General features: G+C 45.0%; 2 protein-coding genes across 17 annotated transcripts; one reads left to right on the top strand and one right to left on the bottom strand.

Moving 5' to 3' along the window:
* Positions 1 to 18412: 18412 nt before the first annotated feature.
* On the bottom strand, positions 18413 to 99952 carry Zbtb38 (zinc finger and BTB domain containing 38). 15 transcript variants are annotated; one of them, XM_075964931.1, is made up of 6 exons: positions 99631 to 99944; positions 98532 to 98613; positions 80033 to 80098; positions 79046 to 79506; positions 63655 to 63758; positions 18413 to 24564 (listed from the first exon to the last, which is right to left on the bottom strand). In XM_075964931.1, exon 6 carries the CDS (start codon positions 24562 to 24564, stop codon positions 21001 to 21003), a length of 3564 nt encoding a protein of 1187 aa, XP_075821046.1. In that variant the 5' UTR covers positions 63655 to 63758; positions 79046 to 79506; positions 80033 to 80098; positions 98532 to 98613; positions 99631 to 99944; the 3' UTR covers positions 18413 to 21000. The 15 variants fall into 15 exon arrangements, 13 of the variants coding, with proteins under 13 accessions (XP_075821046.1, XP_075821048.1, XP_075821038.1 ...); XM_075964933.1 differs by having other exon boundaries at positions 79046 to 79470; positions 99631 to 99937; XM_075964923.1 differs by having other exon boundaries at positions 80033 to 80259; positions 99631 to 99931.
* On the top strand, positions 64741 to 65541 carry LOC142845702 (uncharacterized). 2 transcript variants are annotated; one of them, XM_075964937.1, is made up of 2 exons: positions 64741 to 64883; positions 65006 to 65541. In XM_075964937.1, the coding sequence occupies exons 1-2, from the start codon at positions 64766 to 64768 to the stop codon at positions 65539 to 65541; spliced, it is 654 nt and encodes a 217-aa protein (XP_075821052.1). In that variant the 5' UTR covers positions 64741 to 64765. The 2 variants fall into 2 exon arrangements, with proteins under 2 accessions (XP_075821052.1, XP_075821053.1); XM_075964938.1 differs by having other exon boundaries at positions 64766 to 64905; positions 65006 to 65453.
* Positions 99953 to 137863: the final 37911 nt, after the last annotated feature.

Below are 137863 nucleotides of genomic sequence, written 5' to 3'. Positions count from 1 at the left end.
CAATATCTAGGCAGGAAGTACAGGCGGAACTTCTGGGGACAGAGAACTCTGGGAAGAAAGAAAGGAAGTCATCAGCCAATTGGAGAGGAAGCAGCAGGGGCAGTACAAAGTCAAGGTAACTAAGTCATGTAAAGGAAAGTAGAGTAAAAGATATGGTTTAACTTAAGTTATAAGAACTAATTAGAAAGAAGGCTAAGCTATTGGCCAAGCTTTCATACTTAATAATTAATCTCCATGTCATTATCAGGGAGACAAGGGGCCTGAGGAAGAAGTACAAATACAAGAAGCTATACTGTCAATTTTAATTTCTTATGTTTCCTTTTTTTTTTTTTTTTGAGATAGCACTGGTTGTTTGTCTGTCCTGGAACTCTCTATAGATCCAGCTGGTCTTGGGGTTAAAGGTGTGCACCACCACTGCCCAGTTCAAGTTTACTTTTTTATTGTGTGTATGCAGATTTGCACCATGCATGCCCTGGTGCATATGTGGGGTCAGAGGCTGGCTTTCAGAGTGGGCTCTCTCCTTCCACCATGTGAAAACCAGATAGGCTGCCTCACTCTTTGTAAGATGAGTAGGGCTTCAAGAGAGGCTGCACAGGACAGGGATTACTGTCCACTCCTTTAGTTTTGCTGAATAATTTAAACTATGTTCATTTTTGGTATGTGTGTGGTCTCCACGTGTGGAGCCTGACATGGGTTTGGCTGCTTTCCTCTAGCGCTCTACCACATATGTGTTGAGGCAGGCTCTTCCTTTGAGGTCAGAACTCATGGATTCATCTAGCCTAGCTAGTCTCGCTCTTGGGGTCCTGGTTCCAGATGTTTCCAGGTGGGTAGCCCTGTTGATTCTGGGGATCTGAACTCTGGTCTTTAGGATTTTGCAGCAAGAACATTCTCTGCTGAATTATCTCCCCAGCTTTACAATTCATTATTTAAAGTGTATAAAGCAATTTTCATACTATTTATTCAGAATAAGACATCACCAGAATTTTGTATTTTCCTCACCTCCAAAAGAAATTCCGTCATCAGCAGAAATCACTTTCCACATTTCTCCATTTCCTTTTCTCCCTCCCTGTACAACGTCAGATGTAGGGATTGCCAATTAACTGTAAGTACAGATTTGACTGTTGTTATTGCCCGGTGCTATATCCTTCTATGCACACGACACATTGAGTTTGCCTTTCCATAGGCTGGCAGACATTCGGGTTATTCCCACTCCTTGGCCATTATGAATAATGCTGCTGTCAATATTCATCCACAGGTGTAGACACAGACACATTTCCAGACACAGACCCAGGAGTAGAATTGTTGGGTCACGTGATAACTTTGTATTTCATCTTCTGAGGAACTGCTAGGCTGCCTCCAAGGCAGATCTCTAATTTTATATTCCTACCAGCAACACACAGAGGTTTAAACGTCTCTGCATTCTCTCTGACTCTTGATACTGTCCTTAAAAAAGCAAAACAAAACAAACCACAACACTCTGACGTTATGAGGTGGTATCTTATCACAGTTTTGATTTGCATTTGTATTTCAAGGAAATGGTGGTAGTGAGTGCTATGACTATTATGAGTATCTATGTATAGACCTTCTAGGGAAAACATCTAATTTAGGTGCTGGGGAGATGGCTTGGTCAGTAAAGTGCTTATCACACAAGCATGAGGTCCTAAATCTGGACGGTCGGCATGCACATAAAACATCCGGGAATGATTGGCTGGGCGGTGGTGGCACATGAGTTTAATCCCAGCACTCAGGAGGCAGAAGCAGGCAGAGCTCTGTGAGTCTGAGGCCAGCCTGGTCTACAAGAGCTGGTTCCAGGACAGGCTCCAAAGCTACAGAGAAACCCTGTCTCAAAAAACAAACAAACAAAAAGGAAGGAAGAAAAACAAACAAACAAATAAATCCGGGAATGATGCTGCTTGCACCTGCATCCAGTGCCAGAGATGCAGAGCCAGGTTCCTGGGGCTCACTACCCAGCTAGTCTAACTAAATCAGCAAGCTCTGTGTTTAATAAGAGACCCTGTCTCAAGGAAATAAGGCGGAGAACAATAGAAGACACCCAGTATCAGTCACATGTCCTGCACATACATGCGTGCATACACGTGAACATATACAACACACCCTACACATACAACACCACCTAATTTTAATATTTTCCCATTTTAATTGGGCTGTCTTTCTTGTTATTGAGTTGCAACTGCACATATCCAGGTCTAGATGTCTTTCTATTATTCTGTGACTGGTTCTTTGGTTTCCTTATGGAAATAAACAAGCTTCAGTCTGACCTGTTGATCCCATGTGAAGAAACAAGAGTGGCAGCCTGTGGGCCCAGAGTGACCCTTGGGGTATGATCATACAGGTACAATTCATCTTCTGGGCCTCTGGGCCTGCCACTTGCCCCCCTACCCATGCACACACAGATGCCCCCCGCCCCATTCAGGGTAGATTTGGTCTTACATAGCTGGAGAGAAAGGGTGGGGATAAGAGGTCAGTTGTTAGTGGAGGAGCCTCTTAGGTGCCATTTTTCATACTTCCTGGGAAATCACCCTTTGCCCTCACCTTGGCCACTTTCAGGGTCATTGTCCAGCCATGCCCACAGTTCTCTTCACAGTAATTTATCCGGCTCATGTGGGCGGGCTCTTGAGGTGGGGCTTCCAAGGCAGGCTCTGGAGGGTGCTCGTTTCTGCTCCCAGACTGTGGCATTTCATTGAGAAGGAACAAATGGTGACTGTTCTGCTAAGCCACACAACAAGCTGCTTTCTCCTGCCTGTGACCTTTACCCAGGAAGAGGCCAAGCACACTTACTTGTCAAGCCTCTTCGTTTGCTGCAAAGAATATGTGGTAAACAGACCAAGAAGGCTCTCATTGTCATCGAGTTTCTAGAAGCCACTGGAACTTTTCACACAGGACACAATTTTGCTGTGGAAATGGGTTACTTGAAGATTTTATTTGGTTGGATTTCGGTTGGCCTGGATGATGGATGGCCAGTATCCTGTCAATGTGATGATTACCACAGCAAACATGTTGATTCACTTTTAATTCGTGCCTTTTCCTACAGTGCTTGCTCATGGAGTCCTGGTTTCTCGAGAGTTTTCCAGAGAATAAGCTTTTAAGGGATCAGAAAATTCTGCCTTTCCAAGATTGGTCTGTTGTGGACCGCTGAGGGCTTTTGAGGAATGCGGTATGTATTCGCATGATGTCCTTTCTTATTCCCATTGGTCTTGGTGATGCTTGGACTGCTTTGGGTCATCTTCTGCCTGCAAATGCGGACATGAAGAACAGAGTTGAGAGGTGAATAAAGACCAAATCCTTTACTGGTATAACTGAGGTCAGAAACACCCACTTTGGCATTCCTTGTGGGCTTTTCTCTGTCCAGGGCATCTTAGCTGATATACACACATTTCCTCAACAGGTCAGATGTAAAACAAACTCCTCAGCAAACATTTACAAATACACTGGCATGGCTAGGGTTTCAGCAAGATGCACACTCCAAAGGACTTCTGAGGACCTTGTGGTTTCATGGTGAGCAACTGGAGATGGACTTGAACAATAAGGTTCCAGCCAAAGGACCACGTAACAATGAGAATGCCCTGAGAGGTCAATTTTTTTGTTTTATATGTGTTAAATTTTATCAATCTGTACACAAGATTTCCACTCTACTGTGAACATTTTTCATTTAATTTAAAAAGTAAAAAAAAAAGTAACAAGAAGAAATGTCCTAAGTGGTTCATTTTTATTATCTTATTTTATGCATATGAGTGTTTTGCCTGCATATATGCACCACATATGATCCTAGCGCCTGTTGAGGTCAGAAGAAGACATCAGATTACCCAGAACTGGAGTAAAATCCAGGTCTTCTGCAAAAGCAACGAATACTCTAAACCTTTGCAGTGGTGTGAATGAGAGTGGCCCCCATAGATTAACGTTTGAATGGCTTGGTCCTCAGTTGGTGGAATTGTTTGGGAAGGATTAGGAGGTGTGGCCTTATTGGAGGTGTGTCCCTAGGGGTGGGCTTTTCAAAAGCCCATGTCAGCTGGGCAGTGATGGTACATGTTAATCTCAGCAGTCCTTAATCTCAGGAGGAGGCAGGCAGATCTTTGAGTTCAAGCCCAGCCTGGTCTACAGAGAGTTCCAGGACAGCCAAGGTTACATGGAGAAACCCTGTCTCACAAACAAAACTAAACAAAACAAAAGTTTTGTGACATTCTCAGTTTGCTCTTTCTGCTTCGCGGTTGTTGTCTCAACATGGAAGTTCTCAGCTACCACTCCAGCGCCGTATCTGTCTGCCTGCTACCCTGTTCCCTGGCATGATGGTCATAGGCTCACCCTCTAAAACTGCAAGCAAGGCCCCAAATAAACTCTTTTCTTTAAGTTGCCTTGGTCATAGTTGATATGCCCAAATCCGCGAAGTCCTCGCAAAAGCCAACAAGGAGACCAAGTCCCCTATGTAAAAGCAAAGAGCCTTTATTTTATACAAGTTTGCAAACTCGGTTTCTCTGCATGTCCAATGTATTAGAATAAATGGAGAGCCCCAAGCTCAGTTAGAATAGGGTTTTATAGTAGTAAAGGTGGGGGTGAGGGGTTTCTGAGATTTAGGACCCCTGATTAGCTGACATTTGTCTAGGGGTGTCCTGGTGAGTGTGTACTGACAGGTGATCCTATCTACAGCGGTTGGAATGTTAGGCATTTCCTTTGGATGGTCTGTTCTTGGGTGGTGCTCAGGTAATCTCAGCTTGTGGCTCTTCCTGCAACCAGGTACTGCTTCAGGGTAAACTGAAGCCCAGGCCTCTTGTTAAATTTATCAGTGCTGAGTCCTACTCTGGCAGGTGGTAATGGTTGGAAGTAAAGAAATTCCTTTGGGTGACCTGCCCATACTTAGCTTATCATGGTTGGCTCCCACAATAGTGTATCTTCACAGCAATAGAAAAGTAATTAAGAACCATGAGCCATCTCTCCATCCCTCCCTCCTTTTGAGACAGGGTCTCCCAATATATACCCCTGGTTGGTTTGGAACTTGCAATGTAGACCAGGATGGCCTTAAAGTCACAGAGATCCACCTACCTCTCTCTACTAATTTCTGGTATTAAAGGTGTAAGCTCCCATGCCTGGCAACTAATAAACCTTTAAAAAAGAAAAGAATGAACGACCAGGAATCTTATAGGTAGTAGCATCAAAACACCTATCTTGTCTTAATGCAATTCTAATGAGCAAAGGAAAGATTCATTGGCCCACTGAAGAATCCAAGGGTAACATAAACTCCAGGTTTGTCTTGATTTGGTGCTCAGGCAATGCTGCTGGGACTCAATTTCCAGACAAGTTGAGGTCATGTCTCAGGACTTGTATTAGTCAGGGTCCTCTAGAGGAGTGGTTTTCAACATGTGGATCATGGACTCTTTGGGGAGGGGGTATCTAACAACCCTATCCCAGGGGTCACACAACCGTTTCGCAAGGGTCACATATCAGATATCTTGCATATCAGATATTTACATGACGATTTATAACAGTAGCAAAATTACAGCTATGAAGTAGCAACAAAAGGATTTTATGGCCGGGCGGTGGTGGCCCACGCCTTTAATCCCAGCATTCGGGAGGCAAAGGCAGGCCGATCTCTGTAAGTTCGAGGCCAGCCTGGTCTACAAGAGCTAGTTCCAGGCCAGGCTCTAAAACTACAGCAAAACTGTGTCTCAAAAAACCAACCAACCAACCAACCAAACAACAACAAAAAAAACCCCAATTGTATGGTTGGGGTCACCACAACCTGAGGAACAGTATTAAAGGGTCTCAGCATTAGGAGGGTTGAGAACCACTGCTTTAGAGGAACAGAAACAACCGGCCATACAGTGCCTCAGAAGTCCTCATCTGGTGCTGAAAGCCTGGAAGCTTCTAGAAGAGCCTCTAGTGAAAGCCTGGAAACACTGGTTCTGTTATCGGTGAAGAAAATCAGCGGCAGCAGCAGCAACAGAGTAAATCAGCTCATTAACAAGAGGGCAGGCCAAGGAAGCGAGCTAATAATCTTCCTTCTGCCACACCTTTTTTATCTGGGGCGCTACCAGAAGGTACCACCCACATTTGGGGTGGGTCTTCTCCAATCCACTAAGGCAACCAGGACAATTCCTCAGGTAAAGCTCCCTACTCAGGTGATTAGAATGGGTGGCAAACTGACATTAAAACCAGCCGTCACAGGCCCCAAAGTGGCCACTCAGTTCCGGGTGACCCCCCCCCCCCCCCCCCCCCCCCGTGTTGGCAAGATAGAGGGTGTTTCTCCAGATCTATTTGTACATCCTCAGCAGCAAGTTCACTGGGAAGAGAAATGTCCTAGGAAAGTCATAGTCTCATTGGTTCCAACTGGACCACATACACACTGACGGACCAATCACTGCGACTGTGGAAATACAATGCATAGCCGAGGTCACATGATTTTCCTCAGCGTTCTTTCCAGGCAAAAGACAACTTCCTTTCTTTCCCAGGAAGTCTCCTGGAGCCACTGAGCCTCCTTCAGCCCCTTTGGTATCAGGGTCATCACCATCTTTTGCCCAGTGCCTGTGAATTGCAGCTACCTGGGCGCCTATTCACCCAGATACTTACAAGGGAGCTAGGCCACAGGCCTGGTTCCTGTAGTTCCTGTCCCTAGTGTTCTCACCTGGCCTCTGAGGTTGGCAGCATCTTTGTCCAGGGCAGTCTATGCGGTGAGTGAGTCCTGTCCTGGGGTGATTTGGTGGTGTTTGGGTGCCCCCACTGCTCCCTTCCCTTCCCCCTTTAACAGAACGGCCATTGATGGCCACTCAAGAGGGCCGGCAGCCCGTTCCATTACCCACGGCCGTTGTCCATGGCTAGCTCTGACACTCTAAGTGGCTCAGCTGCAGATGGTCCAGGTACCTTCTCTTGGTGTCTGTACCCCTCCATGATGTCACCTCATGGCATCCATTCCTACTCAGGAGGGTCTTTGCATGCAAACTCGAGCTACTTGGATGTGTGTGTCGTGTGTGTGTGTGTGTGTGTGTGTGTGTGTGTGTGTGTGTGTGGTGTTGGGGAAGGTAATGCCTTCCTTAAGTTCCAGGCTAGATGCACCTATAACTACTTTCTGGACCAGGGTAAACTTGATGATGTACTATCCAAAGCTGCCTTAAGTATTAAATCAGTTAAAACAAACAGCCTCAGGTTGAGGGTATCAAAGGTGGGTCCCGCTGAGAAAATCTGCCGACAACATACTTGCACGCATTCAACACAGATTGCCTTAAAAGTGCTGAACCGGGAGCAAGGCAGGCGCACGGGTAAGAGGAGCTGTTGCGATTCCCGGCTGGTACATTAGCGACCTCTGGTGGTGGGATTTCCCTCTCCCTCTGCACAGAGGTAAGTGTCCCCTCCAAGACCATACTTCTGTCGCCTTCTGAGACGCCGCCATACTGCAGATGCCCAGGGAGAGCAGAGCTCCAGGGCTTCCCTACTAATGCTTTGATGGGGGCCTCAGCTGCCAGCAGTCTAAGTGAGGCTTTTGTCTTTGCCTCCACAAACGTCCTCTCAAAGCGTGTTCACTTTCAGATACGCTTATATTTTATTTTAAAATTCTCAAAAAGGGTGCCGTAGAGATGGCTCGGTAATTAAGAATGGGTACTGCTCTTGCAACGAGCCTGCGTTTGGTTCCCACATCAGCCTCCTACAAGCGATTGTAACTCCAGCACCCAACGCCTCTGACTTTTGCAGGCTTCTGCACACACATGCAGATTCCAATACACGGACACACAAAGTTAAAAATAAAAAAAAAATGAATCTTAAAACAAAATTCTCAAAGAGGGAGCAGGCCAGCGCCTGAATAATGGAATTCACTCTCTGAGACCCAAACGGTTTGAAGGAGAGAACCATCTCCTGAAGGTTGTCCTTTGATCTCCACGTGTTCCTGCGCGCACACGAGCACATGTACACAAAATAAACAAATGTAAAAAAACCAAAACGAAAAAACAAAATTCAAAAATAGTATTCCCAAAACAATTGCCACTACCCAAACAAGTCTGTTCCCCCCCCCTTTTTTTCCTTTTTTTTAGAGACAAGGTTTCTATGTAGCCCTGACTGTCCTGGAATCTGCTATTTAGACCAAGCTGTCCTTGAACTCACATGGCTTACCTGCCTCTGCCTGCCTACTGCTAAACTTTCATGCATTCATAAATAATAAATAACAAAAATACCACCCCCCAGCATTTTACAACACATCAAAGTGAAATGAATACTGAATAAAGTTACTCTTCCGGTCCGCACTGGCACCTAGGTGCTGAGGTAATATTTATAGATACACAAATTACACCTCCTCTCGCTACCCCTCACCTAACTCACAAACCAACGCAAAATGCTGCCGTCGTTCACGCATGAGCCGCGTCTAAGTCAAGCAGACCTTTCGAACAATCCAGGCACATCTGTCCTGGGGGACTCCAGCCCAGGAAGTCAGGCTGCCAAGTTGAAGCCATTGTGGCAGATCTTCCAGGATCCTATAGGATTTTTGCTGTTTGTTTTTGAACAACTTTTTTCTAAACCTCTTGTCTTTGTGGGGCCACCGGGTGGCACTTGAGAGCCTTTTCCAGCGTGAGGTTCGCCTGTGGGCGGAGTCTCTGCAGCCATCTTCACTGCAGGGCTCTGACTCTATAATTAGAGCTCATTGGGCCAGAGGCTAACTCCTGACCATGCAGGAACCAATCCTCGCACGGAGGGCGTGGTTGTCGGAAACATTCCCTTGCCGGGGAACGACCGCGTCTTCCACCTACAGCTTGGGAGAGCCGCGGAGTTCCTCAGCGCTGAGAGAACACAGGATGACTCTCGGAGAGTGGAACACAATTTAGATGAAATGTCGTGAGGAGATGTTTGTGCTTCCCGTTGAAGTTTTGCTAAGCCTTCTTGGATTCTATCGTACACTATTCTTCCCTTCCACCATGGTATTTGTTTAAGGAAGGAAAGTTCTCGAAGACACGGGCTTTTATTAAACTGACGTTTAAGATATAGAGCAGAATTCTGAAAAGCTTTGCGAGCTCAGACTTTAAATTCATGCAAATCACCAAGAAACCCCGTAATGGGATGGGGTTTTGTCTAGCAGGACTTTGTGTTTAAATGAGAATGAGACACAGAAAACCTTTCCCCCAATTTGTTTCTGTATTTGCTATAGAAATCTATCTAAAATGCACAAACAAAAGCAAAAGATTGAAAACAAAGGCCCACCATTACCCATCACACAATTACAGATTAGGCAGCTGTTGAAAGGACATCATGGATGGAAGGTTCCCACATTCTGTTTTAAAGAAACTTGTGTGTAGTGTTATATTCTAAAAAAGGATAAGAAAATCCAAGTGCATTCACACACACACACAGATTGATTGGCATCTATGGAATGATTGTATCATGTGAAAAAATATTTTCATGTACATGTATTATTTTGTGAAATACACGGCGGACACATGCGTATATACAACTGTACTAGCCCGCTTTTCACCTTTACAGCCTTTATACTTAAGACCCTTCATAGTAGACATTTCTCTTACCCCTCAGAGCGCCTGGAAACTGGGTGGATCTTCATGACTGTCTACACTGCTGAGTCCCATCCTGCTGCACTTCCTCTTATTTGTGAATTAATAGTGCAATCAGGTGGGGTGTGAAAATTCACTATAGCTTGCTCCCCACAAAGTGAACCGCAGAAGGGTGTAGTTCGTGGACCGGGGAGTTGACGTCTGAAGGTGAAGAATCGCCCAGTAAGTGAACAGGGCGTCTTATCTGCATTCTCAACACCTAGGCCTGTGGAGTCCTTGGCGTGGGCCTACAGGCTCTATACCCAGGAATTAGTGAAAGCAATACCCTTTCCCCCAGATTCTTTTAAATACAGATTAGAGCATCTGGCGCAGAGCCTGGATGAGCTGGCTGATGTTGAATGTTGGGTGTCATTTTCATCAGCTTCTCTTCAACATCCCCTACAAGGAGGTTATACCACTTAACATTAGAAGAGACTGAGTGTCTACTATGATGCTGGCCTGTTCTGTTGAATTCAGTTTCCAAGGGGATTGTTAGTGGTTTGTCGTTGAATGTTAATATTGTTGTTGTTGGCAGGATCTCACTGTGCAGCCTCGGCTGGCCTCTGGCTCTTTGGTTGTTGTTGTTGAAGGTCTGATTTTGTGTATGTGAGATTATAATAGAATTACATCATCTCTCCCTTCTCCTTCCTCCCTCTAAACCTTCTTCCTACATACCTCTCCTTGCTCTCTTTCAAATTCCTAGCCTCTTTTTTTATTGATTGTTGTTATATGCATTCTTAAATATAACCTGCTTAGTCTGTACACTGTTACTGGTATGCGTGTTTTCAGGGCTGACGCGCTTGGTGTTGGTTGACGGTTGGTGCACTCATCCTTGGGGAAGACTATTTCTCCACTCTCTGCATTCGCTAATTGTCTGTAGTTCTTCGTGTGAGCTCTCCTCTTTCCATGTTGGCATGACTATCCCTGTTGTCCTTGTTCGGCTCATATTTAGGCAGTCATGTTGGGGAGACTTTATGGGCGGAGCTGCTGCCATCTGACCGTGTGACAGTCTCACGGCAAGCTTCCTGATGCTCTGGCCTCTGACTCTCAATCTTCCTGCCTCAGTCGGCTGAGTGCTAGCATGTCATTTGTGCTGTCACATTATGGCCCAGAACTTGTACACAGACACAGTGACGTTGTTTGTGGGTGCAGTGACGGCTAACCCCTCCCCAACCCCAATTTTACAGGAACAAGTATACAGATGGAGTCCTGTATATCATGTGTCTGAAGACTTTAAAGTTATAAATCCGGCCTAAGGGTCTTAATTAATATGTTCTATTCTGTAGGTAGTCTCAGGTTGTTAGATGTGGGAGAGCAAGCAGCCGTTCCAGAGATGAGTGAGTCAGCTTGGCTCTGGCAATGCCTGGCAGCTCACGCGAAGTCAATAACCGTTTTCTAGCTGACATGTCATTTCCTCGTCCTTCCATTAGAGGGACCAGGATGTGTGTGAGTGTAATCGATTGCCCCGGCTTTCTGGCTACAGTATTATGCAGCAGAGTCTACTGAAGGAACTTGATCTCTGCAGAGGCTGGTTTGTCCCACAGATTCTGCCTTTCTTCTAAGCTTTGGCCTTCTCCATAGGTGACTGGTTTGAATGGAGTATTTATTTGACCATCTTTCAGATACTGGCATTCTCTGGAACTCTGGCTTCTTTCTCATATAAGCTTCACGGGGGTGCCTGTCATTGCCAGGTGCAATCATCCTAAAACTAAAAGATGATCCCTGACCCCTCCCTAGCCCTCATGTCTCAAATCCAAACCATGAGCAAGTCCTGCTGATCTTACTCCCTAAGTATCTCTCAACGCTTCTCTTTTCTTCCCTTCGTCACTGCTGACTATAATCTGGGCCACTGTCAGCTCCAGCACAGCCCCTCCCTAAGGCCATCTCACTCTGTAGACCAGGCTAGGCGTGAACTCACAGAGTCACCAGCTCCTGCCTTCTGAGTACTGGGATCAAAGGCATGGACCATGAGACCTAACCACAGAGACTCCTTTACAATAAGACAGTGGCTAAAATGCCTTCCCTTGGGCCTGGGAAGTTGCCTCCTAAGTAAAGTACTTGCTGCACAAGCATGAGGACCTGAGTTTGATTTCCAGAACTCACAGTAAGGTGGCTCCTCTCTGGGAGAGGCCAATGCTCCCAGCAGTCATTGGTTGGCTATGTTTTGTTTTGATGGGATGGGATCCCATGAAAAATTCCACTTTCATGTTAGCATGTCTATTGCTATTGCCATTGTTTTGGTCTTTTGTTTATATATATCTCATATATATCTCATATGGAACAAGAATAATCAAAAAAAGAGGCTATCAGTTTGAGAGAGGGGCCATGGGAGGGGTTGAAGGGAGGGCTCCTAGAAGGACCTAGAGGGAGGAAAGGAAAAGGGGAAAGTGATCCTATTCTAATTGTCATTGAAAATGTATCTTTTTAAAATGGGGTTGGTGTAGTGGTGCTTGCTTGTAACCTCAACACTGAGGAGGCAGAGCCAAGCAGATTCCTAGGGATCCCTGGCTGTCAGCCTACTCTCCTTGTTAAACTCCAGGCTAAAGAGAAACCCTGTCTCAAAACACCAAGGCAAATAGAACCTGAGGAATATCACCTGAGGTTCACCTCTGACCTTCGCAGGCATACACCCACGCGAACACATACATACACATACAAAATAACTTTCCTTGTCTTAACCTGCTCAGAATCACTCACCGGCCCACTCTTTCCTCCTTCCCCCCATCCACATCTTCCTCCCTCCCTTCCTTTTCTTCCTTTGGACAGAACTCAGGGGCTCCCATGTGCCAGGCAAGCACTGAGCCACACCTCCAACCTCAGTGCCTTTGTGCTGCTCTTCATACAAGACTCCAATCTCAGCATGACACGAAAGGCCCTACATACGACAGTCCTTTGTCCTTCCGTTTGATCTCAAGCCCATTGCTCCTGCTTTTTGTTCACAACTGGCCTCCCCCTCCCCGTGCACCGTGATCTCTCCAGAGGCAGACCTCAGCACACCCATTCCTCAAACCCTCTCCTTGTTAGCTGTTTGTAGATGGAGACTGCTCTTGCATTCCTGGTTGCCCAGACCCAAATAATCACACAGAAACTATTAATTGCAACACTCCTTGGCCAATGACTCAGGCATATTTCTAGCTAGCTCTTACATCTTTAATTAACCCATCTCTATTAATCTGTGTCTTGCCATGAGGCAGTGACTTACTGGTAAAGGTTTTGGGCATCTGTCTCCTTCAGCAGCTACATGGCGCCTCTTTGACTCCATTTACTCTATCTCTGTATCTCTTCTAGCCTGGCTATATTTGCCCTGCTATAGGCTGAATCAGCTTTATTTATTAATCAATAAAAGCAACACATATACAGAAGGACATCCCACGTCAGCTCTTACACTATCCTTAAGATCTCAACTTAAATGCTACTTCTTCAAGGTCTGTTTTGGACATGTTATCCCATTAGATGGTCTCCTAGAGTCATGAGCCTCTTCTTCATAGTGCTTAAAAGTGGTCATTTATTCATTTCTTGTGTTTCCCACTGGAGAGTGAGACCTGTTTTCTGCTTCTCTTCCTGGATTCTCGGTGCCTAATGCAGCTCTGCTTCGCATGACTGAAACACGGCTCTTGAATACACACTCGTTACTAGTCTCACCTTCTGAATCTCTGACCGTGTGTCTCGTTGTCTGTAGGCAACTCCATCCTTCCAATTGCTCAGGCTGCAACAGTCATCCTTGATTCCTTTTCCTTACCTCCTGCTACCTAAACACCAACAAAAACTATGAAATCTATCTTCAAAATATACCCAATGCCTTCCACATTGTGTGCTTTCTAATGGAAGAATATAGCCCCACTGAAGAAGTTTTCTTGCTAACACCTACCTTGGGAACAGCCTAATAGACTACATTTAAAAAGGAAGTAGAGAGGGGAGGCTACAGATCAGAAAATTCAATCATAGAGCTCATTGAATTCTAATTTAAATCATAAAAGTGTGACAATTATGATAGATTTTTAAAGACTGTTTTATTTTTTGCTATGTGCATACACAGGCAGGGACAATGAATGGAGATGCTGCAGAGGCCACGGGCTGGAGTTACAGGTGGTTGTGAACCGCCTGATGTCGGTTCTGGGAATCAAACTTGGGTCCTTCTCAAGAGCAGTATATACTGCTAACCATTAGCCATCTCTGTAGGGGAGCAGATGAAGTATTAGGTGAATGAATTTTTCACATGAGCACTGCCATGTCAAGGACCCTAGTGCCTCAGACCCGTGGGAAAGGCAAGACCTTCCCTGGTCAGGCTCTAAGGAGAGGCAAGGTCTTCCCTTGGTCTGGTGCAGAAAGTATCTACCACAGCCACGTTCGCCCTGAACCGGCTGAACCAGGTCAGACTGCTCCCCTATAGAGAACCCCAATGATTAGCTCCCTCACTCCTTGCTTGTATTGTATTTAATAAGCTCATTTGAGTGTCCAGGCTGCTGCTGGAGCATCACTGGCTCAGCTCCAGTCTGTCTGTCTGTCTGTCTGTCTGTCATTTCTTCATTCCCAGTCAGGTTATGACCAAAGCCATGAAGGTCATAGCGATCTAGCTAGCCCACGATAATAAAAAATTGTAGCTTATAAAATTTAATATGAAGTAGCATTTGGGGGTGTGATATTTGTGCATGTGCACATATACATGTGGATGTATGCAAGGGCATGTCCTGCATGCCTGTGTGTGTGCATGCATGTGTGTGCATGCATGAGTGTATACTTCCATACTGAAGACAGAGGTTAATGTCAGGTGTCTCCATGGTGCTCCATCCTACTTTCTGAGTCAGGGTCTCTCACTGAACCTGGAGCTCACTGATTTGGCTAGGCTGGTTGGCCACTGAGTCCTGGGGATCGATTTGTCTCTGCTTCCCCAGAACAGGAACAAGGTGCATGCATGTAGCTTTTTACAAGTGTGCTCAGAATCCAAACTCAAGTCATCAGGTTTGAATGGCAAACACTTTGTTGACAGCTATCTCTGGAGCTGGTAATTATTAATTAAAAAAAATAGATTTACTTCTTATTTTATGTAAGTGAGTTTCTATATATGGGCACACTACACACATTCCTGGTGCCCGAGAAGACCAGAGATGTCAGATCCCTTGGAACTGTAACTACAGATGGTTGTAAGCTACCTTGCAGGTGCTGAAACTTGAACCCAGGTCCTCTGAAAGAGCAGCCAGTGCTCTCAACTGCTGAGCCATCGCTCCAGCCCACTATTTACTTTTTAGAATGATCATAGTGATATTAGTACCTGTAAAATGGTCGGCTGTCCAGGTCCTGCTTTAAAATAATACAATAGAGAGGAGGAAGAGTTGGGGAGGGTACAGCTAAACTATATGATTGGTGACGAATTGTTGGCATAGAATTATGGGTACTTGGGAGCTGTGTATTTGAAAATTTTCACATCAAAAGATCTAAAAATATATGTCTAGAATGTGACGTGCTCTTATTATTCATTTTTGTTGTTGTTTTTTCGAGACAGGGTTTCTCTGAAGCTTTGGAACTTGTCCTGGGACTAGGTCTTGAAGACCAGGCTGGTCTTGAACTCAGAGATGCGTCTGCCTCTGCAAAGGCATGCGCCACCACTGCCCGGCTCGCCCTTATGATTTCCAATGTCCTTCTATGTTCCATTCTCAGGCTTGTCCAAGTCCCTGACACCTCCCACCTAGCCATTCTCAATCTCTTACCTGCTCTCCTACCTCCAGCCTTGCCCTCGCTGGTGGTGTGTTCACTACACTGCAGGAAGAATGTCCTCTCTGGTGGTGTGTTCATTACACTGCAGGAAGAGTGTTCCTATTGAAAGCAGCAAATCCTTCCCCTTTCTATGCAAGCTCTCCAAAGGCCCTTGGGACTTTAGGTACCTCTCTGACCATGTCCCCTCCCACTGGGCCCTCCCCAGCTCCACCACAGCCCCGTGTGTCAGAAGAGAAAGAAGTTCAATGCTGTGCCTTAGCACTCCACAAAGACCCGCTGTGCCCTTTGCCTGCCTGTCAAGCAGGCTTACCCAAGCTCAGTCTTTTGGAACAGTTTACATCCATCTATGGCTCCTTTTGTTCCAATCATACCAACATGGGCCTGACCCTGAGGCCAGGGTATCCTCAGAACTTCTTTCTGCTCTGGTTTTGAACCCTTGGGAGCTCAGACTCAATTTTCGAATTCTCTGTTGCTTCATCCTCCTCCTTCGTGAGACTTAAGTAGTATGTTGCCACACATCTTTATGACCCAAGCCTAAGATATAATGTGCAATACTCAGAATTAAGTATGTTAGGGTACAGATGGATTTTTCTTTGGGCCACCAGCTCACAAATGACATGGAGACTTATTAATTATGAAAGCTTAGCCTTAGCTTATGCCTGTTCCATTAGCTCTTACAACTTAACCTGTTTCTATTAATCTATGTTTTATCATGTAGATTTTTTTTTTTTTTTACCTTTTTTCATTCTGTATGTCTCCCTCCTGAACCTACATTCCTCCTCCTACATCCTCTCTCTCTGCCTGGAAGTCCTGCCTTTGACTCCTGCCTAGCTATTGGCCATTCAACTCTTTATTACACCAATCACAGCAATATACCTTTACACAGTGAACAAATATCCCACAACATTAAGGCCCACCTGTAATCACAGCAGAAGGGGAGTGGAAAGAGGAGGATCTTGGACTTGAGGCAAGCCTGGCCTACATAGTCAGACCCTGTTTTTAAAAACCCAAATCAAAACCAAACAGCAGCAAAAAATAATTCTATATAAATTAGCATTGATCCAGCTTTTAAAATCTCCACCTACAGAAGTTTTTTTTATGTTAGGCAAAAAATACCTACACCTATAATTACTCAGAAGACATAACTTTTATCAGGAGACTAACACTGATTTTTTTTAAGAAACATTAAAAATATTTTTATATGTGTGTGTGTGTGTGTGTGTTCTGCCGAAGCCCATGTGTGGAGGTCAGAGGACAACTTGTGGGAATCTCCTCCCACTATGTGAGTCCTTCAAGTCTAACCAGTTGTTAGACTTGGTTGCAGGTGCTTTTACCAGCGGAACCATCTCCTTGGCCCACAAAACCATTTACTATATAATTGATGCCTTTGCCATCACTAAATATAGCATTTCTAATATGACCAGGTTTTCCATTCATTGTCTGTAATCAAGAGATTACTGCGTGCCAACAAACCTGCTCAGTGATCATATTTTCTGAAGAATTAGGGCCAAAGGGTGCAAACTAGGGAGGAAAAAAACTCTATCTTGAAGGAAAAGCCAAAGGATGGTCGGGGTTTGGGGCGGGGGGGGGGTAAGAAGTTCTCAGACATGGACGAAACCCAAACTGGAAGTGTCCTTGCCTCTGCAAAGAGAGAGATGGGCGGTGGAGTGAAGCCGTATCAACAAGGTGGTGACTGACACATGAATTTTAAAAAATATGTACCAAAGCCTCACCTTTTTTTTCTTTTTTTTTCTTTTCTTTTTTTTTTTTTTTTTGGATTTTCGAGACAGGGTTTCTCTGTTGCTTTTGGTTCCTGTCCTGGAACTAGCTCTTGTAGACCAGGCTGGTCTCGAACTCACAGAGATCCGCCTGCCTCTGCCTCACGAGTGCTGGGATTAAAGGCGTGCGCCACCACTGCCTGACTCTTTTTTTTTTTCCCCAAAGCCTCACCTTTTAAATTTGATTTGTTTTAGATGCTGTTCATGTGAGTACTTCCTTAATTGCTACCAGCTCTTTTTGAGACAGGGTCTCTCTGAATAGCTCCGGCTGCCCTGGAACTCACTATGTAGACCAGGTTGGTCTCTAACTCACAGAAATCCATCTGCCTCTGCCTTGTTGCTAGGATAAAAGGTGTGCACCACCATGCCTGGCTACAAGCTATTAAAAATGTTTTGCTAGATAATGAGGTTGTGTTTAAAAAGTCTGGATTTCTTCGCTTGTGTTGGTGGACTACATTCTCAGAGCCCCTTTCTGCATTTCCCTTGTGACTGACTGTATTGCCACAGGATGACCAGCTAAGGTTAGGAATACCGTCTGTGACAATGGAACAATTTTCTTCCTAAGAAAGATAGCTGGCTGATAGCGGCATGAAATGATAACTTCACTCCATTATCTTAAAAAATAAAAAACAGGCGAGGCAGACGCTGTGGAAGCAGGTTTTATGGAGGCAATATCCCGAGACCATAAGAGCAACTGGGGACATACGACACTGAGTTAGACACAGCTTCCTTTGGCCCACTTCACAGAAGCCTCTAGAGCATTCCAAAGCTGTCTGACTTTGTCTTGTCCCCTCACTCTCCAGTTTCCTATAAATATTTTTATTAAAAACGCGGAGAAAGTTCAAACACATGGGCTTTGGGATCGGGCACGCAGTACCCTGTCTAGCTGAAGGACTGCCACTCCAAGTTCACTACAAAGCAGGGACTGGGGCTCCTTTCAGAACTGGGGGTGGATAATGAATGCTTAGATCCAAAGACATGGCCAAATGCCTAGGACTCAGTAAATGTAATTTGTTCGCTGTGCGACTAGAATACTTTCAAGTGAGTATTCACTCTGAGGCACCACATCACATCAGGCTTATCCTGACAGTGATCTATGAGAGATCGATGTCTGCTACTCAGTTTTTTTGTTGGTTTCTCTTAGTAGCTCATTATATAGACCAGTGGCTTCAAACTCAGAGAGATCTTCCTGCCTCTGCCTCCTGAGTGCTGGGATTAAAGGAGTTTAATATCACAGTTTATAAATCTGAAGCATGTAGGTACCAGGAGATGTAAGCAAGGAGACTGTATATTGAATGAGTATTGTGTGTAACAAAGCCCTGACTCACCAAGATGAAATAGCTGCACAAGAATTAACACTAAGACATTTTAAAAAGAGACTTAATGTAGGAATAAGCTATTTTAATCAAGCAAAACAAATTTATATTCATTATTTCTAAAAATAAAATTAAACCTTTCCAATCCTTAACATCTGCATTTAATAATATCTTCTAACCAAAATACAGATGCTAAAACAGCAAATTACAATATATCTTGTACAGAATACAGTATGCTCACTGTTTACACTGTAATTCTACTTGGTCGTTATGGACTTGATGCATAATTAAACACCACTCATAACATTTTCACAATCAAGAAAAAAAATGTAACCAGTTGTCTTAAAATGGCTCTGCTATAAATTGTATAGAATATACAGAATTACAAAGTCAAGTATTTTATCAAAATATACACCCCTCCCTGAAACTAACACAAACTATCAACATTTTAAATGAACGATACAATTATAGAAAATATTTGCAAAATTATTTTTATGTATAAATATTCTGCCATATTTACTTTGGTCTAGAATTATCAGCATACAAGTCCATTTAAAAAATATCCACAGATAAGGGCCGGGAGACATCAGTACATATAATCTTATATTTGTAGTTAAATCAAAACAACTTAAATACATAACTGATTGCTTTATAATCATAACAGATAAAACAAATTAGTGGATCACAGGATTGCTTGTCATCTAATTATTAACTCAAAAGTGATTTTCATAAGCCCTTTGTGACTACCTCTTTAACAAAACACAAGTGAACGGTGTGGGTGTACATATATACAACAGAAAAATAAAGTTGAATTTGCTTGCATTTCCCCGTTTTCTTCTAGTACATAATACTGCATGTAGGTGAACGTAGATGAACAAATGGTAAATGCAGATACACTATTGGAGTTGCTTAACAACTACAGTATAACAAGGTCACCTTGAATCATGTCCTTTTTCCTGGGTGTTTGAATGTTTGCCTACCCCAAACCACACTAAGTCTTCTTCATGGAGACACAACACGTGTTGCAACCAACTGGAGTCCTCTGAGCTACTTCTCCGTAATGACAACCTCTCAGCCTCGGGTTTCCATCTACCAAATCCAGTGAACAGGAATGGCTGCTGGCCTCTCTTGAACTCTTCTGAATTTTGCTGATACTGGTGACTGAAGGGAGGTTAGGAATGAGTCCTCCTTCCCTCCTATCCTGGCAGTTTTAGCAGGAAGAACAGTGAGCTCCAGCTTTCCAGGATCCTAGTTCACGTGAAAGACCATCCTGGAGGGCAAACAGACTTTGAGACAGTTTGCATCAATATAAAAAACGGTTTAGAAAGATGAGGCTTTAACGAGGGAGCTAGATGTCTGCAAACATGAAGACAGAGCTTCTAGCTGTGTGGATGCTTCTGAGTCATGATAGTAAGGGGCAGAACCCTGTCCCTCCACATCCTATCTCCCCATCCCGCAAAAACAATGCTGCTGTTTGAGGCAAGGAAGGTCATCACTTCCCCTTGTCCTCATGTCATCAGTGGGAGTGGGGGCTTCTGTCCTTTTAGTTAGTATGGACCTGTGGGCTGCATTATCTCCAAGGTGTACAATTCAGGGATCGGGCTTTCTGCTGTTTCCAAATGCCTGAAACTTCATTACCACAGAGGTATGTCTTGTACTCTACCTTCAGTAGAATGGGAGACGTCAGGATTATTTGACCCCTTAAGTCTGTGTGGAATAGCCCCCAACATCCATGGCCTTGGGATGGCTGGAAGACTGCAGAGAGTTCAGAAGGATTTGACTATTCTTCATTCTCTGAGGTGAGGCCACTGCAAAGGGTTATACGGCATAGGTAATCTCAGGTAGGTTCTGGGAAGGCTTTCCCCATAGGTAAGGCATGACTTATGTTTTGTGTGACTTGAGTGGTTCTAATAACAGCACAGCATTCCATCGAGAAGCACACACATGCTCATAAGTCAGATTCAAAATGCTCTATGATTTCGACACCAGTCCTCAGTATTTGCAGGTCTATTGCTCGTTATAATTCTCTATAAGGGACACAGAGAGTTAAAGGTTATAGTGACTCATATATGTATTTTACAAGGTTTATGTTGCAGAAAAGTAGTTCTAGATGATGTATAAGTGTCCTACTGTAGGCTACCCATTACAGATTTTCAGTTATATTGTGAAGTATTCTGTAAATACCCATTAATTTAAACAAAGATTAATAGTGCAGAAACTGGAGGGGGATAAATACTGTCACACCTCACTTAGCATTGAACACATCTCAGAGACGTCATTTTCATGATCCTGACCCTCATTTTCTCCAGTGACTAACGACAGTCCAGCAGGCCTCATTAGCACTCACGAGAATGTTTGAAATTAGGCTAAAATTTAGCGGCTTTCTTTCACCGTTCAAAATACTACAGCTAAGAACTTTATTAGCCTTCACAAAATACGTGGGTCCTTAGAGAATGCAGCTATCTTGTTTTATGCACTCCGTGAGAAATGAATGATAAAACCCAAAGGAGGTGCTAGGATCCTTTTTTTTTTTTTGAAGAGTTTACACAAATGAGAATTAGCTTCCCCACGCCTTTGTGACTCGTAAGTGAACAAAACTAAACTTAAAAAAAAAAACTGAAAGAAAAAAATCTCACAAACAATTTTTTGAAGACTTTTCTAACTGTTGTCACTAACGTTTTCAGCAAAGGTTTGCATGTCATCCTTTTGGTCGCTGTCTTCCAAATCAGTGCAAAGCTGACTCTCCAAGAGATCCGAGTTTTCATGGCACATGTCACCAGTATTCTCCTGCTTGGTTAAGGTCTTGAATAAATGTTTCTTTTGGTGCATTCTGAGGGCAGCAGCTGTCTTGCATATTTTGGGGCACTGGAAGCAAGCAAAGCCTTTCCCATCGTGCTCGCGAACATGCCGCCGCTCGTGATTCCGCTTTGTGGAAAGATATAAAAATCCCTGGAAGCAGAACTGGCAGTGGTAACGCTTTTCCCCGGTGTGGATTCTCTCGTGGATTTTGAGAGTCTCGTTCAACGTGAACGCCTTGTTACAATACTGACAGACGAATTCCTTCACCCCCAGGTGGATGCGCTCATGTTTCTGCAAGTTCCCTTGCACTGAGAAGCACCGCCCACAGGTCTTGCATTGGTACGGCTTCTCTCCAGTATGGCAGCGCATGTGCATTTTGAGCGTGGAGGGGCTCTGGAACTGCTTTGCACAAAGCTCGCAGATGTAAGGCTTCAGCGCGAGGTGTTGGTGGTGTTTGCCTTCGGCGTCCACCCCTGCTGCTTTGTCGGCATCGCAGAGCTCACACTGGAGCTTGGGCATCTCTTTATTTTCTTCTTCTTCAAAAGCCTTATCTGGTGGCTTCACCTCTGCACGATCCAGTTCAGCTGGGTACCTGCGCCTACCGCTGGGGCTTCTGCTCCCACGCTCCTTTCTCCACTTGACCTTTCTCATTTTCCTCAACTGTTTGGATTTCTTCTTGGGCTTGTAGTTGTAGTATGGGCGCCACGGCTTGTCAGTGGAATCCTGGTCACTTACGTCATCAAAGGCTTCACTCATCTCTACGCAGTCAGCCTGGCAAAGCCCAAGGGGGCTGTCCCCACGGCTTTCTGGGTCACTCTCCTGAGGCAACGTCTCCTCCTGCATTTGATATTTGGGCTTTCTCCCTCTTTTGCAAAACAGCTTTGACCCAAGGATACGCCTTTTCACGATGGCTTCATTCCCAATTTTCACTGTTATTTGGCAAAGGGGTGCAACGTTGCTGTTTGTGGAGGTGCCAGGCAGAGCAGGCTTTGCAATGTAAGTCTCAATTTTACTGGTTTCTTCCACGACATTTGTGGTTTTGCCCAAAGACCCTCCATGATCACTAACGTGCTTGGCCTCCTCTGTTACTTCTCCCTTGTTACACGAAAGAGCTTTCTTTTTCTCCTTAATGCTCTTGGGTCTGCTTGCAAGTTTACTGGCTTTATCTGCCCCCAGTTTGCTATCCTCTTTCAGGGGCGGACTGACAGATGGTTGGGAAGGGACTTTGTCATTGCTGCTGGTCAGGGCAGCAACTGTATTGCTGTGTTTGATCACGGATGAGAACTGGCTGCTGTGCACGATGACAGAGGGCACCGAGCCACCATAGCTGATCACAGAGGCCGCGTGGTCACTGCCATGTGTGGACTCTGCCTGGAGCTTGACACTGACAGTGTTTTCTGCGGAAGAAACCGACCCCTCGGTTGAATCCAAGCTATCGACGGGATCAGTTTTCAGGGCCTCCTTCTTCCATTTGATGCCTTCTGCATTTACTTTGGCAGAAGTGGGTGCACCCTGATGTGAAGGCGTTTCCCCTGGGATGGCAGGGCTGCCGGTCAAGGTGTTCCCGCCATCTTGGAAGTTCAGTGTGGGCATTTCAGAGCTTTGTGAATTTGGAACGACAAATGTATCTGGTGCAGTCTCGCTCCTTTGACTGTTTTCTCGAGAACGTTCGTAGGAAGATTTCCGGAAGCTCTTATACGGTGCCCTCTTGCATCTCATAGGCAGGAGCCTGTAAAGTTTATAGGGATAGACAGCAGGCTTCAAGCCTCCATTGGCAGTTTTTTTATTGATGGAGAGTCTGTGATCTATGGCATGAAAAGACTTCTGATGGTTTTTTAGTATGTAGTAGGTCATAAACGTTTCGAGACAAAATATGCATTGGTACCGTCTCTCTCCAGTATGCCAGATCTCATGTCGTGTCCTGTACTCGGCCAGGGCAAAGACCTTGTTGCAGTAGTGGCAAGGATATGTTCTTCTCCACGAGTGAACGTTCGCATGCCTTCGGAGGCTGGACAAAGTCACATAACTACGCTTGCACACGATGCAACTGTAGAGCATCTGCCCGTTCACAAGTTTCACCATGTGCTCCTCATCTGGCAAGGCACCCCCAGCGCTGGCAAGCTCACCAATCCTATTTTCTGGTACTAAAGATTCTGGACTTGTGAATGAACTTCCATTTTGTCCAATGGTGGGGTAGTTTTCTAAAAACGGTTGGCTTCCCCCTGGGATGGGCACGTGGCTAGACCGCATGCAGATCTGCTCGTGCCGGTCCAGTCTGTTGAGGGTGGTGAACTGCTTGTTGCAGTACTTGCACACCAAAGGCTCCTGGGTCGGCCTGTGGAGCTGCATGTGGGCGCCGAGCAGTGTGCTGCTGTCAAAGGATTTGGAGCAACAGCTGCAATTATAAACAAGGGGCGGGACCTCTGCCACTGCTGGACCAGGAATATCGGAGGGTCGGCTGTCCTCTTCTCTGGGAAAATGGACGTCTCCCTCATTGCTGGGAGATTTTGAGTGTGACAGAATTGGAGCTGGCTGTGGGCTTCTTTCTTGATTAAGCTCTGGGTTGGTCACTGGAAGCAGTGATCTATTTTCTGTGCTTGAGTCAGAATCCTGGGTTTGGGTCTTTGGCTTTCGGCATGACTTTGCTTTTGTGGCAAGAGCCTCGCCATTTTCTTTTCCTGTTTTACCAGATACACTGATGTCATGTTCCCGTACAGGCTGACTCCTGTAAGCCTCAGTGATGGAAGAAACGGCGTATGAGTGTTCAGCAAGCGTGCGGACAGGCTCTGCCTCGTGGCAGACATTGGTCCTCTCCTGGCAGAGGCTGGCTGTTCTCATGGAATCAGACACTTTTTTGAAGCTTGCCCTCAAGTCCAGTGGAGAAAACATGTTATTACTATTTTCCGTTTCAATGATGGAAAATGCATTTGTGATCCTTGGCCCATTAGTAATGGCTGGTTCTTCATGCCTTTTTTCATTTTTTTCTTCTTTAACCACACCCTTTTCAGTAATGCAGACTACGTAGGGACCTGGGGAATTTGAGAAGTTGCGGTCACTAAGGTCTTCCAAGAATGATATTCCCAGCTTTTTTCCCGCAGCTGCAAGATCGGTGACCGTTTCCTGCCTCTTGACCACAACGGTGGAGCTGTAGATATAATTAAGGATTTCTGTAAACACTTCGGCTTTCAGATCATCCAGCTCCAGGACGTGACTGGAAATACAGATCGTATGGCTCCAAAATATATTTTTGAAATAAAGACTTGAGGCAGCCAAGACATTGCTGTGGGCTTTAAACTTGGTGTCTTCCACAATGATGGTGACATCGCATAAAATGCCCCGAATGCGCTGCTCATTTAAGATGGAGAGCACCGTGTCACTGTGGAAGTCGTCCTTGAGGTCCCTGGAGAGGGACATGACTGTCATCTGAAATGAGAGACAAATGGTCAGGGGGCTTCCAGCAGTGGCTTGTTCATTTCTAGCTGTTAACTACTTGTGGGGGAAACTATTTTTACACATGAAAACTCAGACTTTCATCTCATCTTGTTGTTCTTCCTAAGACTTGGAAGTCAACATGAGAAGCCCAACCTTCTCGCCCCAGACTGGTTCTCATGCCATTGCCAGTAGCTGTAGCTGGAAATCTCCCAGGACTCCTTCCCCTGCCGTCTGCGAAGTCTCAGCTATGTGTGTGTGTCCAAATATGGGGAGGGCGGATTTCTGTATGTCCAAGCAGGAAGGGTCTCCACGCTCAAGGCTGCTGCTCTGAGACTCTCTGAGGCTGAGTGGCATCACGGTCTTTTAGAGACACCTTCTATTCACCTGACTTTCACCTTAAGACAAGGTCTTACTATTTAGCCCCGACTAGCTTGCAACTTGGTATCCAGACAAAGCTGGCCTTGAACTCAGATTTACCTGCCTCTACCTTCTTTGACATCCCCTCCCCTACAGAGGACCTGGGGATTAAAGTCAGCCTATCACACATGCTAGGTGGGTCACATCCCAAGCCCTGCTGGCCTGGAACTAGCTCTGTAGGCCAGGCTGGCACTGAATTCACAGAGACAGGCCCGCCTCTCTTCCTGAGCAGTGGGAATAAGGGCATGCATCAACACACCTGACTATATTTGATGTGTGTGTGTGTGTTGCTGAGGACTGACTCCCTGGCCTCTACATGCTGGTCAAGGCTTTACCATTGAGCCATACTCCCTGCCTCTTTTATATGTGTTCAGTGATAACCTTAATAATCTGATCCAAACATAATTCATAAAACGGAAGTAATTTGTTAATTTATTTTTAAAAGTTTCCCATAGGTGAGTGGTACCTCTATGTGAGGTATCTGCTTAGAGAAGTAGCGAGAATGGAAGGAACTATGCTAATTCAGTCCGCTGAGGAGTTCTTCTCTGAACGGCAGCCTGTGTGACTGAGTCTGACAACCAGGGACAGCTACCTCCTCGCCACACGTGATTTCCCCTTTATTATAGCCAGACTAGAGTTTTTAAAATGAAGGCAAACAAAGATGACGAGACAGCACACCAGGACAGTGTGTTTCTCAGTCTCATCGCAGCCTCCCGAGCTAGGACATCGGAAAGGCACGGCGACTCTTGGATGGTGTGAGAAAGGTTCACATGCAGTGTGCACAACTCATTCTCTTCCGTTAGACTTGGGGCTGTGGAAAATGACCAAGAAACAACGGTTCAAAGGTTTTAGTTGACTTTGGAAGAGTGTGGTAGAGCAGGGCAGCTCACAGGTGGCAGGGGAGGGGGAAAGGAGAGAGGGAAAAGAAAAGACAAAGGAGCCCAGGCTACATGACTCCCTTGCCTCGCTTTTACTCTATTCAAGCCCCCAGCCTGGTGCTGCCCTCTCCTCTCATCCTTTCTGACACACCCTGGGTCATGTTTTACAAACCTGTACACTTCTCAACCCAATCAAGCTAACAATTAAGAGACCACACATTCTTACACCACCGCTGGGTGGCGGCTGAATCATCTGTATGTTTTACTGTGAACCCGGGATGACCAGAGCCTACTGACACCCTAGTGGTCAAAGCAGCCGCTTCCACAGGCATCCAGAGCAACAGATACAGGGCTCTCAGTGACCTAAGACACAAATGAGATGAACGCCCTGACTTCATGTGGTACCATCTGTTCTGTTCTAGTACCTTCCATTTTAAAAAACACGCAGACAGTAACTCGCTGTTCTCGCTCTCTGCCAGTCCGTCACCCTTGCATCTAAATGTGTACCGTTATTCTGCTGTGGGCTACAAGAATTAGCACATCCTCGAGCTCACCTCCCGTGCCATCAGTACGTGCAGGCCCAGAAAGTCATACAACTCGGCAATATTTCTCTGCCAGCTGCAATGTCTTGTTAGTCTATAGTGTTTAGCTCATGACAGCTACTCAGTTAGATAGACCAGATGTCCATACAAAAACTCCTCTCATCTTTTTGTAAAGGGTTTGTTATAAGCTGGGCCCCATGGTCTATTTAGCATCCTTTACACAAGCAACATCTGATAAATTCTTCCATCACCTTTGGTCACAGCGAATGGGCACCTTCCTATGAGTCCATCAGTTTTGACAAAGAAACTGCATGCGTGTTCATCAGCTTCAGTCCTCCAATGAGGAAGCTTGGGCTTTCGGTCATCTGCTGCAGCCACTCCTAGCCGGGGCCTCTGCTGCGACTGTTGTTTCAGTTTCTTTATTTAACGCTAATTCTACTTTGCTTTGCCTTGTCTCAAACTTAATTTTTCATGAGTCTTTTCTGGAATTGTGGGGAATTGTTTCCACCAGTAAAATGGAGAGCAGAAACATATCCTATAGGATCTACTTTCCCCATAGGTGCATCTTCTTATCCTGTTTAATGTCTCTGTACACACACACACACACACACACACACACACACACACATGAGAAATGACGTCTCTTCTTGAAAAGCAGGAAGGATTGGAGCAGTCAGTGGCTTGGCGAGGACTGGTGCCCTGTAGTCATGCCCCCTGCATGCACATCCTGCCATCTGACCATTCACGGCCAAGCAGCATTTCTTAGTAGCTGGGGTTAGAGCACTGGTATTTAAGAACAAAAAGTGTGATAATTACTATCTTCAACTTGACAATCTATAATCACTTGGGAGGTCGACCTCTGGACATGCCTGTGGGAGGTTATCTTAATGGCCCCGAGAGCGGGAGACCTGCCCAGTGTGGGTGGCACCATTATTTGGTTGGGAGTTCGGATGGTGTGATGGGGAAATGTGTCTAAGGAGCAGCATGCATTCATTATTCTCCGCTTCCTGATCGTGGATGCAATGAGACAGCTGCTTCAAGCTCCCACGCCTTTCCATCTCCTCCATGATGGAGTGACTCCTAGAACTATGAGCTGGAATGAATCCTTTTCCCCTTAAGTTGCCTTTTTAAAATTCAAAACAAACCATTACTCTGTGTGTGATGTAGAGGGCGATCCAGGTGCCGGGGTATGTGTGTGGAGGTCAGAGGGCAGCTTTGGGGACTCTCTTCTCTCCTACCATTACATGGGTTGCAAAGACGTCCACTAGGCTTGCAGGGCAAACGCCTTTGTCTGATGAGTCATTTCACCAGCCCTTAGGTGGCTTTGTCACAGCAGCATCAGCTAAAGAAACAGGAAGTAGATGACGGTGGGGGGGGGGGGACGGGACACGATGACACAGGGACGGGACAGGGGACAAACTTAGCACTGAAGGGAAGGAGGCCCTTCTCACCAACATCGGTATTCTCTGACATTAGAGATGTAAGCACTCTACAGCAAACCCACCACGTTTCTCCACAGTGAGTAACTTAAAAGAGAAGTCAGAGGAGCCTCTGCAGATGGAAGGCCAGGAGCCTCCTCAGCAGATAGAAGGCCAGGAACCTCGGCAGACAGAAGGCCAGGAGCCTCCTCTGCAGACAGAAGGCCCACAATAGATTTTGGAACAAAATGTGTAAATCACAGAGAAGATGAAGTTTAATTTACATGTAATTTCTAAAATGTTTTCTAAAAAAGTTTCATGCAACAAGTTCACTATTCTTAGCAGTGCTACTGAGGAAAAAATATAGAACCATGAAAAGGCTAAAACGGGGGGCTGGCTCAGCAGTTATGAGCACTGGCTGCTTTTCCAGAGAACCCATGTTCAATTCCTAGCACCCACATTGGCTGCTCACAATTGTCTGAAATTCCAGTTCTGGGGAATCTGACATCCTCTTCTGGCCTTGGTGGGCACTAGACACATATGTGGCAAAGCATTCATACATACAAAACAAAAAAATTTAAAAGGCTAACAAAACCATTCTAGATATAAAAATTTAGGTGAGTCAATAGTAAAACAACCTGTAATTTGATAACTGCCAAACCTGAGCTATGTTACTAGTTTGCTGAGTCTGTATTGTTTAAACTGTATTTATGAACGTGTATTTGTTGTTTATGCGTGGGAGGAGGCATCCATATGTATCAGCACACACACCAAGGTCAGAGGACACCTTTGTGCAGTCATGTCTTCTCTTTAGTCTCATGTGGGCTCCAGGGATTGAACTCAGGTCATCAGGCTTGCCTGACAAGTGCCTTGATCAGCTGAGTCATCTTATCAACCCCTAAGTTTGTATTTTAACCAGAATAGTGTTTAAAAGCACTTTTAAATAAATAAATACACACACATATAGACACATGTATGTATGACTAAAGGATGAATATTTGAACATATAATACACTTCTATTTATAAGTACAGGTATAGAAATAGGGTGACTAATTCAGCACCCTATTAGAGATTAGAGAGAGAAAGCAGGTGTAATTAATAACTATGCTAGAGAAACGGCACATACTGGGACTAGATCCCAAGAAGATGAATGGTCATCCTATATTTACATACATAAGTATGTAAGCAGAATATATAGCTGCACAAAATCTAACATAAAAGTCATGTGCTTTTTAACATAAAACATATCTTGTGTGAGTACGCAGTTGCCGCGGGAAATTTTAGTTAATCAGCCTATTTAGACTTTTGAGCTGGTTTTGTCCCCTGCCACACTCCGATTCTACAGAATAAACACATATAAGTACAATACAAACATGGACACCTAAGTCAGATATTTCGAATAACTAACATGACTTTGCAAGGCCAGGTATCTTGGTGCACCCTTATAATCCCAGCACTTGGGAGGCTGAGGAAGGAGGACAATAAATTCAAGGCCAACCTGGGCTACATGCAAGACACCATTTAAAAACAAATACAGCTGGCCAGTGGTGGTGCATGCCTTTAATCCCAGTATTCAGGAGACAGAGACAGGCGGATCTCTGCATTTGAGGCAAGCATGGTCTACAGAGCTGGTTCCAGAACAGACAGGGCTGTTACATAGAGAAACCCTGTCTCAAAAAAAGTAGCTATAACAAATAAGTAAATATGAGTAATAAAGTTATTCTGCTATGTTTGCTTTCAAAATCAACTACCTTGTGTATGTGTTGATGTGTGTGTGCAGATGCTTATATTGGGGGTGGGTATACATGGTACATGTGTGCATGCCCATGTGGAGGTCAGAGGCCAGTCTCAGGTGTTGATCCTAAGGAACCATCCACCTTGATTTCTGAGACAAGATCTCTCACTTTGGGAGGGCTCACTGTTTTAGTGAGATTATCTGACTCTGCATCCTCAGTGCTGGGATTGCAAGCATGCCCGACTTTCTTATATGGGTAATGGGTGCCAATGGTCTTCATGTTTGTGGAGCACACTCTACTGACTGAGCTACAGCCACAGCTCCAGAATTACCTACCTCATGAAAAAGAAAATAAATCTCGGCTCATGGTAAAGATTCAAACAGTCGGAAGCAGCAGTCCCTCCTCCATCCCAGCTTCCCACCCCCATCCAGAGGTCCAGAAAGCACATCTACCTTTTCATGGACCACTTTTCTCATAGCACTGGAAGACCTGCTTTCTGTGTGCATCATGCTTCTCCCGCCTGGAGCTCTCCTACTTGGCAGTCTTTAGACATACCCGTCTCAAGCAATACCTCACGGGGGCAGCCTCCTCCTATGATTTCTGGTTGTGTGTTCATGCCCACACTGGAGCTTCTGGGAATACATTTGTTCACGTGTATCTTTCTTTATGAGTCCCCAAAGTGCAGGGGCAGCCTTGCCCATCTTTGTCCTCTGTATACCTGTAGCACAGTGCATGCTGACCATGCTGATGATGAGCAAAGAGCATGTAAGCAAATGTCCTAATTTATATATTGTGCAAACAGAACTTCCTGAGTTAAGAGTCTTAAAAATTAGACCTAAGTGAGCCCACGTCTGCTTAAACCAGAGCCAAGTAAGAGGAAAATAAAAATGAGTTCTTGCCAATTATATTCCTGTTTCCTTTAGCCTGACAGTTTTTAAAACATGTTTCAAAGGCCTCTGGATTTCCTAAGGCATTTTCTAGATTTGTGTGGTCAAAACTACTTTTGTAATGACACAGAGGTATTATTTATGTGTTTTTTTGTATGATGAAAAGTATAGAATGGTCCAGTAGCAATGACAGGTAGGTTCTGGCACCTCAGCAGGCACCATGCTGCAGATAATCAATGGAAGGAATAAAACTTAATCATTTTATTAACTTTTAACCTCGAGACGTGTGTGTGTTTAAGGATTCTGTGTGCTAAAGTGGCATATGTAAATCTCTGCACACTGGAACAGAACTGCTACCAGGGAAAGCAGCTGGGTAGTTTAGTTGTGGGCTTGACCAGCTTAACCTTCTGTCGTGGATTACCGTTTCGAGAGAATCGCTGGTAGACAGACTGCAGCTGTTTAGAGTTTTGAAAACAGACCAAGATTCCCTGTCATTTCATGGGCATAGGTATTTTGCTACCAATAATCAAATATTATTTTTTTATGAAATTTAAATTTTGGAAGTGACATTTCCAAATACAGAATGATTTTTCTGATGAGGCTGATAGTGATGTGAATAAATATGTTTTTTGGATATTGTTTAGCAAATCTGGAGGTTGGCCTGACTGAGGGGACCAGTATTTTCTAGTGACCAATGCATGTGTTAACATGTACAACAGAGACTAGTAGATTTATAAGTAATAAAGTACGCCAGGTTCAAAGTTCTTGTTTCAACTAACTTTTAAGAGATCATCTTGTCAAATTTTGATGTAATATCAAAGACTATCCACAATTAACTAGAAGGGCTATTTAAAAAAATCCTCTTTTCCAACCATTTGTGCAAGGTTGAATTTCTTTATATACCTCAACTAATATAATATGTTGTATTACAACTGGATGTAAGAACAGATGTGAAAATCAAGTTATCTTTTTACTAAGCCAAAATTGAAGATATTTGACAAAATATAATTCTTCTTACTGATTTATTTTATACTATCGTCATTTTAAATGTTACTTGATTGTTTAATTAGGTTGAACAAAGTCATTTTGCATGAGCATTTAAATACTCATTTGAGTTTTTGAATATGGCAAATAGTGACAGACCTCAGCTGAACAAAACCTCTTTGAATCTTCAGTGGTAAGTCCAGGGATTGAAGAGATGGCTCAGTGGTTAAGAGCACTTGTTCTTCCACAGGACACGCTTCATAGCAGCTCACAATCATATATAATCCCAGATTGAGGGGATCTAACACCCTCTTCTGGTCTCTGTGAGCAGCAGACATGCAAGTGGTGCATAGACATACATGCAGGCAAAACACTCATGCATAAATAAAAAAAGAATAAGTATATCCTAAGACAAAAACTTTGAAAGTATTGTGCTAATCCATAAGGCAACATTCATAATACTTTGAAATAATTTTTGCCTCTAGGAAATTTATTTTATTTTACTCAATGAAAAAAAATTACATGTATGCCTAAAAGAATTACACACAAAGTGACTGAAAATGACACAAAGTAGAATTCCTAGGAGACAGGTGAGGAGACTGAGGGACGAGGGATGGAGCCATGCCCACAGTCACACAGAAGCACACTGTTCCCCACCTTGAGATGAGCGTTCTCTTTGGATTTGAGTATGGCTAAGCAGCTAGGTGGACCACGGGCCAGGTGGACCACGGCCTGGTTGGACCACAGGGCTGCTCCTGACCAGTCTCAGTGAAAACTGTTCTTTGATTGGCTCGGTTGTCATCTTACCCTGTTGGTACAATTTACTACTGCTTGCTTCTTGTTTTCTAAGTCTCAAGACCTATTTTGGTCACGACAAACTTCCTGTTCAAATGATTTTGTCCACTCGTTTTATTTAAAAATCAGGTCCTACATCATCCTATCCACAATGCTGTTTTTAGGCCTTTGTTCCTGACTGAATTTGAAAACAATCCTTGGCAATGATGCAGCCATTACTTCCCAGTATCTTGTTTAATTAAAGCTTCTTTCTCTTTAGCCAGTTAAGACAATTCTATCAAAATACCAAAACACCTAGAATTATAATTCCCATGTAAACTCTATGAATTTACCATGTACCTCTTTATAGGGCTTGCCATCAAAATCTGGTGTTTAGTGTGCGTGCATGTGTGCGTGTACATGTGCCTATCTGTGCATATGAAGAGACCAGAGACTGTCAGGTATCTCCTCCATTGCTTTCCACTCCGCTTTTCTAGAGACAGGGTCGCTCACTGAATATGAAGGTTACCAATCGGACCAGACAGTGAATTCTCGATATCCTTCTGTCTATTCCCTCCAGCACCATAGTTATAAGCTCATGCCATATTAAGTATTAGCGATCTAAACGCAGGTCCACAAGCTTGCAAAATAAACATTCTATCCTGTCAGTCATCTCCCCAACTCCCAAAGTCTGTTGTGTTTTATCGGCAAATCTCTAAGACATGACAGAGGAAAATGAAGCGGCCCTGGCCAGGGGAAGGCTGCTCTCCAGAGGCAGTCTGGACTCCGGTTTTCTAAATCTTCCGATCAAAGAAGGCCAAGCCTTCCTGCCAGCACTCAAACGACTCAGTTCCTAACATAAATAAAATAATAGCATTGAACCGACAAACAACTTCTCCCCTCTCTACTGCAAGTCGTGTTCTATAAAAAGAAACGTAGAAATCAACCCTAACTAAAAAAAGAATGCTCTCTATGAGGATACTGACCTGGAATCCTGCAAAAGTCAAACCCACATTCCATATCCAGCTAGCGCAGGCCGGCCTATGGAAGCAGAATCCACCGCGTGGGCTTGCAAGGCCCTATGGAAATTTTCTGACAAAGGGCGGTTTGCTGCAGGGAGCTGGCTCCGCCATCCCACACCCAGCCTCACAGTGCATTTGCTCATAGTCATGGTGAGGTCTACGTCAGACCACACGTGATGGGGTGTTAGAAACACAAGCACCAGATCTCGAAAACAGATTACAAAACAGAAGCCCTTTACAGAACAGAACTGTGTCTAGGAAGAGGAACGTCCTTTTGACTTTTGTCTTCAAAATGGGTTCCAGCAGGGGCGTGGACAAGCTGTGTATGCTAGGCTGCAGCGCACTGAAAGGTATCAGATTCAAGGTAACACGGCGTGATGAGGGAAGTTCATTTTCTTACCTGAAACTCGGAGTGACTCTGTGAGCTACTGATCGCACTCCACATAGGGGAGGCTGACTGGGGCCACCTCACTCATTATGGTGAATAGGTAAACAACGGGCCTCCAGACCTGTAGTTGCAAGCACAGACTGTGAGAACGGGTATTGTCAGATTCGTGAATGATGCAATGGGTCCAGGTAAACGTTTTAGGTTGCCTGTTTGCAAAGATGAAAAGGGAACAGGTTCGTGGGTTCTTTTTCTCTTGTTGAAATGGAGCAGTGTTTAGGATGGCCTGCCTACCATGGGTTCATCTCAGGATCAAGCTTGCCCAGACACCTGCTGGCTTGAGAAACCTGGCAAACAGGCTCAGAGGCTGTCTCCTAAGCCCTCAGAGTTCTATGTCCTTGTTTCAGCAAATTCCACCAGCACGCAATAGTCCCAAGTGGTGAAGGCATTTTCCCATCTGAATCTTGTTCCTTAGGACTGGTTCCCGTTCTCTGAAATGTCGCACTGCAAGAATGAGCTGTCTATTAAGGCAGCTGGCTTTTAAAGGGCAAACACTGTTTTCCTGTGAACGTAGAAGGGCTGGCGGAATGAATGGAGGATGGCCCTTCTTTTCTCGCTTGACTGATACCCCTGGGGGGTGGGTAGAAGGAAGAACTTTTGCGCATTCTGGCTTCTAAACAAGAACGTACATTTAACTAATGGCAAAGACAGGTTACCCTAGAGAGGACAGAGCACACCAGCTGCTGCTTTGGTGCTAGCCAATCTGGATCTGCCGTGGTTCCCGACCTTCCCCAGGTCTAGAGAGGACAGAGCACACCAGCTGCTGCTTTGGTGCTAGCCAATCTGGATCTACGCCGTGGTTCCCGACCTTCCCCAGGTCTAGAGAGGACAGAGCACACCAGCTGCTGCTTTGGTGCTAGCCAATCTGGATCTGCCGTGGTTCCCGACCTTCCCCAGGTCTAGAGAGGACAGAGCACACCAGCTGCTGCTTTGGTGCTAGCCAATCTGGATCTGCCGTGGTTCCCGACCTTCCCCAGGTCTAGAGAGGACAGAGCACACCAGCTGCTGCTTTGGTGCTAGCCAATCTGGATCTACGCCGTGGTTCCCGACCTTCCCCAGGTCTTTTGCACTTGGTTCTGGGGACTCAACACAAGTCAGTGAAATCATAGTTCATGGTGCGCACGCACAAACCCACCATCAAGTGCCTCACTTAGCACACAGTAGGGGTTCCACACAACCCATTAAGTGAAGTCCTCAGCATACAGTAGGGGTTCAGTGAATGTCAGCAAATAGCTGGAGAACTAAACTGGCTGTGACCTGCCTAGTTCCCTCTGGAGAGAACTGCTCAATCACCTAACCTTTGTATAGAGCACAAATACAAAGAGATCTGGCCAATCCATGCCAAAAGCATTCAGAGGCCTTTCCCCATCCTGGGGATAAATCCAGGTTTCTCTGCAGCCTGCGGGCACTGTGTTACCCATGGGTGCCCCATTCTCCCCATTCACTTGTTCATTCCTGCCCGCACATAGGCTCCCCTTGCTTATCCTATCTGCCAAGTTTCTTTGAGCCCTGGAACCTTTAAAGTACCCTTGTTCAGGTACTGCCTAGGGATGGCTTCCTTTCATGCTTCAGGCTTAGCTCCATAGTCATGGGCATCTCTTCCTTATGCTCCCATTTCTATATTCCCTCTGCCACCCACGGGTCCATCATGTCTGACATTTGTTCCCCAGCTGGCAGTGCTGTCTGGGAGGCTGGAGCACTTTTAGGAAGTGGGTCGCTGGTTTCAAGCCCCCATGTTGTTTCTTGAATCAATGCACTGTAAAAGCTAGCAGCCCCGTGCTCCCGGCTGTCCTGAGCTAGCTTAAATCTCCATGCCTTCCTTGTACAGCCTTCCTCCTTCAGGGTGCTTCTTTTACATATTTTGTCCCAGCAACAAAACAACACCCTCCTATCACCTTACTGCCTTTATACTGCTCAGTTTGACCTGCAGTTATCACACACACACGCACGCACACACACACACACACACACACACACACCGGTCCCTAGCTATCTGCAGAGCAGGGTGCAGGTAGTGTCCCCCTGCCATACACAAACACACTTTTCCCTATGCATACATATTATGATAAAGTTTAATTTACAAATTAGGCATTTGTAAATTGCCTAATGTCTACATAGACATTAACAATAGTTAAAATAACAAATAAACTATAATAAAAGTTTTTGTTGTTTTTTATTTTTAGAGACAGGGTTTCTCTGTAGCTTTGGAGACTGTCTTGGAACTTGCTCTGTAGACCAGGCTGACCTCAAACTCACAGAGATCCACCTGCTTCTGCCTCCCGAGTGCTGGGATTAAAGGCATGCGCCACCACCATCCCAGCTATGAAAGTTCTTAATACTTCTAAGTTACTTCTGGAATTTTCCATTAAATATGATCAGACTGTACCCGACCTTGGAAAACTGAAACAGTGGAAAGTCAACATTTAGATAAGGGGAAACTACTGTTTAGTCTTCACACTTCTTCCCAGGAAGTAAGCTCTGGGAAGGACAAGCCTTTTTACTGTTGCTGCTCATGACACATGGAAACCATTCAGGTTTTGCTGGGTAAGGAAAGATAAAAATATCTGAGACAAAGAGGGCTCAGTTTGATGAAAAATCCAATCTATGAAGCCTCGTGTGGTAGCTCACGCCTGTAATTTCAACACTATAGAGGCCGAAGGAGTTTGAGGCCAGGCTGCTTACATAATGAGGAACAGAGCTATGCAGGTTTGAGGCCATCCTGGGCTACACAGAAGACTTTGTCTTTTTATCCCAGTTGATTTTTTACATACCAATCTCAGTTCCCCCTCTCTCCTCTTCCTGCTACCCCCTCCCCTCAACCCCACCTCCCATCCTCTCTACAGAGAGGTTAAGGTCTCCCCTGGGAAGTCAACTAAGACTGTCCATCCGCTCACTGAGGCAGGACCAAGGTCCCCCTCTCCTCCCCCCCCCCCCCGCCCCTGCTCCCCCTGTACCTAGGCTGAGCAAGGTATCTCTCCATAGAGAATGGGCTCCATAAAATCAGTTCATGCATTACAGTTAGATCCTGGTCCCACTGCCAGTGGCCCCATATACTGCCCAAGCCACACCATTGAGGAGACCTTGTTAAGACAAAAACAAGCAGAAAGGAAAATGCAAACTGCCTATCTCCTGCATGCTCATCTCCGTCTACCCCCACTGCTTCCTGACTTCCGCAGCGCAGGCGCATTTCAACACCGCAGACCACTGACATTTACCATGCATCTGCTTGCTAGGATCTGAGCCCCGGAGTGCACAAGCGTTTACTTCTTCTCTGATGTGCTTTATGCACCTACAATATGGCCTGAAACAGAGAAGGCCCTTGGTGAATATTTATTAAAAATCTAAGTCATTTGTACCAGAAATAGATATTTGTTTGTGAGTTAATACTACATAAACACAGTTATTGCTGACAACAATTTTCATCTTCTAAATTCTCCAAATCCACTCTGGTTCCTAAGATTTGACCATGCTCCAGTGACTATATGGACAAACAAATTAGACTTGTTCTTTTTTTTTTTATCCTTTTCTTTGCGGGGAGGCCATAAGGATGTGGGGAGGTAGACCTGGGAGGACTGGGAAGGAAGGGTAATTGAGGTACATTATATGAAATTCCCAAATAGTTTTAAAAAAAGACTTACTTATTTTTATTTCTATGTAAATGTGTGTGTGCCTACATGAGTTTGTGTTCATGACAAGCATGCAGTATTTGTGGAGTCCAGCAGAGGGTGTTGGCTCTTCTGGAACTCGAGTTACAGGCATTTGATGTGTGTGCTGGGAACCAAACCTGGCAAAAGTTTTGCAGGAGTAGTAAGTTCTCTTAACCTCTTAACCACTGAGCTATCTCTCCAGTCCTCAAACCCACTTTGATAACATTGTTTTACTCAATGCATTTCAGGCTGTAAAGCACTTTGCATATTAACTCATCCAATGCCCTCCACAGATCCTGGGATTCTGCCAGATGAAATTCAAGGATTACTATCCACTGACAGGATTAAATGAATGAACAGAGGCAGGGCTTGAGATATAGAAATGGTTATCATTATCATGCCTGGAGGAGAGACGGGGAAATTGAGTCCATAGCAGTTACTCGTGTATACCAGGGCATGAGGTTTCTGATGGGGAACGGTGCTCAGTCCGCAAGAAGGTTCTTGTTCTATACACAAAAGAGTGCTGAGATTCTGAGTGAAGAAACCCAGACTTAGAAAGATGAACATACTATGCACTCACTCATAAGTGGATACTAGCTGTAAAGCAAAGGATAATGAGCTTATAGTTCATGATCCTAGAGAAGCTAAGTAACAAGGTGAAAGAAAGAAAAAAAAAAGAGTGCTGAGTTCAAACTGCAGATTTATCACACAAGACAACTGCTGAAGGTTGCAGAGATAGGTCTTTAAGGCTCTAAGCAGAAGAGCTGCCATAGTGCATTGACAGCCATGGGTCAGACAAGCTCCTAAAGCCACTGAAGAATATGCTGGAGAGGCCCCCAAGCAGGGCAGTGGAGGATGGGCAGTAAAGAATTACCGTAGCAGCAGTTTTCCAGACAACCTGGGCATTGCTAAACAGCGGGCCTTGATTATGGTCTGGGCCTAGGAGCCCTCCCAGCAGCCCAAGTATACATAGCACCTGTACCATAGGCATTTCCAGCTATGGCCTGCCGTGTCCTCAGTGTTTGCCCCACACCCTGGAAAGTGTCCACATAGCCAGGATTTGCTGATCTAAAGGAAGGCATCAGGAAGAGGCGCTTGAGTGCAGCCCCTGACCTAAGGACAAGAGTGCAGAGGGACCCTCTCGGCACAGCCTAGTGATGCAGAGGGATGAGGAGGTTCTAATCAGGGTGCAGCATGAAGTCAACCGTGGGAAGCTGCAGAAGAATGCGAAGAGAGAGATCCTGCAGGGAAGGCCAACTTCTAGTGTGACCCTCCTGGCCAGTGAGGAGCTAGAGTCTTGTACCTGGATGCTAGTGTCCTTACAAAGGCTTATTAAGTCCCTTACAATTCAACCTCTTTTGCTTCTGGGGGCTGGACTCCCTTCCAGTCCAGACAGCAAGCACCCTGGTCTCCATCCACCCCCCTTCCCTCCTCCCACAAGCCACTCACCTGCTGCACACTCTCGGCAGACAGCCTTGCCCCACCTTTTTAGTATTTATGACTAGTTCAGAGTTGCTTGGTAAATGTATGCCTTACTACAGAGTAAAGCTCCCAGACTGTTCAGCTCTGCAGTTGCTGCTGAGGTTTCCTTTACCACAGCACCAGCACTAAGCGGCTCTGCCTGGTTCTATTAGCAGTTTCCCAGGTTCAGCCCTGGGGCAGTATGGGCAGTTCTGCTATCTCTTCCTGTGCTACTGGGGGTGGGGAACACCCAAGTATAAGAAAGTCAAGAAGGCTGCTGTGGCTTGGAAAAAGGACAAACAAAGCCACCCCCCACGAACGATCATTTCTGGGGATCTGCCAAGCAGGTTACGTTATGAGAGCCAAGCTGCACATGACAAGCCAGGGCTATGCATAACCCAGAAAGATAACACACAAGTTTGCAATGATGAAAACGTGTGTTTAGTTTTCAGTCTCTGTGACAAAAACCTAAGAAAATGGCTAAGAAGGGAAGATTTATTTTGGCTCAGAGGTTCATTCCTGTCCATGCTTGGCGAGGCAGACATCACTGGAGGAAGAGCAAGGCAGAGAAAGGCTGCTCACCGCGTGGCAGTCAGGGAGCAGACTGAATGCGAGAGGTGCTGGGAGCAAGACAGAGCAGGCTAGCCCACATTCCCAGCTTGTCAATCTCCTTGTCCCCACCTCCTCCTAGCTATGCTATCAGATTATGACTCTACCTGTGGATTCAGACACTGTGGTCAGAGCCCTCAGAATCCAATTGTTTCCCCAAAGCCTGTCAGCTGACTATGACATGTGAGCCTCTGGGGTCATTGCCACCCCAAGTTGACATGATCACTGCTTTCCCTCAAAGGAAGGAAAGGAGATCAATCCTGTAAGTTCTATGGTGATGTTGTAATAGGAGCGGCGGGGCTGCATCCCCAGCACCCCGGCTGCCTGCTAGCTTATGCCCCAAAATAATTACACGGACACTGTATTCTTTTAAACACTGCTTGGCCCATTAACTCTAGCCCTTACAGGCTAATTCTCATATCCCGATCAACCCATCTCTAATAATCTGTGTAGCATCAGTCTTACCGGGAAGATTCTAGCCTACGTCCATGCTGGGTCGGAGTTCACTGCATCTGCCTCAGAGAGCAGAGCTATCGCTGCCAGGAGAGAGGAGCATGGCGTCTCTGAGCTCACTTCCTCTTCCTTTCAGCATTTTGTTCTGTTTACTCCACCCACCTATGTTTTAACCTATGAGGGCCAAGCAGTTTATTTATTACTTAACCAATGTCCTTCCTCCATCATGGTGACATTTAAAGCCCAGAGACTGGGCCATTGTCTCGGATACCTACAATGAACAAGTAACAAATTTCAAAATTAACTTCCAGGCACACCTTTAACCCCAGCTCTCAGGAGGCAGAGGCAGGTAAATCTTTGTGAGTTCCAGGAAGTTCAAAAGTGTTAAGAATTTAACACTAAAAGTATAAAGTTGGCAGCGCGCATGTGTCGTTGACATCAGATGTATGCGAAGGGCTAAACTTTCCACGTGGCGTCCTCCCTCTGGCACCCACACAGCTTCCCACTCCCTGTAACCACTTTTAAATTCCTTCTGACCACAGTCCCTGCCTTCTCTACTGAGGAGCGCTCATCTGGGGCTGGGCCTGTGACCTACTTCTGGGTTATGGAACTGTGGGTGCCTGTGCATACCAGTTCCCCGTATGTGACTTACCCTAAAGGCACACGTGAGCCATCTTCCCCTGTGAGGCAACCAACAGGAAGATGGAAAACACATGGCAATACGTGCTTACCACGGTGGTGCTCAGCACAAGAGTGCGATTAGATGCGGTAGTGGGACCTCAAAAAGAATCACATTATCACTAATGCTGTGTCGGGGCTTCGGGGGATAGGTCCTAGGCAGCCATGCTTCTTGTGTCCTACTGTGCGCTTTGTACACAAACTATGGGACATTATGCAGTGCCATCAAGTCATAAGTAGACGACTTTAGGAAATAAATGGCCATGTTTCCTACATGTTTATCCTGGAGCCCCGCTCGGCATCTTTTCTAAGTATCACTGTAGAAGGGCATTCATATTCCTCCCAAATGCATCAGAACCCCCACTGAAAACCTGTCTACTGGTAGGAAGACGATCAGGTAAATATGACATCCGTTCGCTGTGCCAAACACCTACCAAACATAGTCATGTCCAGCACCATTGTGCACATTGTGTATATTATCCCAGTAAGCCTCATTGCAGTGATTTGTGTGCACGTGGGTGTGTAAGTGGAGATCAGAGGGCAACTTCTGGGAGCTGGTTCTCTCCCCCCACTTTGTTGTGACAGAGCCTCCCTTAGAGTTTTCTGCTGCTGCTAACAGGCCAGCTGCTCCTTTAGCTTCTGGTCAACTCTCCTGTCCCCACCCTCATCTCACAAGGATTATAAATGTGTGCCACTGTATCCAGCTTTTAATGGGGGCTCAGGGGCCTAAACTCAGGCCTGAGATTTGTATAGGAAGTACTTTTAACTGCTGTGCCATCTTGCTGGTACCAATAGCAATCTTATTTTACAAAGGATAAAACTGAGAGTCAGAGAGGCTGTGGAGCTTGGCTAACATCATTTAGCTTGTGAGGGGCAGAGCTGGGGATTCAAATCACAGACTGACTCAAATCTGCGATTTTTATTTCAAATTCAGGACCATGAAGACATAACAGAACTTAGATGTGGGAGCTAGACAGTTGACTCAGCAGTTAGGAGCACTTGTTTCGTCTGCAGAGGACCCAGGTTTCGTTCCCAGAACCCACGTGGCCACGCACAACCATAACTCGAGTTCTGGGTGATCCACCATCCTCTCTGACCAGTGTGGGCACCAGGCACACATGTGGTGCACACGAAAGCATGCAGGCAAGCATGCACACACTTAAAATAAATGAATCTAAGAAAGAACTTATATCCTTGTTGCAGAGAGTGATATGTACTGTGGACTGAAGACCCAGAGGTCTGTAGGATATCAGCCTTCTCCCCACTGCTTGTTTGGCAAACATAGCCTGGACTTAGACAGGGCTGCCGTGTCCCTAGGGTACGTTTGTACACAGTGGTAGGCTGTGGATAAACTACACACTACCAAGTCTACTGCTTGGTCAAGTATGTACCTCATACGGGCCTGTGCCCACCAGAAAGGGCCCATTTCATTTCTCTTTTGTGTTCAAAGGTACCATATGTTCCACAGGTGGCCCTGGAAAGAATATTTAAGGGAAATTAATACTTTGCATAACATATTAATTCATTTTCTTAAACTATATAAACCTAAAAGTACCATATGGCATTTAAATATCACTTTTTGGTTTCAAGGCCTACCACCTGCTGCATCTAACACAGGGCTTATCACAAGATGGGGCAATGGAGAAGGAATCGTCGGGACGGAAGTCACTAATCAAGGAGAACAGAGTGCCTAGAAGGAGTCCACTCTCAAGGCAGGCTTCTTCCTAAGGAGAATTTAGGATGAGCCGGCTGGTACTATGGGAGTCCAACCTTGGTGTCAGGTGGTTCTGTCAGGATTCAAGTGAGCTTCTTAGATCTTTGTATTATAGTTTTTTTTTTAAGCAGCCATATAGCACTAATTTCTGAATACCAGCTCTATTGGTGTTTCTTCTAGGAAGATGCAAAAAGAAATTAATAGTTTAACACCCCCTCCCCCCTTTTTTCTTTCAAGACAGGATTTCTCTGTGTATCACTGGCTGTCCTGGAACTCACTATGTAGATCAGGCTGACTTTGAACTCACAGAGATCCACCAGCCTCTGCCTCCCAAGTGTGTGCACCACTACCACCACCTGGCAAAAAAAACAAAACAAAACCAAAACAACAACAACAACAAAAAACCCTTTTAAGGTGACTACTTATATGGTCAGTACATCCATGACATGCATTTTTCCTCTCAAGTCAGAGGCTCATGCAAATGTAGCTATGAATTCAGGAATAAACACTCACAAGACCAAATGTTACCTGCTTGGGGTTTCTATACATGTTTTAGTGGGAGCAGTCTCTTCTCTCTTCCCCCACACTGTGTCTCACTATCTTGATTATCTACTTTCAAACTCTCCACAGACTGCTCCTGCCCCTTTGTCTTCACATAGGAGGGATTTTTACAGCGCAGTCTTGGGACCCAGGAACCTAAGATCTTAGCAGTTTGGTTGTGATTTAGCCTACAGAATATTTTCTTTCTTTTAGTTTAAGTACTAAAGGATTCACTAGCTTGCAGTTTGGCAAAAAAAAAAAAATTAAAAACTGGGTTCAGTTTGAGGTTTAACATAGTTCTGTACTTTGTTGTAGACCATGCTTCAAACTGCCACCAAATTCTTTGATCAAAATCATCAAGTGCTTGGGTTAAGCAGTAATTCAAGTCGTCTTGCTCGGTTGGATCAGTCTTTCTCTCAATGGATTCCCTTTCTCCTCTGAAGGCAAAGGTGGGCCCTGCTTACTGCAGTGCCTGTCTCGTCTGTCACTCTGTTGCCTTACTTGCTGTATGTCTATTTCATTAACATAGCATCTTGGGCAAAGCCCTTCCCTGGAAGCTTTGTCCAGGGTGTGACTTGTGTTGTATCACAGCTGATGACTAAAGCCCACTTCTAGTTTACCTATAAGATGGTGTTAAACACATCCAAAGAAACATCTGTCTTTCCCCAGCTGCCAAATCCGTTCTCTCAAAATGTTTCTTAAAACAAAGGCAGACATGAAAGCACTACTCCAGCAGGATGGAGCAGTTTGATTTAGACACTCAAAGGCACAGGAAAAGCCCACACCTGAACTCATTCTCCACTTGCTAGAGATTCCAGAGCCTGCTCCACTCATTTGAGGAACCCAAGGGATCTCAATCAAATGCAGCCGTTGTCCTATCATGGCCCTTTAGGGTTTTTTCTTTCCTTATTTTGATCTCAATTCATTTGGCCATTCTCCTTTGAAGAGAGTATTATAGAGAAGCCAAGAGTGATGTGGAATGTCTTTCCGTATGCTATAAATATGTGTTGCTCTCACTGGTTGATAAATAAAGTTGCTTTAGCTTATGGCAAGGCAGGATAAAGCCAGGTGGGAAATCCAAGCAGAGATACAGGAGAAGGGCGGAGTCCAGGAGATGCTAGCATCTGCCCAAGGAGCAACATGTCAGAGCACCACTGGTGAGCCACAGGCCATATGGCAATACAGATTAATAGAAATGGATTAATTTAAATGTAAGAGCTAGCTAGTAATAAGCCTGAGCCATTAGTCAAACATTTATAAGTAATATTAAGGCTCTGAGTGGATATTTAGGAACAGCTGTGGGGCTGGTGGAACAGAAAGGCCTTTGTTAACACAAGGGTCTCACGTGGTGAGCAAAACAGGCCTCAGACTTCTGGCTTCTGCACCAGGCTCCACAAATGGCTGTGTTGGGACCATACTTTCTGACCTTCGAAGCTGCCTGACCTCACGAAGCCTGCATCAGCCTGTGAAAGGGAGCTCACACTGCTTCCAGAGTGCTGGACCCATGGGAGATCAGCGTACAGCAGCAGCCAGAAAACACAAGCGCAGCTGACTGACTTTATTTTGAGTTTGTGCTTTTAGAGGAAGGCATGTGGGCCTTTCTTTCCTTTTCTGCTAGCTCCAATTTCCAAACGTCCAGGACTGAATTTTGCAATTGAAACTCAAAATTTCATGTTTATTCTTTTTCTATTAAATGTGTTCAATTGGTCTCTTCCATTTTTACCTGCTAATACACTGAAGAACACTAACTGTATCTTAAATGACATCCACTGATTGTTTAAACGTACACAGATTCCTGCTTCCACTTGGGATGGCGATGACCAAAAGGCATGTTGGTAGCTAGAGAGAAATGTTCTTGCATTTACCCAAATTGCCTTTGAAGGGCAGTACTGTGTATTTGTGACTCCTTAGGACACATTTCTCCATATTTCAAAATAGGAATGCTGGAGCCTCAGTCTCCTTAAATAGGGAGGCTGAAGGTGCACTACCAGCATGCAACCCTGAGCGAGCAGCTCTGGACACTAATGCACTCAGACTCCAAGTGAAACAGGATATGAGTGAGTCCTTGCCTTCAGATCCAGAAGGCCACAGAGCTGCAAGGAACAGCCTCATTTGAAAGAGAGAGCACGATTTCACCCTCCCTGGAGCCAGGGAAGTACAGCTCAGGGCTGGTCTTTGGTTACAGGGGACTGGGTTCAAAAGCATCATCCTGTCTACTCACTCTTTTCAATGAATGCTCGATTAATTTCCTTTCTTCTCCAGTCTCTCAAACCCTTTCCCAGCATCCTTTTTCCCTGTCTCACTGTGGAATTCAGACAGTCTGCACTTTTTTCGGCTCCTATATCCACTTACCAAGCAGAATACCTCCTTCCCCATCCCCACTCCTTCCCAAGCCAACTTTCTGAACTCAAACACAGAGCAGCCAGCCATATTCACACTGCTTGGGCCTGTCTCATCTACAAGTCCCTCTCATAGAAACCAACTCATTTCCCTTCCCATGATGTCCCCGTTGCTATGAGATGATATTTTCATTCCAAAACAAAGAGACACTGGGACTCAGAAAGTCAGACTGCAGTCCTAGCACCACATAGCTTACAACTAGCAAGGAAGGGAATCAATCTTGGTCATGTGGTTCTGTTTCAAAAATATTTTTGTGCATGTGATCTTAACATTAGTAAACATAAACCACCATCTCCTTCTAATGAGCATGTTTGATTCCTGGGCTCACTTTATGCCAGATGCTGCATTACCACTAGCTGACCAGCCTGTGTGAAACACCATGCTACAGATCATGTGATGCTACAGATAATGAGGTCACTTCTGCTGTGCCACCCTTCATTACCTGACCATAGCACTATCTTTAATCTGTTCAGTAAAATGACAGCAGTATCTAAGAGGATTGCAATAATTATGTTAAAAGCACTTTACGATGAACAAATCTTGTCCCTATGACACACAGCAGCCTTAAATGCTTGGAACAGGATTCAAGAACTAGGAAAATGAAGCGAACCATATACCAGGGTTAAACAGGGCCAAAGGGAACCCTTTAGTGACTTTTTAGAAAGATTAACTAAGGCTGTACAAATAGGACTAATAGACCCAGAATCTAGACGAGTACTTATTGAATCTCTGGCTTTTGAAAATGCCAACTTAGAATGCAAAAATATACTTGGGCCTTTAAAGGTTAGATCAGCACCAATGGATGAATGGATCCTGCATACAATGAACATTTGACTATAATACTGAGGCTTGGGGAGAAGCAATTTCCAAAGGTATGACGAGACTTCAAAATGCCAAATGTTTTAATTGTGGTAAAATAGGACATCTGAGAAGGGATTGTAGACAAGGAATTCCTAGAAATAATGTCTCCTCTGGGAATAGCAAAAATAGAAGGTATCAATCTTCTGAATTATGTAGGAGGTGTAGCAAAGGCCGACATTGGTTCAATAAATGCAGATCAACAAAAGACAGACAAGGCAACCTGATACCATCAGAAAACTCCTTGAGGGGCCTATGAGTCAAATGTGGTTCAGTCATTCCCAGTCACGGTGGAGGACAATTATCACCAGGAAAATTAAAAAATCCATTGCCTGCTGTAAAAAACCATGCTGTTCTGGATGATGGAATAAACATGGAAGATGAATCAAAAATTCCAACAGGAAATAGGAAGCATATATTTTGGCAGACTTCTATAAATGTTCAAAGACCAAAGCTAAGAGTGTGTATAAATAATATTGTAACTGAGGGATTACTAGACATGGGTGTGGATGTGAATATCATTACTCCAGAATCTTGGCATCTGAATTGGCCTCTTCAAGAGGAAGATGTTCAATTCCCAGGAATTGGAACCCTATCTCAAGTGAAGCAAAGCACAAGATGGGTTGAATGCATAGGGCCAGAAGGACAAAGAGAAAGGCTGAGGCCATATCTAGTTAATATTGCAGTGAATTTATGGGGTCATGACCTGCTGCAGCAATGGAATACCCAGATTAACATTCCTGCAGTCTCAGAAACTCATGTTTCTGGGAAGGATATTATAAAGTACTATACACAAAGGTCACCAGCTAGTCAGGCTGTACAAGAACACAAAGTGACTTAGTACCTTTAGAGGTACTAATGGCCTTACCTTTAAAATGGTCAACTGAGAAACCAATATGGGTTAAACATTGGCCTTTAACAGAAGAAAAGCTGCAGGCTTTAGAACAGCTGATACAGGAACAACTAGTTCCTGTATCATATTGAAGAATCAACCAGCCCTTGGAATTCTCCTGTATTTGTTGCTAAAAAGAAACTGAAAACAGAGAATGGTGACAGATTTAAGAGCTGTCAATAATTTAATTCAACCTATGGGCCCTCTACAATCTGGAATTCCTCTGCCTTCTCTTTTACCAAAAAGATGGCATCTTATGGTTATTGATTTAAAAGATTGTTTCTTCACTATACCTTTACAAAAAAATGACAGAAAAAAATTTGCCTTCATAGTGCCTACTTATAATAATTCTCAGCCTACTAGGAGATACCGGTAGACCATCCTCCTACAGGGAATGCTCAATAGTCTCACCCTGTGCCAATACTTTATTAGTCAGCCTTTGGAGATAATATGTAAACAATTTTCTAAATCTATAATTTACCATTACATGAATGACATTTTGATATCTGACTCAAATGTAGAAAGAATGTTTGAAGAAGTAAAGAAAGGTTTGCCAAAATGGGAATTACAAATTGCTCCTGAAAAAATACAGAGAGGAGATTCTGTCAATTACCTAGGTTATAAAATAGGTTTACAGAAAATTAGACCACAAAAGGCACAAATTAGGAGAGACTGATTGTGTACTTTTAATGATTTTCAAAGATTGTTAGGATACATTTCCAGTCTACTACCAGCTGTTGGGATAATACCTGATCTAATAATTCATTTAAACAAAACCTCAGATGGTGTCAAAGACTTAAATAGTCCCAGGGAATTAACAACTGAAATTGAGAAAGATTGACTGTCATTGAAGAGAAATTGCAGGAGGCACATGTGGATAGGGTGAATCCAAATCTTAATTTCATTCTAGTCATATTGCCTTCCAGAATTTCCCCTACAGGAAATTTAATGTAAAAAAAAAGAAATTATCTTAGAATGGATCTTTTTACCACAAAAACCAAGTAAAAAAAATAAAAACTTATGTGGGAAAAGTCTCTGAATTAATTATAAAAGGAAAATTGCGACTTCTTCAACTAGCAGGTATAGACCCAATAAAGATTATAGTTCCTTTCACTACTGATAAAATTAAAAAATTATGGGAAGATAGTGAATCCTGGCAAAGAGCTTATGCTATTTTTTTAAAGGAGAGATTAATAGCAATTATCCCAAAAGTGATAGAATTAACCTTATAAAAAGAACTACTTGGATCCTTCCCCACATTTTATAATTATTGTACAAGACACACCAATAACTGGAGCCTGTAAATTTTATACTGATCCAAATAAATCAGGAAAGGCAGGTTACAAATCAGAATATTTAAGTAAGGTGGAACAAAGCCCTTATAATTCTGTCTAAATTATAAGGCAAAATTATATGATATTCCCATTGTATTAAGGAATTTTAAAGAACCTCTCAATATAGTTACTGATTTGTGATATGCAGAAAGAGCTGCCTTCCATATTGAAACCACTTAATTTATACCAGATGATACAGAATTGACTTCATTATTCATTCAGGTTCAAGATATAGTCAGGAACAGGCTTTGTCCCATATACATAACACACATCCAATCCCATATGGGTCTGCCAGGTCCTCTAGCACAAAGTAATACAGAAATTGACCAATTATTGATTGGAAGTGTTCTGAAGGCTTCATAATTTCACAAGAAACATCATGTCAATAGCAAAGGTTTAAAGAGATAGTTTCTATTACATGGCAACAAGCTAGGAAAATTATAAAGAGATGTCCTACTTGTTTTTTCTATAACCAAACACTGTTACCTGCAGGGAATAAGTAACCCAAAGGATACTCAAAGGAATGAAATCTGGCAGATGGATGTGTTCCACTTTGCAGATTTTGGAAAATTAAAATATGTACACCACACCATTGATACTCATTTGGGTTTTCAATGGGCAACTGTTTTAGCTCAGAAAAGGCCAATTCAGTAATCACATTATTTATTAGACATTATAGCCATCATAGTTATACCTACACAAATAAAGACAGATAATGGTCCAGCATATGTCTCTAAGAAAATGAAATGGTTTTTTGCTTATTAAAATATAAAGCATATTGCAAGTATACCAAACAATCCTATAGGTCAGGCAGTTATATAAAGATCAAATAGAACTATAAAGTACATGTTAAACAAACAGAAAGGTATGGAAAATACCCCCAGAAATAGATTACATAATGCTTTATTAACCTTGAATTTTCTTAATGCTAATGAGAAAGGAACAACAGCAGCAGAGAGACACTGTATAATAGAAAAACTTCTGAATTAAATCACCTGGTGTATTTCAAGGATGTGATGACCTCACAATGGAAACCAGGAGATGTGCTACATTGGGGAAGGGATTTTGCTCTTGTTTCCACAGGAGGAAAAAAGCCATAGATCAAAATTAATAAAGATTGTGTTTGAAAAAGAGAAACCTCTTGAGAAAGAGAAATGACGGCTCACCCACAGAGGTGAAAATCATACAGGCAGTAAGAAAACCTCATAAGAGTTGGGGCAGGGTTCTGTTCTTGTCTTTGCAGGAAAATACTCATCTTCATAAAGTCAAGAGATCCTGGACATCAGGATGTCTAAAAAGGAAAAGATAACTATGCAGATTGGATCACCAAGCAAAGAGAATTATGATTTATGAAGACAGGTTACCTGAGGGTAAAAAAATCACTGAACATAAACTAGAATAATAGTCATGACTCACTTAAAAATCAAAGCTGGCTTTGGAGTTGGACAATGACTCTATCCTTCTCTAAATCCAAACATGTTGTTAAAAGAAAAAAAATCAGAGTTGCTGTCTCATGTCAGGAGTCATCTGGTATGGGACAGAAAGAAGAAAGAATTCAGGAAAAATTTTACTTTTCTCCATACCTATTTTTGTCTTTATCATATCTTTCATTGAATATATGTCTATATAATTACTGTTTAAGTTTTCCACAATGAACAACAAATTTTCCTGCTGTAAGCATTGAAGTTTCCAGGAAGAAGTTGGTGCCCCATAACAACAGCTCCACCTGGTAGATATGACATCACGATGCTGACAGCACTACTCTAGGACCGGGTTTTGGTACCAGCTCCTCAAGATGACTCCAACTTGGTTAGCTGAAATGGTGCACCTTTTTACAACCTTCCGGCCAGAACTCCAAATAGGAACCTCAGAAAAATCCTACCAAATATTCAGAGATTATTTGTAATTATACCAGGCAGTAATCTTGACTCTTAACCATCATTTTACTTTCACAGTATCCCATAGAAAGAACATTGCCCCCATGACAGTTGGAAGTAATTCTAGAAGACAATGTTCCGTCTCCCAACAAAGTTTGTCCTCAGGGTTAGAGACATCAATTAGAGATTGATTATAACTGGTATAAGGTTGGGGGTTAGGGGTTGGGGTGGAATTTATGTAGGCTCAGGGATCTCTTTGAAGAAAAATGAAAAAAGGAAAATTGGATGGGATAATAGATATATTATTGAGCTTCACACTAATAATAATAGTGAGCAATAGAGTGATTACTTGTGCTGTGGGACAATGGTCTGTACCCTGTCACTTGTATTTTAAATAAACACTGATGGGGCAACTAGGCAGGAAGTAGAGGTGGGGCAAGGAGAATTCGGGGAAGAGAAAAACAGTCGGTCTGCAGTTGTCACACAATCAGAGAGGAAGCCAGACACAGAGCAAGCAAGATGTGACTGCCTCACCAAAAAAGGTACCAAGCCACGTGACCAACATAGACAAATATTATGGGCTAAAATAAGTTACAAGAATTAATTAATAAGAAGTCTGAGCTAATAGGCCAATCAGTTTATAATTAATGTAGACCTCTGTGTATTTCTTTGGGGACTAAATGGATGTGGGACCAGGCAGGACAGAAACTTCTGTCAACAGCATGAGCTATTATTTATAGGCAATTTACATTGATATAGATTCTTGTATATTGATACAAATTCAAATTATATTTGCTATATTGAATATGCTCCTATTTCTGTTTACGATATTTGTACAAATATTGTACGAATAGACAAAGTTATTTTATCATATTGTATGCATGCATGCTTCTACCTCTGCTTAAGACATTTTGTATATTGATATAATTTATCATATTGCACTATATATTTCTACTTCTGATCAAGATATACATTGTTTCCATTTTTAGTATGCTACATAATATTACATCATTGCCCTCATTTGTTGCATAGTTGTTTAAAGATTGTTTAATATTCTAATATCAAGTCTTAGTCTTTAAGCTATTTAAGTATTAAGAATAATAGGTCAATAGTCAGCCATTTGTCATACTCATAGTTAGACTAATCAGGTTCTCTAGATACATAGAGATTGTATTCTGCATAGATAGGTAATCTTCAACCACTTCAAAGAACTGTAGAATATGGCATTTAAATAAATTGGTTCTGTTGATGTAAGACACAATTGCTCCTGGCAGTACTGATCTCTTCCCCAGAGAATGTTAAACACCAAAGACACTCCACTTGGAGGTTGTTTTCTTCTTGGCAAAACCGGCCTTTAGACAAGGACTGCCCATGCCTCAACCACTGACAAAATGCACGATGTCTAGCAACAACAAGCAGGATATAAGAAAAAAGACTCAAACCTTGCCAAGACAGGGTGAGATAGTTCTGAAAATTCTGCCTCTGAAAATGGTCTGTCAGTTACTCAAGGCCTTAGCCAAAGTTAGTTGCTCCAAGGTTGCAAATGAGACTTTGGGTGATTGACCAGGTAGCTGGTTGTCTCTGTCATCTACTGCACATTTTGGAAGTTGCTTGATTGCACTTCCTGCCTACCCAAGTAATATTATCTCCCTTCTCAGGCCTTTGATGTGGTTGAAGACTAGATAGTCATAGTAACTTTCCTCTCATGATTTGGTCAAGCTATTTCTAATACAAATCTTAGACTCGTTAGGGTAGGATAATTATTGAAACATTTAGTATGTTTCTTGTTCGCTATTGTTTATACTTGATATATGTTCTTATTGTATATAGTTTTGTATTGGGTTTGGAACTCTCTTGTTTAAACAAAAGGGGGAGGTGTTATAGGAATTCTTACAGCCAGTAGCCTTTAAGATACCAGCCCACTTGAGTGTGGCCTCTTATACTATAAATGCCTATGTAAAGCATGCACACACATATGCACACTCTCTCTTTCGGCTGCTGAATTTGGTTCCTCTCCCCCGTTCGTGCAGAGGACTGTGATCTGTGAGCCTACCTCTAAATAAATAATCCTTTATTATGCTCAAATCTGAGCTAGTGTGGGATTATTTTATAACTTCCATCATCACCTTGGCAGGGCAATGGTTCAGGCAATGGTATGACATATTACTAGTAATGCATTTTCAATACATTCCCTAAAATCACAAAGTCTTTTGTTTTATTAGCAAGTATATGCGACAATACTAGTTCAAAGAAAAGGAATTATTTCCTGCTCTTGGCCTTTTGGACTCCTTGATTTCTTCACAGGGCACCTACGGGAGGAGCTGTCTCAGGGAATTGATGGACTTGCAGAAACCCCATAAGATGATCAGAGAAGCTGCTCATGAGTGCTCAGGGCTGAGGAGAAGGGGGTATTAGGCTTAGTTTGGGAACTCAGAGAAAGGGGAAGGAGCTAAATCCTGGAGGACCCAAGAGGGGAAACAACATTCAACTCCAGGAAGAGGACTGAGCAACTCAGAGTCAGGAAATGGAATGATACATCCGAGGAGGGATGGACAGAGCGGGTGGCTGCTTCCCAGGGCCTGATGGGAGATGAGGAGGGAGAATGGCAGGGCCCCAGATGGGAGTGTCAATGCCATGACGACTTTGACTTTTCCTCTAGCTCCAAAGATTTTAGTACTAACTACTTAGTGAAGAGAAGACGGTGGGAGAATCTCCTACTTGGAAATTAGAGGAAAGAATGGCAGACTAGCCATTAACAGGCAGGGATCCCAGATGAGGATAATGAAGCGTGTGTCCCTCTAAGTAGCCTATGGGAAAGGCAGGAGTCTCTCTGAATCTAAGCACCCACAGTGGACTTGGCTGCTGGAGAAAACTGCAGTGCACTGACATGGGGTCGGGGATGTTGAGAAATATTATTTTCAGGTGTGTGATTTTTTGTTTTGCTGCATTTGTTTAACTCTGTGAAGCTGTTACTTGCCTGTCTAAAATATATGATTTGTCTAGTAAAGAGCTGAAAGGCCAATAGCGAGGCAGGAGCAAGGATAGGTGGGGTTGGCAGGCAGAGAGAATAAATAGAAGGAGAAATCTGGGAGGAGAGAGAATGAGGAGCAAGAGAACAAGTAGAGGAGGACCTCAGGGCCCAGCCACCCAGGTACACACAACAAGCCAAGGAGAAAGAAGTAAAGAAAGGTATACAGAAATAGCGAAAGATCAATCCCAGAGGCAAAAGGTTGTCGGGATAATTTAAGGAAAGCTGGCAAGAAACAAGGCTGCAAGTTTATAGCAAAGAATAAACCTCTGTGTGTGATTTATTTGAGAGCTGGGTGGTGGGCCCCCCAAAAAGCCCAAAGAATAAAATGTCACACTATAGGGGGCTGCAAATGTGATCATGGATTTTGTCTAAGGAAAATAACTGCATCAAAAGAACAGTCCCAAAGGAACTTGACAGGGACAGAGAGGCTACCAGAACCACCTGGGGACCCTCATTAAAAGCTTTCTTGCTGTCACCTTGAGCTGGAATAGCCTGTGTTGTAGAATATTATTTTAAGATGTGTTATGCTGACTAAGGTTGCTGTCATGCCTGGTCCTGCAATAAACACACAGCAACTATATTATTTGCCATACTGTTTGGCCAATTTCTAAGTTAGCTTAAGCATATTTCTAGCTAGCTCTTACATCCTAAACTAACCCATCTCCATTAATCTGTGCATCACCACAAGGTCGTGGCCTACCGCCAAAGTTTTGGCAGGCTCCAGAAGAGACATCTCCAGTGGCAGATATAAGACTTCTTACTGATTCTTACTGATTCTCTCTCTCTCACTCTCTCTCTCTCTCTATATGTGTGTGTGTGTCTTTGTTTAGGCTGGGGACCATTTGTTTAATATGTACAGATGTTCTTTTGTTTATGCTGCATTTGTTTAACTCTGTGAAGTTGTGATTCTCTGCCTGTCTAAATCACCTGATGGCCTAACCTATAGTAAGGCGGGAGAAAGAATAGGCGGGCCTGGCAGACAAAGGGGATAAATTGGAGGAGACATCTAGGAGAGAAAAGAAGGAATGGAAGAACAAGGTGAGGAAGACTTTAGGGGTCAGCCACAGAGTAGGAGTGAAAGCCATCAAAGGAAAGGGTCCAGAGGCAAAAGGAGTAAGCTGGCTAGGAACAGGCCAAGCTAAGGCCAGGCATTCATAAGTAGCAATAGGTCTCTCCAGATCATGATTTGGGAGCGGGGTGATGCCTCCCCCCGCCCCCCCATCAAAAGAACAAAACAGCTAGACTAAAAAGAGTAAAACAAGAAGCCTGGAGTAAATCTGAGTTTCACAGGTGCCCAGGTGCTTTTAGATCAAGGCAGCCTGGGGCATTAAACTGGTTTCCTAAGGGTGCTATAACAAATTAATGCCCTTGATACTAACACGTTCTCTATAACATAGAGCCAGAAGTCCAGACAAGGTGTTTACAGGGCCAGGACCTCTCTGACAACCACGGGGCATGGGCAGAACCCTTCCTTGCTGCTTGTAGCTTTGTTGATTCTTTTTTTTCCTCGGCTATGGCTGCAGGACCCCTACCTCTGACTTTGTCTTCTCCTGGCCGTCTCCTCTTTGCGTGTATGTTTCTCTTCTGTGTGGCTTGCCTGACCATCTAGGATGATTTTTCAAGTTCTTTAATTATGACAATATGTGAGATCATTTTTCCAAATGAGGTCCCATTCACAGGTTCTGAGCTATAGGCATATCTTCTGGGAGGCCTCACCATCTAACTCAGTAAAACCATTAAGGCAATTAACTTATATGGATGAACGGGAGAGGGGCATGGATCCAGAACTAAAAGCTGAGGTCCCTAGCAGTTGACAGAGAAGAAAAGACAGAACGATTGCAGGGACCATTCTTATACACAGCAGCACCTCTCTGGAGCTGAGAGACAAGCCCCCACGCTGCGGAGCATCAGGGCAAAGCCCACCTGAAAGTAGTACAGGATAATAACACACCAGTTAGCAGAGCCACGGTCACCGTGCCGCCTTCAGATGCAGGCACGAACTCTGAACAGCCGAAGAGACCTAGTTCACTTTCTAAATTGGATTCATTTGATATGAAGCTCAGATTTCCTCTCTAAAACAGTGACGTCCTTTCCTCCCTTCCCTTGTCCTTAAAGTTTGGACAAGCCACCATGGCGGAATGGGATTATTTTGGCTTAAGCTGTTTCTTTAGGGTCAGGCAAAACTGCTAGTCACCAATACTGGGGTTGGTTTTGACTCCCCCTTCTCACCACCTACTACAGCCCCAAACACCTGCAAGGGGAGTAGCTCATCCCGTGTTCTTACAGTGATACACACTGCCCCATTAAAACACCTCACTCTAACCATTTACAGAAACATTTCTTCTTGGAAACCATTATAGCAGTTTTCAGAATTCGATTCTTACGGAGAATCCAACTCTCCGGCATGCGTTTCTAAAGCAGAATCCAACCCATGCCCTCCGAGACTGTTCCCAAACATGTTCTAGTTAGCAAACTGGCAGGCTGGCCTGCACAAGTCTGTCTCTGCTTTGCTAGAACGTCTACAGCATTGTCCCCCAAAGGTTGAATTCACGTACATTAGGGGGATCTTAGGTGCATTCTTCCTCCTAGTGGGTCTGGGGTAGTGTGGGAGGCAAGGATCTCAGGTTGGGTCCCCACTGCCAGTCCAAAGACCACACTGAGGAGCAAACAGCATGACTTCACTGCACTGTCTGACGACTTCTCATCTGCGGACATACCTTGGAGTTAATTCCTAGAACAACTACATTCTGGCTCCCCACTGGTGACCCCACCTGACACAAACCACACAGCCTTACCGAGTGGCAGGAATTTGCCTAACTACAGTGTTCCACAACAAGATTGCTAACTAGAATAAAAGCGGGTGAAGTAAACAAAACCGATTCTAGAGCACTGCCTTACACGGGTGTTCCGTCTTCGCTAGACTAATAGAGACGGTGAAAGTTCACCTACACACGCAAGTTAAATGAAGCCTAAGGAGGAGAAGGTCCCCTCCTCTGGTGAAGCGGCAATAGCTATGATGGAGATGATGAAGAAGCCAGTGATATCAAAGCTAACATTTGCTGAGCACTTTCTATGTGCCAGGCTCTGTACTGAATGCTGTACGGACATCACAACTCATCACTACCAAGAGGAAAGTGGGAGTCGCTAAAAGATGTCGAGGAGAAAGGGAAGGTATTTCACACTCCATGGTATAGAAGGGGAGGGGACAATTTGTACCAATCCAGGACAACTCAGAAAGTTGCTGCTTTACAGTTTGGTAAACGTCCCTGTTGAGTAAGGATGTCTAAGTCTCATGTCAGGAGATGCCTGCTGTCCTTCATCACCTGATGCTAGCCTTGGCCCCTTTCTGCTAGCCTTGGGAGTGCGGTCCCGGATAAGGAGGGACTTCCTCTGGCGGACTCCTCCTGTTTCACCCAGTACTGGCAGTCTCACCAAGGTTGCCACAGATACCTGATGCCTCTCCAGACGGCACAACCATCTGAAACAAACCATGTTGTTTTCAGCTACAGACTTCACAGGATTATTTTGCCCACATGGAAAGGGTATAGTTCTATACGAAGTGGGTGATTTGTGTGCTGTGACACAGAGACGGAACGGTCAATGGTGATTACCTTTCCTTGAATGAGGCCGTGGACAATTTCAAGGCTGGTGAGCTACAGAAAAAGTCCGCACAGGTTCCACTGTGGCGATCCTGATGAGGGGGGGCACTCAGACAGGATGCAGTATAATCCACAGCTGACAACAGCCTGCATACCAGTCTCTAAGTTCCCAGAGTGTTCTTCAAATGTGTTGAATAAATGGCTCAGTGGTTGAAAGTCCCTACTGCTCAGGCAGAGGACCAAGTCTGGTTCCCAGCACCACGTCTGGTGGCTTACAACCACCTCTAAGTCCAACTCCAGAGCGATCAGACTCCTCCACTATAAATGGGTGCTTGCATTCACATGCATAGACCCACACATGTGTAGTTAAGAAAGAAATCTTGAAAATATAAAGGTCTAATGCCTTCTGGGTTGCTACATGCCCACTACTCCCTTTCTCATTGCAGCCCACAGTGAATGCTCATACTGCCTCCTTGCGTGGACAGCATCTGGCTGACACTCTAGTTCTTCAGCACCCCTCCAGGCTATGGGGGAAACGCTCTCCACGCAGGAATCCCGGCAGGCAGAGTGCAGGGAGCACACACCTCGCTTCGACCTGTGTGTTTTCACTAAGGGGTCTACTCAAGCGGCAAGAAGTGATCAAGACATCAGGTCTACCCACACTCCCCTTAGAAGAGAGGCCCATACTCATCTTCAGTGGGTGCTGTAATGGGGAACAGTAATGGCCGAGTACCACACACAGGCCTTTATTTAGCTCAGCACTGTGTCAGAGGACTCTGAGCTGACATCGTCCCAGTACATCGCCGTGTCCTAATGTGACAAGGACAAAATGACAGACTATGAGAATGGAGCCCGGCAGTCAGGGCTTCAAGACAATGGGGCAAAACAATACAGCGTATCCACCGAGACACAAATCAAAACTGCTTCATGGAACAAAAGATGCCAATGCTAGGAGGCCAATTTCCTTGCTAGAGATGCCATGGAGACGAAGTGCTGCCCGGAGAACAGTCTGAGTGGTCACTGTGCACTGGGAATTCCTGGACCATGACTCCGGGGCTTTGGTCTGGCTCTGCTCTCACCTCCTCTCTACTTCAGCTGACAGCCTCACTTTTGCTATGGTTTCCCACGGCGTTCTAGACACATGGGGTCAATGTACAGAGCTGTCTGTTTGGGGCTGCATTCATACTTTCTCCATACACGCATTTCCCACATCTCCCCCTGCATGTTTCCAGTTTGAAGCCACTGTTTGCACTGTGATTACTGGAGGGAGGCCAGGTATGGTGGCACAGGCCTTGGAGATGTCCTGGGGTTGTGAAAGCCACTTCCTCCTAGAGTTTGGGAAGCCTGGCTGAGCAGCAGAGTTGTTGAGCAAGCGCACAGAAGGCCCGAGGAGGAGACGCACATGGCACATGGCTTTTCAGCGATGGAAAGGCTACAGAAACTCTGGTCAGCCAACAAATGGATGTATGATAGTCTTGACCAAGGAAATCAACAAAAAGTGGACCAAAGTGGGAGAAGAGTATGAAGAACTACGTTCGGGCAGCATGTGCTGACTTTACCCTGAAATTACTTTTATTAAAGCAGAATTCATCAGGTGTGATACGTGTGGGGTCGAAAGCCTCTAATCCCCGTACTGGGGAGGCAGAGGCAGGAAGATGGTGAGTTGGAAGCCAGCCTGGGCTACACTGAGAGACCTTCTCTCAACAATAACAAAACTCAGAATGCATGTTTCTGGCACTCCCTGGGTATTTAAATAGTTCTCCTGTTCACACGTTTTAGAGAGAATTTATCTACACTTTAAGCCGTAAAACTCCTCAAACCCAAACTGTCCCAGATAAAAAGCCTACAACACGCCGTTGAGAGCGACTGTGCTTTATACTTACTCAGCTAAAAATAATCTAAACACAGGTTATGCTACTCACGCCAGTTTCTGCCTGTGCTTTCACTTTAGAAAACAGCTCAGAGGCTGCACAGTGGGCGGAGCGTCACCCTGGACTCAGTACAGAAAATGGCCACCCGGTTGGGACCTGCACACAGCAAACAGGGTATCTTTTGGGGACATGCTCATCCCAGACACAGAGGCACTTCTTTCTCCTCCAGTACCATAAATCTTGCTTCCCAGAGAGTTTGTTTGCTGAATACCACAGTAACTAACCACCAAGCTCTTACTATCTCCCCAAGCGAGGGAGCCTCGTGGGGAAAAACGTGGTTTTTTTTTTTTAACATAAGATGGTTGTTAGGATTCAAAGGGAGCCTACATTAAACCTTACAAAAGAAGAAAACCATGCTGACAAGTGTTTCTGAAGAGAAGAGCAAGGCATTTCGCCAGAAACTCTAGAGTCAGCTCTGTCAAAAAAACAAACAAAAACCTCTTTTAATTGGTTTTCCGAAAATAAAAATGCCAAAACAAAAGATAAAGACAAACACGGAGAAATGAAAGAAATACCAACGCAGGGCAAGAATTGACGCAGCAGGATATTTCTGTTTTGGAAAGGACGAGTCTTCCAGGTGACTGAGAGCACATCTGTGCAAAAAGTCAACTCACAGCGAATGGGGCCTGAAGACACTCAGAATCACCAGACCTTGATGGGGGAAAATGAAGGTCGGGTCGTCTTCTTCACTCCAGTTATCACAGGCCCTGAGTACAGCCAGGGCTCTAATGCCCAGCCTGGGAACAACTCCACTCAGGCCGCCCTTCAGTCACCCACGTCAGCAGAGCGATCCTTCCCTCGTTTCCCATGAAAGCCATAGGAAGGGTGACCGCACATGAAGGTGTGATTCAACAACAGGCACTCAGAGGGTGTGCCCGTGACACTTCCATCACACAGACGGGTGATTCAGCGCCGAGGCAGTACGGAGAACGGCTATTTGACCAGAAGACGGATGCTGAAGCAGAATGTGCAGTGTGTTTTTAAAAGAGGAAATCCTCATTTACATTTAGGAGCCAATCCCAGTCCTCTTAGAGCTGATTGGAGGCATGGGGGGTCACACAAACACGGAAGCTTGGGAAGGCGACTGTGGTTACATGGCAGAGAGCAACGTGGGGCGGGTGGAAGGGGGGTTAATGCTGGACCACAGGCACTTGGAGCCTATTCTTATATGATTACAAATATGATCCATCAACATGGATAATACAAGTACGCAGTTTTGGAGCACAGGCGCCTCTCTCCTTTCTTCTGCGTCCTACAGATTGCCATTTGGAAATCTCCATCTGCAGTCGTGGTAATTTTTGTATAAAACGCAGATCCCTGGTTCCACTCTAAACCTACTGAATCAGACAGACTCTCACGGCCCAGACATCTATATTTCGGTCAGAGACCCCGGTTAAGTCTTATTTATATTTATTCATTATTCATTCATTTATTTTTAACAAATTTCCTTTAAAAGATTTGTTTCTATTTTATGTGAATGAGTGTTTCATCTGCATGGATGCAGGTGCCCTGCATGCATGCCCAGTGCGTGCAGAGGTCTGAGAGGGGACTGGATCCCTTGGAATTGGAGGTACAGACCCTTATGAACTGCCCCCTAGGTGTTGGGAATCAAACTCAAGTCCTCCGCAAGAATAGCGAGTGTGTTTAACTACTAGAGCCACCTATCTCTCCTCTGGTGAAGCCTGATTCACGCTACACTCCTGGCCACTTCAACACACGCAGGACAGAACATAAAACGGGAAAAATAAATAGACTGGAATGAATCAGGAAGACACAGCTTCCTGTGCAGCTTCACCTCGGCACGGATCTCCATCTGTGTTCAAGGCTAGAGACGAAGGAAGTCACCACTTGTCAACTGCCTACCATGGTGTAGTTACTGATCAAAAACCACTCAGAGCTTCAAAACAGACCAACAGAAGCTGAGGGTGGAAAAACTCGGGACTTTGCGTAAGTCACAAGTCTGGAAAATGGCCCACCTAGTTTGAGAGACTGGGTTTATCTGACTCCAGGATCCTCATTCCATTGTATTAAGTCATATGCTCAGAAAAATGGAAACATTACTTAAGATATATGGCAAAAAGCAACCGAATTAAATTACTTCTAGAAACTTTGCAATGACAAAGGTTTTTTTTCTTTAGTTCATGCTTTTAAGAGAGATTCTCTGATTTGTCTGCCGATAATAGAATACAGTGCTAACCCCGCTATCAAAACCACATTTGGCATCCTGAATTTTAATAATGAGGCGTATGCTTGGGAACATGCTAGGATCAATGATTTATGCAGGATTCATTCTTGATTTGTGCATGCTATAAACATAGGCACTGTGCATATCGCACCCCCTTGCAAAGAAAAATGCCCACAGACACACACTGCACCTCTTGTCTCATGCTCTTGGGCCCATCCCTCCTACTCCACGGTCCAGTGAAAGCCACGTTCCAGAGGCTTCTGGAAACATGCTCCTCTGAGGTTTTTTGCTTTCTTCGCAGGCTTCTGTCTCCCCAGGTCATTTCTTTTCTTACAAGGCTCAATACTCAACCACATTTTCCCATACCCTAGTGGAAACCTTGTCTCTTACCTTTTCATAATTTTCCCGCATACCAATAGCTCCTGAACGGGCCTTTCCCTTCCTATGGGGTCCTGAACCCCATCTGGGTGAGAGATAGCAGCTTCAGGGCGTTACACATAGAGTCCCCTAGGATGCAACTCGTCACCTTCTTCTCAGGGTCACCATGGCACCATGGCTCTGGGATGCTGTGCCAGTTCCTTCTCCAGCGAGACAGCTGAGCCAGCCCTTGCTTCTCATCTTACCACTGGCAACCCTGATTGGATAGCATCACTCTGGGCCGGCCCCTTTTCTGGGAGGACTGAAGCAGCCTTCTTCCTTGTATCCTCCCAACCTCCTCTAAGCTATATACAGGAGCAGGCTCCTACGGCACAGCCATGACATTTCCTTGTTCAAAGAGCCTTAATGACACCATTGATTAACACATTCCAATTTCCTAGTTGGCATTCAAGACCATTATTGTTCAGCAACAAATATTCTCCAGTTCTGTTTCCCCCTGGGCGCCTGTATAGACCAGTTCTAACTCAACTAGACTTGATACTTTTCACAGAATTTGCTCCATGCTTTCTCAGTCTTTCTATATTTATATTTCAAATGCCTCCACGAATCACCAGAATGATTTCTTTTTACATTTACTGCCTGGACACGGACACGGACACACACACACACACACACAGAGGAGGAGGGATATGTATGTGTATGTATATGTGTATTTCTTGTTGTTTTTTTTCCAGCTCCATTAACAGTCTGAGAGGGAAGTGTCAGTTGATTTTCTGCTGAATTCTCCAGTCCTTCTAGTTGGGCCATACTATGGCAGCTACTAGATAAATATTTGCTGCATAACATTTATGAACTTCATGAAGTGCACGAACCACGTGCACATTCGTAGTCTCATTTGTTTTTATACGAGACTTTTGTCATAACAAGTGACAGTCAGGTTGTGCAATTTGAGTTCTAGTGCTTACTGCAGTTCCTGGGGCTGCATTTTGGCTTTTTATCACATTAATCAAACAACAGTGTTTGTATGTCTTCAATTACTTTATTTTAAAATGCCCACAGTTCTCTGGTCTACGAAGCTAAAAGACATTGTTTTGAATAAAAAGGTCTCTTGTCAGACCGCCTATGGGCAAGGTGTAAAAATAGGAAAGGCCTCCACTGTGAGTCACAGAAATAGGAAAATGAAAAATCTCAAGTTAGATTTCAGGACTTCGAAAATGATAATGACACAAGTCAATCTCCAACACTCTTAAAGCTGATTACCAACAGAAAATCTCCGACAGCTGGACAAATGATTCCTTGCTAAAGACTGGCCGTGACAAATATAGTTATAAAAGCATAATCATGTTTCTGAATACTCAAGAATCTTAGAGAAGTTCAATAAAAAATAAACGAATCCAGAGGCCTGATGACTGTGTATAAATGCAAAGCATAAGTTTAGTAGATGTTAAAAGTGGAAAAGAATGAAAATTTGAACTAAAAAGCAAGAACTTTGAAACGTTTGTCTCTGCAGTCCGTTCCTGTGTCAGATGGCATTGTGCGGCTGCTGGAGCAGCATTTAGAGAGTTATGGCCGAGTGGCCTGGCCGGCCAACTCTGCCTCTTTGGGTTTCGGTAGAAATTAGACTGCAAGCATCAGGAGGACAGGCGTTCAACCGTGAACTCTGTGGCCCCAGCCAAGCACTGTGCATACAGAATACACGCCGGCCTTTCATGGCCTGCCACCGTTTTACATCTCAATCCTTTAAATCTCTTCTTCCTTGACTTAGTACCGTTGAGGAGTAAATTATTAACACACTGCCTGGCACATAAAGACACACAACCGTTTGACAAATGGTACTTGTTTCTGTCACCACCTAGGACTTTGTAACCGCCTCCAAGGTAGAGCATAGCTGCCAGGGCTGCCAGTACATCTGTGTGAGAACTGCAAAGGGTGCTTGCACACTCTAACGGCTAGCAGAGGGCTCACCCTACCGTGAGTGGAGAGGCTGGCTATGTGCCTGGGAAACAGTCCTGCCTTGACCTCAACCCGCTGGGGTAACGATAAAAATGCATTTTAACTCTCTGGGCTTTTGTCATGTTTTGGGGTCCTTACGACTTGAGGAAGCTCAGATCTATCAAGACATGTACAAAAGTTCACATAAAAGCTACCAGCAGAACTAACATGAGAAGCCAGTTGTTTTGAAGTCCTGTTTTCTAGTTCTCCCTCCCCACAGGGGACTGGCATACCACGTGTCCTGTGTCCTTAATAACACACTGCTTGAGAGTCATGGAAATTTTGCAGTACGCAAACCTGGCAGGTCGAGATCATGATTCAGACACCTCCAGGAGTCTTTCAAAAACTGCCATTTCTTATTTTCGTGTAGACTAAGGAAAGACACACAGTTTAGTTACCTCAGTCAGAACGGACCAGCCTTGACGGAGTTAGTTTCTGAGCCGCGGCAGAAATCACTTGGCAATCCTTGGTTCTGAGTCTCCCATCTCCTCCACATCAGGATCTAAGAGAAGACAAACGCGCAGCGTTTCACGGCTAGTTTCTACGATTCCATAGTTCAGCGACACAATTGCCATTGGTGTATGTGGGGCCCCCCTCCCCGCCGCCGCGCCCCTGTAAGCCAAGGACTGCCTCAAGTGCAGCCAGTTGATGGGGAAATCTCTGCAATACCCCTCAGCTGAAGGGCACATTTCCTCATTTTACAGCTGCTAGCACTGCCAGGAACCTGTTGCTGGAGGTCACACAGTTGAGTGAGCGCTGGGACTCAAACCGAGGTTACCTTTCCCGCAAAACCTATGCCACAAAACACTAAGCCGGGGTCTTAAAGGCTGTTTTGACAGTGACCCATTTTTTTCCAGATTACGTTACATAAGCCAGAGGCTTCATTAGACAATGCTCATCTTTACTATGTGCAATGCTTACTCTTTTTTAAAAACCGTACTATATATTCTAATCTTTAAAAATATTTTTTCAGCTGTGACCCACCAAAGGGATTCTGCTAATGGGTTTTTGGTCTTGGAAAAACACTGGTTTGTCAAATGGCATGCTAAAAGCCTGTAACCCTAGCAGTCAGCAGACCGCTGCGAGTTCGAAATCAGCCAGAACTGCTTGCATCTTGACCATTCTAGGCTCCTTAGCGAGACCCTGTCACGAAACAAAAACTCTACTCTTTAATCTCAGCTACAGTAAGTCACTATGTTTCTCTGGAACCACAACAAAACTTCCATTCTTCCCAGCCATGAGAACCCGAGCGAGCGATTGAGCTTCCCAGTTAGAACAGTCTTTAACCTTTCAAATAGGTATACAGTACATAAACGCATAACATCTAGAATAGATCATTAGAAGGGATTTTCAATCAGGCCCAAACTCCAGAACGGAATCAGACACTTACCCACCGCGGAACAGGAGTTATAGAGCGGAGCCGCAGATAGGCTAAAATCTCAGGTTATTTATCAGCTAGTGTGCAAAGAAGTGTCTAACGACTGGCTGTAGAGTTGTCCCAACAGACCGATGGCTGCAGGAGGAGCAGGAGGCCGAGGCTGCAACCCCCTGGGGGCAGGGCCCTGGCTTTGCACGTCCGGTTCAATTCCAGGGGCTTGGTGTCGCACCAGGATCTCATCGCGATCCGGTAGGGTCAGGACGCTGCTCAGGTTCGCGCTTACAGGGGAGGGGAGGCGCGGTAATCCTGAGCGGTTCCCGAGCCCCAGGTGCGAGACAGTCACCCCCCCTTCCCCTGCTCCCCCCCTGCAGCTGGGCCTGGTGGGGCGGGACGCTCCACCTGCGGACGGACGCTGGCTGCTCGGCCGGCTCGGCGTCCGCGGCTGCAGCTCGGCCTGAGCGCTGCCCCCTGGCTCCCGGCTCCCTCCCGGAGACGCGCGGCCCCGAGGCACTTACGGGGCTCCGCCGCCCGAGCGCTTCCCGCGGGGTCCATGGAGCTTCCGGACCTGCGAGTCCGGCCGCAGCGCCGCCCAGAAAATGGACGCCGGCTGCTGGGCCCGAGCGCTCCGTTCCACCCCGTGCAGGCCGGAGGGCGGCCAGACCTCGAGCGGACGCCCAGGCCTCAGGGAGGCTGCGGGTCGCGGAGCTCCAGCCCCTGGTGCCACCGCTACAGAGCCGGCTGGGACAGGACTGCGGGGTCACAGAGCAGGCCCTGGGCACCGGGCGCAGGCCTCGCGGACCCAGGTCCTGTGCAGTTTGAGCTGCACCAAATTCTCAGGAACAAGGTGTCACCTGTGGTTTCCCATGACCGTCAGGGGAGGCCTAGATTATTCCCCAACATGGTATAAGAACTGTCTCACCCCAAAGAACGGACCCTCTTCCTCAAATAAAGGCCACTGCCTGCCTGCTGGCATCCTTCCTCCACCAACTCACAGTGTGGCGCGCTTACTGCCTCATGCACACCTAGGTGCAGGTGTTTGTTTTGTTTTGAATCATCCAGCACTGAGTCTTTAATTTGTTTCTTTCGAAAAGACTCCCAGGCCTTAAGATTTTGAAAAAGGCTATTTTCGTGGACTACAGTACTCTCCTTTCTGTATGCATCCCAATTCCTCACCAAGCGTTAGGAATGTGGTCATTTTGGTGATTTGAGTAGATTTTAATAGTATATGCAAAGTAAAGCATCTTAAATGATGCAGGAAAAGAATGAGAATGGTGTCATTTAAGAACAGAGCCGTGACGGTGGATGGGTTGAGCAACATGCATAAACACGTAACAAGTAGTTCCGAGCAGTCTCAATGCCAAGAACCCTTTTATTCGTTCTCTCCGTAGGCCAGTGTTCAGAAAGATCAACTCCACTAAACTGCATTTATTAAGCCATGATTCATCTTCCCCTTAAAAAAAAAAAGCCTGAAATGTTTTTGTCTACATAACTGTCAATGAGAACTTCCACAAAACCTGAGCTAACTTGTTGATAATGGTGAAATCCAACCTTAAAAACAAGACCAAAGGAACTCGTGGTCTAATTGCATGTCTGTACGTTTGTATTCGAACAAATAAAGCTGGCCTGAAGATCAGAGGGCGGAGTTAGCCACTAGTTAACCATAGAGGCCAGGAGAGCCACCTTAATCCCAGCACTTGGGGGGCGGAAGCTGGAAGATTGGGAATTCAAGGCCACAATGGGCTACCTGAGATTTAATCAGTCTAAAAGAGAGACAGAGCTCACACCTTTGATCCCAGCACTTGGGATCTCACGTCTTTAATCTCAGTACTAGGGAAATGGAGACAGGACAGCTAAGCAGAGAGAGAGGAGACAGGAAGGAGCTCAGCCCTTCGACCTGAGGTTTCAGTAGAAGTCTCTCTAGCAGCTTGCTCCTTTGTTTCTCTGATCTTTTCAGCCTTTGCCCTGAAATCTGGCTCCAGGTTTTCATTATTAAGACCAATTAGAATTCGTGCTACATATGTCTCCACTGAGGCTTCTGGAAATTCCGAAATTTTTTTTTTCGAGACAGGTTTTCTCTGTACTTTTGGTTCCTGTCCTGGCACTAGCTCTTCTTAGATCAGGCTGGCTTCGAACTTACAGAGATCCGCCTGCCTCTGCCTCCCGAGTGCTGGGATTAAAGGCATGTGCCACCACCGCCCGGCTTCCAAAAATGTTTAAAAAACTTCAGAGAAAACTGATGTACACAGAAGAAGAGACTATAAGCCATACTGCTGGTGGTGACTGATGGCTCGGTACTGCCGGGTCGGAGGTGAAGAGCAAGGCAGTTTGGCCTTTTGGATTCAGCCTGCCTGAGTTGAGAGCTCAGGTTTGTTGTTCTAAGGCCACACCTCTGGCCTTCAGCTTCACTGTCTAACATGCAACAAGTTTAATAGCGATGCCTACCTCCTAAGTGTTCTTTGTTTTGGTTTTTTTAACTGAACTACTTAATACGTGTGAAGCTTTCACAGCAGCGCCCAGCGTTATAAGTTTGCTCTAATTTCAGGCAGGTGTGAGTGTTAAGAGTGCAGGTTAACTTTCTGGGCAGTGATTTTCCACGGGGGAAGCTGCTAGGGTCACGTGGGACTTAGACCCAGGTGGGACTCCAGGGCCCACTCTTCATCTTGCTAAGGGTTCCTGGAGGCGTCTTGATCAGGTGCGGTCAACAGCTTGTTTCTAGGGAAATTAGGCCCTGGCTTTCTGAAGTGTAAGTGTCATGGCTCCTCACCTCTACAGGGCATTCACAAACAGTTGCACTTCTTTCTTAGAGGAGCCAAATGTGTTCTGCAGAAGCAAACAGATTTCCTCAAATTGTTATTAATAACTAAACTATCACAGTAATAGCCTAAAAGTTACGTAATCAGCTAGTCCTTCAAAATTTTCCATCCTCTCTCAAAACCAGGCTGTCTTAATCATCCTGAGTATGAGGAACTATCTGGAAATTTCCAGAAACATCCCACCTTATCATAATTATACACTTTTCTGTAAAGGTTTTCTTTACAGAAATTTTCTTTTCTAAAATAACTACATGTGATTATTATTATTATGTGTAACAGTTTCCATTTCAATGCATTTAAAAAGGAAATCAAGGAATCTAAGACTTTAAGTTTCTTCCTCTTAAACCTCGGTCTGGTTATCTTTGCTGCACAACTCCGATGCCTTGTCCAGGAAGCCATCTCTGTTTTCTGTCTCATTTTGTTTACTTCCCAAAGGATTTCTGTTAGACTGCATGTGCTTTCTGATTAAGACTGTGTGCACCCTTTCTTTATAGGACTTCAAGATAGTAACTAAAAAGACTAAAATGTTGCCCCTTTAAACTCTGGAAAGTCATCCTCCAAAAGTCAGGTCTCTCGCAACTCTGCCAATTTATAGTGAACATTGCCCCTCACCATGGCATTCTGTTCTCAATTCTAACTTGGTCTTCTGTCGTGGGCCATGGATCAGCTCCACGTCTGGGCACCATTATGTCAGGGTCCGGTGCTAGCCCGGACCAGAAATTATTTCTCTCTGGACCAGACCCTAACATAAACTATCTCTCTCTGGACCTGCTGGAGGCATGGTAATAAAGACACAACTCACATGGCGTTATCGGGAGGGAGATTCTCCATGGTCCCTCATGATTTCCTGAGTTCACATGCTGAAGAATTCCTCCTCGTTTATCTTCCAAACAGTCTTCATACCAAAACTTAACTGAGGGGAAATACATTCGCATTCTGTTTCCTAGGTAACCAGGTGAATGGCTTTTAGTCACATCCATAACCACCTGTGTGCTCTGTGTGCTAGCTGTTCCATAGGTTTGAATTAGCATCTCTCTCAGGCATCCTCCAAATTACAAAGAAAGGAGCAAAACAACATCCTGACCTTTTGTTATGTAGCGACAGCCTGTCTGGACTGTCACGTGGCCAGGGGTGGGGAACTCTGGCTTGATAGCCTGGCTGCCATACCATATAGAAATATGGGATGTGCATTCATGTTCTGCCTGCGTATATATCTGTGTGAGGATACTGAATCCCCTGGAAGTGGAGTTACAGGTGTTACAAGCTGCCATGTGAGTGCTTGGAATGGAACCCAGGTCCTTTGAAAGAGCAGCCAGTGCTCTTAACCACTGAGCCATCTCTTGGGTCTTCTTTTCTTATGGCTGCTTATCTCTTTCTGTTCAAGCCTTTCAGACCATCCCATCCCATCCCTATCATTTTCTGTCGTCTACACCACATTCCTGAAGGACTTCCTAGGGATGTGATGTGGTGTTGACATGGACCACAGCCTCTGTCAAAGCATTTAGAGTTGAGATGTCAACTTGCAGATACATTTGAGTACCTTTGGCAGAGAAATGTATGAAAATGCCCATCCTAAGAGACGTGGCCCTGACCTACAGGACGGTTCCTGTTCTACCCAGGGTGGGGATTGAGAGTTGAGTGCTTGCTACCCATACCAGGCTGACTGTTAGTGGGAATGGGATAGTCCAATGAAACCCCAAAGAAGGCTGTCACACAAGACAGATGAGATGTTGGCCCTGCCCCTTAAAAAAAAAAGTTAGGAAGGTGGTGGTGCATGCCTTTAATCCCAGCACTAGAGAGGCAGAGGCAAATGGATCTCTGTGAGTCCAAGGCCAGCCTGGTATACGGGACAGCCGGGAACTCTCTATTATACAGAAAAACCCTGTCTCAAACAAACAAACAAACAAACAAACAAACCAAAAGAGAGAGAGAGAGAGACTGAGAGAGAGAGAGAGAGAGAGAGAGAGAGAGAGAGAGAGAAAGGGAAGCAAAATGAAAAGAGTTGGAATCTGACCAAGCCTCAAGCCTCTAGCCCTAGACTACCAATTTACTTTATTTATTTATTTTGCAAAGATCTAAGGGAAGGGGGGAATTGTGTGGAGCCAATGAAATTCAATGTAGTGTGAGACGAATTGTGTGGAACTTACTTGGAATTGTGCTTGTCTGGTTAATGACCTAATTGGACAAATTCATATATCCCCTAGAGATGTGGTGGCAATCAGCGGTACGGCGTGGCCCTGAAGCAGCTATACATGTTTTCAATAATCTGCAGTTTAAAAACGCCTTTTAAAGAAATATTTCAAGCTTACAGAAGAATGGCAAGGACTCCTCTCTCTCTCTCTCTCTCTCTCTCTCTCTCTCTCTCTCTCTCTCTCTCTCTCTTCCCCTTCATCTTTCCCCTCTCTCCTTTTCTTCTCTCTCCCCCCCTCCCCTCCCCTTTTTCTCTCTCCTCTTCCCCTCTCTTCCTTCCCTCTCTCTCCGCCCCTCCTCTCCTGATTCATTTAAAAATTCCAGACATTATTCTAAAACATTATCCAGCCCCACATAATTCAGCATTTCTTTCCTAAGACAAAAATTTTTCTTAGAATTTGTCACTTTTAGAGAAACATATCAAGAGTCAAAGATAATAAGATTTGAGGTAGCCGGGCGGTGGTGGCACACACCTTTAATCCCAGCACTTGGGAGGCAGAGGCAGGCGGATCTCTGTGAGTTCGAGGCCAGCCTGGTCTACAAGAGCTAGTTCTGGGACAGGCTCCAAAACCACAGAGAAACCCTGTCTCGAACGCCCCCCCCAAAAAAAGATTTGAGGTATGAAAGCCAGGCTTAGTGGTCCACACCTTTAACCCCAGGATTTAGGAGGCAGAGGCAGATGGATCTCTGTGAGTTCAAAGCCAGCCTGCTCTATGTAATGAGTTCCAGAACAGTCGGGGTTAGAGACCCTATCTTGAAAACAACAACAACGAAGATATATAGTGTGGGATTTCCTTTGAAATAAAGAAGGGATTTGCATAAAAGAAGGAGAACCTTTGTTAAGCCCTTATATGTTCAAGATTTTCATAGTAAAGTTTTAAAGTGTATGTTTGTGAAAGATTTTTAAATGGTATAAAATGCTTGTGCTGTGTTATCAGTTAAGAAAATATACAATGTGTCTGCAAAACATTAAAATGTTTACTGAATGCAGATAAAAGATTAAAATGATAGGTGTAAAACATTAATATTCTAGTTGTTTCACTGTATGTATATCATAGTTTTATTTTAAAACGTAATAAAATTAGGAGATAACATTCAGTAGACAATATGACTAGAACTTGGGGCCAGTGGGATGGTTCTATGGACAAAGGTGCATGCTGCCAAGCCTGCTAGCCTGGTAGCCTGAAACCCCTAAAAGTCATCCCCTGATATCTACATGTGTGATGCGTGCATGCATGCGCTTGCCCATGCACATACTCGCACACACACACACACATGCACACACACACAGTTTTAAAAATATTAGAAATCAAACAAACATATTGGCTCAATTGGCCAATTGGTCCCCAAAACACATTATAATTTACAAAACAGAATCATCATCCATTCATATAATCCCAGTACTCTAAAGACTAAAGCAGGAGGACAGTGAGTTTAAATTCAGCCTGGGCTACGAAGGGAAACCCTGCCTCAATAAATGGAGGAAGAGAGGGAGGAAGTGAGGGAAGACGGATCTTCAAATCTGAATCTAACCTGTGACCTGTTTTTGTATGGCCTGAGAATAGTTTTATATTTTTTAAGATTAAACAGTATTTTTTAAATTATGTTATTCATAATATGTATCTTTGTTGGCTTGTGTGCACATAGTACAGGTGCCTGAGTAGGCCAGAGGCATTGGATCCCTTGGAGCTAGAGTTACAGACAGTTGTGAGCAAGATGAGTTTTGGGAATCCAACTTGGGTCCTCTGCAAAAGCATTTTCTCTTAACCAGCTAAGCTGTCTTTCCAGCCCAAGTTTTACATTTTTAAGTGATGGAGTTGAGGGAGTGTCAAACAGAAGAACATTATATAATGAGAAAATCATATGGAGTTCAAATGTCATTGTGCAAAATAGTGTAGAGACACAATTACAACCACATCTATTATAGTTATTATGGCTAATATTGTATGTTATATTTTATTTCATCAATACAAAATTTGAAAATTTGCTTTCTTCTTTGTTATACAGATACTCATGCAATATCCTCAGCTTTGCATCAACTCGCTGTTTTTGTTGTTGTTGTTGTTTGTTTGTTTGTTTTGTTTTTTTGAGACAGTGTCTCACTGTAACCCTGGCTGGCCTGGATCTCACTATGTAGACCAGACTGGCCTTGAACATTCAGAGCTCTGTCTACCTGTACCTCTGGAGTGCTGAAATTAAAGTTGGAAGGCACCACACCCAGCTTAAATAAAAAACTGATACAGAGTTCCTCGTGGATCCCAATAGATGAACTAAAGTTCCAAATGACTGAACTAGAATTAGGTTGAGAAATCAGAAGATAATTCTGAAGTAGGCCAACCCTGGCCGCCACATAAGAAAGTCCCTCTGCTTTAACCTAAACTCTTAAAGGCAGAAAACTGAAGAAACCAGTGTGAACCCCCGTGTTTCCTCTCAAGCTACCTTCTAAAACTTGGCTCTTGCCAGGCCCAAAGCAGCCCATTTGTTATAGAAAAGGAGCTGCCTGGTTCACAGATCTCTAGAGAAAGTCGACTCCATCTTTAAAAATCAATCTGTTGAAGTTTTGTCTAATTCTTTATTTTGGCATTGCTTGAACCCAGGGCCTTATATATGCTAGATAAACACTCTACCCCATATTCCTAATTAAAAAAATATTAGGCATTAAAAAAAAGGCCTCAGCTGTTTTCTATCTGATCTTTTATAGACGAAAGGGCTAAACTTCCCTGTTAACTGGGAACAGTTGGTTTAATAGAAGGAACATTAGACTAGGAGTCAAATATGAGACTACATTTGACTCCGCACACAACCTCCAAAGGCGCAATTGCTCTGACCAGCTCCTCCAATGAGAGAAAAAGAACCATGCTTGGGGCATGTCAAGTCTGGTTTGAATTTCTGTCAGCGGCAGGCAAGAAGCACAAGGAAGACAACATGCTCAATGTTCCCGTGCCACCCTGTCCTGGTTCTTCTGCAGACCAAGGCATTCAGACAATCAGAATCTCCCCTGGGGATGGCCAAGGAGCACTGAGACCACACAGGATGGTGAAGAAGAAGAAGGAAGGATGACAGGGAGGGGAGGGAGAGGGAAAGAAAAGAGGGAAGAAAGGAGGAAGAAGAGGAAGGAGGAGCAGGCTTTGAGGGAGCCAAATGTAGAGAAGCACAGATTTGGGAAAGAGAATTTCTTGGTTCTGCAGCTTACAGCAGGTATTTTGGGTAGTATTAGCCATGGTCACACCATTTTGTAAAGCCCCACTTTTGGTTTACAAATGAGAATTCTCAGAACTAAAGTAACTTGTTTTTCTAGATTCTTACCCTGCCTAGTCTACCACCCCCTGGTAAAGGCAAACCACCACTGGAGGAGTTTATGGTTCGGCAACATTCTGTAACCCACTGTTAACTTCACTACACTAGTATCTGCTGACCATGGGCCAAAAGAGGGACGTTTTCCCATCCCCTTCTCCTTTTCTGCCCTGGGACTCCCTAGCCTTTAAGTGGAGAATGTAGACCACAGATATCCCTCTAGGTCTTTTCCCAGATAAATTATGTACTGTCCCCGAGTCACTGGTTCCCAGTCATTGTCTGGCTTTCCTTCTCCCAGACCCTGCAGGTTTGGCTCTAGTCTGCTCTGTGGGAGCCCACTGTTCTTAGGCGCAGCGCAAGCTAAAAGCCCTCTCACTTTATGAAACTTTGGTGGAGGTCTCATGGAGCAAGAGGGAAGGGGGGGTGGTCTTCGCTGGCATTCTGAGCTTTAGAATGGAACTAAAGACTTCGTAAGGCTTTGTAAGATTTATCATATCGAAGGAGAGCCATCAGTGCATGCTGCCCAATAGGCTACGTGGCACAATTAAGTAACAAGGTCAACGAGACGTCCGAAGCCCAACAGAATGGCTTAGGGCTTTGTCTCCATGCAACTGGCCGGCGGCCTGCACCCCAGACTTCTTCCTCTACAGCAGACTCTCCATTTTCTCCCCGTACCCTGAACCCCTGGTTTCAAAGTGGGGCAAAGCAGCCTCCCTTGCTTGCCCCCACTGCCTGCTGTCTGCTTCGTCGTTCCCATTTTCTGACCGCCTCAGCCGCTGCCCGCTGCCCGTTCGGTCGGCACCACCCCATTTTGCTTTCCAGATGACGCCCTGTTCTCTCCACGTGACTTCCAGTACCCTGCATACTTTGAAGAATTCATGGCGCAGTTCCTCCCTGTCCCTGCTAAAAATCCTCCTTTTCCCTTTCTCAGCTCTAGAAATAAAGAGAAAAGGGGGTGGGGTGGGGTGGGGATTACAAGGGCACTGCCCTTCTGGGATTTAACCACATTCTCTGCTGGTGGCTTTTGTTTTCCCATCTCACAGGCTTGTTAGGCCCTCAGGCGGGCACTCTGCAGCAAGCTCGGGGTTGGGGAGAAGGGCAGCACAGTGAAGCCTTAATTAGAGCAAGGCCTCGGACCCAGTAAGGGATTTTAGTATGCAGAAGGAAAAGATATTTCAAAATACTCATTTGGTAGCAACAAGCGAGGGAGGGTAAAGAAGATGGTTATTTTATTGTGTAAAGCAAACAATGAAAGCCTCTATGCATTTATGAACACAGAAAGAATATTTATACTGGCATTTAAAAAAAACAAAACAGTACTAGAAAACAAACTCCCTCTGCAGGCCTAACAGAGTGAGAGCGGACACAAATGCTGGTCTCCAACCCTTAGCCGGAAAGAGCCGCGGAAGCAAATAGTCCATTAAACAAAAAGATGCAGAGTCAGCTGCCAGACCAGAGAACAATTTTCTGGTCACGGCCGATGTTTAGACCACAGCGGTGACTGCTGGGATCACCTAACAAAGACGAGTGATTTAGCAACTAGGTTCAATTTACCTGCTGCCCAGCAAGCTTTCTGCAGATGTCAGGAGCCAGGCCTCCCCGCCCCTTTGTTGCCCGCATCACAAATTCAAATTCTTGCATTCAAGGGCTTCTCAACCTAACATCTGCTCATGAATTCAAAAGTGGCAGCCGTTACTGAGGTCACCTGGCAATGTAGGCGGACCAGCTTGGAGAAGGGTAGCCAGGCATACGGTGGCTTTATTAGTAGCCAACACGTCTTAGCGAGGTGGTGAGAGAAAAGACACTGAATCCAAGCGAAGGAACCTGTCCTTGACATTGGCTGAGCTGTCTGTACACTGAAGAATCGACTTCAGGGAACGGTAACAAAGATTTCTGTCTGCAACAGGAAGGATACGTCATTGTGCCTGTCCATACCATTATCTAGCCTTATGGGGGGACCTGAACAGAGTCCCGTGGGGACACTGTCATATCCATTTTGCCTGGCCGACAACAGTGTCCGTTACCTAGGAAATGCTAGACAAACACTCCAAGGGTGAAGCAAACGGCTGAAGCATCTCTTGCTTCCACCCGTGGCAGGCGATTCTCTACAACAAAGGACTAGAACAAGCTTGCCCTGCAGCAGGATGTTTCGTAAAACCAACGAAGTATGAAGAACCCGCCAGGCCACCTCTGGGGTACTCAGTAATCTGCTAAGTTACAGATCAGTTTTAGAAAGTGCTTCTAGAATGTTCAGAAGGACCGTAGAGTGTTTAACTTGTATAACGGATCATTCCTGTTCTCTGATCCCCATCTACGACTAACCGGACAGGCATGGAAGAGCAGTAGCTCTGAAGACCTTTCTCAGCCCTGTTGCTGTATCAGAGAAAAACCAGGCAGAGCCCGAGTAAGTCAGGCTTTTCAAGACAAAGGCTGTTTACTGGGCAGTTGAAATGTAGACCCTTCGAGCATTTTGCCCTTGGGGAAAAAAAAGAGAGAAAGAAATGGAAGTCTCGGTGTTTTGCCATGAGCTTAAATCTTGGAGTCCTTATGAAAAACAAAACAAGATACTTTCCAGAACATTCCTTGCTCCAAGAGGCCGTTACTGAGTTGACATTGGGTCTGCGCCAGCATTGCGTCACTCCTTGGGATGCAGTGCCAAGAGTTTCACTCTACCTTCCCACAAAGACTCAGGGCCCTGCCGGGGTCAAAGGCAGACATAGCTGATGTCTGACAGGCCAAAAGCAGCTGCCCGCAGGGGCCTGGACTGCCTTCACCCAGGAGCTTGCAAAGGCAGGAGCAGCCACGGAGCTGTGAAGCCTGGCTTCAGGAGGCTGACGGGTCCACAGAGACAGGGTTGCAGCTCATGCTTGCACACTCTGATGCACACAGTGCAGTTCCTCCAGCTCCTTGCCCTGCGGCGTCCTTACCTTGCGGGTCTCCATTCCAGTGCCACAGCCCCAGGAAGGCTTTCCCAAACCAACCGGTTGAGTGGTTCTCCCTACAGCACATCATCCTTGCTTTTTTTTTTTTTAAACTTCTAGCTCTTCATTATTTTTGTTGAGACAGGGTCACTTGCCCAGGCTAATCCAGTGCTCAAATTACAATGGGTGCTTGTGCCACTGCACCCAGCTACATTTCCTTCTTGTCCTTGGGTTTGTTAGCTATTTGCCTCCATGTTGTTGTTGTTTTTGTTTTGTTTTGTTTTGCCACTTCCCTACTGTCTACCCTGCCTTATTAGAGGCAGAAACATGAGAAGCAAGCTCTGGTCTGTCTTGTCGATTATTGTATTCTAGCTTCTGGACTATGTCTGGTAGATAGTAGGTGCTCAGGAAAAATGCTGAATGTTTAGCCTTGGAAAGCAGCCATTAGGACGAGCTGCCGCATGGGACTCAGTTTGATTGAGTAATAAAGAGAAAGGTGCTGGGTGTTTTCTAGATCCCCAACCCCAGCACATAAAGCAATAAAGAGACTCCAAGCCTGTGCTGTGGCCTGGCTGCCAGTCTAGCTACAGGAGGTCCTCAGAGAGGACGGAGTTATAGCCATACCAGTGTAGAAGCAAGAGATGAAGCCTTACACATCACCCCTGAACTAAAGCTTGGAAAAACATTTTTCTATTCCCCAAAGAGAAACTAGAGTTGAGAGTTTTATACCATAAATCATTCAGGCAGAAAACCACACATTTGCCCACTGCGTTTTGGTAGAACAAAGCAGTTGTTTGCACATTCTCCTGTCGCACCTGCTCTGGCCTGCCCAGCGCAAACACCTCAGCCAAAAAGTGCAAAGGGGTTAAGCCTACCCAGTCTGTTAGACAGCAAGGAGTAAGTGCCACTTTCCCTCATTTCGGCTAATCTAGGAAATCCAATAATAATTGTAAATGGGTAAGTTTAGAAAAGCTTTATGCCTTGAAAACATCGCTCTAAGCGACACACGACAAAGTAATAAATAATAATTATTCTCTCATTCAAGGGTCTATTTATTAGAGTGATAACGGTGCAGTGTATTTCCCAACAGTCGTATTTGGTTTTCTGGATCTATGAATTATATTTTAATTATATTTGAAATTCTTTTAGAGCAACACAAATGAATAATGTCACTTAAAAAATCATTAGCTATGAAGATGTACATGATGGCGCAACCACGTTTAAGTAGAAAACAAAAGGCTCAACATCCTCTGAGCGTGGGATCTACCCGGCATTCATTCACGCTAAAACAGCAACCGCATTTCATCCACCCAATCTTGTAGTTCAGATTCCAATTCATTTAAAAGGATTAATTTGTCCTGGCCTATCAAGATGGAAGACATCCTGCTAGGCTCTTTCTGAGCAGCAAGTGTTTTAACTACAGATGCTGAGAGCTCACTATGTTTGTCCAAGAGTGAGTGACAATCAGCCCCATCCTCCTGAAACTGTTAATGCTGCTGGTCCTAAAATAAATGCCCATTCTTTATCGGGCTTCTGACATTTCCCTTCAGTCTGCAACCCGACGGATCGTATATTCAAAATGTACTTAGTCATTTTAAGTCACAAGAAACAAAATGGCTCCCAAGCAGATAAAAAAAAAAGGTGTTGCAGGAATATGGCTATTTCTTGGCAAGCCCAGAGAACGAATCACCGTGGGGATCATGCTTTGATATAACTGAACCACATAATGATTCCACGCACAATAACTTAGTTGGCCTCAAAACAACACAACACCAATAAACAACAGCCACTCTTTAACCCATGAGAGATTTGACTGCAGATGTTGCTGTAGGAAGTGAAGCAGACTACTGGAAACAAGCGCCCATTTACATAGATGGTTCGAACCTCAAATTGCTTCTTCACCTGGGAGCATCTCCCGGAGGGTTCAGGTCTGGCAGCAGCCCCAAAGACGCTCCCATGAGGGCTCAACAGACACCTGTCATGGGGAGGGAAGGCTTGGGTTTGGGTGCAGCTCTACCCGAAGCTGGGAGGTCACTATGGAGGGCTGAGGAAGGCAGAAGCAGAGGCATTGGCTGATTCTTAGAATGTCTGAAATGGCTTTTGTTTCCTCAGCGCTCGTGAACTCGTGAGAAGGAAAGCCCACCTCTCTCCACAAACCTGGACTGCAATCTAGAGCGCGTGGAGAAAGCTTCATTGAGAACGTGCTGAGCACAAAGGGGGAAGGGAAGAGCTGCCGCGGAGCAAGCCTCTGCAGATTTAGAAGTGCAGCTGGGATGTTAAGGTTTGAAGCCTGCCATTTAAAAAAGAATGTCTAAAGCCCGTGCACATTCTGTGGGAGAGAACACAGAGCTGCAAGGCTCTCCCTTGGCAAGTGGCTCCGTTTCTAACACATCCTTGTGCACATCTATTACTACATTTTTAAATATGAGTTGGTTACCAGGGAAACAGGTTCTGGCCCAGTGTTAATTTGAAACTGAAATATTTTTTGAGGGGTTCGGCTCAAAGGAAAGAGCTTGTGAAATGATTTTTGAAAAATACCAGGATTTGGTACACAGGGAGTCACGGCTGTATTTCTGCAATGAGCCATTCTAAGGGCTCAGCTTCATTGAATGGAGCTCGATATCTGCGAGGAGGGCCATGGCAACTTAGCCTTTCCCCCTTCAGAAATGATAGCGCCCCGCCCCCCAGCTCCATGCACACACAAATAGTGGATGTATCATTGTATACGACAAAAAATATGATTTTGAAAGAATTTAATTTTTAATTTTCATATTTCACACACTACAGTTAAAGTCCGCTTCTTAAAGATTAAACATTTTTAATAGTTCCTATTGAACTTATTTACGCTCTTGGAGATTATCTCAGAAACCCATTTGTTTTTTAGTTTTAGCTAAAATTGAGCCAAATCACCAGACTTTAAAAAAAAAATTCTTTTGTCTAGTGGCGCCACACCTATCATATAACTGAATTTCTTTCAAACAGAAGCCATCTCTCTTTTACAGCAGAGTCTCTTTATAAGTCTGTGCTTGTGTTTTTGTAGTATTTGGATACAAGGGGCTATTTAGCTTCATGCCATCTCCAACATATTACAAGCATCTTAGTTTCAATTTTTAAAAGTCACATTTTAATGCATCTGATGTTTTTCCTGCATGGCTCAAAAAAAAATCTATAAAACATGCAAATTCCAACCTACCTGTGCGCGTCACTCAGGGCAGTGTTAGCATAGCAAGACACTCGGCCATTTTTATGTGAGGCGATGGAGACCACTGATTTCTCCGTCTTCCTGCTCACGAGTTTTAGATGCGATGGTCACACACACCAGGCGTCACACGCAGAGCAGCCTGCGTGTACTGTGATCACGAGGACTGAATTTATCAACGGCAAAGCAGGACTGAAGGAAGAAGTTTCTTCTCCGAGGACTCTCTGAGGCTGCACCCGAGGAGGTGGTGTGTTGGATTTTCTTCTCCTCCCTTGCTCCTCGGAGAGTTCAAAGCTCAGAGCTGACCACTGCAAAGGCCACAGCCACAGTCACAGTCTGCTGAAAATCAAACCACTGATCCCAGCACTGAGAACACAAACATGAGGCAGGACCTGCCCTGCTTGCACACGATGCGGTACCTAGGAGTTAAAAATAGAGTCCACCTGGCCTCCTACCTGCATAATAAACATGTAAGTTTCAAGTGTTTAATTTGATATTCACATTAATTAACAATACAACATACATTATTTAAAAGACAGCAAATGCAAGGAGAAAGGGGGAGACACCATCTGGTAGCAGAGTTTTGTTGTTCTTGTTTGGGTTTTAGGGTTTTGTGGGATTTATTTGGCTTTGTTTAAAAAAAGAGAGAGAGGAGAGAGAGACAGAATCTTATTTTGAACGTGATGGAAAGCAAACCTCCAGCAGCAAATGAACCCGAAAAGAAGGGTGATGTCGAAATAACGAAGGCTGTAAAGATGCAGAGCCGGGCTTCGCTACCAGATGATATGGCATAGAGAGCGTTTACATACTCACATCGGAAATACTAGGCAACATGTAATGAATTCTACACAGCACGCACACACAGCACAGCACGGCTAATCCTGCCTGCCATCTTAGGCTCACACAAGCAAGCTACGCACTGCATGCAGCCCACAAGCGAGCCAGCGCGAGGGGAGGAGGAGGAGGCAAGGGACAGCTCACCTTAAATGCAGTATCTGATTAATGTTGTAAGTGACATTGCGTATCAGCCTCAGAGTCTTGGCTCAACTGGGTAGGAGGGAACAAAGAAAAATGTCATCAACTGGTGATGCAAGATGAGCCCAATCACTAACCACTGTTTAGCAAACTCCAAATTCTGCAACCAGGCAGTAGAAGGCATTCCATGCACTGAAGCAGAGCGGCTGCACAATGAAGGAGTCCTTCTGCTTCTGAAAAAAAAAATCAAACAGTCCTTTTGCTAAGGAAGAAAATCAGCTGGAATGAGCACAGTCATATCCTCTTCTTGGAGAAAGCTTGCAATACAGTATGTATCTGCTTGGGGATGCATTTTATAGTCTGTTAATTTCATAGAATTGCTAGCAGCAGCAGAAAAAAAAATGAAAAAAAAAACCTGCTAAGCTACTGCCGAGTGGAGACGGATTCTGAAAAAGGGAATAGCATTTGTAGTTTGTTTTTTTCCAAACCCTAAGGTGGCGGCAGGCTTGTAGAAGAATGCATGATCAGTTGTCTGTATCCGTTCTATAACCTTTAACCACAGGCAGCGTAAATGCATCCGGCTAAATGGATCTGCAGAACAGAACGGCAGATACCGCTGCAGACATAATTGTATGAAGATGGAAGAGACTTTCCTTACAGGGAGAAAGCCCAAGAAAATCAGTACAGAAAAAGAAATTATGTCAGGTTCCTTTAGGATGTACAGCTTGCCTTCATACACAATTAAAGCTATCTTTAGGATATTGACCTAAATAATAGTAAGATTTACAGCAGCATACTGTACGTGTTCCAAACATAGCAAACGCGGAGTGATTTGTCTTCCCCCTCCCCCTCCAAAGCGAACAAGCCAGTTATAGGAATACCAAAGGCAATGGACGGTACACACTGGCGGGGAGGCAGTGTGTGTCTAGAGGCGATGTCCCTTTGTTTTACTTGGAGGTTTATTTAAGCTACACTTGCACCATGGCATTGACATTAGGAGGTCAGGGCTGATATCCATTTTATGAGTGAAATGTTTCCCCAAAATTAAATCTCATCCACTCAGACACCAAATTTCATGTCTTCCTCAGTGTCACCTCCCCCGCTGCTCAGGATTGATGGGACCTAGTGTGGCTGTGTGTAATAAACTGGGGTTGCTGTCTATAGAATCCAATTCATAATTATGAGAAATTATTTTTAAATTGTTTTTAATTATTGTATTTTAATTTAAAAAAGCCTTCAAGAACTCATATGCACATACCCTTTCATTCTTCTCTCTCTCTCACACACATATACGTGCATGCACACACATGAGCACACACACACACACTTAGAGCTCAATTTGCAACAAAATGTTAACACATGAAACAAAACTGTTAAATGGCTGCTTATTCAGGATTTTAAAGAAACACTTCATAAGCAAAAGCTATTTTTCTACGAAGCCAGTGTGGCTACGTCTCCAAAGTAGAAAATAGGTTAGCTTGGTAGATTTTTTTTTTAAGATCCCACCAGCAGATTTAAAAACAGAAAAATATTTAACATGCTGTATAACAAGAAATCTTTATTTTAAGAAAACAAGACAGATTCTTTTCTACAAAGAAACCATATCCACCTCCACCCTCAGAGCCCAGATATAAGCTAGCGTTTTTATGAAATGCTCTGAGGTTATTTTTAAATATGTAATCTTTACATTTTTCTCCTCACACAGTCTTTAATTGCCTATTGCATCACCAATATGCCATTGTTAATTAATTTTAACAATGCACCCATGAATTAATGTTTTCCTGGTTTGCCAGTTTTCCAGTGACTCTCTTCTCTGTACGAGCTGCCTGACAATAACGAGGTTAGCAAAGCATTCATGCACCCTAGAAATTGTTTAGAGGAGAAAAGCCACCGGAACACCTCGGCTTAGGTAGTAGGCTTCCCGACTGGATTGTTTCTAGTCTGAATTCTATCTTCTCCCTCGGATCAGAAGTGATTGGCAGCTGACTGTGTGGAAAGCACCCCTGCCTATCTCTAGCCCAAAGGCGTTATTCTGTCAGTAGGGTAGGCTGTCGGGACAGTGGGTCCTACCTGATCCACAGCACGTCGCCTGCTGTTGAAGCACACTTCTCTCTCACAGTGCTCCAGAAAGGCAATGGTAGCTCTGGTGTTACTAACACCAGTGGTGGAGCCCTCCTCCCCACCCCCACATCAGGGCTCTTGATACTCTGGCTAACAACATTGACAGCGACCAAAAATTAGAATGGAGTGTCCTTGTGCTAATTCCTTCTTTACCAAGGGGGTCTAGAATTAGACGGTTATGTGACATCACAAGCACCAAGCTAACGACCATCATCTATAAAGCAGAGCCCTTCACGAAGAGTTGAAGAAGGGTGAAGGAAACACCTTGGCAGGCGACACTCAGTGTCTATTGCGCTAGTCCCCATGAATGACGTCAGAAGGCTAGACGGTCACATTACGCATGCACAAAGTATTATTGGGATACAGAATCAGTGGTGATGCTATTGAGCCAAGTCAGCGGCTCCTCTGTCTGGGCTAAGAACTGCCAATGGCAACAGCAGTCCTGCATCTCAGGCCCCCTGGATAGTGTCACGCCCTTTTATAGCAGTGGCTCAACCTTCCCTGTGCTGCGACCCCTTCGTACAGTTCACGTTGTGCCGACCCCAACAGAAAATTATTTTCATTGCTACTTCACAACTGTAATTTTGCTACTGTTATAAATCATGATGTACATATCTGATGTGGGGGTATCTGATGTGTGACCCCTGTGAAAGGGTTGTCCAACCCCCAAAGGGGTCAAGACACAGGTTGAGAAGGGCTGCTTTGTACGTCAGGGTGGTGGCTGTGGTTGGGCCCTATCCGGGTACTTCTTATAACCAGATGCCAGGGCAAAGGGTTTGTTTCCACACCTCTTGTGGGGTATCCTTGTTCACTCTTTGTGTCAAAATGAGCAAGAAACCCCCACATATTGAATGTTATTTTGTGATGTCCCTAGTGAGCAAACCTGAAATATTCACCAAGCCTACTTGGGTTAAGCAAACATGAATTCTAGCTGTAAATATTCTGAGAAATGAGTCTGTTTGGGCAGATGCTGTCAACTAATAAATCTTGTTTTGCACTGGAAAAAAAAAGGGCATGCTCATGCCTGAATTATTTAAGCTTTGTCACGATTACAAGTGGCAAAGATAGGCATTTGCTTAGGATTAAAAAAAAATCACATGCCCTTCATCCTCAGGGCACATGCACAGACATTAACTCAAATGAGAATCCCTTCTCCACAGTGAACATTGTAGGCTTTGACAAGTCAAACACAAGGTTCCCAAAACAATGCGGCAAGAACGAACCGGAGCACAGAGCAAGGCAGGAGAGACTCCTTTACCGGCGTGTTATTCTTTGGCCTCTGCGTTCTGCAGGCGGGGCTAATTTTATTTCCGGGCCTGTGGGTTAAAGTTAAATTGCATGGCTTATGCAAAGTACATAATTCAAGTACGAACAAAGCTCGGCTCTTCTCATTTGAAAAAACCATCAAGTCAGGGCACTGAGTCCCAGAGGAATCCCTGGTTTATAAACATTTGGATGGCTTTGCATGTTTCTTGATGCCATTCACAGCTTTAAAAATTACAACTGGTTTCATTTTATACCTAATCTACATATCAGTAGGTGAGCCCATGATCAGGTTGGCTAGTCAACTGAATTTTAAAAATAAATATTTACCATGTATAATATTTTTGTTTCAATTCTTATGTAAATATAAAAAGCAGATTTTTTTTATGATGTTGATTATATTCAGGCTTGGAAACAATTTGGTAGTTTTCTTTCTTTCTTTTTTCCTTCTTTAATTAATTATCAATGGCTGTGTTCTTTGAGACAAACTCTCACTGTGTTGCCCTGGCTGACCAAGGACTCACTGTGTGGGTGAGTGTAACATCAAACTCAGAGATACCTGTCTGCCTCTGCCTCCTGTATGCTGGGATTAAAGGCGTGCATTACCTCAACCTGTAATAAAGTGATTTATCAATGACTTAAAATAACTTTGGGTGGCTGGAGAGATGACACAGCAATTAAGAACACTGACTGCTCTTTCAGGGGACCTACGCTTGATTCCCAGCACCCAAATGGTGTCTCACAATCATCTGTAACTCTAATTCCATAGTTCAAGAGGACTCACTGCCCTCTTCTGAACTCTATGGGCCCCAGGAATACTTGTGATACTCAGACAAATCACTTATACACATTAAAAAAAAGAAGAGATAATCTAAAACATAATGGGATGATAATTTAGCTGGCATTTTTAAGAAAGTCCATCATACTTCCAATGGCTGGGTCTTGTCCAGAGATCTGCGTAGGAACTTCTGTAGCTGATCAAAGCTGAGAATCATACTAAATTATATTAATAAATCCTAACCTGATAGTACAATATCCTATAGTATTGACTATCATCAGTTTTAAAGATAACCATCATATAGAGACTAGAATTTAAAATCTGAGACTAGTTGATTGAAAGCCTGGACCTTCCCCCAACTCTAAAGGATGAGATTGCATCCTGCATCTAATCTCTACCTAACTCCAGAAATCCTCCCAGACATCCTGGGGGGAGGTTTCTCATGGAATTGTGGGTACTTAGACGATCACCAACCAGAGCTAGCCTGGGCCTGACCCTTTTGAAAAAAAAAACAAAAAAACAAAAAAAACCCAAGGAGACCATGTTGGGAAATTAGGAGTAGAAAGTAGAGTACCAACTTTGGAGGGAGGCTTGTTGCAGTTTGCAAATGGTTCATGGCATGCAGTAGCTGGGGAAAGTGCATCTCTACACATGCTGACATCTCATTGAGGAAAGTCCACATTACACCTTAGGCTTGCGGTGTAGCTCCGTTTGAGTTTGCTCCCTGGCACCACATATGTACAGATTTGCCCTAAATCACACCCGTAATAAGCTAGTTCGTCTAATCATTGTAGTAAAAACCACAGCTGGCTTTTTTAATACCTACCATGTTTAGCATTTATGAACAAATTTGTTATAGATTACCTAACTTTTAAAAGCCTAAATTCGTAGTGAATGGAAAAAGTCAACATAAATCATCGAGGTCAACCTGGTTTCAAGTTACAAACAGTATTTTTTTTTAAACGGAAATTTTTTTAAAAGAATGTTTAAAAAATTTTTAAACAGAAAATCAGGTGCGTATTATGAGGTCCTTTTCCCAACATGTATTTTTCCTTTGTTTTTCTTGTATGTGTGGGTATCTTTATTTGTGTTTTGAGGGGTACACATGCATGCATGTGAAAGCCAGAGTCTGGTCTCGGGTGGTGGCTGTTCCTCAGCCCACATCTTTTCTCTTCTTTGTGGATCATGTATATATTTTTAGTGGACTTTTTAAAAATTTACTTTATTGTAAGGAACTCACAAATAAAAACATCACACAGCTAGATTAAGGGAACCACTCAAATAAACACTTTCCCAGCTCCAAACTCTATACAATTAATGAACTTCTGTACAGTTAGAATGGCCATTCTGAAGCCATGGAATTCTGCTTAGGATTTTATACTTTCACTCTCAATAACATTTTATTACACTTTTCTACTATTAAGAAAAAGAAGAAGAAAGAAAAAAAACTTATGACAGAGTTGAAAGTAGAAAAACATTTAAGTTATATCCTCTTTCATGACTTGTGTGTATTGAAGAGCCTAATTCTCCTCAACTAAGCTCAGTGGTTAAATTTATCATTTTAATGAATGGATGTGTAACAGCTGCTCTTTCTTTTTTTCTCTCCTTTTCTTTCCCTCTTTCTTTCTTTCTTTCTTTCTTTCTTTCTTTCTTTCTTTCTTTCTTCTTGAAATAAGCAACACTGGTTATCCTGGAGATTGCTAGTTAGACCAGAGTTTGTTATTCCAGCTCAGAGATCTGCTTGCCTCTGCATCCTGAGTGCTGGGATTCATCTATTCATTTGTTCTGATCTAAAATCCCTTCTGTATGTATCTACAGATGTATAGAAGTTCTATTTGTACGTGATCCTAAAAAAACCCATCCCAGCTTTCTTTCTAGGTTGAGCAGACCAAGAGCTAGATTGCAAGCCTCCTGCCTCCTTGCGGCTTGTGGCAGATTATTTCGATGAACTGTCAGCAATTGTGTAAGCCAGCGAGATGGCTCTCAAAGGGGCTTTCTTGTCAACCCTCTCCACCCTGCTCTGTCTAGTGAGAGATGAACAGTTAGAACACTAAGAAGCCTTCAGTTCGTAGATTTCAACTTTTTACTTCCACCTGTCAGCATCTGGGAAAGATCTGATAGCAAGGTCGGGCAGAAGCCTTGGGGACTACTCAGAGGTGGATATTCCCAAGCCTTGGGGATCACGCTGAGGCAGATACTCCCAAAGTCTAGGGAAACTCACAGAAGCAGGTACTCTAAGAAAGAGCCAGAAGGAGAAGGGGAAACTGAAACACAGGTTTTCAACAACAACAAAAACAAAAAGATAAAAACTGGTAAGATGGAGGGGAGGCTGTGCAGCTCAACCCAAGCTAGTCCAAACGACAAGACATCCTCAGGTAGAACCCCCTCAACAGGGGCCACTGTCAGGAGGGACGTCGCTACGTCTGCTTTAGCAGCTGTGTGAGCTCTGCTTTGACGTCTTAGTGTGTCTGAAGAGTGCCTGTTGAAGAACATTATTTAGACGACCTTGAGTCTATTCGGGTCCGTTGCCACACCAAGCCCATTTACCGCCATGATCACCTGCCACTGACCAAACAGACAAACAAAATGATAGGCTGGTCTAGACGTGGAACTAGGAAAATACTGATCCAGCAGGGAGGCTGTTTCTCTTTCTAGAGAAAATGATAATTGGATAGAAAGAGAAAGGTGGAACTGTAAGTAAGATTTCTTATACATTACAGTATCTACCTCATGTGAGAGAATCATCCTTCCCATATGTCCTTCCCAGACTAAACCTAGCAGCGCACTGATCTTTTCTTTCACCAGATAAACTAAAGTACCAAAGGAGTACCAAGAGCCTCACCTCAGCCCAGGCAGCTCAACCCACATCCCACTGACTTCTTTTCCTTGCTCTGAACATAAAGCGTCACAAGCATTTGCTGGTTGAAGCAGCCACCATTACCTGAGTCTCTGGGCTTGCCTCCTGCGGGATCTTTGTGTCTCCCAGGGCACCTGGAGTTTTGCCTCATGCAGCCAAATGACTCACTAGAGTTTGTTACTGACTCCTAACTTAAGTCATGAGATTCTTTCGCTAGTTCCCTCATTACCAGTGGCAGCTTCGGTCTTGGGGCTAGTAAGACGCTTCCTAAAATGGAGAACTTCAGCCCACGAGAGACAGATGGAGATTCCTATGGAGACCTTTCAAAGGTTTCATCACTCGCTCCTCAAAGAAAAACCCCAAGCTGACTGGGAAGCTGTGAAACCTGCCCTTTTGGGGGCAGGGAAAGGGGAAATGGAAATGAGGGTGGCCCCACAAGACCACCTCCACCTCAAAAGAGCACCTCCCGTTTCCCCTGGGTCATGGTGCCTGAGTGTGTTTCACAGAATTATAGGACGGGGAAGATAGTTTGGGAAATGTTGTCTACACACTCTGAGGCCAAAGACAGTACAGTCTGACCTTACAAGAGGATAGAAACAGGACTCCTTGCTGTACAGGGCTCTGCTCTTTGTGATTTCATCATCTGGTTCCTTCTAGAAGGAATTTCAGACTGTCAACTTGCTTATTGAACTGCTGCAGATTACATGAAAATGATCAGATGCCCAAAGAGGATTTATAATGTTTCTCAATTCCTCTGGAGCAAATACATTTACATCTATCTTTAAAAAGCTCAACTAAAAACAATTTTAAACAAAATATGTAAGTATAGGCTCAAAATTCAGTAGGCCCAAGAGTCTTTGATACTTGGGTAGTATCAGAGACCCAGGCTTAATCGCTGTAAGTCAATCATTCTAAATTTAGCTAGTTGAAGTCACCTTTCTTCTATTTGGTTTGCAAAGAAACATCTCATGAGTTAGCATGAATGGCTAAAAATAAGCTGCAAGTTTCGTTTTCTGTTGTTCAGCATGGCTTAGAAACAAAACAGCACAAGCCTCGGAGATGCGTTGAATGGTGCGAAAAGTCAGCAATTCAAACTGCTTCCTTTCCTGTCCCGATGACCAGCTCATCCCCAGGCCTGAAAATCTCACACCTCTGTCCCTTTCATGGTCTTGAAATGAATCACACACACACATAAATAAGACAGGGCAGGAAACCAGGGGCTGAGGCTAGTAATGGGGGGGGGGGGGGGGAGTGGCTTCTACGTAGATGCATCATCACTTCCGCACAGGGTGTCACGTACACTTCAGCCCGAATCTCAAGTGATGCTGGAGACCCTTCTGTGGGGTCAGGGATAAATGAATAAACCGTAGATTCCGTGACGACAGGTTCCAAGGGATTGAGCTCAGAGTCTCCCTTGACCCAAATGCCATTGTTCTTGTGCAATTCCATACTACAGACCCAGGCAGCTCACAAGTTCAATTTCAAAACCGTCTTTTCAGGGCCAAGTCGGGCAAAAAGGTGCTCAGCAGCAGTGCCCGTACTTCAAAGGGACGGTAGCCACCTCGCTTTGGAGCGTTCAGCCGTGTTCGTGCCCGGCAAGCAGCACCGTGGCAAGCAGGCTCTCAGCTAAACAAGATTGAAAGGGGGCGAAGAAGGGTTAATCTCCCTCCATTAAGGAGGGGCCTCTGGGTGAGGTGAAGAGAATAATCTGTATGAAGTGCAGAGCAGACAAAGCACCTTCTGGAAACGAAATTACGGTGTGGGGCGCGAAGAACGATTGTCCTGATTTTCACTGTGGCCATTCCTTAGGTCTCGGGGTCTTTGCTTAGCTTTGAAGTTACAGCCTCAGGGAGGGGGATGAGGGCCTGTTCACATCGAGAGCAGGACTATTTGAGCTGTGATTCCACGGAACTAGGCTGCCTGGGAGGAGAGGGTGAGGCCACAGCTGCCAGGATATTGGACAGGCTTATCCAAGCACAAGTTAGACACCAGTCACGTAAATAGAACAGTCGCGGGCTAGGAAATGGCCTCTGCATCGTCTTCTTTTTCATTTAGAAAAACTTTCCAAAAAGGGTTTATTTATTTATTATTTATCATATGATTATTTATCATATGTATGTGTGCATGTATGTATGCATGTGCATGCACATGTGCTCAGAAGCATGTTGGATCTCTTGGAGCTGAACTTATAGACAGTTGTAAACTGCCTGATTGGGGACTGGGACTCGGGCCCTCTACAAGAACAATACATGCCCCAGAGATAACACTGAGTTATCTCTCTATACCTTATTTTTTGTTTGTAATTATGTATGTGTAAATGTGTATGATGTGTGGACATGGAGGCTGGAGGCATCAGATCCCCTGGAACTGGAGTTATATGTAGTTGTTAGCTGCCTGACCTGGGCGCTGGGAATCAGAGCACCAAGTGTTCGTAACGGCTAAGCCACCTTACCAGTCCCCTATTTTGAAAAATAATCATTTGAGAAATTTCAAAAATAAATTTTTCTTCCTGTTTTTGGCAGTGGGGAGGAGTCACAAGAAGTTACAAAAACAGTAAAGGAAGGATGGTGTTGCACACCTGTGATCCCAGCAGAGGCGGGAGAATGGGGAGTTAACGTCCAACCTGGGCTCAGGGTGAGAGCCTGCTGGAAGTAAGGGAATGGGCAGTAAGCGTAGTACTCCCCAGTGGTCCAGGTACCTTCCAGACTGTGGGACACTGATTCTGGGATCCGGGGATGGAGCTTATCTGGTTTCTCTGGTTTTCTCATGCACTCTCTGTCGCAGTAGCTTTGCCGCTCTCTCACACAGCATCAACACCATCAGAACGCTGTGGTCCATCACTACCACTCCCTGGGCCTTCTTAGAGTCACACCCTCCCCAGTCCTGGGCCATGGCAGCCATGGAACTCATCTCCCTCACTGTGATTCACTCCCCTTGAAAGTGATGTGTATCTGTGTAACCCTTTGAGATGTTCGCCCTGTGGGAGGTCTTTCTGACCCATTCCACTTCCTGGATAGTGTGGCCCACTCTACAGCTGGCTGCCCGTTCACCCATTGAAGACTCTCTGGCTGGCTTCTAGATTGTAGGTGTTCCGTGCAAAGTCACGGATATATATATACAGACCGCTAGGTGAATGTAAGCTTTCGCGTCTTTTGTGTAAGTATCCAGGAGTGGCTTGGCTGGATCATATGGAAAGAATGTTTAACTTTGTCAGAAAACTATCACCTGTTTCGGAGAATGACTGGATCATCTTACATTCTTACCGGAAAGAAAGGCCCAAGGCATCCAGTTTTCCCACCCCTGGCCTGCACTTGGTGACAGTATCATTTTCTGAGTCATTCCGGTAGATATATTGTGGCTCCTTTTGCTGACGTACAATAAAATGGGGGTAAGGTTTGGCGCTGCTGATCCTGGGTAGGATGGTCACTAAAAAGCTCTCGCTACCCCAGCTTTCCCGTCCACATGGCAGTTTATGCTGCCTGGCATTTAGATAATGGGCAATTGCTCGTCTCTCTGCCTGGGGGAGCCTTCAGTTTTGCTCACTTGCTCCTGACTGCAATGATGGGATATCCCCATCAGGAACTGCTAAACCTCTTTGAGCCAGTACCCCCTTAAACTAGTGATGCCTGCTTCTATAAGAAGAGATGAGTGATACAAAGTCACGGAGAATTTTCTTGGGCTAGAACCTTCCCTCTGCTATGGTCATAGACTGCGTAGAAGCCTGTTTTTATAGTGGAGGTGGGGCATGGAGTCAGTATAGACAGGAGTAAGGAAAGCCTCCAGCAGTACCTGCCAATCAGAAGACCCACTGAACACTTCTTGCCTTTGGACTTTGTGCCCCATGACCATATTGGACTCTTCGATGGGATGTAGAAACCTTGTCTGCATATCCTGGAACTCTGACTTCTCTCTCCCACTGGTTAGGAATGGAGATACCATTCTCTCCAGTTTCCTAGCCCGAGGACCCAGTCCTTTGAGTGGCCAGATTGTCATTTAAGGACCAGAAGATGCACTTAGTAGACATACTCTCATGCCAACAAACACTCATCCACATAAATTAAAACAAATCTAAATAAATTGTTTATTTGTTTGTTTATTTTGAGACAGAGTCTCACTATGTAGCTCTGGCTGTCCTGGTACTCACTATGTAGACCAAGCTGCTGGCCCCAAACACAGAGATCCTGCTGTCTCTGCCTCCTGAGTGCTGGGATTAAAGGTGTGCACCACTGTGCCCAGCACTAAAAATAAAAAAAAAAAATTAAAGAAAAAATTTCAAGACAACAGGAACATGAGCTTCATATGGAGCAGACATAGTGAGGACATGGATTACCCCGGTCATTCCTGTACTATCAGCCTGCATCAGCTGAGCCCCAGACTTGAGGGAGAGTATAGATGCTACTAGAATCCGTGCTTATCACAGCTTGCCCTCCTACATTTGTATTAGAAAGCCAAGAACCAAGAGGACGAGGACAGTCACGAGACAATGAGGACACATGCAGAAGTGGAGACACTTGGTGAGAACATCAGCCTCTCCGGTGTCTCAGCATGGAGACGGGCACAGCTGAAGTGCTGCCGCTGGGTGCGGGCATGGATAGCCTCAGAGGAACTATGTGCAGGTTTCTGGTGTCTGAAGGCGCGCAGAGAGCCTGCCGACAGTGGTGCGGTCTGTAGAGGCAGAATTTGAAAGGCAAACAACGGTGGCGCACGCCTTTAGTCCCAGCACTCAGGAGACAGAGACAGGTGGATATCTGAGTTTGAGGCTAGCCTGGTCTACAGAGACCAACCAGGGCTACACAGAGAAACTCTGTCCCAAAACAAACTAAAAATAAAAGGCAAATGGCGGATGTGCCCCTCTAGCAGTTAAAGCAGAAGAATGGGAGGAAGTGCGGGGCTATCAGAGACCGTTACGTGACTGGTGGGCGTGGGTTAATGATTTCTGCGGTGTTGTGAAGACACATGGACCTTTATGCTTCCTCTCAGATGACAGAGTTTTTAGGTCTTGGTTGGGTTTGTTCAATAGGTTCTCTGCGACTGCTGTTTCACTCCTTTCTATGGTTCCATGCTCCAGTCCCTGCTGTCTGGCTCACTGTTCCCACTTCCCTGGTGATAAGGCTCAGTCACAGCACCTTGCAGACACCACAGACACCTCCCCTGGCTCGGAACATCATCACATTCTTCCTGAGGGTGGGATCTACCGGGGCTCCACACCAAACCCTGGCTCTGTCTCCTTTTCAGTTCCTGTCTTCTGACCTGAGATCCGCCCCCACACTTAAGCCTGGCATTTGCCATGACGCTGTTCTGCTGTTCTATTTTCTGTCCTTCAACCCACCATGGCTCAGTTCTGAAGAAAAGTATCTTACAGATGCTTTCTGTATGACTGTCCTATGTCCTCCTAAGTCCTTGTCAGGGCTCAGAGATCACAGGGGTCTGGCACCACTAGGTGACCAAGAGAATGACCTGGGCCCCTCTGAGGTCCAAACTGTATGTGTTAGTCCTGAGATTTGACCCTACCTATCAGAGAACAGTCACAGTTTCCTTGACTGAGGCAGGGAGCTGTTTCAAGAGTTGTCTTCTTGTTGGTTTCCTTTGTCGCTACCAGAAGGTTGGGCATGTTTAGGTCCCTTGTCTAGGTCACCCTCTGCCAATAAATCTCTGGGTGACCATTAGGAGGCAAATGGTCTATGTTTACTCCACTGCTCTCATGTTTACAACAAGCTTTCCTGGTTCCCAAGCTAATAATCATCTTCGTGCCAGATAAAGCTAAAACTCAGAAGCCAAAAAGAACTTTTCGTTTCTCGTTTGGATATGTGCTATGGTTTGGGTACAGTTTTTCCTTCAGCGTTTATGTGTGTGCTGGAGGCTTGGCCTTCAGGGTGGCGGTGTTGAGGCAACGGGACCATCCAGAAGTGAGGCTCGTGGAAGAAGGTAATTGGGTCATAAGGGCATTGCCCACTGAAGGGATCATTGTAGGTTTTGTGAGATGGCATTAGTTTCCATGAGAATGGTTGCTGTAAATAAGCCTGGCGCCTCTCCTGAATCCTTCTTTCTGTGTAGCAGGTGCTCCCAGCACGGTGATGTCATTTGCCCAGAGGCCCTCATCAGGGAAGAGCAGATGCTAGCACCATGTTCTTGAACCTCCAGAACTGTAAACTAAATATCTTTTTAGTGATGATTTTATTTGCCAGGTGTTTTGCTATAGCAGTACAGACTATGACAGTATCCCAGCCCAGGGTCCGCTAACGTTTTTTTTTTTTTCTGTGTAAAAATGCCTAGAATTGATTAGGTAGCAAACTAGACAGTCGAGTAAGTAGTTCTCAGGCTTTGATGGATGTGAGAATAAGGAGGGTGTGTTAGAATGTATATTCCTGATATTTGAAAGATAGCAGGTGATTCTTAGACATGGGTCGGTCGAAGTCTCCATAGAGTGACATGGATGAATCTAACATGTCTGGGACGACGGTCAGAGTTTCTGTTGTCACAGGGACTTGTGAACATGCGTTTTCATGTGAGAAACCTCAGGGGACCAGGTTCTGAGTTAGACACTGATGATCTGTGGACCAGCATTTACCAACTGGTAACTTTAAAACCAGATCATTCAACTTGACACTTCAATTTCTGGGGATTTTCCTTAAATTGCCCACAAGGATTTACGTTCAAGAGTGTTTATATATTTGTAACAGTGGACCACCAGAAGCAATAAAAATATCCATTTAAAAATGGCTAAATTAAAATATGCCAATGTAAAGATAATAACCATAAAAAAAGACAGCAAAAACCAAAACTAAAACTACAAACTAAAAAGGAATTTGTCTTCTGTAGAATGGAAGAAGGAAGAGGAATGTTGTAATGAAGTTGAAAGTCCAGTCAAGCGTGGCCCAGCTGCAGATGGCGGGGGGGGGGGGGTGCAGCCTGTCCCTGGGGAATCCTAACTACTCCCTTGCAAGGCACCTTGATATAGCTGCTGCCTTGGACTTAAGTCAACGAGAAAGGCCTTTTTACTGGCTACCCCCTTCCTCCTGTGATGCACGATGATCGCCTATGAGATTCTGAATAGAAGGGTGACCCCCATCACAGCAGGCAGACTGACCGCCCTCTTTCAGGTAGCTAGGAAGCACAACCCCAGATCAGTGCCTCTAGGAGGGTCAGTTTCATCTGTCAAGTAGCCAGACTCTAGAATCGCTTAGGGCTCGGGCCTCCAGGTATACCTGTGAGAAACGACTATTTGAGAGTTAGCCTCTGAGAGTATCTGCGATAGAATTTATCTTGTTAGGTTAATTCTTGTGGGAAACCCCATCTCAGTTGTGGGCAGGACCATTCCCTGAGTGGGGATCCTGTACCTCATGAAATGGAGAACGCAGGCTGAGTAGGAACATTCCTTACTCTCTGCTCCTGGTTTATGGATGTGCTGTGTCCGACGGCTTCCAGCTCTTGCTGCCGTGACTTTCCAACCACACTGGCTGAGGCAAAATAAAACCATGCGCCCTTAAGTGACTTTTGTCAGGACATTGTATCACAGCCACAGAAAAATGACCAAGATTGCTTCCACAGAGTAGACATCAAGCCTGCCTTGTTCCCGTGTGCTGGGACCCTCAGTAGAATTTCAGGAATCAGCTCTCGGCACAGAGATGCTCAACCAGTTTCTCTCAAAGTCTTTCGTGAAGTTGGCCCTTTTGAGCCGCTGGCCCACACTCACACCTGGCCAAGTGGCTTTGAACTAGTTGTACCTACTATGTATTTTGCTTAGGCATGTTTCTAAGGATCACAGATGCAGGCGATTCAGAGAGAATTTTTCTTGTTTCAAAACAGCATTACTTCATAGCAATCTCCAAAGCCAAGACATCAACGCCGACCATGCGGTGGCAATTGTCACAAGCACGCTAACTTAGTCTTCACAGTCCTCATTGCCCGAACCATTCCGCCCGGAACCTTACTCAATTTAACGGTCTCAACAAAACAAAACACTACTTTGAAGGTGAGAAGGAGCTTGAAAGTTCTGGTAAAAACCAGAGGCTTCTTGAGTTAACAGCAAAACCCCAGAGTCCTTTGTGTGGTGTTTTCCAAATTGGTTCTTGATGAGAACTAGGGGATTTCAGTGTGAGAAATGACAAAGGCCAATTACTATGAATTCTTAGCTGTCGTAAATATGACGTGAGCTCCTTGCAAAACTCTCTAAAAAGGGTAGCAGGGCATTCATAATGCTGAACCAGGAAGAAGGGGGCTAGCGTATCTGTGCATCAAGAACTTTATAACCTCTGAGGTCAAAATAACCAACTGGCCCCGAGTCCATGTGAAGCTGTCACGCTCAACTTCTTGTCAGTGTTCGTCATGGATAAACAAGGTCAGGCGCACATCTTCAGATGACTTAACTCTGCAAAGACCCTGGTGTCTCCGCTGTGAATCACACAACTCATGTATGATTAAAATGAAAAATAATAAAAAATAAGATTAAAGTGAAATAAACTTATGAAAGCTTTTTTTCTGTGAGATCTATTTTGGTGCCATTTAAAAATGTCAAATATGAAAATATGAATTGTGTGCTGTACACAATCCTGTCCTGCTGGTGATGCCTCTGAGGTCACCCCCGCCTGCCATCCTAATAAGGTCAGGTGGTCCTAAGGCTCTGTGCCTTTCTTTCAGACATTATATGTTTACAGTAATGAAATTCTGGTTACTCGATTTGGTGGTCACACACCTCTCCTTGTCATACAGTGTAGCTAGAAGTGTCAGAAATCACTCCTGAATCAATTTGCTATGCTATATGTATTGAGGGGATCATATCAGATGGTAGCTGAAATTAATAAGCCATGCTTAGTCAGTGTTAAGGTTTGAATCTGAAATGGTTCCTCATGGGCTCATGGGTTAGTACACATGGCCCACGACTGGCGATGGTCCTGGAGGTTCTGGATGCTTTGGCAGATGAAACCGAGCTGGGGAAAGCAGGTCAGGGAGGGCATGTCTTCACACCTCTGTCCAACTCTGGTCCCTTCATAGAGCTCTTTCTGGTCCCATGACTCCTCCACTACATCTCGCTGCCGCCACATCCTTCTGCTCAGGAGCACAGCCACCATGGAGTGAATTCTCTGGAACCGTGAGCCCAGATAAACGTGTCCTCCTCTAGGCACTTTGTCACAGTGTGAGGAAGTAACGAACGCAGCCCAGCTCCTAAGAGAGTGGACCGTGACACTGTTCCTCCTGCCTGTGGCCTTTGGCTCTGCGTTTCCTGGAAAACTCTAGGTTCTCGGAGAAACAAAGACATCTTTGCCGCCTCACAGCTAATCAGCGGCAGAGCCCAGGCAGTCCTCAGATCTTGTGCGTCTTCAGCTCACTCCGTCAGGTGGTGGCTTCTAGTGGTCAGTGTGTTCCCACACTTTGACTCTCCCATCATCCCAGCCTGCTCAGTAGACACACTTGGAGATCAACAACCCCAGAAAGTACACCTTCAGAGGTGGAAATATTTTTGAAAAATTGAAACAAAACAACTTGCTATTTATTTAGCCCGCTCTCGATGTGAAGGGACAAACAGCAATCGAAGAGGCTATCAGATTGGCCGGGAACACATCTTCCCACACAATGGACAATGCTCACTCTTCAGGGTGGGGATGTGGGAGCCAGGAATATCAAGTCTAGTGGCAACATTTCATTTGCTTAGACGGATACTGACCACAAAACTAGAGAACTATGCACCATGCAGCCTGAACAGATCTTTACTGGAGCCCTTTCCTGACATTTACCGGTGAGAAGAGAATTCTACAAAAACCAACAGTGGCTTAAAATCTACATAAATTATAAAGTGAGACAGGGCTCTCCAAATAGGGTTCATACATTTGCCCCTCACTGTTTCAGTAAATGAGACTTCCCGAAAAGAAAAAGGCAGAATTAGACATTGGGTATAACTCTTTTATATTTCGTGGGGTTAGCATTAATGTTCCTGCCCAAGTCTTTTATAGTCTATATTAAAATATTTTTCAAATAGTTTTATTTGAGGGTCTCTTCTTAGAGGAGCCTTCTCACTAGTAAAGCACTGTAGGACCTGGTACAGATGGGGTAGAAGAGTCTCCCAGATTCTCCAGGACTGGGCAGAACCATAGCTCAGGGCTCCGGGCATGTTCCTATACATCACTGCAGTTTATAGCGGTGGGAGCAAAATCCCATTGACTGCTAGTTTGCTTGACTCAAGAACACGAAAGGAACAAAGCCAGAAAAGACCTAAACAAGAGAATGGGGGAGGAAAAATAAGGGGAAGATGCCCTTTCTGTTTCATTGGCCACTAACAACAGGAATGTGTTTATCTTAATCTTGGGATTGGAATGGACAGAGGCATCTTGGGAAATTTCTCTCACTGTTCTTTGCCCTCATGGCCAGGTAAAACCTGTGAGTGTCCAATAGTTTATTCCAAATATCTCCTAATGTTTTGCTGTTGTTTTGAGATAGGGTCTTGCTATGTTGCCCTGGTTGGCCTGGAACTCAGTATGAAGACCAGTTGGCATTAAACTCACGAGCAACCAACCCTCTTGTCTCTGTCTTCTACCTGGGGTTACAGGTGTGCACCTATATGCTTGGCATTATAATATGCTTTTATAAGATTTATTTTTATTTTATATGTGTACACTTGCTACTTATCTGCCTGGAAGTATAGCTGTGTGCCATGTGCATGTCTGGTGCCCAAGGGGGCCAGAAGAAGGCACTGGATCCTTAGGAACTGGATAATCCCAGATAGACATGAGCCCCCGTGTGTGCTGGGAACTGAACCTGGGTCCTCTGCAAGGGCACCAAGCAAGCTCTCTCTCCAGCCCCTCATCTACCATCCACTACCACCAACCCCCTCCCCACCTCACACACACTGTTCTACTCTCACGTCTTATATTTGAGCATTTCTAAGCTTTTACACTCAATGCCGAAGAGATTATCTTTCTCCGGAACCTCCCCACTGTTGTCTCTGGGAAGTGGCTGCTCTAAGCTAGCTACAGCCATAATCCCTGGGTTTTAGCCAATGGGATGGGAAGAAAGATGATATGGACCACCTCAACCCATAAGACCCTCCCTGTACGCTTCATTAGGTTCTTTGCTCTTTCCACTGCGGAGCGAAGATACACCCTGGTGGTTCTGAAAACCTCCTGCTGCTAACGGAAGAGTCTCCTTCAAACTCTGAATGTTTTGCGTTTGTTAGTGTTTGTTGGTCATCAAACCAAGGGACTGGGGCACTTAGGGCACGCCCACTGAACTCTACCCCAGCCTTGAATCTGAACGAATGATTGAAAGAGAGTTATCCCAACCAACCTGCACTGTGACATGAGCAAAGCCTATTGTGTTTAAGCCAATCTATATTTATGGTAGCAATTAGCTTATCGTGACACAAATCCCCTTTGACACAGCCATTGTCATTCTGTACCTATACCCTGTACCCTTTTCTTTATTTTCCTAAAACCCCCAAAAAGTAGAACTAGAGACGTAAAAGCAGGGAGTCATCAGGGACAAATGGCACTCACCAAAGTATTTCACACACAGCGCTCAGATCTCCCAGCCAGAGGAACGGCAGACTGGTATAGCCTCGCTCCAAGACAGCCTCACCTGTAAAATTATATTTAAAAGGTAAACCACAAGGCCTTCAAAACATAAAGTGTGACGGTTCATCTCATAGGATGCTGGCTCATCAGGGATTTGTGTTTCTCGCTAAACGACAAACTTCTACACTGCCTTAAGTGAAGGTCATTTTCTGAGATACACGCAACCACATTAGCGTGAAGAACAGACTTAGTGAGCTGAGGAAGGTCTACAGAAAAGAGACCGTCACTCGGGAGGTGACTCGAGAAGCCAGGGGAACTGAGATACAGCTCTAAGGCCTGTCTGCTCTGTGACTCTCACGCCCCGTGCAAAAAATATTTTTCCATAGAAACTGAAATTTCTAGAGTAGAAACTTCCAGAACTCATAAAGGACAGGTTATGCAAAGGCCTCGGAGTTTTTAGACGATACACAAACGGATTAATTGTGTATCGCCTCTGCTTCATGTCCCTGCTTAATGGCAGCGTGAGTGGAAATGAGAGACTGTAAACAGGACACCAAGGAGATAAGGAAGCACAGAACAAGCAGAAGGACAGAAGGCGCTCCCAAGACAGGCAGGCTGGCTGTGGCCCCTTTCCGACCAGGTCTGCCATTATCCATCCCCCACCCCGCCCCTCCCCCGCTAAGTGTGAAAATACTTTGACTGACAAAACATACGCTTGTCTAGGATGGGGCTTGTCTTATGTCTGATCACCCCCTAGACGATCCAGGAAGCAAACTGGTCAGAACCCCAGACACATGTTTTGGTTTCCTTCTTGAAACAGAGCTCAGGTGGGCAGAGCAAACAAGAATCCCCAACCCAGGAGGACATTCTCCTCAGGGTTTCGCCTGAGCAGCTTTTGTTTATCTGTTCTTGCTGGGCCCCCGGGGAAGAGAGAGAGCAGGCCCCTCTGAGGCTGTGTTTAGAAGGTGTCCCAATGTCCGTCCCCACTCCCTCCTCTGGGCCAGGACCTACCAGACCTGGCTCTTAGGAGCAAGATGGCACCCACCAAGTTGGGCTGAGAGGCTGAGGGGCCTTCACTTACTCAGAGGTGCTGGCTCTGAAGCCCACAGGCTGCCAACTTCCTGGGCTCAGGAGGCCCCACCGCATTCTTCCTCTGGATTCCTCAACTCCTGGTTGAGATCTGCACCACATAATTTTCTCATGACGTCACTCATTCTGACTGCTTACCCTTGGAAAGCTGATTTACAAGTAAAGCTCTCCTTAAGGCTTAAAACAAAAGAAGAAAAAGTAGAAGAAATAAGGTGGCTGGAGGGGAGATAGAGCACCACAGTGGCCTCCCGGTTTTGAGATTTGCTGCAGCTATGAGAACCACTCCCTGGTCAGGTTCCTGGCTACAAACCGAGGCCAGCAGCAGGGCGTGGGTGACGTCAGGGCCAGGCCTGAGTCATAGCCAGTGGCCCGGCTGCTCTGCCACTCGGAAAGGGACAAAAGGAACCTTTGATGTCCAGAGGCCCTCCTCTCTGGCAGGCTGGCTGCGCCCAACAGCAGGCCAGAACATTCCAGCTGTCTCTCCACCCCATCCGCCCTTCCTCCTTCCGGAACAGTCCCAGACAGATTCAACAGGGCCTCCCTGGAGGACATCGCCCTCTGTACAGCCACGGCATGGCCACCCTCTGTAACTGAGAAGCAGGGAGGAACGGAGGTTTCCCCCCAGGACCCTCTCACTTCCCCTGTCATGTGATGCTCACCTTAGGACAGAGTATTTAAAGACATGGAAAGGTGGACTCGCTGTCCCCATCTCCGGGGCAGCCTCCACTGCTCAGGCTGTGTTTGCTTCTGCTGCGCTGTGGAGGCAGGCCTCAGGTCTCCACTCTGTTCCTCCTGGGTCTAAGTGGCTTTCCTCTCGGAAGACATAGTTATAGCGCAGTACCTGGTGTGAAGCTCACTAAGTACACCATGAAGGCTGGCTGGCTGGCTGGCTGGTTGACTGACTGCCTGGACGAATAGATGAAAACCTTAAAGTAAATGTGGAGGGCACATATTGAAAACTTACGGTGAATGTTTCAGTCTCCGCAGTAAGTTCTTTGTGACAATATTTCACTTACCGTGACAAAGCTGTGGATGAGGAAATAGATGGAGGAGGAAATGGGTTCTTGGAGAAACAAAGACATCTTTGCCTCCTCACGGCTAATCAGCGGCAGAGCCCGGGCAGTCCTCAGACCTCAGGTTCGCTTTCAGCCTCCATGTTGAGAGGCTCGGGCGAATGAGGAAATACTGACTAATGTTCTTTCCAGGAGAGGAAAGATAAGAACAAAGACGGGCCTTGAAACCTGACCCTACAAGAACATGATGGAACAATCAGGTATGTTCTGTCTAGGTGAGGTAAGCCTCGTGGCCTCTGGATGGGCCAATGTCACAGCTGAGGCGTGACAAGCAACTAGTCTATCCTGAGAAGCTGGAGCCAGAAGACAGAGCCAGGGAAGCCTGTTGGCCCAAGCCCTGTGTGGTGGAAGAGCCTCAGTGGGCAGAGCACTGGACACCATGTGCAGAGAAGAGAGGACCGATGGGCTAGGAGGAGTGAGTCTGGGCAATGTTATCCAGGCCACATATTTCTGCACTGTATGGTGGCCGGGCTCTCAACCACAGCTCCGCACCTGAGATGGTCGCACAGCAGTTACAGACTGGCTGCTGCCTGGGTCAGGTATGCTGATGTTGTTCTGCTTCCTGCTCTGTAATTATAGGGACCGCCTGGGAAGAGGTGCTAATCCAAGCTAGTGACAGAGATGCGGACATGTCTTCAGTCCTGCCATCCCAGAAACAGAAAGCTAATGAACTCCCCCCTCAGTTTACCTGTGGGGATAAAAGCTGTTTAGAGAATAAACGCAGGTGATCTTCAGGATTTGAACCCTGAGACCCCCTCCGATATTGCTGTGTGAACTGTGTCTCAATTATTCCCGTGCCCCCATGCTGCTCCAGAGAGACAATTTATGTTGGGGTTGGACCCCGACACTAAGGGGGAAAGGACACACTAGTGCTCGGGAGAACCGGGAGGCCCAGATGAGGAGCTGAAACAGCACTTTCAGAGGACGAGAAGGGGCCTACGCCAAACAATCACAGTCCCATCCTTCTGTCATGTCCCCGAAGAAGGGGCCTACGCCAAACAATCACAATCCCTTTCTTCTGTCATGTCCCCGGGAATAGCAAATAGCAGGAATAGTGACCAGGCCAGGACCCAGCCAGAGCCCAGGCTGTGCTCTGCTGTGTTCACACCAAGGCAAAGGGGTGGCAGGAAGAAAGTCGGCTCAGCAGTCGGGGCCCCTATCAGGAAGAACCCCTCGGCTCCTTCTCCACAGTGGCTTGTGACTCTACTTGTACTTTTCCATGACTCTTGAATGTCTCATTTCAAGAGGAAGCCAGAAATTTCAAGCCCCTTAGGTCTCAATGATGTGGTCTCTTTTCCCCCACCCATCTTTGGAGGGTCAGGTGCTATGATACAGTGTGAGAGGGATCCTTCCCATGGAGGGAAAGGACTGCGGTGGGTGATAGGATATGCCACGCAGACGCAGACATAGTTTGGGTGTGAGTTTATTGAGAAGAGAGGAGGATAGGGGAAGGGAGGGAAGACACACACACACACACACACACACACACACACACACACACACAGAGAGAGAGAGAGAGAGAGAGAGAGAGAGAGAGAGAGAGAGAGAGAGAGAAAGAGCATGTATGTCTCTTAAAGGGACCTTTGCACCTGCATACAGTGAGGGTTCTGCTTGCCATACACAGAGGGGGTCAGGTTCTCAAGGGGCAGGACCAAGTGTGCCTGGATATTAGCATCAGGGAGACCTCTCTCCATGACTCTGAATCTGTCTCCGATGGCCAGGCAACACTGTGTGATTATCTTTTCATGAAGGCTCTGCCAGCCAACACTCAGAAATGACACTTGGTGGAGTTTGGGTCTCCATGCAATTGGAACTAGCCGAGAATTTCCGAGGAGAAACCCGTGTGCTTTTCTTCAAGGGGAACAGCAATGACAGGTCATCTTTGCTGGCATGGTCCATCAGAGCCTGACCGTGACCTGAGGAGGGCATTGCAAGTTTTAGGCTTTTATGGTAGAAGGTTTATTTGTCCATTGCTGCCCTGTCTACAGAAATGCCTCTGGGTGCCTCCCTGCTGTTTCCCCTGGGGCTTGGTAGATAGCCTGTGCCGTAGACACTGGTCTTTACTTCTTTAATAAAAAGACTAGAGGTTCATTCCTACTGTGCCTAGGAACATGCAAACAGAAAAGGGAGAGAAAATAATAAGCAGAAATGATCCACAAACTTAAGCGAGCTGCAGATCCTTGTGTTTCGGGCACTGTGGTTGATGCTAACGGGGGTGGGGGGATAAAGTTAGGGAACTGGGCAGACCGTCCACTTGGAAACACAGAGAAGTGGCCCCAGGAGCTCTTCTTGCCTGCACCTCATCTAGGAAACCTCCTTCTTGGGTACAATAATATAACTAATTTTATTATTTATTATTTTATTATTTATTAATTAACGCTGCTAATTTTCTGGTAAATCTTTAAGGGCTCAAGGAATTCCTCAGATCTCTCTATACTTGCCACCTTCAATTTTTCTCACTTCCTTTAGTCTTTTTAAAAACATGATTAAGATATGATTTACATAGCAGAAAGTCCACCCACTTAAAGTATGCAATTCAATGGGTTTAGTATATTTGCATATATTTACATATGCTTAGTATATTTACATACTCATAGTCTACTTTTACAACATTTTTGTCAGATATCCCTTGTGAAGAAACATTGTACATTTCAGCTTTAGGCAACCATCAATGTGCCTTCCAGCTCTAAAGAGTTTCCTCCTCGGGACATTTTGCACACAGAATATCACAGTTCATGGCCTGTTGTGATTGGCTTCTTTCACTTAACACAATGCCTCCGAGGTGTATCCATATTGCAGAGTATTTCCTCGCCTATTCCTTCTATGTCTGGATAAAAGTGTACTACATGAATATAAGACATTTTGTTTATTATCTTGGAATCAGTTGATGACAGTTTGAACTGTTCCACTTGTTTGCTTTGCTTTTTTTGCACAATACTGAAGATTGAACCTAGAGTCTCACATAAACCAGGCAAGTGTTCTACTACTGAGCTATATCCCCAGCATGAAAAAAAGATTCCTTCTGTTTGTGAAAAATCAGACTAAATAAAGAACTAATTGAAATTGAAAAAAAAATCCCCCCTTTTTTTTTTCCTATTTCAAGCTGGCCTTGAATTCATCCTGTGTCCCAGGCAGACTTTGAACTCAGGCCCTCTGGAAGAGCAGCTGGTGCTCATAACCGCTGAGCCATGTCCCCAGCCTGGCACAACTCACTTTTAGACTATCATGAACAATATTGCCATGGACACGGGTGTACAATGTTGTTGTTGCTGGTAGTGTGTGTGTGTGTGTGTGTGTATGCATGCTTAAGTTTTGTTTCTCTTGAGATGATAGGGAGAAAGATTGCTGAGCTGTGTTAGTTACTTTTATTGTTGTTATGAATATATGATTCAGGGTTTAAAAGTGATTAGTAGATGGGGGCTGGAGAGATGGTTCAGCAGTTAGGAGCACTTGGTTGTTCTTTTTTTTCTTATTATTCTGTTATTTTTTATTTTTAATTTATTTATTATTAAGGATTTCTGCCTCCTCCCCGCAACCGCCTCCCATTTCCCTCCCCCTCCCCCGATCAAGTCCCCCTCCCTCATCTGCTCGAAGAGCAAAAATGTGTAGCCCAGGCTGGCCTCGAACTCGTGATCCTCCTGCCTCTGCCTCCTTCAGCAAATCCTACCTGCATGCACCACCACAACCGGCTTGGTTGTTCTTACAGAGGACCAGGGTTCAGTTCCCAGCCACCCACATGGGGGCTCACATTGTTTAACTTCATTTCCAGGGGGATATGACACCTCACTTGACCTCTATAGCACCAGGCATGCTTGTGGTACACATGCATACACTCAGAAAAAACATTCATATGCATAAAATAAAATTTTAAATATTAAAACTTTTAAGTGCTTAAAGGATGGTTTTAAAGGAATAACCATTTTTCTTTTATTTGTACACAAGGCTAGGCAAGGGTTGCAATCCCTTGATGCAATCCATAAAATGCAGGCCATTCTTTTTATTATTATTATCATTACTTACTTATTTATTTATTTATTTATTTATTTATTTATTTATTAAAGATTTCTGTCTCCTCCCCGCCACCACCTCCCATTTCCCTCCCCCTCCCCCAATCAACTCCCCCTCTCTCATCATCCCTAAGAGCAGACAGAGCAGACCGGGTTGCCTGCCCTGTGGGGAGTCCAAGGACCTCCCACTTCCTTTCAGGTCTAGTAAGGTGAACATCCAAACAGCCTAGGCTCCCACAAAGCCAGTACATGCAGTAGGATCAAAACCCAATGCCATTGTTCTTGAGTTCTCAGTAGTCCTCATTGTCCGCTATGTTCAGCGAGTCTGGTTTTATCCCATGCTTTTTCAGACCCAGTCCAGCTGGCCTTGGTGAGTTCCCGATAGAACATCCCCATTGTCTCAGTGTGTGGGTGCACCCTTCGCGGTCCTGAGTTCCTTGCTCATGCTCTCTCTCCTTCTGCTCCTGATTTGGACCTTGGGGTTTCAGTCCGGTGCTCCAATGTGGGACTCTGTCTCTGTCTCCTTTCATTGCCAATGCAGGCCATTCTTGACACTGCTGGAGTGGCAGGGAAACTGAGGCTGGATAGACTATGGGGCCTGGAGGAAAACCTACTGCTATTATTCTGCTAAAGGAACATAGCACTAAATGACTCCTAAGGACACACTGCTGTACCCATGGATCAGTGCCTTGCACAGTCCACATCAGAGATGCTTCTTCTTGCAGTAGATGGGGATTAGCACAGAGACCCACAGGCGGACACTGTGCAGAGAGTGGGGGACTTAGGCGCACTCAGTCCTAAGTGGGGTATCTTCATCAAACCATCCCTTCAAGGCTCAGGGAAGAGGAGGCAGAAGATGATAAGAGCCAGAGGGATGGACGACACCAAGGAAAAGGTGTCTTCCGAACCCAACAGGACAGATGCACACATGAAGTCACCGAGAATGGCAACACAGGACAGATGCACACGTGAGCTCACCATGCAGGGCAGCACGCACAGGACAGACGCACACATGAGCTCACCGAGCATGGCATGCACAGGACAGATGCACACGTGAGCTCCCCGAGCACGGCATGCACAGGACAGATGCACACATGAGCTCACCGAGCATGGCACGCACAGGACAGATGCACACGTGAGCTCACCATGCAGGGCAGCACGCACAGGACAGATGCACACATGAGCTCACAGAGCATGGCATGCACAGGACAGATGCACACATGAGCTCACAGAGCATGGCAGCACACACAGGACAGATGCACACGTGAGCTCACCGAGTATGGCACGCACAGGACAGATGCACACGTGAGCTCACCGAGCATGGCACACACAGGACAGATGCACACATGAGCTCACCATGCAGGGCAGCACGCACAGGACAGATGCACACGTGAGCTCACAGAGCATGGCAGCACACACAGGACAGATGCACACGTGAGCTCACCGAGTATGGCAGCACACACAGGACAGATGCACACGTGAGCTCCCCGAGCATGGCACGCACAGGACAGATGCACACGTGAGCTCCCCGAGCACGGCATGCACAGGACAGATGCACACGTGAGCTCACTGTGCCTCCCTGCACAGGTTCAAGCCAGATGGGGTCCCAGCACGGAGAGGGGGAAGTGGACACAGAGTGCCACCCTTAACCAAGAAGCTATTTATAAATGATACCCACTAGCAAAAGAACAGTCAATTTTCTCTAATGGAGTGTCACTGGGTAGGTATATCCAGGGCAGGCCTCCATGTCCAGGAGTGGATGGCCAATATTAAAAGAATTCTATGTTTTGTTTTAACTTTTTGTTTCGTTTGAGAGAGGAGGCGGGGGGACATAGAATTAGCTGGGTAGGGAGATTCTGGGTGGAGTTGGGGGAGGGGAAGAACATGATCAAAATATATTGAATAAAAAATTTTAAATAAAAAAACTATAGTTTCAGGGACTAGAGTGTAGCTCATCGGTAGACTATTGACCCTGCATAATCAATGCCCTGGGTTTGATTTTTCCATGCTGAGATGGGATGGGGCAGGGCAGAATGCAAGGGAAGGAAGAAAGGAAGGAGGAAAAGGAGAGAGAGAAAGATAAAGGTGGGGGTGTTAGCGTGGATCCTTTCCTATTGACCCATTTAAGTAACTCATGAGTGCGTGGAGGACACCTGCTACGTCCATTCGAAGGGTGGAAAACATGAACTTGAGGGCTGGAGGCCAGCAAGAGTGAAGGACCAGGAGCCCTCCTCCCAGCGCGCCTCTCAGCCACTTCCTCATTCCCACAGTGTGTACACAACTTCATACTGAACTCTGCTATCTTCTAAGACTCCAGGACATCCCCTCTCGTTTATTCTCTCAGCTACCCCAAGAAGTAGACGGATCAGACTCAAATTCCTATTTGATCACAAGTGACCTTAGACAAGTTACGGAATGTGTTGTTAGGCTCAGTGTCCTCAGCTCTAACATACGTTTTACATAAAACATATAACATATATAAAACCAGAGAGGCTGAGGATCTTGGCTGACCTCACACAGCCTGGAATTGGCAGGATCAAGGAGAGAACTAGAGTTTCTCCTCTCGGCCTAGATGGTCCACGGGCTTCCCTCATGAAAACTCTTTTTTTTATTTTTTTTTTATTTTTTTTAATTTATTTATTTATTAAAGATTTCTGTCTCTTCCCCGCCACCGCCTCCCATTTCCCTCCCCCTCCCCCAATTAAGTCTCCCCCCAGCCCGAAAAGCAATCAGGGTTCCCTGTCCTGTGGGAAGTCCAAGGAACCCCCACCTCCATCCAGGTCTAGTAAGTTGAGCATCCAAACTGCCTAGGCTCCCACAAAGCCAGTGCGTGCAGTAGGATCAGAAACCCATTGCCATTGTTCTTGAGTTCTCAGTAGTCCTCATTGTCCGCTATGTTCAGAGAGTCCGGTTTTATCCCAGGCTTTTCCAGACCCAGGCCAGCTGGCCTTGGTGAGTTCCCGATAGAACATCCCCATTGTCTCAGTGTGTGGGTGCACCCCTCGCGGTCCTGAGTTCCATGCTCGTGCTCTCTCTCCTTCTGCTCCTGATTTGGACCTTGAGATTTCAGTCCTGTGCTCCAATTTGGGTCTCTGTCTCTGTCTCCTTTCATCGCTTGCTGAAGGTTAATATTCAGGAGGATGCCTATATGTTTTTCTTTGGGTTCTCCTTATTTAGCTTCTCTAGGATCACTAAACTCTTTTTTTTAGAAGGATGAGTCATCTGGCTGCCTTAGGAAGAATGCTTTGAAAAGCCAAGGCCATTTTATTCTCCCCGCCCTCCATGTCTGAAAACACCAGAAAAGTACAAGACAGACAAGTTAAGGGTTTGCACTCCCAGTATCAAAGACTCTCTAAAGCCAGAGCTGTCAGAAGTAGGAACCAGTCAAATCAGAGGGAAGACCAAGTCCTAGGCCGGCTTCTTTTCTATTTTTGTTCTTTGTATAGCAGAGTGTCCCCTCTAGTGGCTTTGGTGAAAATAGCCTGTATAAACAGATGACAGTTACAGCACCTAACAAGGCAGAGAGCTCAGGGCTCTGGGTTTCTCTTCCCCGATGAGAACCTGAGGTTCTCAAGCAGAGGTGATTTTATCCCCCATGGATTGTTTGACAACATTTGAAGACCCAACAGGTCAGTGATACTAATGTGGAGGAACCCTGGGCAGGAGATGATGTGCCCAGTCTGAGACCTGTGGTTTTTTCCTAGCTTATGAAGGCTCAGACTGAGCATGCAATTTCTTTTTATTAAGTCTTACGAATAGTGGGGCAGTGATGGTGCACACTTTTAATCCAAGTACAAAGGAGAGAGAGGCAGGCCGATCTCTGAGTTTGATGCCACCCTGGTCTACAGAGGGAGTTCCAGGACAGCCAGCACGACACAGAGAAAATTTGTCTTAAAAACCCAAAACCAAACCAAAACAAACAACAAAAAGCTCTTACAAACTTGCATTAGAATTATTAAAAATCCAAAAGTAACACAGTAATACATACTCTCAAATAAAAACAAAATAATAAAAAGAAGTTCTATTTTCTCATTCCTTTTAATAATCCATGTTAGCCTCCTTGAGAGTTTGTTACATTGAACCATATTAAATAGCCACCTGAAGACTACTCTGACCAAAATAGCAACTTCTTTTGGCTAAGATGTCCACTCTTTCCCTGTGCACACACTGTAGATGTCCACCCTCTCCCTGTGCACACACTGTAGATGTCCACCCTCTCCCTGTGCACACTGTAGATGTCCACCCTCTCCCTGTGCACACGCTGTAAGATGTCCACCCTCTCCCTGTGCACAGACTGAAACAATGTTGATGCACATGCATGGAAGTCTTTATCTGTTTATAATACTTAAATGTTACCGAGTGGATTATCCCTTCAGATAGAAGACCAGGTCTTTCCATGTCTGCTCAGCCCTGTGGAGTTAAGAAGATCCACAACAGGCATTAGAGACATGGCGTTGAGTGGTCCCTGCCTGGAATTTCCCTGCTATGTGGCTCAGGATTTTTAACTTACTGTAGCTAGTTCTAACTAGAAATGAATAACATTATTTTGTTGTTTCATTTATTATTTTATGATAACAGCTGTGTGATTGGTGGCTCATCCACTTGGGAGGCAGGAGAATTGCTACAATTACAAGGCCAGTCTGACCTACATAATGAGTTTCGGGGTAGCATGGGCTACAGAGAGAAGGCTTGTCTTGAAAAAAAAAAACTTCATAAAGAAAAGAACAGAAAAAAGCGACTCGGTTTTTAAGAAACAATCTAATATTGTCTTGCTATTGACTGGAGAGATAAAATTTGTAGCAAATTTATATAAAAACTAAAATAAAAATTTAATTTGTTTTTATTTCTTTCATGTATATGGGCATTTTTGTTTGCATGTATGCACATGCCTGGTGCTTGTTGAGGTCAGAAGATCCTGCTGAGGTGTTTGTGAGCCACCATGTGGGTGCTGGGAATTGAACCTAGATCCTGTAGAAAAGTAGCGGAAGTTCTTAACCACTAAGCCACCTCCCTAGTTCATAAAAATATTTTAATGGGTCAGGTGGTGGTGGCACATGCTTTTAACCCCAACGCTTGGGAGACAGAGTCAGGCCAGTCTCTGTTAGTTTGAGGCCAGCCTGGTCTACAAGAGCAAGTTCCAGGAGAGAAAAACATATATGTATATTAATGAACAAGACTGATATTTAATAATGCTCGGTATGGCAGATCACATGTCATTAAAAGCTACAACTGATGAGCAAAAAAAATTGTTTTCCTGTTAAAACAATCTTCAGTGAATATACTTTCATATTTTAATTTCTGTTGAATACATTGTCCAAAGTTTTGATTAACACACTATCAAGTGAGGCTGATAGCTGATAGTTTTTATTTTATATATTTTAAATTTTAATTTATAGATGATTTCCCCCAAAGCTGAAGTAAGTCATATTTTATTCCACATGGCAATAAATGAGTCAAAGTCTTTTCTCTCATTTTAGATGTTATTGGATATTATCTGACTAGGCTATGTCTAGTACTTTAGACCACAGACTCTGAAGCCAAACTCTCTGAAGTTGGATCTGTTGCCTGGTTACCTTTCTCATGACTGAGAGTTTCAGAGCTTTTCCCACCTGTCTAGTGGAGATAATAGAAGTCCCGCCCATGAGAGCTGCTCTGATTTCATGGACATGGGAGAAAAGTGCCCGATGGCGAAGCCCTCGCTACGTGTTCATGTCACAGGAGAGCTTGAACCGGAAGCACTAAACACGTGTTAGGTCAGGTGAGCTTGAAGAGCTTTATTTTTTTGTTGTTGTAAGTTTAGAGGTTGTTTGAATATCTTCTTTGTGAGCACTTGCTCCTTATCCTTTGACTATTCTTCTGTGGACCTGTTTGTCTTTTTATTAGTTTGTAGGTTCGTTTTAACACCAAGCAGATTTGGTTGCATGTAAGATATCTATTGCAAGGGACTGGGAGATGGCTCAGTGGTTAAGAGCACTATCTGCTTTTCCAAAAGACTCTGGTTCAATTCCCAGCAACCACATGGCAGCACTCAACCTGTAACTCCAGTTCTGGAGGATCTAACACCTTCTTCGAGTCTCCCTGGTCACTAGGGAAGGGAGGGGGTGTTGTATTTGGAGCAGTGGGCTGCGTCCCTGGCACCTGGCTGCCTGCATGGTTAGCTTTACCCGAAATAATTACATGGAAACTGTATTCTTTTAAACACTGCTTGGCCTCTTATTGGCTAGCTCCTACATATCGATCTAACCCATTTCTAATATCCCTGTAACACCACGAGGTGTCTTACCAGGGAAGATCTTAACCTGCATCTGTGTCTGGTAGGAGAGTCATGGCGACTCCCTGACTCAGCTTCTTTCTCCCAGCATTCTGTTCTGTTTACTCCGCCTACCTAATTTTATGTCCTATTAAAGGGCAAGGCAGTCTCTTTATTTAACCAATGAAATTAACACAAGCCAGAAGACTCTCCCCCATCAGGGGGGTGCACAGACGTACATACTGGCAAAACACCCATACATACATAAGATATGTATTGCAAACATTCGCTCTGTGCACTCTGTCATTAGTCTTTTGACTGTAAGTGTCATACTTTCAAATGACCCACATATCAAGTTTGTGTGTGGTTATTTCGCATTGTGAATTCTAGGTTTCATCCCTTTGGCCTTTCATGCTAAACAAAGGTATTTTAATTTGGAAATGAATTTTTATGGTTGTATTTGTTTGGCTTCACTTATTTACACTTTATGCTGATGACTGATGGTAGTGAGAACAGAACCCATATGCATGCCTCTGAGTAAGTTTACTTCCTGCAAAGCATCCCTCGTTGATCCCGGTGTCAAACTGCTCTCCCGAGTTTGGTTCTAAGGGTCCCCATGCTTCTGTCATCCATTCCCTGTCTCCTCATCTGTGAACACATGGCATCTTCTCTTCGGTTACTGTGGCAGTGGGAGGTTACTGGAGACGCTACAAAACATACACTATCATGTTTTCCTTGGCCTTTGTTCTCTTGTCTTCACTGTGACTTTTGACTCCACTAGTAATCCCCATCTTCAGGAAAGGCTGCCTTTTCCGGGCTAAAGAGTTTTAGTCCCATGTAACAAACGGTACTATGTGCCCAGCCTCCTTTCTTTCTTGCTGGCAGAGTTCACAACTTCATAGCAACTGCCAATGGCAGAGATACACCATCTCCTCCTGTCCTTCAGCCGAGGCGGGGAAGTGCATTGTGATCCAGAGAACAGGGGCACACAATAGGAAGTCTGTTAAGTAGGTTACACAGGGAAAAAATCCTTCTCTTCAGCTCCTCTAATCAGTTATATTAAGAGGTGATGGCCTTGGTGAGCAACAGCGTCTTGCAGCAAAGAGGAGGGCGATCTAGGCACAAAAGTCAGTGCACTAAGTCAATGGAGAGAAAGGGTCCCTGTTTACATCGATGAGACATGGTCAGTGTCAGCCTAACCTATCTCCAGACTTCTTGTCAGTGAGACAGGCTGTCTCTGACATTTGAGCCATTTGTGGCCCAGTGTTCTTATTTGCAGCCAAGAGGTTCATCATCACTGAGCACTGTGACCACTCAGCCACTGACTGTCCTCCTCATGGTTCTCATGGGCCAGTCATTCAAGGAGTGTCTAGAAACAAGCGTCACAAGGATGTCCAGCCCTAATTCATCTAACCCTCTTCAGGATAAAGACACAAAGAGAAGACTAACTAAGATCTTTTACTATCTGCCTTTGCAGCAGCCTGTTCCAGGCCCTGGGTGCCTGAAAGTCTCCAGTCTGTCCTGAACCTAAACTCACCTTGGATCCCGGGAATATGAAGCCTGGCAGATCAGCCCATGACGCGATGAGTGGAAGCAATATGTCCCTGTGTTGGGAACCGAGGAGCAACCGTCTCCTGGGAACTGGCTTGCCCTCTCCAGTGATAAGGCCCTCTCCAGAGTCGCCCTGTGGAATGGAGACCAGGGTGGACCACAGACTGATGGGGGCTGTTCAATGATGCATGCACCACACAATTTCTCCTCTACCTAACTAAGCCTACAGCTCCTGTCAGATCCCAGAGGGCCCAGTGCTTCATCTCTGTCTTCCCAACATTGCTACATCTGATCAATGCTTCCTTGCTTTTCCGTTCTCACTTTCCCATTGATTTCCAGGGTTAGTGGACAGCCCTGATTCGTGGGGACTCCTAGAGTCTGACCGCTGGCTACTCTAGACTTTAGTACATGAACTAATGCATGATGCACTTGTTACAACAGAATGTAACCATCTGCTGCATTTACTTTTACTCCGATAGCTAGGTAAAGACCCAGATATTTTACAGGGAGCTCCAAATGCCAGCATATGGGGTCTTATCCTTGAGAGGAGAGCAAGGTGTGTGAGGCTCCTCCTCGCCAGCAGGCTGGGTACTCGGCAGTACAGTGAGTCCTGTCTAGCTGCCAGGTGACTGTCAGGAGGCCATTTGCTCCTCTGTCCAGTGTTATTAATGACCACAGATCCATGGCTCACTCAGGGGATGCTTGCAGATCGCTTGGGCTCCCACAGTTTATTGTGAAATGGCTCCTCTGGGTTTTAGCCTCCAGCCCACACTCATACAATGCAGGTTTGGCATCCATTGCCCTCCTACCACCGCTTCTCTGTCCACCACCCACCTCTAAATTCTTTGAAATCACTCCTCTGCCATGGGTCCTCTTATCATTGCTGGATTTCTGTCATTTTCAAGTGCCTTTATTTTATTTTAGTATCGTCTTGGTTAGGAGAAATCAAACATGTTTAATCTGCGATCTTTCATCGAATACTTATTTACTTCTTGGGTGGGAACAGTTCTGGGGTCCTATGTCTGAAGTCCTAGCACTTTTACATGCTTTTCTTGAAGTTGTAGGTCCTGGGCACTTCCAGAAAATGAGGTAAGGTAGCTCTACTCCAGGCAATGTGCTTTAGTTGAGAGCCCTTTCAAGACTGTCTACAAATGCATCTCCCAACCCCCACTAGATACAGTCTTTCTGAATTTGCAATTAGCAGTAGGAAGGATTCCAGGCAAGGGTTCAGGAATGATCTTCCAAGCACTGATGGAGACCATTTATGAATAAGATATAATCACTGCCAAGCTCTGAAGTCCGTATGAGCATGCCATTTACTGTAACCACTACCCCATCGTTCCTCTGTGCCATTGCAGGAAGTCAGTAAGTACGCAGACTAGTTCCAGAATGGATGTGTGTTCTTCCTTTAAAATAGAGTGGTCATTCCATTCTGAATAAGAGTCAGTCACTGGCTTCTAATTCACTATTATTATTATGCTTACAGTATGGACACGCTGAATAAAAAGATAGTGGAATTCATGAGCATTTAGGCATTTTATAATTTTACTGGCAGTTGACTATAACTTCCATAGATGAATTATCTTTCAACCAGCTAACCAGAAATAATAGTAAATTGATAACCACATCCTTAATTAAGGATATGATAATAGCTGTCCATGTCTATGGCCATACCACCCTGAATAACTAGATCTCAATTGATGATAATTAGCCATGTTAAAGGAAAACCATGTTATAGGATAAGAAATAAATCATTCTGGACAATTTTCAGTATTAGATGTGCTTGGCGTTAATCAAAGAGTCACAGGGAAGCAGAGGCACTAGGCCCATCTCCCCAGCCGGAAACTGGCATCTGATTTTCCAAGAACCCAAGAGTTAGAAAGTTGCACAGCCTGGTACACAATGGAGCCCATAAGCAGAAAAGAGGGCAGTAAACAGTCCCGGGATGTCCATCAGATACAGCCGAGCATTCTGGACTACGGGATGGGGATTTGGAGGGGGTGTGTCAGAAGAGCACACGTAGTTTAGCTCTCGGAGTGCTGGGGGAAGAAGACAGGATGGCCTGTGACTTGGACTATAGAGCCCAATCTTGTGCTGCCAAATTGGCATGATCGCCAGCCAGCTTCACCCTTCCTTGACGCTGCATGTGTCTTTCTGCAGAACACTGGGTTAAAAACAGTTGTGCTTTCACAGACGGAGAGTCTTCTCGGTCGTACATGCCCTGATCACTTATTCAACGCAGCAGAGACTGGTATGCATGTAGTCAAGATGGGACTCAAAGTCATCTGTGACACAGATGACAGAATCAGAGCAGCTCAGAGGGGTGGCAGCAGGGAGTCACTCCCAGTCTGTCTGACAAGAACTGTGAGAGGAGACCACTGGAGTCACTGACAGCAGTTGGAGACAGGGTAGATTTTCCTGGCTGGAGTCATCCCATAGTTATAATCAGGGGCACATTCAAGGCCCACAGGCTCAGCAAAAGACATCTGTTTTGTTTTGATTTTTTTCCTCTCTCCCATCCTCCAGTGGTTCTCATTGGCTGATTCCAACTGGAGCATCCCTGATCAGCGAGCACGGAAACCCGCTTGCAGGGGTTGGCACCTGCAATGCAGAGCCATTAAGAGAAGCATGAAGGATAGATCTAAAAGCAAATAGGTCATGGCCCATGCACTGTATATAGTAAGATACTATGCATAATATAAATACATGTGTGTGTGTGTGTGTGTGTGTGCGCGCGTGTGTGCTTCTGCGGCTCTCTGAATTCAGTCAAATGAGCCATAAGCTATTGTTAATATAGCAGTCAATGACATGATACTTTAAAATTTGTAAGTCGGGAAGTTTATTGACCATCTATCTTAAAACCAAAAATTATTTCTATCTTCTGGTTTTGCTTCTAATCATGACACTAGGAGTGTCTGGTCCCAGGGGCACAGCTACCATTCCCGTAAACACCGTACAACCCCCCCCCCCCACACACACAGCTTCATCCATGTGGCCTTTACCAATGCCGTCTAAGCTTAATGGCATTAAGAAGATAAAGGAGTAACATTTTGAAACCTGGGCTTTACAAACGACAAAAGACTCTCTCTAGAAGCTGAGGGAGAAGTGCTGTGCTGGATGTTTTCCCTCACCCTTCCCACCTGGCAGGTGTCAGGATAAAGCATTAGTCGCAGACAGTGTCTTCTTAGACTCTGAGACCCATAAGGCACACGGAGAATGCTGGAGTCTGCCCTTCTTTAGCTGACAGCATCGAGCTACAAAGGAAACCAGAAAGACTGAGAGGCAGCATTGTCAGCCTGCGCTGTCTACAAACTTTAAGGGTCCAGCATGCTGAGAGCCGCGCTGTAGCCACGCCCCTGTGGGTACTGGCTCACTTCTGACTTCTCTGAGTCCAAGGGTCTCGTTGCAACCTTCCCTTTGATCAAGAAGACTTGATCAAAGAATGAGAAAATGGAACCCTGAAGCTGTAGGTTGTGCTGGCTCTTGCATCCTTGCCTTTTGCTGCAAGGAGGCTACAACTTGGAAGAACAAAAGAAACCACTCATCTTAAATAATGGTAACAACATTGGGCAGGGGGGAGAAAAGGAGAGATGTAATAAATTAGAGGGGATACATCCCCCAAGGCAAATGATTAGCCCTTGTCCCAATGTTGCTAGGCTCCACAGGATAGGCGTAGAGAAAAATCTCTGGATAACAGGCTGCTCGGACCACTAAAGCAGTCTCTGGAATGACCTGGATAGTCACACATTTTGTAGGCCTTGTGATTTCAGCTCGCAGCAGTGTCGGGAAGCCCCAGTAAGCCCTGGGCACAGTGTGGCAAGGAAGACACAGGAGTTCTTGACAGATGCATGGCTTTCATGCTAAGAAATCTCCACACTCGAACAGTGGAACCCAACAGAGAGGAGACTGGACTTGGTAGGGGAGGCTTTAGATAGTGCTTGTAACAGCATGTGCCTGCGATCATTTGTACTTACACACAAGCTCCTATGTGGGCGTGGTTTGTAGTTTCTCTTGTGTATATAATTAGGAGAGGAATTGCTGGGTCATGTTAACGTTCTGAAGAACTGCTACGCCCTTTTCCCAATCATTTGGGCCATTTGAAAATCTCACCAGCAGTGTATAAACTTCATATCTCTCCATTATCGTCAATGTGTGTTACTGTCTGTTCTTTTTATTGCAGCCATCCTAGAGGGATATGATATGCCATTGTGATTTTGATTGGCATTTCCCTGGTGATTAATAATTTGATCATTTTTCACATGTTGGTTAACCACATTAAAATTTTATTTATTTTGTGTACGTGTGTTCATGGGTATGTATGTGGGTAGGTAGGGAGAAGGGTAATGGTGACATGTGTCATGGTGTGTGTGTGGTGTGTGTGTGTCTGTATGTGTGTATGTGTGTGTGTGAATCTGTGGCCAACTCACAGGTTCCAGCTCTCCCCTTATACCATGCAGGTTGGATCCTGGGATTGGGACCCGGGTCGTCAGGTGTCTTTTCTCACTTAGCCATCTCACCAACTCAAACCAATTGCATATTTTCTATAAAGAAAGGCCTATTTGGGTTATTGATCTTTTTATTATTGGGCTGTAAAAGTGAGTCTTCATCTATTTTAGATATAAGTCCCTTTTTAGAAATCATTTGCAAATAATTTTTTCCTATTCTGTGACTCTCTCTCTCTCTCTCTCTCTCTCTCTCTCTCTCTCCCTCACTTCCCCTCCCTCTCCCTCTGTGTTCATGTTAGCATAGGTGAACCTGTGTGCATTGCTGTGTGTATTGTTCATCCAGCATCATCCACCTTGGTTTTGTTTGGTTTTGTTTTTTGTTTTTTGGAGGCAGGGGTTTCCACTGCCCTAGAGCGCCCAAGTCAGTGAGGCTATTTGGCCGCTGGACCCCAGGAATGTGCCTGTCTCAGTCTTCCTATCACTGAATTAGCACATTACCACACCCCCTGTTCTTTTAAAATGTGATCTAGGGATTAAATGCTCTTCATGGTTACAAGTACTTTACCAACTGTGCTATTGGCTGTAGCCTGCAGGCTGTTTCTTAATCTTATTTTTAACTATAGTTCCCAGCATTCAGTGTGCTGGATTCATCTGAATCCTCGTATGTCTTTACAGCCAAGTCTTCAATCATCTCTTTTACTTTCACTCAATTCCAACTTCCTTAGAACAAATAAAAGCTTCAGTTTGCTTGTTATATGAACACTAAAATTGGACATGTGCCCTGTTTACGTGTTAGTGAACTTCCTAGGGCCATGACAAATGCCTGACCGACTGACTCACCTAGAGGAAGCTCTGGGAGTTCCAGGATTGCTGAGTTTGGGCCTGCTGCTTCTGGCCCGCGGTGAGGCTGTACATTACCGTGGGAAGTGTATGGTAAACCAAACTGCTTACTTGGTGGTGCCAAGTGAGCAAGAGGCGGGGGTCTCCGATCCCCTCTACCACACACCCGCAAGCACACACACCTCCTAACGTTTCCACTGTCACCCAATACTGCCATGGTAGACACCAAGCCCTCAACACATGGGCCTTTGTGGGACATTTGACATTAAAATTACAGCAGCTTAAGACTCTAAAGTACAAAAGACTTTTTTCCCCATGTATCTGTGTGTGGTGTTTGCATGTATATGTTTTCACATGTTTATGGGCACATGTAAGTGTATGTGCATACTTGTATGTGTGCATGACGGCCTAAGGATAGTCCAACTACCTAGTTTGCTTCCAGGAATCTCACTCAGCCCACGCATATAGGTTCTAGATGTTCTGAACTCTGAGCTCATAGACGGGCAGCAAATGTTTTATCAACTGAACCATCATCTCGGCCCCTATGTGACTTTTCAATAATAGATTATTTATTTTATGTATATGAATGTTTGGCTTGCATTATGTATGTGTACCACAAGCGCGTCTGGTACCCACAAAGGTCAGAAAAGGGCATTGAATCCTCTGGAATGGGAGTTAGGATGGTTGTGAGCCACCATGTGGGTGCTGGGAATTGAACCCAGGTCCTCTGCAAGAGCAACAAGAGCTTTACACCCCCTTCCTTGTGTAATTTTTGAACAATAAAATTTTAAACCTTTCCTGACCACATTTTTTTTCAGTTGTAAATTGAAGGAGGGTTTGAAATCTGTGATTAATCAAATTCTAAGAATACTCTCCTCTAACGTTCAAGAAAATCAATAACGATGAAATTTATAGCCACTCATCGCGTCATGGGCTGATGTGCCAGGCTTCATATTCCCGGGATCCAAGGTGAGTTCAGGTTCAGGACAGACTGGAGACTTTCAGGCACCCAGGGCCTGAAACAGGCTGCTGCAAAGGCAGATAGTAAAATATCTTAGTTAGTCCCTGCAACCCTCCTACGACTGTCTTAAACTGATCCCTTAGTTCTCCACAGACTGTGACTGATGCAAAGGTATCTTTAGAGGCATTTTCTAATACTCTTACAATTTTCTCTGGCACCTGTAGAACCTCATTGTTTCCCAAAGTTCATCCCCCCCCCCCCAAATGCTATCAAAAGACTTTCTGAAGTTGATGTAACAGACATGTAAGTTTTTTCCAAATGCTTCAGATTTTTCTGCCAGTTGTTTCAAAGTGAAGATCTGATCAATTGTGCTCCTTTTAGCTCTGAATGAGCGGGCACTGAGCCTCTGTTAGGATTTCCTCTGTTCTGCCCTTGATCCTTTGCAGGATAATGGGGAAGATCTTGCTGCTCTGGCACAACAAACTAATGCCCCTGTAACCTGAGCAGTCCAGCTTGTCCTTCTTCTGGTGTATGGGAACTATGACTGAGTGCTTCCACTCCGTGGGAATCACTTCACGTTCCCATATCTCTCTAAAGAGTTTGAGAAGCACCTCAGCCCCTAGCATACTGTAGCCGCCTCCAGCTCCTCCACCGTGACGTCATCCACTCCTGGGGCCTTTCTGCGTTTCCCTCCCTTATAGCTTCCTCTATCTGCTGCTGTCAATATTTAATATTTCCTCATTGTCTCTGGTATATGAGTGGCTGCTGAAATGTTTCTTGTTGTAGTCTGTGTTGACAGCATTAAGGTCATTGTTTAGGGTGTCAAAGTATTGTCTCCGTCTTTGCTTTGCTTCCCCTGGTTCTGTTAATACGTGACCTTGGCCATCTTTAATCACCTGAATCTGAGGAGCATATCTGGCTGTTATCCGTCTGATAGTGTCATAGACAAGATGTGTTTTCTTATAAAGCATAGCCTCTTCCACCTCTTTGCATAGACGTTGTATATACAGCTCTAGCCTTCTTCGCTCTTCTTCTGCTCTCCCTGCACAGACAGTTGTGGTGTTTTGCTGCCTGCAGATTGCCTCTTCGTCTGCTCTTTAGCTTCCTTCTTTCTTCCGCCAGGTTGATCATCTCTGCAGTTAGCATTCTACTGGTGTTGCCTCTTTTGTATAACCAATTGTCTCCTTTGAAGCCTCCTGTATAGCTCTTTTGATTTTCTCCTCTTTGCTTTCTATATTTGTAAAGGGTTGTTTGATGATTTCCCTCATCTTTTTTTTCCCAGCGGTTCTCTTAAACTCTTTCCGTACAGCCAGGTTCATCGGTTGTTTACAACTGATCTTCAGGTTCGTCTTGCCTGGCGTGCCTCTCCTAACTTTCAGTTGAATGTGGACTATGACAAGTTGGTGATCTGACCCTAAGGTCAGCACTAGGAAAGGATCGGCTGTTTTGGATGCTAGACAAGAGTTTCCTGCTGACAGAATGTAGTCAGTTTGGCTGTATGTGCATTTGTCTTGGATTCATTCCCACGTCCAGCATCTTGATGGTTTGGCCTGCTTGAATTTTGTGTTGGAGATGGACAAATCATTTGCATAGCAGAGGTCAAGCAATGTATTTTTTAATATATTCCTGGATTAATAATAGCAACAGCCCTGGAGGATGAGAAGATAGGCATGCAGACCAACAACTTGTGTTTTGCCAGCGATACAGCACTACTTGCTGAAAGCCCAAATGAGCTGCAGGCCATGGTAAACAGAGTGGTGGAAGCAAGTGAAAACCTTGGTATGAAAGTAAACATGGAGAAGGGAGCACAAGAATTTTGTAATAAAGCACATTGTAATAAAGAATCAGAACCTCAAGCAAACAGTCAACTTTGTCTCTTTGTAAAGAAACCTCAGTTCAAAGGAGAGAACTATTTCAGATGTCAAGGGGCAGATAGGGATAGCAAGGGATGCATTCCAGGCCCTAGGAAAGGTATGGTCAGCAAGAGACATTGAGAACAACAAAATTACAAGTGTATGAGACACTTGTCTTGAACTGCCTTCTATACAACTCTGAAATCTGGACAGTGAAACGCTCCTTGGAACAGTGGCTGAATGCGTTTGAGATGGCATGTGTCAGGAGGATTCTAGGCGTCTTATGAAGAGATAGACTGCCGTGATGACATTAAGAAACATCTCCATCTACAGAAGGAAGTAAACTATAGGATACAGCAACAGCGCCTGAGATACTCCGGCTATGTTATGAGAATGAATGACGGCAGATACCTGAAGACAGCACTGCTTGGAGAAGTGCACGGGATAAGGCAAAGAGGAAGGCCCCAAAAATGCTGGACAGACAGCGTAAAGGAAGACTCTGGGAACTGGGCATGACAATAACACAAGCATCTAGGACTGCCCAGGATAGGAACAACTGGAGAACCACCATAGGGCTGCCCATGCATGCTTAAGCATGGCTGGGGCATTGATGATGATGATGATGATGATGATGATGATGATGATGATGATGATGATGATGATAACTCTGCAGTGACCGCCTTCAGTAACCAACCACCTGTGTTTCTGAGTAAATTGGCTAGAACGAGGGTGTCCAGGTGATGCTGTGGTCATGGGAAAGGATCAGGTGCTTTAACATCCATCCAGGCAGTCAGCTTGGATCTATCTCAAACAGTATCGTGCCAGGTCCAAGAGGCACCAGACGGCCCATGCAGCCTCAAAAACGAAGTGAAATATCCATCTGTCCCTGGACTTGGGAAGCATCCTGGCTTTCTCAGTTTCCCCAAAGATTATGACGCCTCCAGGTCAGCAAGAAACAGACTTAAGAACACAATGTCCTGAGAATACGATGTCCTTATCCCCACCTCACCTGCTACCCCTTTCTAACGCCTCACCTTTTTATAATAAACAAAAGGGAGGAATGTAGTATTCAGGCATCTGTACTGGCCTGCCCTTGGGGTCCTGACAGGATACGTCCTCAGCTGCAGCCACTAAAAGAATGGTCTATGCACAGTTGCTACGTTCCCTTTATAAAAGGGTGGCCTTTTCCACTTCCTCTCTCTCTCTCTCTCTCTCTCTCTCTCTCTCTCTCTCTCTCTCTCTCTCTCTCTCCTTTCCTCCCTCCTTCCCCCCCTCTCCTCTGACTCTTGTTCCCAGGGACCAGTCTCTGCCCCCCCCCTCTGCCCTTTCCCTTTTCTCTCCAATTAAATCTCCTATATGAGCCTTGTTGCATAGCGTGACTTCTTTCTGTCATTTTAAAATAAATTACAACAATGACTGCTTGATATTAGATGCTCAAATCACAGATCTAGAATTATACACAAAAGAAAACAATGGCCTTCATATTTTAATTGAAGACAAAAAGCGGGGGATCATTGCTCTGGTTTAAACTTTCAGTTTCAAACCACGTTGAAATTAATCACCACTGTGACAGGACTGGGACCTTTAGAAGATGATTAGTCAGGGACAAACCAGTGTTGTGATCACAGAAGTGGTCTTATTGTAAAACTAAGCTCTCTGTGTCCCCTGCCCGCATACTCCCTCTCTTGCTACACTTTGATACAGTGTCAAGGCCCCCCATAATACTGGCACCAGGCTTTCAGACTTTGCAGCCTCTGGCCATGAGGGAAAACAAACATATTTTTCTAATAAGTTATCCACCATTAAGTTTGGATCTTAGATTTCCTCCAAGATTCCCGAATTAGAGGTTTGGTCCCCAGTGGGATGCCGTTGAGGTATGGTTAAACCTTCAAAAGATGAAGCCTAGTGGGTTGTCTTTAGGTCATTAAGGGTGCTCCCTGAAGGTGGCTTGGAAACAGGCAGTCGTGGAGCTGCTTGGTCTTTGCTGGGGGTGAGAAGAAGTGCAACCTAGGCTCAGCTGTTTCCCCATACAGAACTCACCAACGCAAGGGAAGAATTCTAAGAATGTGCAGACACCGCTATTTACATTAGCCTCTGATCTGCCAGGAAAGTGGGGAGAGGAGAGGGTGCCCAGGAGGCACCCCACTTCTATAAGTAACCCCAGACAAACTCAGTGGTTCAGCAGGCTGGGTGTGGGTGGAGGGTTTCTCTGATCTATCATCAGTCTCCTATCTGATGTGTACAGATGTTTGTTCACATCTGCTCAGGAACAGTCACACGACAGAGGGAATGACTCAAGATGACCTCAGCTTTTGTCTAATCTGGTCCTATGACCAGACCAGAGGCAGCGCCTTATTTGGGGTAATAATTTCATTTATGGCTCTCTGCTAGGAGACGCGCTGATGTGGTAAAGCACTGCTCAGCACTTACAGAGAACAAGGCGTTTCTCTGCGTTTAGACATGAAAAAATAACCAAGACTCATTTTGGAGTTAAAAATCCCAATGTGCAAATAGACATAGAGCTACCTACACATCAAGAAGACCTTACTACTCCAACAGGAGTAGACAGTGGATTAAGGTGCAGCAGTGATTAAACTTGAATAGGTACAGCCACAGACCTATGATGCTGGATTACAGAGTGGATGCCCTGGGGCTGCAGAGATGGCTCAGCAGTGAGAGCGCTTGCTGCTCTTGCAAAGGACCCAGGTTCAGTTCCCAGGACCCACACAGTGACTCACAACCATAGGTAGCTCCAGTTCCAGGCCCTCCTCCGCCCCCACTGGGTATCAGGAACACACATACATGCTGACACAATGCTCATATACATATGCATTTTAATTTAAAAATATTTTACAAATGAGGTGTATTGATTACTAACTAAATTATTAATTTCCAAGTGTATTTGTTTTTATTTTGTGCATTTGTGTGGGTGCCTGCAGGTATGTATTGTGTCACATGCATACCTGGGGCAGGCAAAGTCTAGAAAACGGGGTCAGAGTTCCAGGCGATAAGGCCTTAAGGTCCCTGCTGTGGGTGTCGGGAACTGATCCTGGGTGTCTCCAGAGCAGCTGTGAGAGCTCTTAACTACTGAACCATTGCTCCAGCTCCTAAATTATTTTTCAGTATTGCCTGAGTAAGATGATACTCGACCATACTGTATTTGAGATAAAATGAAATCACTTACTTCCCACAAGTCGGTATTCTCAATTGGCACGTCAAAACTTTTGGGGGGGAATATTTAGACATGCCAGGAGTAGTTTGAATTGTTATGAAAACTCCGTGGGTGTTGGAGGCAACTGGCATTTAGTCCCCTCCTGACGGAACATACTAAATGTCCTATTACAGGGGATTTGCCCAGCACATGACAGTCCGTACTTAGATGCCTGCAGCAGCAATAGTATGAAATTGCATGAAAGTCAAGTCGGACTATATTTGCATCTTAGTCTTTGATGCTCTAAGTAAGGATTTTTTTCCTTTGAACTTCTAAAACTTCTAAGAAAAGATATAGAAGTAACTAGAAGATAGAGACAAACAGAAGTACTGTTCTCTTATGTGACTCTTAGATCAATTTAATACATATCCTTAGCAGGAAGGAAGGTGGGAAGGAGGGTGGATAGAGGAAGGGACTTAAAGTTGGGGCACACCTCCGGATTCTCATTGAGGGTTTTCCTGCGAGCAAGCCGGTATGTCTCTCAGTTTTATGGGGAGCCTCTTCAGCACTGTAGACCCCAGGAGCTTTCTGTCTAAGGAAGTATAGCCTGGAAGAGCACTTCCTAACCCTCTCGTGCAGTTATGTGACAGCCCATTATATGGTAGCCATGGCTTTGAATGCAAACCAGAAAACATTGCTTGGTTTTCAAGAAAAAAATTATGGTCTGTTCTAGGGCTGAAGAAAATGGCTGTGACGGGCTTACTGAGAGATATAAGTTCGTGTGTGTAACTTGAAGCTCACAGTGGTAGAGGCCAAACAGAGACAAGCAAAGAATAACGAGAAAGTGGTTCTGAATAACCACGCCTATGAGCGACATCCCAGCCAGAGTTTCTGTGCCTGGTCACACCTGACTCCATGTCATAAACCTCATTTTCCTGTTCCTCAGTCCTAAGCCCAATTCCTTTAGGAGCCAGATGGCATGCAATTCTGTCTTTTGTATCCAAATTAAGACTTTACTGGGCACCTGGCTGTACCCTGCCATTGGCGTCCACAGAGACCTGTGGAGGCCTGGGAAACAGAGGCAAGTTTCTCACTGTTTAGAACTCCCTCTGACCTTTAATCACATGTGGTCTTTTGAGAATGCCCAGAAATTCGATGGTACTTTAGCGCTTTCTGACCACAGCTGGTTGCTTTTTGCTGGTGTTGTGTAGAACACCAACTCTTGTCCGAATTGTTCCTATTCCTATTTCTCTGTGCACAGCTGACAGGCTGAGCTATGGCTTTCCTCTGCCATCTCAGTTGCCACGGAGATAGTAGCAGTGGTTGCTAAATTCTCAGTAAGCATCTTTTTATTACTATTAAATAAATGTTTTTGAAACCTTAATACAGACCAGAGCCAACTTCTCCAACTTCCCTTTCCACACTCCCACTGCTGCCCAGGGCTCCACCAGATGCCTGGGCCTTGGGGATGGGTACTCAGGCTGGTGCTTGTGGTGGCAAATCCTTCGTCCTTACTGAGGCAAACATCACACAGCACTTGATATATAGATAGCCCCGCCCAAGCTCTGCAAATGTAGCGAAGAGGAGAATACAAGCCCAGTGTAAAAGGTAGTATAAGGGTAGATAAGCCAGATTGTGGAGAGCAGAGGAGGCCCTAGGAGAGTGAAGTCCTGAGGGAATGTGTATGTTGACATGAGCACTGTCATGTCTAGGACTCCAAGGCTTTGAACTCATGGGACATTTGGCAAACCATGTTCCTTATAGAGGACAGGCTCAAGAGGGGCGGCAAAGCTCTCCTTGTATGTCCAGGTTCAGTGGGTGCAAAGACTAGCAACTGTAGCAACCTCCTCTCCGCCAAGGTTATGGGTCACTGCTCTTTGAGAACCCTGCCTGATCTCAACTTTACTGTACATGTGTCTGTCTTTTTCTATTTCCTTAAGGCCTCTAGGCCGGGTTCCAGGACCCAAGCTGTGCAAGGCATGACACGGGATAAGGCACATACCAACATCAACCAGAGCCGATGCCCAGCAAGGAGGGCACAGGGCTGAGAGGCAGAGAAGTGATTGTGGGCTAGAGTGACTGGGGCAGGTGCAAGGGGAGCCGGGACAAGAGGAGGAATTTGCAAGCTTACGCAAAAGGAGAAGGTGAACTCTGAGGAGCGTGGTGTAAGAGACAGAGCCAACTGACGTGGAAGGAAGTAAGAATTTAAATGACAAGGGTTTCAGTGCTTTTCAAGAGACAACCAACAATTTAACCAACAGGGAGGATTTTCCACTAGGAGGAAGAGGAGCAAAAAAGAAAACAAAACAAAACCAAGAAGAAGCAATAATGAGACTCCAAGCTTGTGGGCTATCTGAGTCTGTGTAGGGTCAGCCAGGGGACATGGGTGACTTCTCTGATGCTCACCTTTTCCCCAAAGGTTCACAGGCTACCAGCCTGCTGACAGTAAGCTGCATCATCTTCTGTTATTCGTCAGACGTCAAGAGGAGCAGTGACTCATCTGAACGCACACACTGAAGACTCCAGGCCTCTGATTCAGGCCTTCCCACAAGAATCCTCTCTGGGCAAGGTCACATGATCACCAAGCAGATGACCAGACCAGGGTTTCTTGGAACTTTCTCTGGATACCCACACTCATAAGAGAAAACAACCATAACTATTGCCACCATGCCAGCATCCCATGTGGCCAAAGAGCATTGGTATTATACTCTATTACCCTCTAGCTGCTCCCAAACTATCAACACACACACACACACACACACACACACACATGCTTCCATGTGCAATCACCTGTAATAGGTATGTGCTTGGATGCTGAGCTGGGACCTGTCTGGGACGACAGCCTTGGGAGACAATAATAGATGTCATTTTCTTGCCAGACACCATAACAAACTCAAAACTTTCTTTCGAGTTGTTTTTTTTTCCTTAGGAATTCTGTCATAAAAACATTTAGGCTAGCCTGCTCTCCCTGACTTTGTGCGGTGACTGCCCAGAGGGAAGTGGATTCTCATGGGAACCAATGATGGTCTTTGTCGGTCGCCCAGAACTCAGCTGCCAACAAGTGAGTATCTCTGTCACTATTTCCTGGACATACACGCCAGTATAAAAGCAAACTGGACCTTAGGTTTGTTGTTATAGGCAATTAATCAAGTTAAGGTAGGGATAATTTTGAGCAAAAATTCAAAGAGATGCTGCCCCCAAGAGAGACTGTTTACAGCTGAAGTTAGTCCCACTTCCTTCTCTTGATTCTTACAAGAATCTGGGGGCATGGGAAAGCATGTTGGTTGATGGGCAGGGTGGGGTGGAGTGGATAAGGCCACTAGGGACCTGAGTGAGGTGGAACGTGCCCTCCTTTTCTCAGATCTTCAGGTTCCAAAGACTGGGCAATTTCAAAGAACTATAGGATGCATCAGAAAAAGGGCAGAGAGAGGGCAGGAACACCCAGGTGCTGGCATTCTGGCGAGGAAGGGGGTCTACCCTACCAGGAAGGATGTCCTAACTTCCCATACCCCATCTCTAAATTCCCAGAAGTCTCAACTGGAGGCTCCAGGCTGAGGCCAAGGCATTCTAAGGCCTGGTAGTCAGGAGTGCCTGTCAGCCACACTGGCAGCCAGTGACTCAGCCCTGATGGGAAGGCCACATCCCCTCCCTGGGGCCACTGGTACACTCAGCCCTGGGCTCTGGAGGAAAGAATTCTTTCAAGCAGCTCTGGGCTGGCACAACCTCTTTTCCATGATAAACATACCGCAGTCTCTCAGATGTTTGTCGAGTCCAGCTAGTCTTTCTAACTAAAAAGAAAATAAAAAACAAAACAAAAAAAAAACCCAAAAAACCAAAAACACAAAGAAAAGAAAAGCATCAGGAGCTTAGGTACAATCTGCCTTTCTTTTCCACAAGTGGTCTGCATTCTTGGATTCAGTCAACAAAGTCTCAAAGGTATTAAAAAGCATGACTTCTGTAACGAACAAGAACAGAACTTTTCCTTGTTGGTTTTCCTTAGCAATACATTTAGGAGTTATTTCCATGCTATTAATAAAAGGTCCCAGTGGGCGATTTCAATTTAAAGTATCTGGGGGAATGTTAGCCGGATCTATGCCAATACTGTACCATTCTATTTTCAATTAGCATTGATAATTGTACAAAAACAATGGGTTTCACGGTGACATCTCCATACATGTATATGATGTACTTGAACATATATATCGCCCTTCCCCTTGCTCTGTCATGTCTGTCCTCCCACTGGGCTCATCCTCTTCTATTTCCAGTTTGTGTGAGGGGTAACACAAAGTATCTGTCTTTCTGAGCCTAGCCTGTTTTGCTTAACAGGATGAAATCCATTTTTCTCAAATAAAGAGGGCAATTAGCTGCTTCACATATGTGTTGCTTAGGTTTTTTATCATCTTGCTACAAGCTAGAGTCATCTGGGAAGAAGGCGCTCCATTGTGAAAAATGCCTCCATCACGTTGGCCTGTAGACACACTTGTGGGATGTAGTCTTGATTAATGATGGATGTGGGGGTGCCTATCCACCACTGTGTAGGTGGCCCTGGATTGTATAAGAAGGCAGGCCGAGAGGGCCATGAGAGCAAGAGCAAGCCAGGTAGTGGTGTTCTTCCATGGTCTGGGCCTTCGCTTCTCCTGACAAAGGGCTAGAAGCTGTGAACTGGAACAAACCGGTTCCTCCCCAGGTCGCATTTGACTGTGGTATTCTCACAGCAATAGGAAGTGAACTGACTGCAAATCTACTTCTGCCCTCCACGCCCACTTCAGCCGCTGGCCCCTTAGTGTCCCTTTACACGGTAGGAACACCTAGAGCTTTTGTCTTCTGCTCTAGAAATAGTTAACGGTCTGTGCTTGGTGTGTAGCTTGATACTTGGAACAGGGGCAGCCGGCACGGGTGACATGCTGGTTATGAACACAGTCTTCCCCGCAGAGGCGAGTAGAGATCCCCAGTGGAGCATATGCAGCCATGTGCCATGGGGGACAGAGGAAGTCCTGAGAAAATGTGGATAGCTGACATGAGCATTGCCATGTCAAGGATCCCAGTGCCTCAGACCCATGGGAACTGGCCAAGCTCAGAGGGCTGGGAAAGCCTCCTTCTGGTCTGGATATTGGCAGTGTGAGCAGAAACGATGAACGGAGCTTTCTCTTCTTGCATGACTGCAGTCTGAGATTCCTCCGGAGACCCCCCTACTGAGATTAGTTAAGCCTGCCTCCCTCCTGTTTCACCATAAACCATAAACCTGCCTCCTCAATTCAGGTGCATATAATAAACCTGCCTCTTTGACTCAGGTGTATAAAATAAATGAGCTCAGAGTCGGGGCTGCAGTTGGTGCCCTGCATCAGAGTAGGCACAGAGTACCCAATCCCAGCATTCCTGTGCCTTGTGTCTGTAGTTCAACCCCTGAAGCTGTGCAGACCACCACAATGTATTAGTGTCACTAAGTGTGTGCTGCTTGGAGGGCTGGGAATGTCCCTTAGTGAGAGAGCAAGTGCTCAGCATGCTTTAGACCCTCTTAAATATGTGTATGTGTGTGTATGTGGGCTTGCATATGAATACGGGCAACTGTGGAGGTCAGGGGTATTAGATGTGCTTAGAGCTGGACTTATAGGCAGAGCCTGATGTTTAATCCCCAACACACACACACACACACACACACACACACAGAGAGAGAGAGAGAGAGAGAGAGAGAGAGAGAGAGAGAGAGAGAGAGAGAACTACTGGTAGATTTAAGGAGGGGATGGAATAATTGGTTACTTTTCCTGAAGGTATTTTTTTTTTCAATCCCTGTCAATCCCTGGTTTGAAGATGAAGACAAAAATCAAGACCTTTGTGTGTCTAGCTATACTTTTGAGTACCATGTGCTGAGCAGTGTGTTGAGATCTTAATAAAGCTGGTCTTGCCTTCCAAGAAAGAAGATTCAAAAATCAGACAGTGTGTGAAGAGCAATATCCCAAGCAGGTGGGGTTCACCAGTGTTCACTGCTGCAGTTTTAGTATTCAGACTAGTCAGCTATTGAATGCAATATCAGAGTTAGGCATGGTGGCAGGGTTGGGACGGGCACCCACAGAGGAACTAAGGAGGAGGTTTGAAGGATGCCCACGTCAGGCTGCAAGACCTCTGAAGAAGTTGGGGTTGAATATAGGAGACTGAGAAGGAGTGGGCCATGGAAGAAACAAAGAAACAGGAGGTCTGTGGAGAGCTGGGGAACAGGGATGGATGAGGAGGTGGCAATAGGAACAGATTTAGTGTGTCGGGTTAAGCATCCTAGATTTATTCCGGGGGTGATCGGGAGTGTGAAGGGTGTCACTACAGGGGACCTTGTTTTGGAGACATTCCTGTACGTGCAGGGTTCAGCGGTGCTCATGGGGCTGGGGACAGAAGTTCAGTTATGGGACTAAGGCCAGCTTTGTGGGAGAAATGTGATCTCCAGCAACTAACTAAGGTGCAAAGATTGGAGGGAAGGCCCAGATCCGGGAGACGCTGAGACATAGAACCTGCGTTCTTTGGTAGCGATTTTATAAGATGATTTCGAGATGAGCGCAGAGCCCAAGGTGAGTCCCTGATTGGGTAGATGGAGTGATGGCCTCTTTCATTACAGTAGAGACTTTTTGTAGAACAGAGGTTTTTAAAACTATTGGGTGTGCAGGAGCGGAGTGTCTATGCTGAGCATACAGGAAGACCTAGGTTGAATCCCCAAAGCTCCCCCAAAAAGATGATGAGTTCAGCAAGGGTGGCAGTGGGGTTGGGCCCAGCACCCTTCCAAACTCGATTTCTGTGTGGGGTATCCCAGGAGAGATGTCTTTCATCAGGTGGGCGTGTTTATAGATCGGGCAGGTTCTGCGGGTGACAGAGCAGCTGTTAAATGCAAGGGCATGAAGACACAGCCTTCGACATTGGATCTGTGCCGAGCAGTCAAGGAAGGAGCTGAGGAGGTCGCCTGGGGGAGAAAGTGTCCTGTTTGGGCTGGGGCGTATGAATGCACGGATATATGAATGAACAAATGAACGAATGAATGAATTAATGAGATGATAGTGTGGAGAATTCTCATATAACCAATATATAGTTTTCCCTACCATATAAATTCCCTTAATTCCTTTTATTAGGTGAAAAACTTGGTTTACAAGCCAATGCCAATACGTTATTTCTAGACTTAAGCCTGAACTTCATTCTGTGTCCTTAGTTTAAGCCAGCCTCAGTTTTCCGTTCTACAAAAGCATTGCAGTGGTGATGGATACTCATTGCAGTGGTGATGGACACTCAGCGGTCACTCTTCTTCAGGCTCCTCTGGCCTTGTTTAATCTCTCTGCTCCCTTGTTTCTGATGACCTAGACCAGTGGCTCTCAACCTGTGAGTCAAGACCCCTTTAATCCCCAGGACTCACAATGGCAACTCACAATGATCTGTGACTTCAATTCCAAGGGATCCAACCCCTCTTCTGGCCTCTGTAGGTATTCCGCATGCACATGGTGCATAGACATACACGCAGGCAAAACACTCAGAAATGTAAAATTATTATTATTAGTAGTAGTAGTTTATTTTTATTTTTTATTTTTTTTATTTTTTGAGACAGAGCTTCTCTGTGTAGCTTTCAACTCTGTCCTGGAACTCACTCTGTAGACCAGGCTGGCCTTGAACTCAGAGAGATCTATCTGCCTGCCTCCACCTCCCGAGTGCTTGGATTAAAGGCATGCGCCACTACTGCCCGAATAAAATTATTTTTTTTAATATTTAAATGTAGCTCAGTGTGCACACCTCTAAAGCACTGTATGGCTAGATCCTAAGATGAAGGTCAGTTGACTTCACTACAGATCTGGAGTTCTTCTTGAAGCAAGCCTAGACAGATGTCTAGGATCCCACTTGGTAGAAACTCATGCCTGTCTGTCTCGTGCTAGTGACACACGTGTGGCTGGCTTAACCGCACAGTCAGGAGGAAGTGGCCTTCACCTCCCCCAAGAGGAAAGTATTGGAGGAAGTATTTGAGAAGTAATGGCAGAGAGATCTTTTCATTATCCAACACAAAGTCCTACCTGTTCCCCAAAGTACATTCCTTCCCGCCAACCCAACGTCCTTGTAACACTTTGTCCTTGTGACTCAGTGCACCCAAACATCACAAGGCTACAGACAGGAGCCAGGCAGAGTTCTACACTAAGACAGTGGGCAAGAGGCTTACTCATTTGAAAAACCGGAACTCCAACAAGAGCAACTGTCGTGGGAATCATGAAACACAGTACTTGTATTGTTTTGTAATAAAATTTTATAATTTAATAAAAAAGTCATTGTACCCTGATAAGATAAGAACCTGCCCCCCCCCAACTTCAGTTTCCTTCAGTGGCTATGTCTCCTCCACCCCCTTTTCCCACAATTCCCTGCCTCTTTACAGATAAACTGTTTTTCTCCCTCACTCTCTTCTCCTTATTGGCTGGACTTTGAAGTCCAGCTCCATGTAAACATTAACTTGCCTCTCAAAACTACAAAGAACAGACTGTAAAAACCTGCGCACATAACTTACATTTTCCATGAGCTCGAAGGAGTCTGGCTTCTCTCCCAGGACGTCCCGACTTCATAGAATTTATGTGGAAACAGTCTTCACTTACTAGTTATTGAAGTGCTTTGCAAAAAAATAAAAATAGTTACTAGAGATGATTTCTGGTAGTGTCAACCACCATTTCCTCTTCGTTCAAAGATTGTTGACTTAAAGAGAAAGAATACTAAATTAAAGAGAGAGAGAGAGAAAGGGAGGGGGGAAAGCTGACCAAAGTGTGAAATTCATGTGTGAACCAGACTAAACACTAGACCCCTAGTTGCCCTTCAGCTTCTTGACTAATCTGTGCTATCTAAGGTGGCACATGTATCCCTTCCGCTGGCCCTGAGCCATCCACTACCCACGTCATCAACAATCACGTGCTTTTTGGTTTTTGCAGTGTGTTGATCAGGAGTCTGAATTCTCTTGGCAAACTCTTCAGTTCAGCCCGGCACATGCCTGCTTCATCACTGTAATCGGCGGGGAACTGATATCAAAGGGGAACTGTTGTTTTTTTTTCCCCTGTATTTTCTACAGAGATGTTTTTAGACTTTGCCATATCTTGATTGCCCCTGCCCATGAGGTAGTTTGAAATTACAGTGAATTTTCCTAACGTAACTTTAGTACATATTACTATCTGGGCTTCTGAGGAAGCAATCTTAGCCTTGAGATTTTAATTGTAACTGTGATGCTTTCTTTTTTTATTTTTTATTTTTCTTTTTATTGAGACAGGATTTCTCTGTAGACCAGGCTGGCCTCGAACTCACAGAGATCCATCCGCCTCTGCCTCCCGAGCGCTGGGATTAAAGTTGTGCACCACCACCATCCAGCATGGTAAATTTTCATCACTTCTTTCTGTATCCCATGTCCACTTATTTCTGTATCCCATATTCACAGGTGACTTGCTGGACCTGAATTGTATATTTGTTTGATTGCAAATATATGAAAGACCTGATACTAAAGGTAAAAAACACAGCAAATTTCCTTTATCCCCCTCCCCCCCGCACTGGGTTATATTTCCTTAACACATGATTGAATACACAGAGCATTTGCCAAATGACTGTGTGGTTAATCTCTCTCCAGAGCAGGAAGCTCAATGGATTTCCTCAGCACACCACTTCTGATTAGCTGACCTTTCCTGGATGCCGAACGGAACGGTTGCGGTCAATGCCATCCCCTCCAGCATCAGATCCCACTCATCCCTGAAATACCTGTCTGCTGACCCAAAACCAAATCTTGGTTATCTGATTCCTTTTTGAGAATTGGCATAGAAATGGAACAGACAGCTCTTAAAGCTGGGAGGTTTTGACTGCGTCTTGACATATGATCACCTCTGTTTATACATATGCACTAAAGACTATGTCTTTGCTGTCAGTCTGCTATTACTTTTTTTATCTTTTATCGTTTTGCAAAGTGTTATTAGAATTACGTACTCTGGTTATTAGTGATAACACACCTGACTGGTTTCAAAACAAGATGGCCGTCAGCATGTTTTCCTAAACGATGTTAGCATTCTTTCTTTTCGCATCCATCCTTCAATCCTTTCTTCTTTCTCTCCCAAGCGTTTATTGAGCACCAGTGTGTCAGACAAGCAACACTCCAGATGCCGATGAATCGATGATAAATAAACTCTTGGACTCTATGAAGCTAAGGCTATTGATTTAAAGTCTTTCCTTCCCACCTGTTCTAAAATTCATTTAGAGAAAGGACGCTATTGGAATTTCTGGAAAAGAAAGTCAGCCCGGACATCTTTTACTGAGCTAGAGGAATGTCATCAATCTTCCGGTGTTGTAGGACATTTTCGGGGACTCTGGCTACGCCCACATTCTTCTTTTCTCCAGGAACTGGATCTGGGGAAGTTACTCTTTCTCCTTAGTATCTATAACCTCAGATAGGAGTGTTTGGATGGGCATTGATCAGATGAGATCCAGGGAAGCCAGAGAAACTTTCTAGAAAACTCAAGTGCCTACTTTCATCTCATGCAGCTGCCTGAGTCCCCAGCTCCAGCAGGAACCACAAATGCACAGGAAATTGGGGAAATCAGACAAAGGCAAACCATTACATGGCACATGGACAGCAGGGAAACAGTTAAGAATGAACTCAGATTAATTTAAGGTTATAAGAGCGAATGGCGCAATGGTTTAGTTAATAAGAAGCTGAGCAAGAGAGGCAAATGACAAAGTGCTTTCGGGGCTAACAGGGGGCAGGGCTACCAGGGGGCAGGGCTACCAGGGGGCAGGGCTACCAGGGGGCAGGGCTACCAGGGGGCAGGGCTACCAGGGGGCAGGGCTACCAGGGGGCAGGGCTACCAGGGGGCAGGTGGCTGGTCTGTAAGGGTCCACATTTTAGGTTCATGACAGCATGTTACCCTTGACTGTCTGCTCTTGCCTATGAGCTTCTTTTTGTTTGTTTGTTTGGGTTTTTTGTTTGTTTGTTTTGGCTTTTGTTTTTTGGTTTTGCAAGACAGGGTTTCTATGTAGCTTTGAAGCCTGTCCTGGAACTAGCTCTCGCTTGTAGACCAGGCTGGCCTCGAACTCACAGAGATTTGCTCCTCTCTGCCTCCCGAGTGCTGGGATTAAAGGTGTGTGCCACCACCGCCCAGCTGAATAAACTTCTTGAATTGCTGATTTCCTCACTGTTTGAACCTCTGTGAATCCAGTTCATAGCCATAGATTTTCCAACTCAACATTTACTCAATGTTCATTGCCTAATACCCATAAATTCATAAGACCCTCACACTGAAATTCCGAACCTCATACTGGGGAACTAGGCTCACTTGCTAGGCTGTGGTAGCCTATTTATGAGCTCCTAGAGAGTAGTCAATGGACAAAGTGAGCAAATTCAAATCTGAGATGGGTTAAACACCTACAGATCACGTCAAGGAACGGTATAGTCCAGAGGTGTGAGCAGGAAACCTGCTCTTTCTAAAAGACTCAGAGTGAGCAAGGCAGTGGCGCACACCTTTAATCCCGGCACTTTGGAGTCAGAGGCGCAGGCAGACCTCTGAGTTCAAGTCCAACCTGGTCTACAGAGTGAGTTCTGGGATAGAGGGGCTACACAGAGAAACCCTGTCTCAACAAATAAACAAACAAACAAACAAACAAACATCAGACTCAGAGGGAAACCAGGCTGGATTTTGGCTTAGAGATAGTTTTCTGGTGAGAGTAAGGGGATCTTTGTAAACAAAAAGGGAGAAAAAAAATCATTTAATTCAGATAAATAGGAATAGAATAGATAACTACTCAGAATAGCTAAGAAAAAGGTTTATCATTATGTTTTAGTTAGCTTTCTGTTGCTATGACAAATACCAAAGGAAATCATTTAGAGGAGGAACGAGTAGCATTGGGTCTTGATCTCAGAGGGTCCAGTGTGTGGCCACGAGACTGCAGTGTTTCTGGGTCTGTCTGGAAGCATCCCATCACAGTAGGGAACACACATAGAGTAGAGCTACTCCCTCATGGTAGTCGGGAGGCAGATGGAGAAAGAGAAGTGGCCAGAATCCTAACACACGCCTAAGGGCATTGCCCCTGATAACCAGCTTCTTCTAGTTAGACCCCCGCCTCCTAAAAGCTTCAATAGCTTTGAGACCCAGCCTTCAGCACATGAGCCTCTGGGGTACACTTCAAATCTAAACTATAATATCCCCATGCTGTGCAGAACGAGAGATGAATGGCTGGTCTTCTGGCCTGTTTGGGAGGAATACCCCATGGATTAGACATGTGGTATGGTTTCCTTCGCTCCCAGACTTTTGTTTGCCTTTGATCACACACTGCGACCTAGATAGTATTGGCGAGAAGCTGATAAATGAGACACAAGCCATTTCCTTTTGGGTCTCACAATTACAAGCTTATGAACAACAAATCAAAACACTAGGGATTCGTTGGGACGTCAGAGCAGGGTAAAACCCAGTGTTTTCCAGGAAACTAAGGGAAAACACTAATGATGAAAACAAATTTGGAGAACAAGAGTCTTTCCGAGTAGGGAGTGAGCGGGTGAGAAGGCACTTGGCTTTTCTTAGTGGAAAAAAGTCTCAGGCTAGTCTGCCATGAATGTTTCAATCTTGTTGGCAAATATCACTCTCATTGTTAACCAGGGAATTCCCTCCAGCTGGGATTACAGGTATGGGCCACGTGCTTTGCTTTGTGTTGGGAGTTAGAGAACACCCAGAGAGCAAGAATTTGCAGGGAAGGTAATCCTTTTTTTTTTTTTGACAGGGTCTCACTATGCAGCTATAGCTGGCCTGGCACTCACCACGTAGACCAGGCTGGTATGAAACTCACTATATAGATCCAACTGTTCTGCATCCCAAGTTCTAGGATCAAAGGTGCGCACCACCATGCCTGACTAGTTTTATATATCAATGTTCCCTTTATATTGTCTTTAGTTTTATTTTGTTTTATTAGTTGATGCTTTGCCTGCATGTATGTCTGCACCACAGGCATGCCTGGTGCTCACAGAGACTAGAAGAGGATGTTAGATCCCCTGTGACTGGAATTACAATTTTCTGTTGTCACACGGGTCCTGAGAATCAAACCTGGGTCCTCTGCAAGAGCTCTTAACTGCTAAGCCATCTCCCCCAGACTCCCTTTATTTCATTTAATCATACAGACTTCTTAACTTTCCCCTTGTTACTGATTTTTACCCAACCCCAAGCATATAGGTTTATGAAGCAGTTATATGAGCAAACATTTACTGTCATCATAAACTGTTTAAAACAATTTATAGTCTTACCATTTATTAAAAGCAAAAAACAAGTCTGCATACTAGCAAGACAGATGCACCCATTTGTTTTTACACAAAGCGTCAAATCTTGTCTGCACATCTGATACCGCAGGGCTGGAACATACCCACTCTTTTTCAGGACTGGGGAGCCTTATTCTGGTCTCATCCCAGTCAAGGCTTGGAGTGTCAGTTTACATAAATGCACAGCACAAAATAGCATAACACGCTATGGCAAAGTGCAAATATTGTGTGTTCAAAACCAAAGCTGGAGTAGTCGCACAAAGCCACACAGGCAAGCCTGCCAGAAATAAGTGGGGTCCCTTACACATTTGATTGACATGAACCTTTCGTTGTTATGCCTTCAGAAACCTTCAGCTGTTGCCAGATGACCCACGGTTCAATTACAAGATAATATGGTGTCATGACTCATAGTTTAAGCTGGGATTTAAGAGGTTGGAGATTTAGCTCAATGGGTCCTTAGCTCTGAAAGCTAGGATTTAGATTCTTGTATGATTCCCTAACTGAGTTTAGATTCAGAGTGTGGCCGATGGCAGAACTGCTGAACTGGTTACTCAAGTCTTGATGAGAGGTTTAGATAAGGGTCTGACAGAAGAGGGGCTGGTGTCTTGCTTGACTCTAAGAGGAAGATGTACTAAGCCGTATATGTAGAACAAGGCGACTTGTTTCTAATGAAGAGAATGTGGTAGAAATTATAGAGTTTGATCATAATGAGCTCTTTCTTCCATTCTCTTTGTTCACATGATTTGGGTAAAGCTAGGTTTTTCCCAAAGCCCGAGTTGAGGCCCCTGTTGTTAATACCTAAGGCCTTGTGTCAACAGCCATGTAGG

This window comes from Microtus pennsylvanicus, chromosome 3 (assembly GCF_037038515.1).
Source record: "Microtus pennsylvanicus isolate mMicPen1 chromosome 3, mMicPen1.hap1, whole genome shotgun sequence".
In the NCBI taxonomy this organism is placed as follows: domain Eukaryota; kingdom Metazoa; phylum Chordata; class Mammalia; order Rodentia; family Cricetidae; genus Microtus; species Microtus pennsylvanicus.
Note: the sequence above shows the minus strand (reverse complement) of the source record. Positions and strands in the feature narration are given on the sequence as shown.

What these genes read in the sequence shown, in the direction of transcription:
- Zbtb38 (XM_075964931.1), bottom strand. Translation starts at nt 24,564, where the DNA reads ATGACAGTCATGTCCCTCTCCAGGGACCTCAAGGACGACTTCCACAGT.
- LOC142845702 (XM_075964937.1), top strand. Translation starts at nt 64,766, where the DNA reads ATGGCTGCAGGAGGAGCAGGAGGCCGAGGCTGCAACCCCCTGGGGGCA. An exon ending in CAGGATCTCATCGCGATCCG is followed by an intron (nt 64,884 to 65,005) that starts GTAGGGTCAGGA and finishes CCCCCCCTGCAG; the next exon opens with CTGGGCCTGGTGGGGCGGGA.